At 44.4% G+C, this 144,179-nt stretch overlaps 2 protein-coding genes across 3 annotated transcripts; both read left to right on the top strand.

Moving 5' to 3' along the window:
* The first annotated feature begins 51,212 nt into the window (after positions 1-51,212).
* Positions 51,213-105,230, top strand: mpp1 (MAGUK p55 scaffold protein 1). Of its 2 annotated transcripts, none has more exons than XM_084320146.1 (12): positions 51,213-51,499; positions 75,616-75,744; positions 76,188-76,266; positions 78,793-78,878; positions 81,638-81,706; positions 86,861-87,057; positions 90,497-90,603; positions 91,483-91,563; positions 97,087-97,167; positions 98,256-98,458; positions 102,133-102,207; positions 104,514-105,230. In XM_084320146.1, the coding sequence occupies exons 1-12, from the start codon at positions 51,383-51,385 to the stop codon at positions 104,688-104,690; spliced, it is 1,401 nt and encodes a 466-aa protein (XP_084176272.1). In that variant the 5' UTR covers positions 51,213-51,382; the 3' UTR covers positions 104,691-105,230. The 2 variants fall into 2 exon arrangements, with proteins under 2 accessions (XP_084176272.1, XP_084176273.1); XM_084320147.1 differs by lacking the exon at positions 51,213-51,499 and adding an exon at positions 60,014-60,092.
* Positions 105,231-118,626: 13,396 nt separating this feature from the next.
* vamp2 (vesicle-associated membrane protein 2) lies at positions 118,627-143,447 on the top strand. The gene is made up of 5 exons (XM_084319843.1): positions 118,627-118,820; positions 135,969-136,062; positions 138,733-138,891; positions 140,134-140,185; positions 143,329-143,447. Coding segments are annotated over exons 1-5 (324 nt in total). The 5' UTR covers positions 118,627-118,818; the 3' UTR covers positions 143,346-143,447.
* The last annotated feature ends 732 nt before the right edge of the window (positions 143,448-144,179 follow it).

Below are 144,179 nucleotides of genomic sequence, written 5' to 3'. Positions count from 1 at the left end.
AGACCTGAGCCCTCCCAGGAAGAACAGTCTGCTCTGTCCCTTCCTGTAGAGGGCCTCTGTGTTGTCCGTCCAGTCCAGTTTGTTGTTCATGAGAACACCCAGGAATTTGTAGTTCTCCACCCTTTCCACCTCCACCCCCTGGATGATGATGGGAGTTGGGGGCTTCCTCTTGCTCCGCCGATGGTCCACCACCATCTCCTTCGTCTTGCTGATGTTGAGCTGTAGGTGGTTTTCCTTGCTCCACTCTGTGAAGCTCTCCACCACAGCTCTGTACTCCTCCTCGTTGTCGTTGTCAGACATCATTCGTGATGGATAGACTCAATTGCAGGGAGCGATGTACCGGTGATGTGTTGGGCGGTTTTCACCACCCTCTGCAGTGCTTTCCGGTCAGTGGCAGTGCAGTTGCTGTACCAGACTAGTGATGCAGTTGGTGTGCATGCTTTCTATGGCACACCGGTAAAGGTTCACCAGAATCTGAAGAGAATTTCCTCTGTCTCCTCAGGAAGAAGAGGCGCTGGTGAGCCTTGTTGACCAGTGCTGAGGTGTTGAGGTTCCAAGGGAGGCCCTCGGAGATGTGGACTCCCAGGAAATTGAAGCTGGAGACACGCTCGACCTCCGTCCTGTTGATGTGGACGGGGGCGTGTGCGCTGGCTCTAGTCTTCCTAGAGTCCACGATGAGCTTCTTGGTTTTGTTGGTGTTGAGGGCCAGGTTGTTGCCGGTGCCCCACGCCGCCAGGTGCAAAGGCCCACTCATTATTGTTCTTGATGAGAACCACCGCTTTGTCGTCTGCAAACTTGATAATGGTGTTGGTGCCATGTATAGGAGTGCAGTCGTGGGTGGAGAGGGAGTAGAGAAGGGGGCTCAGCATGCAGCCTTGCTGGACGCTGGTGTTCAGGGTGCGGGTGGAGGTGGGCTCCCCACTCTCCAGGACATTTATAACAAGCGTTGCATGGGTAAGGCTAAGAGAATAATCAAAGACTCTAGCCACCCAAACAACTGCCTCTTTGAACTGCTGCGGTCAGGCAAGCGATACCAGAGTCTCATGGCAAGCACAGAGAGACTCAGAAGGAGCTTCTATCCCCAGGCCATCAGGATGCTCAATGAACAATAACACTATGTAACAACCCATCATCTACACTCACTGCACACACATCCACATGTACACACTCACTTTAAACAAACACTCACCTTACCACTCACTTTACTCACTTTAGACACTTTATATGTATCTACTATAAGAGATTTGCACAACATTCATACCTCATTGCACCCGACCCCAAGTTTTGTACCTCTGCATTGTACCTCACTGTTACTGTAACTGAGGGGTACAATTCCCTGACTGTATTAATCAAGTACTGATATCATTAAATCACTACCGTCTATGTACTCCTGGCCAATACTGTACATAAGTATATTAGATTAGAACACTCCCACAATAACACGGTTTTCCACACAAAATACTCGTTTACAATATTTATTACACAAAAGGGATTGTATTACATGACTTAGTTGCACTTATAAGGCAAATGGAATGTGCATAGGCGAGTCAATAGTAAATATTAAGGATGATCTCTATGGTAATCTGGGAAAGGGGGTACTACCGGTTGTAAGCCAGCAGAGGGAGGCAAAGCTCTAAGCAAGTCAATGGTTCACGGAGGCGATGTCACCCCCTGGAGCAGCGGGGATAGGCAGCCTGGTCCCAGGATGCGCGCCGTGTAGGTGAAAGCTGTGGAGTCTCTGGTACGACAAAGACGGGCTTGAGTGATGTCCCCACGGGCACGTGGATCCCACAGCAGTGGGTGTAGACGGTTCTCTGCTTCCAGTAGCGTGGTGAAGAATGAAGAATAATAATCCTTGTCCGAAAGTGGCACTGCCGGTGGGGTGTAAATCCTCCGTGGTGCGCGGTGTGGGTATCCTCCGGTGCGGTAGTGCACGGTTAAACTTGACGTTACTATACTATTAGCACGGGCAATAAGTGCTCTATGTCGACGCACAATTACTCACTCCACGTGGTCTTTGACTCGTAATGAAGGTTTACTAATAAATAGCGAACGATACGACAAACAGACGTATTAGGATAACACGAGGCTCTATCTTGGGGCAATGCGAGCCCTGCCCTGCCCACGTTGCGTAGTGGGTGAGACGTTACTTGGATAACTGAACCAGACTGAACTGAAGGCGAACTGAAGAGGAACTGCAAGGAAAGTTCTACATTTCTTGCGCCCTATTTATATGTACCGTGGACAAATAGTGCCATTCTGCTTTCGGTAGCCGTATTAGTGGGCAGAAGCTGGGCATGTACAGACATATCTCGTCGGTACCTTTGAAGTCAGCTCGAAGGGGTAAGGCAGTGGCGCCGGGGGATCGCTTCCAATAGGAGAACGAATATTATGGTCTGTCCTGTAGACTAAAGGGACATTCAGTGTATATTGTACAAGGAATATACAGGGGATATCAAACGATATACAAATATTATACATGGGATCTCAGGCAGTAAATATATATATTCGGTTTAATCTGACCCTTTGTAACAGCCGCCCCCTAATTAGTCCCACCTAATTAGCTAAGCAGGGACAGATTAACCGCACTGTCCACTACTCAATGTCTGTGAGGGGTCGGGCAGTTCACAAAGTCAGGGGTCATGGTCGTCATTAGGCGAGTCGGGGAGCCTTGGCGACTCGATCAGCCTCGCCACGGGTCGGTTGTAGGGCCGCCCTTGGCCGAGCGCTTCTGCCACTCTGACCTTTCCGTTGGCACCAGTGGTCACTTTGCTTACGCGGCCGGCCGGCCACGCAGCTCGGGGTAGTGACTGGTCTATGGTCATGACGGCTGGACGAGATGAAGGGGGGCTTAGGAAGAAGCGGGCCTGAGACTGCTTTGATCTGGGCTTGGCTGTGCTTTCTCCTCCTCCGTCTGTTTCTCTTGTTCGCTCTGTACCCCGTGTGAGGAGGGGCCGGTCCCGGCCGCCCCGTCAAGGAGTCGCTTGGGGTGCTGGGTTCGAGGTCAGCTACGTCTGAAGCGCAGCTGAGGGGGGTGGAGTTCCGAACTCCCTCTGGTACCCACGGTTCTCTCACGGGCCTCTCGCTTAATGTCAATAGCCTCTGCTGTACGGGGGAGAGGCCGGTGTCTTCTTCTGTCGCTCTGGAGTGGAGGCAGCTAGTGGCTGCTGTTCGGTTGAGAGATTTAGCGAGGGGGCCTTGTAGTGTCCACCCTAGGCGGGTCTCGACTGCTGCAGGACAGCCTCGGGTTCCGGTATGGACCCGGTCTATCGGGACGATGAGGTCTGCATGGTCGGAGCCTATCAGCAGGGTCGGGGTGGCGCCGTCTATGAGCGGGATAGGTAGTTGACGCAGGTGCACGTATTTATCCATCAGCTGTGGGATGGGGTAGGTGTACTGTGATAGTCCTATTTCTTGGCTGGTGAAAGCATTTGTAATCCTATACCGTCGCTCTGGCTGCCCGCTTGCTGCGATAGTGAAGGAGACATTCTCGCCCTTTATCGTCTTTAAATCTCTTCTTATTGTCCGAATCGTCATTTGGTTCTCGCTCCCCCGCAGTCCCAGCTGGGCCGCAGCGGACGCGAGCAGAAGGGTCTTCTCTGACCCATCATCAAGGACGGCGTAAGTGTCCATGACTTTGTCCTCGTGGCTCAGGTGCACCCTGACCACTTTGAGGAGCACACGGGGGGTCCCGCTATGCTGGGGGTCTATGTGGAGCACTCCTGTCTCAGGTGGTGACGTAGACTCTATATGGCACGAGTCGCACCTTGACTCCCAGTGCCTGCCGTAGCAGTCGGGACACCAGGGAGCGGTCTGGTGGAACTTTGGTTCTGGTGCCACCGCCTCGGCATGGTACAGTACCGCGACGGGCCCACTCGGTTGTCCTGGCTGACGCTTGTTGAGGTCATGCAGGACCTCCAGGTGGGTGCCACCGCACCTGCTGCACTTTTTCTTCAGGCGGCACTCAGCTGCTAGGTGGCTGCGCGCGCAGCGGAAGCAGCGGCGGTGGTCCTTGACCCACTGGCTCACATCATCCGTGGTCAGCTTCTTGAAATCTTCGCACTGATGGAGCCGATGTTCTCCCGCACAGTACTGGCACTCAATCTTCCACTGGTCCTCTTTCGTCGAGGGGGTGTTGTGGTTCTGGTGCTGCGGTACTGACTCTGATTGGTGCATGACAGTCACCGATCTTCTTCCATCATTTATTCTCCTGGGTCCCTCTCTGGAGCTGGGCGTGCTCCGCCCGAATGTATCTAGTCGTAAGCTGCTGACTTCTCTCGCCAGGAAGTCGGCTAGATCAAGGAGGGATGGCTCGGGGCCGTCGGGATCTCGGTAGTCCCTCTGCCGCCTAAAGCGCTCCTGTCTTGCGGGTGGCAGCTTCTCCAAAATCCTCTCAACGTTAGAGTTGGCGTATAACTCATGCCTGCCCTTCTCCCGTTGAGCTCCCAGCATCCCCACCAGGGACTGCACTTTGATTGACAGGTCGTCTAGTGAGCGATTGTCTGTGGCTGGGGGTAAGCGGTCAATATGCCTTATCTCTTCTATTACGTAATCCCATATACGTCCATATCTCTGGTCCAGCGCCGCTAGGGCCGCTGTGTATGGTGTCGAAGAGGTGGCATAGGCTAGCGCTATATTGTGCGCTCGCGGTACTTTCAGGTGCTTCAGTAATATTGCATACTTGTGGCGTTCATCAGCGACATCCACCATCATTGTCTCTAAGCACATCCGGAGCTCCGTGTACTGTGCTCGACTCTCATAGGCGAAGTCTGGAAACGACGGCGTGGCAATGTATGATGTCATGGATGACTGGCACATCGGTGAGCGTTGGGGGAGAGGCCTCCTAGGCGAGTCTCCTCTTGTGTGTCGTCTTGGGCTGGTACTTGGTGGGTACCGAAGGTCGGGTACCCAGGTGCTGTTCCTCGGGGCTGACGGTGCATCAAACTCACCCGTGGGTTGAGTCGGGGGTTTGTAACGCAGGGCCTCGGGGCTGACTTCTGGGCTGTACTGGACCTCCTGGTCCTGAGTACGTTGCTGCTGGTCGGGGCTGTACTGGGCCTCCTGGGCCAGAGTACGTTGCTGCTGGTCGGCTTGACACTCCTCCTCTTCCTCCTCCTCTTCCTCTGCTAGGACCTGGAGTCTTCTGTTCAGTCTCTCGGCGTGGTTCGGTTCTGTACCCCGGTTGCTAGGTCTCGTATGGACCGGCTGGGGAGGGGGTTCGGAGACGTGGACAGGATCCTCCTGTAGGCGGGGTCCCGGGTCGCTTCGTCGGGTAGGGGAATGTGTCCTAGACCCATGTCTTGACGACCTCTGAGAGCTTCGTGCGGAGTGAGGGGGTGTCGCCATGGCAACCAGTTTGTCCATCAGCTCCGCCTGCAGCCGGTCGCGCTCTGCCTCGCGCCGGGCATGGGCTGCGTCGCGCTCTGCTTCGCGCTGGGCATTGGCGGCGTCGCGCTGCGCATTGGTGCTGGCCTGGGCAGCGTCGCGCTGTGCGTTGGCGACGTCGCGCTGGGCATTGGCGCTGGCATGGGCGGCGTGGAGCTGTGCATTTGCGACGTCGGCGCGGCTTCTCTCGACGTTGCGCTGGGCATTGGCGCTGGCCTGGGCAGCGTCGCGCTGGGCGTTGGCGACGTCGCGCTGGGCATTGGCGCTGGCATGGGCGGCGTGGAGCTGTGCATTTGCGACGTCGGCGCGGCTTCTCTCGATGTTCTCTTCTGTCTGGAGGCGTCTGGTCTCCAGTCTTATTCGGTCGTCCTCGCTCCTTTGTTGCGCCTGGAAGCGCTCTCGCTCACCTGCGTAATGTTCGCGCTCGCACGTCTGTTGCGCTTGAAGTCGATCGCGTTCGGTGGAGGCTGCCAGGGTGGCGATGAGTGCTTGCGCCAGCATCTTGTCCGCCTCGCTGGGGGAAGACGCCGTTCGGGGCGATCGGCTCCCGGCAGTCCGTTCTCCTGTTGCGTACCGAGGAGATCCGTCTCCTGGGTGCGCGTCTCTCTAGGGTTGTCTTCCTCCCGGGGGTGATCGGGGGCTATTTCTTCGGTATTGTCTGGGGGTAAAGTCGTGTCAGTTCCCTCCTGGTCCCCACCGTGAGCTTGGTCAGTTACATTAGCACCCACTAGGGCCTCTGTGGTCGGGGTAACCTGGTCGTTAAGGTCAGACATAATTTTACTTTCTACTTTTTCCGCGTTTAACTTCCCTTTAAAGCTAGGTATTGGACTGACAGAGTATGCCTCTAGATAGGGAGGTGGCTGCCGTCTGCGCTGCGGGCGATCTAGCTTAGGAGAACCGTTTGTGGAGTGTTCGTCATCGGCCATGTCAATATTAATATTATATTAATATTACGCTGATTATTCTCCGGCTATCGAAGGACCAATTGTAACTGAGGGGTACAATTCCCTGACTGTATTAATCAAGTACTGATATCATTAAATCACTACCGTCTATGTACTCCTGGCCAATACTGTACATAAGTATATTAGATTAGAACACTCCCACAATAACACGGTTTTCCACACAAAATACTTGTTTACAATATTTATTACATAAAAGGGATTGTATTACATGACTTAGTTGCGCTTATAAGGCAAATGGAATGTTAGGCGAGTCAATAGTAAATATTAAGGATGATCTCTATGGTAATCTGGGAAAGGGGGTACTACCGGTTGTAAGCCAGCAGAGGGAGGCAAAGCTCTAAGCAAGTCAATGGTTCACGGAGGCGATGTCACCCCCTGGAGCAGCGGGGATAGGCAGCCTGGTCCCAGGATGCGCGCCGTGTAGGTGAAAGCTGTGGAGTCTCTGGTACGACAAAGACGGGCTTGAGTGATGTCCCCACGGGCACGTGGATCCCACAGCAGTGGGTGTAGACGGTTCTCTGCTTCCAGTAGCGTGGTGAAAAATGAAGAATAATAATCCTTGCCCGAAAGTGGCACTGCCGGTGGGGTGTAAATCCTCCGTGGTGCGCGGTGTGGGTATCCTCCGGTGCGGTAGTGCATGGTTAAACTTGACGTTACTATACTATTAGCACGGGCAATAAGTGCTCTATGTCGACGCACAATTACTCACTCCACGTGGTCTTTGACTCGTAATGAAGGTTTACTAATAAATAGCGAACGATACGACAAACAGACGTATTAGGATAACACGAGGCTCTATCTTGGGGCAATGCGAGCCCTGCCCTGCCCACGTTGCGTAGTGGGTGAGATATTACTTGGATAACTGAACCAGACTGAACTGAAGGCGAACTGAAGAGGAACTGCAAGGAAAGTTCTACATTTCTTGCGCCCTATTTATATGTACCGTGGACAAATAGTGCCATTCTGCTTTCGGTAGCCGTATTAGTGGGCAGAAGCTGGGCATGTACAGACATATCTCGTCGGTACCTTTGAAGTCAGCTCGAAGGGGTAAGGCAGTGGTGCCGGGGGATCGCTTCCAATAGGAGAACGAATATTATGGTCTGTCCTGTAGACTAAAGGGACATTCAGTGTATATTGTACAAGGAATATACAGGGGATATCAAACGATATACAAATATTATACATGGGATCTCAGGCAGTAAATATATATATTCGGTTTAATCTGACCCTTTGTAACAGTTACTCATTTTACTCTGTATTGTATATTGTATATATCTATATTGACATTACTTTCTTTTTACTGTATGTAGCACAGTCTCAGGGTCTAATACAGAAACAAGCATTTCATCATAAAGTATTCTGTATTTAGTTGTGACTAATAATAAACAAACTTGAACTTGAAACTTGAACTTGAGGAGGTGAGATTGTCTATCCTAACAAACTGGGGTCTAAGTTAGGAAGTCTACTATCCAGTTGCAGACAGAGGGGTTGATGTTGAGGTCCTTGGTTTCCACAAGGTCACCAAGTTTGGAGATGAGTTTGGAGGGGATGATGGTGTTGAATGCTGAGCTGAAGTCGATGAACAGCATTCTCACATTCTTTCATCCAGGTGGGAGAGGGGGAAATGTAGCGCTGAGGAGATGGCATCCTCCGTGCTCCTGTTCTCACGGTAGGCGAATTGGCGTCGGTCCAGTGAGGGTGAAAGGCCAGATTTGAGGTGAGCCAGGACCAGCCTCTGGAAGCACTTCATGATGATGGGGGTGAGTGCAGCATGGTGGGAGTCATTAAGGCTCGAGGCAGAGGAGTGTTTCGGCACTGGCACGATGGCGGTGGTTTTAAAGCACGCTGGCATTGCTGGGACAACTGCCTGGGCTAGTGACAGGATGAAGATGTTAGTCAGGACCTTGGTCAGCTGCTCAGCACAGTTCCTGAGCACATGGCCGCGGATGTCATCACGCTCATCAGTCCTGCTCAGTGCTGTACACACGTCAGTGGGGGAGAGAGGGAGGGGTTGGAGGTTGGCAGGGAGGGCAGCCTTGGTGGGCGCCTCCTGGTTGTCCCTGTCAAAGCGGGCATAAATGTTATTGAGCTCATCAGGGAGGGAGAGGTCAGTGGTTTGGGAGAGTTGTTGGTGGGTTTATAGTCTGATGGCCTGGATGCCCTGCCAACATGCATCGGAGAGTTGCTGAAGTGCTCTTCAACCCTTTGCTTGTGGCTGTGCTTGGCCCGCTTGGTTCCCCTATTCAGGTTAGCCCTGGCTGAATGGCAAGCATTTTGTTAAACATTCTATATTTTAAATAAGTTATTTGAACAGCACCCCCCCCCCCAATTGATGGCTTACTCACCAATCAGAGTCCCTCTCACCCTCTGATGGGCTTTCCCTCTGCTCTGCAATCCAGCCATACAGTACGCTATCCTGCTTTGAAAACGTCTCACTTAGTGTCTTCACAAAATTGGTTGGTGCAGCTAAACCCTCAACCCGCTCGCTTGACCCTCTTCCAGCAACTCTCATTAAAGAACTTCTCCCAACTTTACGACCCGTCCTACTGTACGTAACATGTTCAACACTTCACTGTCCACTGGTTGTGGTGCCCTTGGCTTTTAAGTCGGTATTAAACCACTACTTAAAAAAAAAACGACCCTCGACCCCCTGATTTTGAAAAATGACAGACCTATCTCCAATCTTCCCTTCTCATTCAAAATATTAGAACGCAACTTACTGACCATCTATCAAGCAACAACCTTCACCAATCGTTTCAATCTGGCTTTAGAACGTTCCACTCCACTGAAACGGCGCTTACCAAAGTCACAAACGATTTCTGCTTCCTCTTGATTCTAACTTTACCTCTGTGCTCTTATTGCTTGACCTCAGTGCAGCCTTTGACACGGTTGATCATTCCAATTATTTTTGAGTCGGCTTGATAATCATGTTGGCATTCATGTGAGGATTCGCCTGTTCCCTGAACCTTGCCCTGTCTACTCTTCACCAGCCCCCACCCTTGGACATCGTTGATCCTCTACCTTCACGCACCTGTTGGGAGTTTGCAATCACCTCGGGAGAGTACATAGGTTGCAGACTCCCCTCCAGTCCTTGTCGGGTCGTTCTGTGTTCTGGACTCTGTGTTCGTTCTGTATCTGTATCTGTGTACACTATGTGTTCATGGAGTTTTGTACGTTACCATCCTGTACGTTACCATCACCTGCCGCGTCTCCGGCGTGAGACGACGTGCCAGCCATCACCACCTGTCGCCGTTTGCCTGGAGTGGGACACCGTCTTCGCTCTCTAATTCTCTACGGGAGGTTTTCCAGTGTTCCCACTCCAGACGTCAAGCCGGCTCGTCATCGCTCCCGATTCCACGGGAGGAAGGCGTCTCTTCGTGATCCTCGTTCCTGGGGGTGAGGCTTGTCGTCGCTCCCTAGTATTCCAGGGGAGGACGGCGTGTTCCCATCCCGGTCCCCTAGGACCCCCTTTGTTCTGCGCTGCCCGTCTGCAGCATCCGAAGAGGAGGAGGAGGATCTCCGTGCCAGGCCCCGCTGTCGGGCCCCTGTTCCCGTGCCAGGCCCCCGCCGTCGGGCCCCTGTCCCCGTGCCAGGCCTCCGCCGTCGGGCCCCTGTTCCCGTGCCAGGCCTCCGCCGTCGGGCCCCTGTCCCCGTGCCAGGCCTCCGCCGTCGGAACCCTGTCCTCATCCCTGTAAGCAGCTCTGGCCCTCGCCCTGTCCAAGGCCTTAACCCTGTTCTCTGTCCCTGTCTCCAGCCCGCCTCTCCGGGCCTCTGTCCCTGTCCCCCTCTCCAGTGCCCCTGTTCCTGGCCCTGACACTTAGCCCTGGTCCTTAGCCCTGGCCCTTAGCCTTAGTCCCTTAGCCTGTTCGCCTCTTAAAGGCACAGTGCCGCATTTTCCAGATTTCCTTGACTCTAGTGTTTTTGTGTTTTCCCTTAAAGGGACTGTGCCGCTTTTTGTTCTATAATAAATATTTGCCCTGTTTTGGCTTACTCTCATACCTGTCTTGTGTTGTGCGATTGGGGTCGGTTACAAACCATAACAGTACGACCCGACCAGTCGACGACCCCAGCCCAGCACAGACAGTGTATGTGAGTTAGCCCTTTTTAGTTCCCCTGTTAGTTCCCCTGTTAGTTCCCCTGTTGACTCCCCTGTTAGCTCCCCTGGTAGCCTCGTTAGCTTCCCTGTTAGCTCCCCTGTTAGCCTCGTTAGCTCCCCTGTTAGCTACCCTGTTCCCCACTGCTAGGACTGCCCCTTCAGCTAGCAAGGTCAGTCTCCCCACTGCTAGGACTGCCCCTTCAGCTAGCAAGGTCAGTCTCCCCACTGCTAGGACTGCCCCTTCAGCTAGCAAGGTCAGTCTCCCCGCTGCTAGGACTGCCTCTTCAGCTAGCAAGGTCAGTTTCCCCACTGCTAGGACTGCCCCTTCAGCTAGCAAGGTCAGTTTCCCCACTGCTAGGACTGCCCCTTCAGCTAGCAAGGTCAGTTTCCCCACTGCTAGGACTGCCCCTTCAGCTAGCAAGGTCAGTCTTCCCACTGCTAGGACTGCCCCTTCAGCTAGCAAGGTCAGTTTCCCCACAGCTAGGACTGTCCTTCCAGCTAGCTTGTTCTCCTTTGCTAATCCAGCCCTGTCTGCTAGCCTAGCTCCGGCAGCTAGCGCAGCCTCTATGCTAATGTAGCAGTACAGCTAGCATAGGCCCTGTAGCTAGCAATGCTCTGGCAGCTACCCGGTCCCTCTGCTAGCCCCACTTTAGGTGTAGCTTCCCCTGCTAGCATGGCCCAGTTTTTTGTTGTTTGTTGCTTTGTCTTGTCCCCTGCCCCGCTGTCTGATTCCGTCATGTTCTGACCGTCATGTTAGTGTTCTGCCCCGTCATGTTAGTGTTCTGCCCCGTCATGTTAGTGTTCTGACCGTCATGTTAGTGTTCTGCCCCGTCATGTTGGTGTTCTGCCCCGTCATGTTAGTGTTCTGGCCGTCATGTTAGTGTTCTGCCCCGTCATGGTAGTGTTTCGGTCGCCCGGTGGCTCCCGTGGAGGGGGAGGTACTGTGAGGATTCGCCTGTTCCCTGAACCTTTCCCTGTCTACTCTTCACCAGCCCCCACCCTTGGACATCCTTGATCCTCCACCTTCACGCACCTGTTGGGAGGTTGCAATCACCTCGGGAGAGTACATAGGTTGCAGACTCCCCTCCAGTCCTTGTCGGGTCGTTCTGTGTTCTGGACTCTGTGTTCGTTCTGTATCTGTATCTGTGTACACTCTGTGTTCATGAAGTTTTGTACGTTACCATCTTGTACGTTACCATCACCTGCCGCGTCTCCGGCGTGAGACAAGGTGCCAGCCATCACCACCTGTCGCCGTTTGCCTGGAGTGGGACACCGTCTTCGCTCTCTAATTCTCTATGGGAGGTTTTCCAGTGTTCCCACTCCAGACGTCAAGCCGGCTCGTCATCGCTCCCGATTCCACGGGAGGAAGGCGTCTCTTCGGGATCCTCGTTCCTGGGGGTGAGGCTCGTCGTCGCTCCCTAGTATTCCACGGGAGGACGGCGTGTTCCCATCCCGGTCCCCTGGGACCCCCTTTGTTCTGCGCTGCCCGTCTGCAGCATCCGAAGAGGAGGAGGAGGATCTCCGTGCCAGGCCCCGCTGTCGGGCCCCTGTTCCCGTGCCAGGCCCCCGCCGTCGGGCCCCTGTCCCCGTGCCAGGCCTCCGCCGTCGGGCCCCTGTTCCCGTGCCAGGCCTCCGCCGTCGGGCCCCTGTCCCCGTACCAGGCCTCCGCCGTCGGAACCCTGTCCTCATCCCTGTAAGCAGCTCTGGCCCTCGCCCTGTCCAAGGCCTTAACCCTGTTCTCTGTCCCTGTCTCCAGCCCGCCTCTCCGGGCCTCTGTCCCTGTCCCCCTCTCCAGTGCCCCTGTTCCTGGCCCTGACACTTAGCCCTGGTCCTTAGCCCTGGCCCTTAGCCTTAGTCCCTTAGCCTGTTCGCCTCTTAAAGGCACAGTGCCGCATTTTCCAGATTTCCTTGACTCTAGTGTTTTTGTGTTTTCCCTTAAAGGGATTGTGCCGCTTTTTGTTCTATAATAAATATTTGCCCTGTTTTGGCTTACTCTCATACCTGTCTTGTGTTGTGCGATTGGGGTCGGTTACAAACCATAACAATTCAGGGTCACGCACTCGCTTGATTTAAATCTCATTTAACCGAACACACTGTATGGTATATAATGATTTAACATCTGAGACCTTCACAGTGCAATGTGGTGTCCCACAAGGTTTAAGCCCTTTGCTATTTTCCATTTATATGCTACCCTCAGCAATATCGTACAAGCTTTTTAAATTAGTTTACTTACTTATGAATTATGGTTGCATGTCTCTATGTATTGTCATCTTTATCTGAAGTGCTTTTTACTAACTGAATGAAGGAATTAATGATTGTATACATATTCTTTTCTTCTTTGTTTACACTGTTATCGCAGAATGATGCAGCACTGATGTTCCAAGTAAATTTTCCCCTCTGGGACAATACAGTTTATTCTCGCTTAAGACCCATCTTTTCTCTCTCTTTCAGCCTACCCTGATCTCACCTGGTTGGGGATAGACCCTTAGCTTAGTCTGGTTAGTTCAGTTAGGATGTCTGCTTATTGCAGACATGGGAGCTTTTCTAACCCGTGTCCCGGTCTCTCTCTGAGTGGATGTCTTGAGTGATAGTGTGTTGATATACAGATTGCAGCGACTGCTCTACCTCGACCTGGATCTGAGCACCACTGGTGCCATGGATCTGCTTCATGCCGTCTTCAGTCAGACCTACATGTCTAACCATGCACGCTCTACTTCACCTTGTTCTGAGTGGTTCTCCTGGCCCCCGAGGGGAGTAGCCTTGAGCCACTATCTTGTATTCCATCCTGAATAGGGGAGAACGGGGGACGTTGTCACACGGGTAGGTTGTCACATTCATTATATTTCACCACCAGAGGATCCTGTCTGCCATACTTTGGTATTTAAATGTCCAGAATTGGGGTCAGAGTTCACCTACATTGTCATCTTTGGAGTGAAACAGCTGAATTTGAGGTGAGAGCACTTTTGTGTTTTTCATGTCCATTTGTAAATATTCCGCTCCTCAGTATTCTTCTTCTAGGCTTTTACACAATTGGTTTATAATGAAACAATTATTACCCTTAAAAAGTGTGAAGGGATAGCTATAGTTTAGATTGTTGTTAGCTAGCTAACTAGTTGTTAGATGGCTGTTAGCCTTGATGCTATCAAGACATTCCAGTTGGGGTTGGTCGTCACATTTTATTTGGGGTTGGTTGTCACATGTTACAACTATGAATTGAAAATGGGGGACCCTGATGTAAACAAGACGAAAGTCTTTCTCTGGTCTGCATCCCCTTAACAATTGTGTGTATTGAGCCGTACTGTATTGTACCCATTCTGCCATCTGTTAAATAAAGTTTTCATTCATTCATTCATTCATCTTGTGTAGGCTATTATTGTTAGGCAGATTTTTTGTGTTCTTATTTTGTTATATAGGATGGCCTAAAGATGTGTTTCCTGTTTATGTTCATGTTAAGATGCATTAAGTTATGTATTTGTCAACTTGTCAATGCAATTAAACGTTCAAATTTAGTTCTGCCTTCTTGTCTTCTTTTTAAGATGTTTCCCATTAAAACACATGGTGACAACCATCCCCATAGTGTGTGACAACCAACCCGATAGTGTGTGACAACCATCCCCATAGTGTGTGACAACCATCCCCATAGTGTGTGACAACCATCCCCATAGTGTGTGACAACCATCCCCATAGTGTGTGACAACCATCCCCATAGTGTGTGACAACCATCCCCATAGTGTGTGACAACCATCCCCATAGTGTGTGACAACCATCCCCATGGTGGGGTTGGTTGTCACAATGTGTCAGAGTGTTTTTGATAGGTGATTAACTCTTTGTTACAATACGTTGAAAAATGAGAGGGATACACGTTTCAAGCCAACATCTTAAGCTTCAATTTAATGTAGGAATGACTATTGAAAGATGTTTTGATTATGAGCAAAGCACTAGAGTAAAAAGTGTGACAACGTCCCCCGTTCTCCCCTACCAGCGCTTGTATTCATATGCTTATTTGTTCTTAGTTCTATTTATTACTTTAATTAAAAAGAAATCTTATATACTTTGATACTATTGCTACTATGTAGTATGTATGCATATATATAAGTTATTACATGTATTTATTGCTCCCATGTCGGCCTATCACGAACATGCAAGCTGTCTAACCCCTGTACTGTCGCTGTCTCTCTGTGAGTGGATGTCCCGAGCGATAGGATATTATACAGGTATACAGCCAGCCCTGGTCCCGCCCTGGTCCCGCCCTGGTCCCGCCCTGGTCCCGCCCTGGTCCCGCCCTGGTCCCGCCCCCGTTGGGCCTGCCTGTCAAGGTGGTGTGATCTTCCCTGTGCCGTCCTTTATGTGGCCAACAGTGACGGCTGTTGCTACAGTACCTCAAACCGGACCTGAGCACCACAGTACCTCAAACCGGACCTGAGCACCACAGTACCTCAAACCGGACCTGAGCACCACAGTACCTCAAACCGGACCTGAGCACCACAGTACCTCAAACCGGACCTGAGCACCACAGTACCTCAAACCGGACCTGAGCACCACAGTACCTCAAACCGGACCTGAGCACCACAGTACCTCAAACCGGACCTGAGCACCACAGTACCTCAAACCGGACCTGAGCACCACAGTACCTCAAACCGGACCTGAGCACCACAGTACCTCAAACCGGACCTGAGCACCACAGTACCTCAAACCGGACCTGAGCACCACAGTACCTCAAACCGGACCTGAGCACCACAGTACCTCAAACCGGACCTGAGCACCACAGTACCTCAAACCGGACCTGAGCACCACAGTACCTCAAACCGGACCTGAGCACCACAGTACCTCAAACCGGACCTGAGCACCACAGTACCTCAAACCGGACCTGAGCACCACAGGCGCCACGGATCTGCTCTGCGTCGTCAAATGTATTATACTCTCAATGTACGTCAAATGTATATACTCTCTTTTCTGGACTCTTTTCGTATCACAAACAGTACTGTATTTGCAAATCTGATATGTCATAAATGTATAGATGTAGCAGTACTGACTATCTGTATGTCATGTATGTTATGATGAATTGAAAATGGGGGACCCTGATGTAAACAAGACGAAAGTCTTTCTCTGGTCTGCATCCCCTTAACAATTGTATGTATTGAGCCGTACTGTATTGTACCCATTCTGCAATCTGTTAATAAAGTTTTCAATCAATCAATCAATCAATCAATCAATCAATTCAATCAATCAATCAATCAATCAATCAATCAATCAGTCCTCAGTTGACTGGCGTCTAACCTGCCCGCTCTCTACTTCTCCTGCCCCCTGGTGGTTCTCCTGCCCCCTGGTGGTTCTCCTGCCCCCTGGTGGTTCTCCTGCCCCCTGGTGGTTCTCCTGCCCCCTGGTGGTTCTCCTGCCCCCTGGTGGTTCTCCTGCCCCCTGGTGGTTCTCCTGGTGGTTCTCCTGCCCCCTGGTGGTTCTCCTGGTGGTTCTCCTGCCCCCTGGTGGTTCTCCTGGTGGTTCTCCTGCCCCCTGGTGGTTCTCCTGGTGGTTCTCCTGCCCCCTGGTGGTTCTCCTGCCCCCTGGTGGTTCTCCTGCCCCCTGGTGGTTCTCCTGCCCTGCCCCCTGGTGGTTCTCCTGCCCCCTGGTGGTTCTCCTGCCCTGCCCCCTGGTGGTTCTCCTGCCCCTTGGTGGTTCTCCTGCCCTGCCCCCTGGTGGTTCTCCTGCCCCCTGGTGGTTCTCCTGCCCTGCCCCCTGGTGGTTCTCCTGCCCCTTGGTGGTTCTCCTGCCCCCTGGTGGTTCTCCTGCCCCCTGGTGGTTCTCCTGCCCCCTGGTGGTTCTCCTGCCCCCTGGTGGTTCTCCTGCCCCCTGGTGGTTCTCCTGCCCCCTGGTGGTTCTCCTGCCCTGCCCCCTGGTGGTTCTCCTGCCCCCTGGTGGTTCTCCTGCCCCCTGGTGGTTCTCCTGCCCCCTGGTGGTTCTCCTGCCCCCTGGTGGTTCTCCTGGGGAATGTGCCTTTCAGCTCTGAGCCTTGACTCTTTATCTTATTGTCATACCAGCGCTCATATTCCTCTGCCCTTTTGTTCTTACTTCTATTTTATTATAATTTTTAAAGCAATAGATACTATTGCTACCATGTATGTATGTATGTATATGTGTTTCATTACACGTATATATTGTGGCAACCCCAAGACACCACTGGGCTTGGTGATTGAAGGGTGTGACGGCCCAATGGCTAGGCTCTGCCCATATTTGGGCTTCCACTTCCAGGCGCACCAGCAGCTAGAAGGCCATCAAGACCAGCTAGCCAATCACGACGCGATGCGTGTGTTGAGGAAGGTGAGGAAATAGGGGCCAAGGACACACGCTCACTCTCTCACATCAGGAGGAGACAGACAGACGCTCACTCTCTCACATCAGGGGGAGACAGACAGACAGACGCTCACTCTCTCACATCAGGGGGAGACAGACAGACAGACGCTCACTCTCTCACATCAGGGGGAGACAGACAGACAGACGCTCACTCTCTCACATCAGGGGGAGACAGACAGACAGACGCTCACTCTCTCACATCAGGGGGAGACAGACAGACAGACAGACGCTCACTCTCTCACATCAGGGGGAGACAGACAGACAGACAGACGCTCACTCTCTCACATCAGGAGGAGACAGACAGACGCTCACTCTCTCACATCAGGGGGAGACAGACAGACAGACGCTCACTCTCTCACATCATGAGGAGACAGACAGACAGACGCTCACTCTCTCACATCAGGGGGAGACAGACAGACAGACGCTCACTCTCTCACATCAGGAGGAGACAGACAGACAGACGCTCACTCTCTCACATCAGGAGGAGACAGACAGACAGACGCTCACTCTCTCACATCAGGAGGAGACAGACAGACAGACGCTCACTCTCTCACATCAGGAGGAGGAGACAGACAGACAGACGCTCACTCTCTCACATCAGGAGGAGACAGACAGACAGACGCTCACTCTCTCACATCAGGAGGAGACAGACAGACGCTCACTCTCTCACATCAGGAGGAGACAGACAGACAGACGCTCACTCTCTCACATCAGGAGGAGACAGACAGACAGACGCTCACTCTCTCACATCAGGAGGAGACAGACAGACAGACGCTCACTCTCTCACATCAGGAGGAGACAGACAGACGCTCACTCTCTCACATCAGGGGGAGACAGACAGACGCTCACTCTCTCACATCAGGAGGAGACAGACAGACCGGTGAGCGGAGAAGCCGCCCGGCAGACAGTCAGGCTGAGTCGGAGTATAAATTAAAGTCAGTGAGAATAAGGAGAACAGTGGAAAGTTTTGTTTGATTTGAAAATAAAGGGAAACTATTATTTTGGGAAACACAACTCGGCTGTCTGTTGTTATATTCTGCAACCCCTACACCTGGAATTGCCACAATCTACATACATTACATACTGTACCAATATTTGCTTGTTCTATTCTCCATCCATCTATCATCCATAGCAACACTACTGTATATTATCACTGACATCCTGTTGGAGGATCCCCTTTGAACTGCCCATCTGGTGTGTTTTTTTCTTCCTATTGCCAGGTTTTAGTGAGTCGTTCATTGGGGAAAGTCTGGGTGTAACTGACCGCCAAGGGTAAAGATGCCTATCATCTTTATTGTCAGTAAGCTTTGATTTGCGTTGGTCTAGATGATCAACTTCTCTGTATTGGCTCAGAATACTGAGCTCTCTATTTAAGAAAAGAATATTTCGGAGCCACTTGTGCATTTTCATTTCGTGTCCACATGGGGGCAGAGCTCGTCTTTCCTATAGTATAAAGGTCACAGCATCCTGTGTGTGACCAAGGCGGAAGTAACTCAGAGACAACGACGGAGCAGACAGCGAATTATGTATAATAGAAGAACCTTACTCCAGTAAATAACTCCCCTTGGTAAAGCGGAATAAGGTATGTCGAACACTAAAATGTATTATTATTATTACTGTTGTTGAAGAGGTCTATATTTATGTGTGTAACTGCCAAACATTTATAAACATGTAAAGTGGTGCACTCACTGAGTAGCTTCTAATCAAAGGCACCTGCTGCCGGACAAGTAACGTTATTATTTATCATTGTTTTTCCCTGAGTGCCTTTGTTATGGAAGATGAGTTCACCCTTAATAGCTTTGAATTCAAATGTTTGTTTGAACACGTTGGGTGAACAACATGTGAACAATATTGAACTGTGAACTATGTAACTAATTGTATGTTTGTGTTTGACTGTCCTATGCAGTTTTCACGGTGCAAACGGAGCAAATGATGCAACCGTCACTACCTGTACAAACACGGTGCAACTACCAAAGAAAAGCTACAGGACTGCTAAGCTGAAATGCAAAAGAAAAAAGAGAAAATAAATAAAAGCACCTGTACGAAACATAACCGCATCTTTATTTCAACACCAAGCCGGGGGGCAGTTACAGTGAAAACTTACCCAACTCTGAAGAGTGAAAACTTACCCAACTCTGAAGAGGATCAACAGTGAGTAAAACCCATACTCTGAAGAGGATAAACAGTGAGTAAACCCATACTCTGAAGAGGATAAACAGTGAGTAAACCCATACTCTGAAAAGGATAAATGTATTATGAAACCTCATTCTGAAGTGGATAAATGTGAAGTAGACCTTACTCTGAAGAGGATAGATGTTCTGAAGAGGATTGATGTATTATGAAGACTTTATTCTGAAGTGGATAAATGTACAATGAAGACCATACTCCGAAGAAAATACATTTATGTTGAAGACCTCACTCTGAAGAAAATACATGTACAATGAAGACCATACTCTGAAGAAAATACATGTATGTTGAAGATCTTACTCCGAAGAAAATACATGTATGTTGAAGACCTTACTCCGAAGAGAATACATGTATGTTGAGGACCCTACACTAAAGAAAATACATGTATGAAGAGAAGGAAGAATGAACCTACTGAGTTAACCCTATGCTGTCTGCTATCCATCCCAGCAAAACCACGGACGTGTGGCAACTCCTGTATATCTAATTACCCTTATGCTGTCTGGTATACATCCCAGCAATACCACGGACGTGTGGCAACTTCTGTATATCTAATTACCCTTATGCTGTCTGGTATCCATCCCAGCAATACCACGGACGTGTGGCAACTCCTGTATATTTAATGAATATTATGCTGTCTGATATCCATCCCAGCAAGTGGAACTCTTAAATACCATCTATTTATTTGATATTTTGAGTGTGTGTGATCAAGCACAATGTCGGCCCAAGAAGACGATGCTGGCAACCTCTTGGAGTTGGAACAGAACAGAACAGGTGCTCGCCAAAGAACTCTAACCGAGAAAGGAAAAGAAAATCGTGAAGTGGAGGATAAGAGGAATGAGAAAGCTTTTAACAAAGCTTATCAGAAGTGGAAGAAGATAGCCAAGGAAGCAAGAGGGAAACTAAGAACCTTCTGTCCAGCAGAAGAACTTGAAAGACTAAAACAAGACATTCAAGCAAGTTGTGACTTAGTAAGAAGTTTATATGAGTCCATTTTACGTAACCATGCCACGACTCCTGAGATCGCAAATAAAATGGACGCCTGTATTCAGCTGACGACAGACACCCAAGAGCTTGTGTGTAAGCAGCTGGAAACAAAAGAAGAAGATTTTAATGAAAGACTTGAGAAGGAGAGGGTGAGAATAGCTCTGAACAAAGGAGTACAGATCTGTATATGGTCACACAAATACTGAAACAATTCACTCTCAACGTTCCAAGGCATCAAACAGGCGGAGGGAAGCTGAACTCGCGGCTAAAGTAGAAGAGGTAAAGGCCATTCAAGTGATCCAGGCTCAGCAAACCAGTCTCCTCCAACTAGAGGGGGAAGAGGCAGCCATGCTGATGGAAATGGAGAAGATGAAGGTGCAGAGTCGACGTAAGCTGGAGGAGGAGAGGATGAAGTTACAGCAGCTACAAGCGGAGAAGGAAGTCCAGGTAGCAGCAGCCCGAGTGAGGGCATACAGTTCGGGAAGTGATCTAGACAACGAAGAAGAAGAAGTCACTGACCATGAAATAAATACTGCTCACCAAAATCCTGAATATAGTGCTCCGCTACATCCTACAGCATTCCAACGTCAAGCATCTCCCAGCGCGACGGCAAACCAAGAGGCCTTCAGTCTAGCCGAAGCAATCACAAGTGCATTAAGCATGAATCGCCTACCTACACCAGAACCAACAATATTCAACGGTGACCCTATGAAATTTGTTGATTGGAAAATGACCTTCATGACCCTGATACACCGAAAGCCTCTCCCAACAAGTGATAAGATGTTTTATCTGAAAATGTACCTTACTGGAGAAGCTCGTAAGTCTGTGGAAGGATTCTTTTACAGAGACTCCGAAGAAGCATATAAAGGTGCCTGGAGAGTGTTGGAAGAGAGGTATGGAAACCCCTTCATTATACAAAGGGCATTCAGAGACAAGCTAATGAGATGGCCTAAGATAAACACAAACGATCCTCTGGCGCTCCGAGAGTTTGCAGACTTCCTACAGGGATGCACAGAGGCAATTCCACATGTCCGAGGGCTGGACATCTTGAACGACTGTGAAGAGAACCACAAACTGCTCAAGAAACTACCTGAGTGGATTGTGCGAAGATGGAGCAGGATCATTGTAGAAGAGCTAGATAAATCTGGAAGCTATCCAAGTCTTGCACACTTTTCAAAGTTTCTGAACAAAGAGGCACGAATAGCTTGTAACCCCATAGCTACCCCACTACTGTTGAACTCCAGAGCCTCAGACAAGAGGTTTTCCAAGAGAGCCAGAGCGTTGAATACAAGCACTCACATAAAGAGCAACATCGTGGAGACACAGTATTCACCCTATAGAGCCAGACCACCTTGCCCAATCTGCAAGAATGAGAATCATGGCATTGCTACATGCACTAACTTCGCATCAAGGTCTATAGAGGATAAGAGAACGTACATCTACCAAAATCACCTCTGCTTTGGATGTCTGAGGAAGGGACACTCCAGCAAGGACTGTAAACGGCGACATACCTGCAACACCTGCAACCGTCGTCATCCAACGTGTCTGCACGAAGAGAGGTCACAAGCACCAGAGACAACCCAGAGTGGCACATCTACTGCAAACTACCGGAGCCAAGAAGTCCGCAGAGTCGTGTCTCGCACTACAACCCGATGTGCTTCTGCGACCTCAAGCATTGTCCCAGTCCTTGTGTCTTCAGTTCAAGAGCCACAGATAACGGTGCTCACTTACGCACTACTCGACACACAGAGTGATACAACGTTTATCTTAGAGGACCTGCTTAAGGAGTTAAGTGTGGAAAGTCAACCTGTGAAGCTGAGACTCAGTACAATGACTGCTGTAAATACAGTTATAACCAGCAAGAGTGTCAGCGGCCTACAAATCAGAGGACTCCATTCTGCAAACAACATCAGAGTGCCACAAGCCTACACTCGTAGCTTCATCCCAGTAGACAAATCCTACATTCCTACTGGTAAAACAGCGCTACAGTGGCCTCACCTCAAGCATCTCGTAAACAAGTTACCATCACTTCTAGACTGTGAAGTGGGTATGTTAATAGGATGTGATTGTCCCTCAGCGCTAGCTCCACTCGAAGTCATCACAGGCTGTGAAAACGAACCTTTTGCACAGAGGACAGAGCTTGGCTGGAGCATAATAGGCTCATCTAACCCTCATCTGGACCGACAAGGGAGCCAGAGCTTTGTACATAGAGTGTCAGTAAAAGAAATACCAGCCCTGTCTACAACAGATGTCCTTAAAGTACTTGAGTCGGACTTCTCTGAAAGGAACTACGAGGACAAGTACGTGTCTCAAGAAGATGTTCACTTCATACAATTCCTCAGCGAGAACATCAGACAGAAAGAAGATGGACACTACGAGATGCCTCTACCTTTCAAGGGTAGCAGCCCACCATCCCTACCAAACAACAAGAGACTAGCTACAGTCCGCCTCCAGTCTCTAAAGAAGAAGCTAAAGACGGATAAAGAGTATCACGAACGCTATAAGGCTTTCATGAAAGACATCATCGAGAAAGGTGACGCAGAACTTGACCATACCACTTCATATGGAGAGACCGCTTGGTACCTTCCTCATCACGGCATTTACCACCCTCAAAAGCCTGGCAGGCTAAGGGTCGTGTTTGACTGCTCAGCTAAATTCTGTGCAGTTTCCCTAAATGACTGTCTATTGACCGGTCCCGACTTAATCAACTCCCTAATAGGAGTTCTATGCCGCTTCAGAAAGGAAGACGTGGCCATAATCTGCGACGTGGAAAGAATGTTCCACCAGTTCTTCGTCCACCCTGACTCTCGAAAATACCTCAAGTTCCTGTGGTGGAGGGAAGGTGATTTGGAAACGGAACCACAGGAATACAGGATGGCAGTTCACCTCTTTGGAGCTGCTTCGTCTCCTGGATGTGCCAATTTTGGCCTAAGGTACATGGCACACCAACATAGAGAAGACTACCCAGCAGCCTCAGCCTTCATTGAGAAGAACTTCTACGTTGATGATGGGTTAGCCAGCGTTTCATCAGTTGAAGAGGCCAAGAAACTGATCATCGAGGCACAAAAATTGTGCAAACAAGGAGGCCTACGCCTCCACAAATTCAACTCTAACCACAAAGACGTCCTCGACTGTGTGAAACCCTCAGAAAGAGCAACATTCACTGACCCTCTCGAACTTAAGCTGGAAGCGACCCCAACTGAGCATGCACTTGGCCTTCAGTGGTCTATAGACAACGACACCTTCAGCTTCAATGTCAACATGAAAGACCAGCCTTCAACCCGTCGAGGAATCCTCTCCATCGTCGCCTCTCTTTATGACCCACTCGGGTTTGTTGCCCCATTCACCCTAAGCGGAAAACGCATACTCCAAGAATTATGCCGCAGAGGCATAAGATGGGATGATCCACTGCCAGATGACTTAAAGCCACGGTGGGAGGAGTGGAAGATCGGGCTATATAACTTAAAGGAATTCACGATCCCTAGATGCTACCACCCACATGACTTCGGCAACATCATCAAGACGGAACTGCATCACTTTGCCGATGCCAGCAGCATGGGGTATGGCGCTTGTTCCTACCTCAGGTACAAAAATGACAAAAATACAGTACACTCCAGTCTTGTGATGGCCAAAGCAAGAGTAGCACCCAAAGAAGCATATCAAGCATCCCACGACTAGAGCTCTCAGCGGCAGTGGTCGCAACCAAATTAAGTGTGTTGCTGAAAAGAGAACTGCAGATGAAGATCGATGAAGAATTCTTCTGGACAGATTCACAAGTAGTTCTGGGCTACATCAATAATGAGGCAAGAAGGTTCCATGTGTTCGTCGCGAACAGAGTCCAACTGATAAGAGAAAACACTGACCCAAGTAAATGGCACTATATCGAAACAGCAGAGAACCCGGCAGATCATGCCTCCAGAGGCCTTCAGGCATCTCACATTCCTTCAACAAACTGGATGTCAGGTCCTACATTTCTCTGGGAGCAAGAAGTACATCCCAAACTGAATCCCTTCGCAGACCTACTCGTAGACGATCCTGAGGTTAAGGCTGTCCAAGCTTTCACAACCAAAGTTAACAATTGTACAGACATTCTAATTCGCCTAAATCAGATCTCTTCATGGTCAAAGATCCTGAAAGTAGTTGCAAGAATCAAGAGGCTGGGATCGGGAAAAGTACACAACACCGAACTGGTGACAGTCGAAGAACGAGAAAGAGCTGCCAAAATAGTGATCAAGCTCGTCCAGCAGCAAGCCTTCTCTCAGGAAATTAAGAGATGCCAGGAAGGAGATGCTCTTCCAAGTTCAAGTGCTCTTCATTCCCTTGATCCAATTCTGCATCGAGAACTTCTCTGTGTGGGTGGAAGATTGAGACGCTCATCCCTCAGTCAAGAAATGAAACATCCCATCATTTTGCCAAAAGACAGCCCTATCACCAAGCTAATTACGGCTCATCACCACGCTCAAGTTTGTCACCAAGGCCGAAGTCAAACCCAAATGGAACTGAGAGCAAATGGATTCTGGGTCATTGGTGGGAGCAAATTAGTAGCCAAGCTGATTCACAACTGTGTACGATGCAGGAAACTCCGACGACCTACTGAAGAGCAGCAAATGGCTGAACTCCCTAAAGAGCGTGTGGAAGACTCACCGCCTTTCTCATACAGTGGCATGGACTGCTTCGGCCCCTTCCTGATTAAAAAGGCACGAAAGGAGTACAAAAGGTATGGCCTGATACTAACTTGCCTGGCTTCACGAGCTGTCCACATCGAGATGCTTGAAGACTTATCAACAGACTCATTCATTAACGCCTTGAGATGCTTCATCAGCCTCAGAGGAGCTGTTCGGCAACTTCATTGCGACCACGGTACTAACTTCGTGGGAGCTAGAAACCAGTTTAAAGAAGCACTCAAACAATGTGACGCCAGTTTACTAGAGATCTTTCTAGCAGAGAAACAGTGTGAATTCGTCTTCAACACTCCATCCGCCAGCCATGCAGGTGGTGTCTGGGAACGTCAAATCAGGACAGTAAGAAATGTGCTGAACGCCACTATCGCTCTGTGTCCAGGCAGACTTGATGACGCCTCCCTTAGAACACTCTTCTATGAAGCTACAGCTATTGTAAACAGCCGACCACTGACAGTAGATGGTATCAACGACCCAATGGCGCTAGAACCCTTAACACCAAACCATCTCGTCATGATGAAGTCTAAAATCGCTCTTCCACCCCCTGGGAGATTTGTTAAAGAGGACATGTATGCAACCAAGAGATGGCGCAGAGTCCAGTACCTAATCGAACAATTCTGGAGCCGCTGGAAGAAGGAATACCTCCTGAACATTTCTACACGCCAGAAGTGGCACGTACCACGGCGTAACCTCAAGGTGAACGACATAGTCATCCTCAAGGACAGTAACCTGCCAAGAAGCCAGTGGCAACTATGTCGAGTCGTCGAAGCCACTCAAGAGAGCGACGGTCTAGTACGTCGAGTAAAAATACAGACTGGGGAGCGAAAAGATCACTCTACCAGACCTTCAGTCCTCGAGCGACCGATCCAGAAATTGGTACTCCTCCTCGAGAGTAATTAGTATAGAAACGCTTGAATTGTATTATTTTGATGCTATGTGAAATCTAAAAGGAAATCCTGTATGACTAAATTAATTGTTTTGTGCTTATCCGTCATAGCAGGATTTGGTGGGAGTGTAACTGACCGCCAAGGGTAAAGATGCCTATCATCTTTATTGTCAGTAAGCTTTGATTTGCGTTGGTCTAGATGATCAACTTCTCTGTATTGGCTCAGAATACTGAGCTCTCTATTTAAGAAAAGAATATTTCGGAGCCACTTGTGCATTTTCATTTCGTGTCCACATGGGGGCAGAGCTCGTCTTTCCTATAGTATAAAGGTCACAGCATCCTGTGTGTGACCAAGGCGGAAGTAACTCAGAGACAACGACGGAGCAGACAGCGAATTATGTATAATAGAAGAACCTTACTCCAGTAAATAACTCCCCTTGGTAAAGCGGAATAAGGTATGTCGAACACTAAAATGTATTATTATTATTATTATTACTGTTGTTGAAGAGGTCTATATTTATGTGTGTAACTGCCAAACATTTATAAACATGTAAAGTGATGCACTCACTGAGTAGCTTCTAATCAAAGGCACCTGCTGCCGGACAAGTAACGTTATTATTTATCATTGTTTTTCCCTGAGTGCCTTTGTTATGGAAGATGAGTTCACCCTTAATAGCTTTGAATTCAAATGTTTGTTTGAACACGTTGGGTGAACAACATGTGAACAATATTGAACTGTGAACTATGTAACTAATTGTATGTTTGTGTTTGACTGTCCTATGCAGTTTTCACGGTGCAAACGGAGCAAATGATGCAACCGTCACTACCTGTACAAACACGGTGCAACTACCAAAGAAAAGCTACAGGACTGCTAAGCTGAAATGTAAAAGAAAAAAGAGAAAATAAATAAAAGCACCTGTACGAAACATAACCGCATCTTTATTTCAACACCAAGCCGGGGGGCAGTTACACTGGGGGTGTTGCATATGTGGATTTGATGGTGTTTTTATTTATTTATTTATTATTATCTTTTTCCCCCTCCTTTTTCCGATTTTTCTCCCATCCCACTGTTAGTCGTTATGCCAATTCCCAACCCCCTTCCTGGTTGTTGCGCACTCCCCCCTACCGGCAGCCAGCCTGGCAGCGCAGATTCTCACCGGGAGAGTGTATTGTGTGGAAGGTCGCACTACCTCTCTCCAGATCCTACCCTCGCTGAGCAGGCGCCCCGACCGAACTGTAGGAGTCGCTGTCCACAACGCCCAGGACCCACCCATCAGCTTTCCCACCCCTAATACTGCCAATTGTGTTAGTATGAGCGACCAGCCAAGCTGGTAGCAACCCCGAGAGCTGGGCTCGAACCCAGCGTCTCCAGTGTTGGTGGCGAGCGCCTTGCCCACTACACCACCTAGCCGCCTGATGGTGTTTTTTTGTTCTGTGATTTCGGGCTATACAGATACATTTTGATCTGATTTTAATCAACTGGAACTTGTAAACTGAAGTGAGAGTTTTCATACTAAATCAACCATGCATCCAGTCATGAAGTTAGTCCAGTCTTAGTTAACCAGAATATGACTAAGTACATGGAAATAGATTGATGGAAGGATGACAATATTTATTTGAAATGTAATGTACACAATATTTTGGTAATAGATGAATAACAATATTACATTTTAAATTGCGATATAAAAGGTATTTGGCGATTAGACTCCATCGAGAATTACCCCATGGGTAGGTAGGTAGGTAGGTAGGTAGGTTTTATTTAGACTCCGCAACATATACAGATCATTACTCCAATATACATTGTTGTCAAGGAACTCCATGAAGCCAGTAGGATGATGGGAGTGGGACTCCCATTTTGAAATTACCCCATGGGTATGAACTCCATGAAGGCAATATAATAGGATTTCTCCCCCAATGGAGTCTATACACTATCACACTGGTGATAGTTATGGTGATGATGAAGTAACTGAAGAGTTCCTCCTCCTCTCTGAGACTAGACACTGATAGTTCCTCCTCCTCTCTGAGACACTGATAGTAGAGAAGATACTGAATAGTTCCTCCTCTCTGAGACACTGATAGTAGAGAAGATACTGAATAGTTCCTCCTCTCTGAGACACTGATAGTAGAGAAGATACTGAATAGTTCCTCCTCTCTGAGACACTGATAGTAGAGAAGATACTGAATAGTTCCTCCTCTCTGAGACACTGATAGTAGAGAAGATACTGAATAGTTCCTCCTCTCTGAGACACTGATAGTAGAGAAGATACTGAATAGTTCCTCCTCTCTGCGACACTGATAGTAGAGAAGATACTGAATAGTTCCTCCTCTCTGAGACACTGATAGTAGAGAAGATACTGAATAGTTCCTCCTCTCTGAGACACTGATAGTAGAGAAGATACTGAATAGTTCCTCCTCTCTGAGACACTGATAGTAGAGAAGATACTGAATAGTTCCTCCTCTCTGAGACACTGATAGTAGAGAACAGGCCCGGACTGGCCATCGGGAGCACCGGGAGTTTTCCCGGTGGCCTGGCCTGCACAGATTAAAAAAAAAAAATTATATGCGGACGACTCAGCCCTGCTGGTCTCTGACAAGAACAAGTTACAGGTTGAAAAAACCCTCAGCTCGGAACTAGGCAGAATCTGCATATGGCTCGCTGATAACAAACTATCATTACACATGGGCAAAACAGAGTCCATTCTCTTCGGTTCAAATAACAAACTCAGCAAGACCGACGGCTTCTCAGTTACAGTGGGTGACAATATTGTCACAAGGAAAGATGAAATTACCTACCTGGGGTCCATCCTAGAGGCTAATCTCTCCTGTGACAAAATGGCATCCAATGTAATAAAAAAAGTCAACCAACGAACTCGATTCTTGTACCGGATCTCCTCTCTGGTAAACAAGAACACCCTGAAGACTCTGGCAGGAGCACTCATTCAGGGGTACTACGACTATGCTTGCACCTCATGGTACCAAAGCACCTCAAAGGCGCTAAAAACAAAATTACAAACATCTCAAAACAAACTGGTCAGACTACTGCTTGACCTTACTCCTAGAACCCACCTCACCCCTGCCCACTTCGACAACCTAGGATGGCTTAGAGTAGACGACAGAGTACAACAACTTGCAATGGGCCTGGTCTACAAGATACACTACACGACCAAGGTACCCATGTACATGTCAAAATACTTCCCAAAGGTCAGTGAATACCACGATCACAACACCAGAGGGAGCTCCACAAATCATGTCAAACCCAGATTCGGCTCAAATAAGGGACTAAACACGTTTCGCAATTATGCCACATCAATGTGGAACGCCCTACCCAAAGCTGTAAAGGAATGTGGATCACTACCCACTTTCAAAACCTCTCTCAAGGGACACCTACGGGAGACTGCAATTCAACACTGGCCCCTGTAAATATCCTAACCCAATCATTCCAACCCCCTCCAATGTACAGTCATTTACCTAGTATGGTTTTGTCAATAGTTCAATGTACAATTGTGTTTGTTTGTACAGTGTCTCCTCCCCCCCCCCCCTCAATGTACAGTGTTACTTGTTTATACAGTGTGCCCCCCGCCCCCCCCCCCCCCCCCCCCAACCACCTCCAATGTAAATTACCCAGTATGGTTGTCAATATCCCAATGTACCCAACCCCCCCCACCCAACCTCCAATGTACAGTTTCTACGTCAAATGTATATACTCCCTTTTCTTGACTCCTTCTGTATCACAAACAGTACTGTATTTGCAAATCTGGTATGTCATAAATGTATAGATGTAGCAGTACTGACTATCTGTATGTCATGTATGTCATATATGTCTATATGAATTGAAAATGGGGGACCCTGATGGAAACAAGACAAACGTCTTTCTCAGGTCTGCATCCCCTTAACAATTGTATGTATTGAGCCGTACTGTATTGTACCCATTCTGCAATCTGTTAAATAAAGTTTTCATTCATTCATTCATTCATATAAAAAAAAAAAAAAAAAAAAAAAAATCTTTTTTTTATTATTATTATTTTTAATTTTTTTTTTGCCAGGCGATTGTTTCTAGTTGTCGCGGCGGCGCGGCGCGATAGTTAGATAACCTAGATGGGTGGGGAACAACCAGGATTTCACTGTCTGCCACAGAGTTGGAGAACTATCTGACTCTCTCTCTCACGGGCCGGCGGATCACACACACACAATGGAGCCGTGCTGCCGCTTGTGATTGGTGGAGGCGGGACCAGGCGATACAACTGATTGACAGCGGAGGCGGCGAATGGAATGGCAGACGGCACTCAGATGCAGAATAACAGCCAGGCAATGAGCCAGGTAGTGAGGGACTCGGGAGAGATACAGTAGAGCGAAAGTCAATTAACGTTGATGTCAAGATGGACAGTGGAAGAAAGAGAAAGGGTGGAGGAGAGAGGGATAAAACAAAGAAAAAGAAAGGCCCTTACAGGAGAGAGTGGTTAACTGTATTATAATAGTAAATAGAAAAATATGTTGTGCTCTTGCTTTTTTCTTTTTGAAGGTGGAGAGAGTAGCATTGCTAGTGCCACAACAGTTTTATTTGAGGTCCATAACAGTACATTGTACTAAGCAATTGTTGGCTCATTAGTTTGTGATTCACATGCACTAAAATTCACCAGAATGCAGGAAATTAAGTCTTTGTAACAAAAAATGTCCTGGTGGGGGACCCCCAGACCCCCGCTTAAAAAGTGGCCTGACTGGGGCTATATTTCGCGCTATATCTCCCGGTATGAATTATTTCCCCAGTCCGGCCCTGGTAGAGAAGATACTGAATAGTTCCTCCTCTCTCTCAGACTAGACACTGATAGCAGAGAAGACACTGGTCTACAAGATACACTAAACCACTAAGATACCCATGTACATGTCGAAATACTTCCTAAATGTCAGTGAAGTCCAGGACCACAACACCAGAGGGAGCTCCACAAATCATGTTCAACCCAGATTCGGCTCCAACAAGGGACTAAACACGTTTCGCAACTATGCCACAATAATGTGGAACGCCCTACCCACAGCCTTAAAGGAATGTACCCACCTCCAAAACGCTCTCAAAGAGCACCTACGGGTGGCTGCAATTAGAAACTGGCCCCGGTAAATGTCAAAATACCCCCCCCCCCCCCCCCAATCCTCTCTAATGTACATTTTCTTCCCTTTCTGATTTACATTTTTTTAATGATGTTCTTTCTCTTTCTTACATAGTAGTAGTACCGTATATTTGTATGTCTCTAAATGTCTTGATGAATTGAAAATGGAGGACCCTTATGTAAACAAGACGAAAGTATTTTTCTGGTCTTCATCCTCTTAGCAGTTGTTTGTATTGAGCTGTACAATCAATCAATCAAGAGTTCCTCCTTGAGCCTGACTGATTGATTGATTGATTGATTGATTGATTGATTGATTGATTGATTGATTGATTGATTGATTGATTGATTGATTGATTGATTGATTGATTGAAAACGTTATTAACAGATTGCAGAATGGGTATACAGTACGGCTCAATACACACAATTGTTAATGGGATGCAGACCAGAGAAAGACTTTCATCTTGTTTACATCAGGGTCCCCCATTTTAAATTCATTGTAAGATTTATGACATACACAACATACAGATAAACAGTACTGTTACATCCAGACATTTATGACATACAAGATACAAATATACAGTACTGTTTAAGAGACAGAGTTTCTAAAAGAGAGTATATACATTTGAGGGGGAAGAAACTGTAGCCTACATTGGAGGGGGTTGGATGGGAGGGGGGGGGGGTTGGATGTTTACAGGGGCCAGTTTCTAATTGCAGCCTCCCGTAGGTGCTCTTTGAGAGTGGTTTTGAAGGTGTAGTGGTTCACATCTTTTTACATCTGTGGGTAGGGCGTTCCACATTGATGTGGCATAATTGCGAAACGTGTTTAGTCCCTTGTTTGAGCCGAATCTGGGTTGAAGATGATTTGTGGAACTCCCTCTGGGGTTGTGGCCCTGGTATTCACTGACCTTTGGGAAGTACCTTGACATGTACATGATGGGTAATCATTCTCCCATTCATTGTATATGGAGAAACTCCAGACTGTATCTACTGGCATCACAAGTTTGAGTCTAACTTCTCAATTTGGGTGGTGTTCCACTACATACAAAATAGTACACTACATACAAAATGAATACATTTAATAACAATAATAATTATTATAATAATACATAATAAAAAGTCGGCTGTGGCGGCTGGGTGGCGCAGCGGACATTGCACTCATCACCAACGCAAGAGACACCGGTCTCGAATCCGGCTGTCAGCGTTGCCTCCGGCTTGGTTGTAGCGATATCCTACCGCCTCGACGCGAGGAGGGATCTCCCGTTCTTATTAAGATAAGATAACATAAGACATTCCTTTATTGAGACCCGGCCTTGGGGAAATTCGGGAAATTCAGGGTAATAGAAGAAAGACATAAATACAGTATAGGCAATACAATTAGATCTGAATGTAAAATGAGAAAAATAAGCAGTGTAAACAATATATTTAACTCTGAATATAAAAATATGAGAAACGTAAACAGTGCAAACAAAATGCACAGATGAGGGTCTATATATGCCCAACCAGTTATATTATACGTTATACAATAAATATAGGCAATAAATAAATAATAAAAGAATAATAATAGATTATTATTACTCAGCTTGCCCACATTTTGTGTCGCCCAGTCATGATACTAGTACTCTTTTTGTATCACAAACAGTACTGTATTTGTAGATCTGTTATGTCATAAATGTCTAGATGTAGCAGTACTGTCTATCCAGTGGCGTCCTTTCACTAAAAGGCAAGGTATGGCGAGGAGGGGGGTGGGGGGTGGGGGGTTGGTGAAGGGGGGATTTTTTTTTGTCAAATCAGTTGTGCAAGTTTATTTGGATCTATTTGGATTTGGATTTATTTCTATACAATTCAGTTATATGACATTTAGGTATGACACAGGACTACACAAGCATTTTTAGTATAGAAATGTGTCAACAGACTAAAGCAGGGAACCACAATATTTTGCATACGAATTATGCAGAATGTAATATCATAACTGTCTATTACTTTTCTTGCAATTGAGCCAATTTTCCTTAGGTACGGTTTTGAGGTGTGTGTTCAACAGAATGTAGTATCAAAAACACAAAAAGTATGGGTTACTGAATGCTGAACTGCACTATTATAATCATTGTCTCTGCTGCCCTTTGATAAAAAAAACTTCCCTATGTCCATTTTCCTTTTTTTTGGGCATATTTCAGTTAGTCACAGCAAAAGTCAGCTAGTAAAAGTGAGATAATTGACAATATCAAAACATGCTAGGGCTGTACCAAATAGTTCGAAGCTTCGTTCATAATGTTGACATTCGAATTCTAAATCAACGTAAACATTTTTTTTTTTTTTTACATTTTTATTTGCCAAGGTATGGCGAGTGCCATACCTTGCCATACCAAATGGACGCCCCTGTGTCTATCTGTATGTCATGCATGTCATATATGTTACGATGAATTGAAAATGGGGGACCCTGATGTAAAGACAAAAGTATTTTCTCTGGTCTGCATCCCCTTAACACTTCCAGTGCCGTTAACGTAGAACTACGTGTCTGTGGCCCAGCGCTTGAGTGCCGGCCACGTCACAGAAACGTAGATCTATTCGGTATTTATTTTATTCGCTATTGCCATTCATAATTCATCGGGGCACCTTGTGTATACTGTTCTGAATGTGTCTGAGCTGGCAGACGGTCAATACCGCCCTCTAACGCCTTCGGCCGCTATTGCACTCCATTAGAAACGATGTAGTTTATTTTCTCGGCCGAGCTGCGGCGTGGGGGCGGGTCCTAAACACTCCGGCAAAACAAGCGCTTGTAGGGATGGCTTGGACAACTGACTCCGCCCGCCCGTTCATGTGCAATAATGTCGGAGACAGGATCGCTGTGGATAACTAGAATGGCGATCAGATAATTGGATTCTTTTTTTTGCATTACATCAGAGACCAGGTAAGGACACTATATCCAATCTTGCGTTGATCTGATATTTTTTTCTCCCGCGATTGAAGCTGTCTGTGTGTGTGTGTGTGTGTGTGTGTGTGTGTGTGTGTGTGTGCTGTGTCCCGTTGGTGGCAGGTGGGGGGGGGGGGGGGGAGCGCCCCGCTCCAGGGCCCATTTCATGTATGCACGAGGAGACATAATACCAATAATCTAGCGCTGATTTCAGGACGATTAGATAATCAGGCGAAAAATGACATCGTAATAATGGATTTCACTAAAGGGCTATTTTCGCGTCTTTTCCTGGGATTAAGAAGCACCAAACTATACTAGTATTCAAAACGGTATAAAACGGAAATGTACGGATGAAAAAACAATCTTTTTTATTTATTTTATTTTTTAAATCTTTTTCCTCCTTCTTTTGTCCTTTTTTCTCCCATCCCACTGTTAGTCGTTGTGCCAATTCCCAATCCCCTTCCTGGTCGTTGCGCACTCTACCCCCTACCGTCGGTCTGGGAGGGCGGAGACTATCACGTGCTTCCTCCGACACATGTGTACCCAGCCCACCGCTTCTTTTCACCTGGCAGCGCGGACTCCCACTGAGAGAGTGTAACGTGTGGAAGGTCACACTACCTCTCTTAGATCTTTCCCTCGCTGTGCAGGCGCCCCGACCGAACTGTAGGAGTCGCTGTCCACAACGACCCAGACCCACCCACCGGCTTCCCACACTCTAACACTGCCAATTGTGTTAGTATGGACGGCCGGCCAAGCCGGAAGCGACGCTGACAGCTGGGTTCGATACCAGTGTCTCTTGCGTTGGTGACGAGCGCCTTGCCTGCTGCGCCACCCAGCCGCACCAACAATCAGTTTTTTGCATGTTGACCAGAAGCAACTCACTGACAATCGACAGCGTTATTAGATCCATAGCTATAATATAAAATATAGTTTTTAGCAGTGCAAACACGCCATTCTATCCATTAAATTGAACGCTGGCACTGAAGGCCCACAGTGCCCCCTGCTGCCTGGCAATCAAAGTGTTAACAATTGTGTGTATTGAGCTGTACTGTATTGTACCCATTCTGCAATCTGTTAAATAAAGTTTTCAATCAATCAATCAATCTCTACGTCATGTAGTGCGTGAAACGCTAGGGTGAAAGCTGCAGCAGTGAGCCTTCCCCCTCTGGCTCCACTCTCCAGCACGCCTCTGCAATAGGGTCCAGCTGCAGCGCCGGAAAATCCTCTCACTGGGCAAGCCTGTGGCAGCCACGAACCTACTTTCTATAGAAGCAGCTCGGAGGTGCGCTGTTTTAAGTGAGAGTGTGTTATTGGATTGATTAATTGATTGATTGATTGATTGATTGATTGATTGATTGATTGATTGATTGATTGATTGATTGATTGATTGATTGATTTGATTGATTGATTGATTGATTGGAAATTGTATTAATGTCCGCCTTGTTTCTAACTGGTTATGCTTAAGCCCCCTTTCGAAGTCGCCCTCTTTCGAAGTCGGTTATGCTTAGAGTTTGGAATCAGGGCTGGTGGTCTATCGCCCTGCTCTAAAGATAAACTCTAAGCATAACTGACTTCGAAAGAGGGCCTAAGCATAACCAGTTCGAAACAAGGCGGACATTAATAAAATGTTCAATCAATCAATCAATCAATCCAATAACACACGCTCACTTAAAACAGCGCACCTCCGAGCTGCTTCTATAGAAAGTAGGTTATATTATCGTATAGCTTACGCTCTGCTCGTAGTGGAACCTTATCCCTTTCAATCTAATTCTGAATAAAATGTCTCCACATGTACACACCCATCCGCCTGGCTACACCCACATCCGCTCCTCTACATAAGTGGGGACGTGGCCATACTAACAGCTCCTTCCCTATTTTCACCACCGACAACTGTCTGTATACACCACTTGAGTTTAGTGCCAAAATAGTTGTTGGAAAGGAGCTACGTGGACATTGTATCTTATTTTTCTCTCTCTCGCCAATTTACGAGAAAAGCTAAGTCATAATGTCTGCACCTTCGGAGGGTACGGACACTCACAACGTCACCCTTCACCAGCGCTTCTCCATTGCCGCGTCCTCCGTGCGTCGTGGGGCGTCTCTGATTCCGCAGTCGTGGCAGTCGGATACGCCCGAGCGGCGCCCGGTGGTGAGTTTGCCTCTCCGAGGGGCCGTTGAGCCGCCATCTCCCGTGAGATGGCCTGGTTCCGGCCCTGGTTCCCCCGCCAGTGGCCAGTCGGCCGATAGGCCGACAGCTCCTCTGGTGGCTGGGGATTTGCGACGCAGACTCTTCGCCTCTGCTCGCTTCCGTCGTAGGGCGGCGGGCTGCAGGGGCGAACGGCCAGGCTTTGATGTTGTGCTGGAGCCGGACGAGAGTTCTCTTGCCATGTCTCCATTTCCGATGGAGACTGAGGATCACATGAAGGGGGCGAGAGCACTCTTGTTCGATGCCCCAGTGGAGATGTATCATTCTCCCCCTCGGGGTGTGGCAGGGAGTGTTGCGTCTCCTTGGGGTCCCTTGTTCTCTGGTGTTGGGTTAGAACCTCCGACCCTGAGACAAGATGCCCAGCTATCTGCCACGTCGGATGGTGGCGCCCGACATGGCAGCCTCCCGTACGTGAGGGACGCGGGTGACGTGGAGGGAGGTACGCAAGGGGAGTGAACTGGTCATGAGGGGGTGAACTGATAAACCCCTCCCCCCCTTTTTTCTGATTGGCCAGGGGGTTGTACCTCCTGTCCTTCGGTCTTCCTGTCACGCTGTTGTGTCAGCGCGTCACAGGGTAGGGAGAGGGGGGGGGGGGGGGGGGGTTCCCTGGTCCCACGCCATATTTGGGCAGGTGGGTCACGGAATTCCCCCCGCCATAGAGTACGTCACTGGGCGCGTTCCTATTGGTCGTGAGACTTCCGTGAGTTCTTTTCAGGCTCCATGTTGTGGACCGCTGTTATTGTCAAGATTGGGTTATGCGGTGCGTGAGAACTTTGTTTTCTGCTCTGCGCTCTGTTACATATGTATTGAGCTTTTGGTCACGTGGCTCAATGTTACATATATCTTTTCAATTATTACTCACGTGGGAGGTCTCTCTGGGGGTTCCCTGTCTTCTCTCTTATATACAGAGCAGGTTTTAACAGGGGTGTTTTCCCCTCAGACGCGTCATATGGGACCCATATCTGTGTCTCTTGGCCAGCTTCCTGCCGCTCGTCCCAGGCGGCTTGGAGGGAACGTTATCTGGGTTCTTGTTAGAATTACCATTGATATGTTTTGGGTCTCGACGTGTACATAGTGCTGGCCCTGGGTGCTTCTGTGTGGAACCACGCATGGGCTGGCGCGCCTTGGTTGCTCATCATGGAAACAGAGTTTTTTTATGGAGCAACTAGGATAGAGTTTTATCTTTTCCGAGCGCCAGTGTACTAGGTTAGTCTCGACGAATTCTCGTTAATCTCTGGGGGGAGATGACAGAATAGATCAAAGCATTGGCGGAGGGGTCTCACGCCCATGGGGTGGGCCACCGGGCGCGGTGCATTCATGTTCTGTCTGTCTTGGTGGCGCCCTCTGTGATGTTTTAGATCGACACGCGTACCTACCCCCCTCTTAGGACTGGGGATGGTGGCGTGATTAGGACACGGGACTGGTTTTGGTCATGCCGGACCAGGTCGGTTAACCCGTTGTCCGCCGGGGCGCAGATCTGCTGTTCTGGTACCCTGAAGGACTTTGTGCTTTTTCGGGGGGAAAATGCCGGGTTGGCCCAGGCGTTGCAGGGTTTGATGTTATGGAGGATACGGGCCGCGGGATGATTCTGACTGGCCCGCGAAAGATTACATGATAATAAAAAAAAACGTTCACACGCACAATATACGCTTACCTAGGATTTGACTTGATTCAACAACAAAGCAGTCGGGGCAATGGCAAGCCGAAAACTGTCGAAAGTGTGTTTTTTTTTCACAACTGAGGTAGGTAGATTACATTTTCTTTATTTGCAATTAATTTCAAGGCAACTAGGCAGCAACAATCTTGAACACATGAAAACCCTGAAAGAAGTCAAACCATCAGCTGATCACCGGCACAGGTACTCATCCATGTTAGGAGCACTGCATGATGAATTTTCAAGGCGTTTTCAAGATTTCAAAAAGGTTGAGGATGAAATGCAGCTGGTTTCCTCTCCCTTTACCTGCAGTGTTGATAGTGCACCCACTGATGTTCAGCTTGAACTCATTGACCTGCAGTCTGATTCACTACTGAAAGAGCACTTTAAGTCAGCATCACTGCTAGAGTTCTACTCTGCTCTCAAGGAGGAGAACTTTCCAAACATGAGGAGACATGCTCAGAAGATGTTGGTTCTCTTTGGATCCACCTACATATGTGAACAGACATTCTCAGTCATGACGTTTACCAAATCCAATTTTATTAACAGATTGCAGAATGGGTACAATACAGTAGGCTACGGCTCAATACACACAATTGTTGATTGATTGATTGATTGATTGAAAAGTTTATTAACAGATTGCAGAATGGGTACAGTACAGTACAGCTCAATACATACAATTGTTAAGGGGATGCAGACCAGAGAAAGACTTTCGTCTTGTTTACATCAGGGTCCCCCATTTTCAATTCATCATAACATATATGACATACATGACATACAGATAGACAGTACTTGTGAGGTTTCTGTCCTTGCCTTCTCACTCGTTCTGTTCCTTAACCACCCTCGCTTTGTTTTCATTCATTTTTTCTGTCAAGTATTTCAATTCCCTCGTTCACACGTTTCTCCCCGCTGACGTCATCTGAGACGTCGCTGATTGGTTCCCTCACTTCCCCACGCTTTTCAATCACATTCCCCAGCTGTCACTGCCTTTCAATCAATCGATCCCTCATTATTTATACCCCGTTTTCCCCACCCTAAGTTGTTGGTTCGTCTTGATTTGTCGCTGGATGTTTTTCCCCGTTGCTTCTGTTTCACTGTGCTAATCTCCAGGAAATTCCTAGAAGCCTTCGCTTGGATACCTGCTCCGTGGCGCGCGCTCGCCTCCACTTTGTTCCTGTTCCTTTTACGCAGCTCGTCTGGGTGAGTTTTTTTAGATTGACTGTCTTGACCTATTTCCGATTTTCGTGTGTAACCGTTACACTGAAGTCTACCACCTTTTTGTCAGACAGTCACTCACCCAGCCTTTATCGTTTTGCCTTATCCTTTATGGAATAATATTTTGGGATCTTCCACCTCCCACTGTGTATTTACACGAAGATATTATTTCACATTTGGACTGTGTTTGGATTTTTGCTCACTGTGTATTTACACGAAGATATTGTTTCACATTTGGACTGTGTTTGGATTTTTGCTCACTGTGTGTTTACACGAAGATAGTATTTCACATTTGGACGGTGTATGGATTTTTGCTCACTGTGTGATTACATGAAGATATTTCACTTGGGCTGTTTTTGGAATATTGCACATCACTGTGTTGTTTAACACGAAGAATATAACACCCTGTCCTCCAGCTCGTTACAAGTCTGCTCTGTCACTGACCCGTTCCCTCTCTCCCTCTCTCGGTCTTACACAACATCTGAGAGGTCCGCCGTGAGAGTCTGCAGAGCGGTACAGAGGTCTGCTCCTGCTTCCCAAGACTACCCTTCCGGGAGAAGCTGCAGAGCAGCAGAACTTTGCCCCTTGTTCATTGTACCTGTTCTTGTTGACCTGCTTTCCCTGTTTCACTTATTCCTATTATCAAATAAACAAGCCCTCGTATTTGGCAACTCTGAATCCAACTCTCTTGTGTCGTTAGCGTTTGGGGTCGGTGTCAAACCATAACATTACGAACCAACCATGACGACCCCAGCCGACACAGAGGGGGTCAGAACCGCACTTGCATTTCAAGTCGAGTTGACCAGGGATCACGGTCTCCAACTAGAGCGGGCTGCGGCTGCGGTGCAGAACCTCAGGGACCAGGTCCTGCCTATGCAGGGTTCAATGGCCGCTATGGCGGGACAACAGTCCGAGATTCTCGCCCAGCTTAACTCGCTGGGCGACGCCGTTAATACTTTTCATCTCTCACACCCTCCAGGAACATTCCCCGCAGCCCCAGCAGATCTCGCACCTCGGGAACCCCTTCTCTCCGTCCCACGGCTGTTTGACGGTAATCCCGAGGAGTGTGCCACATTCATCATGCAATGTGAGTTGGTTTTCCGTCATCAGCCAAGCCGTTTTTCAGCTCATGGGTCCCGAGTGGCTTATATAACCAACCTACTTTCAGGCCATGCTGCCCAGTGGGTCACATCCTCCTGGGCAATGGAAGCAGATTTTTTGTTCTCCTACCCAGACTTCGTGGCGGAGCTCCGCAGAGTGTTCCACCATCCAGCCCGAGGTCTGGACCCTGGAGCCCGGTTGGGGACCTTCCGGCAAGGGAGCAGCAGGGTGACGGACTATGTCATGGAGTTTCGACTGGCGGCGGTGGAGAGCGGATGGAACGAACCTGCTCTTCGCCTAACCTTCATAAGGGGGCTCAGTGACGCAGTCCGGGACCAGCTCGCTACCAGGGAGGTGCCCGACTCCCTCGAGGAGCTGTTTAGCCTTGTCATCCGTATTGACGGACGCCTCCTGGAGAGAAGGCGCGAGAGAGCCCGACTGTCATCTCCTGAAGCACCCCGGACTCCTGGACGCCCCGTCCCCAACACTACTGTGGGTAACAGGCTTCCCCGTCCGGTGCGCGAGGAGGAACCCATGCAGCTGGGACGCTCTCATCTGAGCCAGGCGGAGCGTCAGGCAAGGCTCAGGTCCGGTCTCTGCCTCTACTGCGGAGGTGCGGGACACCGTATCGCCGACTGCCCTACCCGGCCAAAAGATCGGGCTCACCAAGACCCCGGGAGATCCTGGTGAGCCGTTTTTCCCATTCCCAGCGCCGCGCACCACCTGACCATCTGTTGAGCGTCACCCTGGCCTGGGGGGACCAACGTGCCACGGTGGAGGCCCTCATCGACTCTGGGGCAGACGAGAACTTCCTCGACTTCGAGTTTGCCACCCAAGCCAACATACCTCTTGAGGCCCTTGTGAGGCCCTTGGAGATCTTTTCGTTGGACCAACACCGCCTGGCCGACATCTCTCAACGGACCGGCCCAGTCTTGCTGACCATTGCTGGGAACCACGTAGAGAGGATCCAGTTCCTCATTACCCAATCCCCCCTTGTCCCGGTGGTCCTGGGTAGGCCCTGGCTCGCGCTGCACGAGCCCCACATCGCCTGGGCCTCCGGTACCATCAGGGGCTGGAGCTCCTCCTGTCACGCCCGCTGTCTACAGGCGGCGTCTTGTCCCCCGCCCCGGAGACCGGCTGGTGAGTTGCCCCCGGATCCCTCGTCCGTTCCTCCCGAGTACCACGACCTCATGGAGGTATTCAGTAAGACCAGGGCTCAGTCCCTTCCACCTCACCGCCCCTATGACTGCGCCATCAACCTCCGCCAAGGGGCTCCCCTTCCCGGCAGCCGCCTCTACAGTCTGACTGCCCCGGAGAAGAAGGCGATGGATCTCTACATCTCTGAGTCATTGGAAGCAGGACTCATTCGGCCTTCCTCCTCCCCGGTGGCGGCCGGGTTCTTCTTTGTTGGAAAGAAGGATGGGGACCTGCGACCCTGCATCGACTATCGTCAGCTCAACGAGATCACCATCAAGAACAAATACCCCCTACCTCTCATGAGCTCCACCTTCGAGCCACTGACCCAGGCCTCGTTCTTCACCAAGCTGGATCTCCGAAGTGCCTATCATCTTGTCCGTATCCGTGAGGGCGATGAATGGAAGACCGCCTTCAAGACCCCCAGGGGCCACTATGAGTACCTTGTGATGCCGTTCGGTCTCACCAACGCCCCGGCGGTATTCCAGGCACTCATGAACGATGTCCTCCGTGACATGCTGGAGGTGTTCGTGGTGGTGTACCTGGACGACATTCTTATCTTTTCCAGGACCCTCGAGGAACACATCCTGCATGTCCGCCGGGTGCTGGAGCGCCTCCTCCACAATCGGCTCTTCGTCAAGGCGGAGAAGTGCCGTTTCCACTCCAACTCCGTCGACTACCTGGGCTTCATCGTGGAGAAGGGCTTGACCCGAGCGGATCCTCGCAAGATCCAGGCTGTGGAGGATTGGCCGGAACCCACCACTCGGAAGGAGCTACAGAGTTTCCTCGGGTTCGCAAACTTCTACCGAAGGTTCATCCGGAACTACAGCCAAGTGGCGGAGCCTCTTACCAAGCTGACCTCCCCCGCTCTGCCGTTCGACTGGTCCCCAGCGGCATGCGCTGCGTTCCGCTCCCTCAAGAGAAGGTTCACTTCCGCTCCTATCCTGCTCCACCCTGACCCCAAGAGACAGTTCATCGTGGAGGTGGACGCCTCGGATTCTGGCCTGGGCGCTGTCCTATCCCAGCGTTCTCCTTCCGACCAGAAGGTACATCCTTGCGCCTTCTACTCGCGTCGCTTCCTCCCCGCCGAGAGGAACTACGACACCGGCAATCGGGAGCTACTGGCGGTCGTGGCGGCTCTGGAGGAGTGGCGTCATTGGCTAGAGGGTGCCGAGGAGCCTTTTACCATCTGGACGGACCACAAGAACCTAACGTTCATCCGCGCTTCCAGGCGCCTCAACGGTCGGCAGGCGAGATGGGCCAGTTTCCTCAGTCGGTTCGACTTCTCGCTGACCTTCCGCCCCGGTTCCCGCAACACGAAGGCCGACTCCCTGTCCCGGATGCACTCCAAGGGGGCTCCACCCTCTGAGGACCCATCTCCCATCATCCCGGAGGCCCGAGTGGTTGGAGCCATCACCTTGGGCATCGAGGGTGTGGTGAGGCGTGCCCTACGCTTCCAACGTGCTCCAAGCAACGTCCCTAGGAGCCGTCTCTTCGTCCCTGACTCTGTCCGGTCCCAGGTACTGCTGTGGGGCCATACCAGCCGGTTCGCCTGCCACCCAGGCGTCCATCGCACGTTCTCCTTCCTGGCTCGTCGTTTCTGGTGGCCCACCATGCGAAACGACGTCAAGGAGTTCGTATTGGCCTGCGCGGTCTGTGCCCGCAGCAAGGCCTCTCACCAGGCACCCTCCGGGCTCTTGCAGCCACTTCCCGTTCCAAGCCGTCCGTGGTCACATGTGGCGCTCGACTTCGTCACTGGACTACCCTCCTCCCAGGGGAACACCTGCCTTCTGACCGTGGTGGATCGATTCAGCAAGGGGGTCCACCTCGTGGCCCTCTCCAAGCTTCCCTCAGCAGCCGAGACGGCGGACCTCCTGACGCACCACGTGTTCCGCCTTCACGGTTTCCCCCAGGACATCGTCTCTGACCGGGGGCCCCAGTTCACCTCCCAGGTTTGGCGGGCTTTCTGCAAGGGATTGGGGGCAACGGTCAGTCTCTCCTCCGGCTACCATCCCCAGACAAACGGGCAGACGGAGAGGATGAACCAGAGCGTGGAGTCTGCTCTTCGGTGTGTGGCAGCCGAGAGGCCGGCATCCTGGAGTCGTTTCCTTCCCTGGGTTGAATACTCGATCAACTCAATGGTCAGTTCCGCCACCGGCCTCTCCCCCTTTGAGGCCTCCCTAGGCTACCAGCCCCCTCTTTTTCCCGCACTGGAGACGGAAGTGGCAGTTCCCTCCGTGCAGGTCCACCTCGACCGCTGCCGTCGCGTTTGGGAGATCACCAGGACCGCGCTGCTCCGGACATCTGAGCGCGCCTGTCGTGGTGCCGACCGGCGCCGGGTTCCCGCGCCGACTTACCGCCCTGGGCAGAGGGTGTGGCTCTCCGCGAAGGACCTCCCGCTACGGTCCTCGGCCAAGAAGCTCAACCCTCGCTTCGTCGGTCCTTTCGAGGTCCTAAAGGTACTCAGTCCGGCGGCCCTGCGCCTGAAGCTTCCTGCATCCATGCACATCCACCCCGTGTTCCATGTCTCCCGGGTTAAACCCGTCTCCCTCAGTCCCCTTATGCCTCCGGCTCCTGATCCACCGCCTCCTGTGCTAGTGGATGGTCACCCCCAGTGGCAGGTCCGCCGGTTGATGGGCGTTCGTCGGCGGGGCCGGGGATTCCAATACCTGGTGGACTGGGAGGGTTACGGCCCTGAGGAGCGTAGCTGGGTCTCCCGGCAGCTCATCGTGGATCCCGGCTTGATCACCGACTTCCATCGGGCCCATCCTGACGAGCCGGGTCGGCCTGGTCGCCGGGCGGCTCCCGTTGAGGGGGGGGTACTGTGAGGTTTCTGTCCTTGCCTTCTCACTCGTTCTGTTCCTTAACCACCCTCGCTTTGTTTTCATTCATTTTTTCTGTCAAGTATTTCAATTCCCTCGTTCACACGTTTCTCCCCGCTGACGTCATCTGAGACGTCGCTGATTGGTTCCCTCACTTCCCCACGCTTTTCAATCACATTCCCCAGCTGTCACTGCCTTTCAATCAATCGATCCCTCATTATTTATACCCCGTTTTCCCCACCCTAAGTTGTTGGTTCGTCTTGATTTGTCGCTGGATGTTTTTCCCCGTTGCTTCTGTTTCACTGTGCTAATCTCCAGGAAATTCCTAGAAGCCTTCGCTTGGATACCTGCTCCGTGGCGCGCGCTCGCCTCCACTTTGTTCCTGTTCCTTTTACGCAGCTCGTCTGGGTGAGTTTTTCTAGATTGACTGTCTTGACCTATTTCCGATTTTCGTGTGTAACCGTTACACTGAAGTCTACCACCTTTTTGTCAGACAGTCACTCACCCAGCCTTTATCGTTTTGCCTTATCCTTTATGGAATAATATTTTGGGATCTTCCACCTCCCACTGTGTATTTACACGAAGATATTATTTCACATTTGGACTGTGTTTGGATTTTTGCTCACTGTGTATTTACACGAAGATATTGTTTCACATTTGGACTGTGTTTGGATTTTTGCTCACTGTGTGTTTACACGAAGATAGTATTTCACATTTGGACGGTGTATGGATTTTTGCTCACTGTGTGATTACATGAAGATATTTCACTTGGGCTGTTTTTGGAATATTGCACATCACTGTGTTGTTTAACACGAAGAATATAACACCCTGTCCTCCAGCTCGTTACAAGTCTGCTCTGTCACTGACCCGTTCCCTCTCTCCCTCTCTCGGTCTTACACAACATCTGAGAGGTCCGCCGTGAGAGTCTGCAGAGCGGTACAGAGGTCTGCTCCTGCTTCCCAAGACTACCCTTCCGGGAGAAGCTGCAGAGCAGCAGAACTTTGCCCCTTGTTCATTGTACCTGTTCTTGTTGACCTGCTTTCCCTGTTTCACTTATTCCTATTATCAAATAAACAAGCCCTCGTATTTGGCAACTCTGAATCCAACTCTCTTGTGTCGTTAGCGTTTGGGGTCGGTGTCAAACCATAACAGTACTGCTACATCTATACATATCAGATTTGCAAATACAGTACTGTTTGTGATACAAAAGTGTCCAGAAAAGGAGTGTATATACATTTGGCGTAGAAACTGTACAAAGTCAAAGACTTTGAAGTTAAATGATCTTGTGGAATTTAAAACGGCACAATTAATGTATAAAGCAAAAAGTCATGCACTTCCAAGAAACATTCAAGAATTGTTTTTTGATAGGGAGGCGGGTTATAATCTGAGGGGAGAACACAATTTAAAAGTGCTAAATGTACGCACTACCATGAGAAGACACTGCATCTCGATATGTGGAGTGAAACTGTGGAACAGTCTAAATGTGGTGCTAAAGAAATGTCCAAACATGAGACAATTCAACTGATGTATAAGGAAATGATGTTCACAAGGTACAGGGATGAGGAAGGGACTTGATATTCACGGGTGTTTACATTTGTATTTTATTTCTTTCATGTTTTACATATATAGTTTTTGTTTTTTTGTTTTGCATATATATATATTTTTGTTTTTTATGTTTTAAAATAGTACACTCATTTGAGTAGTGGAAAAGGGGTAGGATTAAATAAGTGTATACTTCTTCCTACTCCTTTTCGAACATGTAGATTGAGTTGTGTTTTGCTTTTGTTATTGTTTGTTTGTATTCATTGCATGTTCGAAATAAAGATATCAAATCAAATCAAATAGACAGTACTGCTACATCTATACATTTATGACATATCAGATTTGCAAATACAGTACTGTTTGTGATACAAAAGTGTCCAGAAAAGGAGTGTATATACATTTGGCGTAGAAACTGTACATTGGAGGAGGTTGGTTGGGTGGGGTGGGGTTGGGTGGGTTGGGTGAGGGCTGTACATTGGAGGTGGGGGGGGGGGTTGGGTAGGGGACACACACACATTTTACACTGTGCATTGGAATATTGACAAAGCCTTACTTGGTCATTTACTGTACAACTAGGTTAGGACATTTGTAGGGGCCAGTTTCGAATTGCAGTCTCACGTAGGTGTTTTTTGAGAGTGTTTTTGAAAGTGGGTAGCGATTCACATTCCTTTACAGCTTTAGGTAGGGCGTTCCACATTGATGTGGCATAATTGCGAAACGTGTTTAGTCCCTTGTTTGAGCCGAATCTGGGTTTTACATGATTTGTGGAGCTCCCTCTGGTGTTGTGATCGTGGTATTCACTGACCTTTGGGAAGTATTTTGACATGTACATGGGTACCTTGGTCGCGTAGTGTATCTTGTAGACCAGGCCCATTGCAAGTTGCTGTACTCTGTCGTCTACTCTAAGCCATCCTAGGTTGTCAAAGTGGGCAGGGGTGAGGGGGGTTCTAGGAGTCAGGTCAAGTAGTAGTCTGACTAGCTTGTTTTGAGATGTTTGTAATTTGTTTTTTAGTGCCTTTGAGGTGCTTTGGTACCATGAGGTGCAAGCATAGTCGTAGTACCCTTGAATGAGTGCTCCTGCTAGAGTCTTCAGGGTATTCTTGTTTACCAGAGAGGAGATCCGGTACAAGAATCGCGTTCGTTGGTTGACTTTTTTTATTACATTGGATGCCATTTTGTCACAGGAAAGATTAGCCTCTAGGATGGAACCCAGGTAGGTAATTTCATCTTTCCTTGTGATAATATTGTCACCCACTGTAACCGAGAAGCCGTCGGTCTTGCTGAGTTTGTTATTTGAACCGAAGAGAATGGACTCTGTTTTGCCCATGTGTAATGATAGTTTGTTGTCGGCGAGCCATATGCAGATTTTGCCTAGTTCCGAGCTGAGGGCTTTTTCAACCTGTAACTTGTTCTTGTTTACATCAGGGTCCCACTGTCTGGAAATATAGTAAAATTATTGAAGGCCCCTCACAACCAACTTGTGCACATGCCCTAGGCTGCCAAAGATAAAAACTAGGAGTTTACATCTGTAGCCTAGCTGTGAGATCCAATGTAATAAAAAAAAGTCTGCTACGTCTTGCTATGTTGTGTTTCAATACAGTGGGTACAATACAGTACAGCTCAATACACACAATTGTTAAGGGGATGCAGACCAGAGAAAGACTTTCGTCTTGTTTACATCAGGGTCCCCCATTTTCAATTAATCATGACACTGCGGTGGCCAGGAGCGCGCAACAAGATGGTATACATTATGGTATATGATTTATGAATAGTATATTCCACTATAGCAGTATATGGTGTGCTGTACATTTGAATCTAATCTAATTTTGAGAGTGCAAATGTAACAGTAAAGTGCAATAGTGATATACAATGAACAGGTGATTAAACTGTGTAAAATATATAAATTAGTACTACTGAGTAATAGTGCTAATCACTACTCAGATGTATGTATAGAGTTGTAGTATAATACAGTGATACTCACTTTGGTTGAATGGAATCATTGACACAGATACCATCCAAATAGTAGTTATCTTGACTTTAATGTGGGTCTAACTTAAAAACACATGAACACACAGTGCACTCGCTCACACCATAGGTCACTTTAAACACAAAGGACACTTTAAGAAAATAACTTGTTGTGATTAATGCATAATATAGTTAGTAATAGCAATTATAGCATAGGGGCATAGCAGTAAAACTATATATTGTACATAGGACCCAGTGCCTTTAAGTAGTAGCTCAAAACCCCACTCTGTAGCTGATGGCGATGGAGTGGAAATGGTCTCCAGTTTGACAGGTATCTGCAACATAAAAAGAAAATAGCCATTAGAGAAGAGAACTGGGTATGGAAAATGATATAGATATAAAGAAGACACTATGGTAGTAAGTCATACTGGCCAGCAGCGTAACTAGTAAGAGTAGGTAAGAGATATGTACAGATATAGATATAGTATTAATATGTACAGTGATACAGGTATAAAGACACTATGGTAGTAAGTCATACTGACCAGCAGTGTAACTAGTAAGAGTAGGTAAGAGATATGTACAGATATAGATATAGTATTAACATGTACAGTGATACAGGTATAAAGACACTATGGTAGTAAGTCATACTGGCCAGCAGCGTAACTAGTAAGAGTAGGTAAGGGATGTACAGATATAGATATAGTATCTACAGATATGTAAATGTCATTAACAGATACAGGATATACAGATTCATTCAATTTTCGAGAGACCATAACGTTAACTTGACAGCAATGTGGATACAGCTTTATTTGAGCAGTTGCTACTGTAACGTTACCTTAACATAACTGCAGTAAACAAACTAACGTTAAACCGAAGTTAGCTTACCAGTAAATTCAGTACAGCGACAGCTGAAATCCACAGGACAGCCTGATCACTATAATCGACGGGCCAGTTACATTTGAGTACAGCTCTTTAACAAAGTCCAATATGCCCTCGTTCATTAGATCCAAAGCATCAATTGCTTTTCCTCGACTCTAACGCTAGTTTAATAGCTAATGACTAATGGCTAAACAGCTGATTTTGTAAACATGAGGCAGAGTAGGGGCGGGCGCTGGATGGATATAATTCCAACTTGACTTTGCGCCTCCTGGCGGCACAAAACAGAAGCCGCACCCACCCTAATAAAACCATTTGACGAGGGCCGTTAACGGGCGGCAGAGGGCGTTGGAACGGCGGTAGGAGGGACCTCAATTTGCAATGCTGTAACTGTACAGATCCTCTCTCACTGATGAACATCTGGCAGCTGTGCTTCACATCTCCACCTCAGACATGCAACCTGACTTTGATGGACTTGTTAAAGCTCAACAGAGACTGGATTTATCACACTGAACGAAAAAAAAAAAAAAAAACTGAAGAACACTAAAATGTGGAAATATAACAAGTGAAAGGGGACACTTGATCTTTTTTTTCTTCTTTTTTTTGCACAGTTCTGAAAACATTAAATGTTTAATATAGGCATATATATGTCTTTAGAAAGCTAAGAAAATCCTTGTTTCAATAGTATATGAAACTCAAAATAATAACTTTATTTTATATAGCACTTTTTCATACATGCCCTTTGTTATTAATGTTTCACATTTTGTTTATCATTTTGGAAATAAATTCTATTTGAATAAATGATATTTTTGAAAGCTAACCTCACCTTTTAATTGCCAAATAATAACATACACTCTTACCAGGGGTCAAAACAATGCCATTTACTGCTTTTTATATAGAAATAAAATGTATATTATGCATAATTGAGTTTGGAATTTTGGCCCGGCCCTCCAACATATTTTCAAATAATTGCCCACCCCTGTGTTAAACTAAACATAGGGAGGTGGTTGGTTCCCCGGTGTGTTGATAGCGGAGTCGACTCTCGGGTTAGGCCGGGCTTGACCCCGTCTGCCTGCGAGTGTGCCCCGGCACCATTCATGACGTTTGCCAATCATGTCAGCCTTCTCTGCCTCTGCCTCTCTAGGGGGTCGGGTTTTTGTGGAGGCTGCAACATGGTGCACAGCATACCGAACGCCCCTTCCGCCGGGGTGCTGTTCTCAGTAGACCCCTTAGGCGCCTGTCCGCAGTGCTCCTGGCACAGGTCGAGTTATGCTTTTGACCTGTTGCCAGGATTGAGGGATCAACCTCTTTGGGGGTTGTCTCCCCGGTGCGCTGCCTGGTCCCACTGTGTTGTGGGGGTGTAGCCTCTGTGGAGTGCTTTAGGGCGGCGTACTGTAGGGGGGAAGGGCCTGCTCTTGGATGGGCCCTGTCCGATACGCTGGCGATGTGGGGGGTGGTGTCACTAGTGACCGTCTGGTGGGGTGTCGATGCTGCGGCATCGTTGGCCTCACCAGGCCCCCTTTCCGGGGGGTCCTGACCCTCAGGCTGTTCCTGGGGCTGGGTCCTCCTTCGCGCTCCGCTGCTACGGCCTTGCCACGGGGTTGGGTTCTTGACCTTCACCCCGTGTTGTTAGGGATTGTAATGTGTTTTTTCCCCCTTCCCGTTCATTCCCTAGTGGCATGTGGGATGCGCGCCTGTGTAGTCGCGGGTTCTTCTGTGTGAAGGTAAGTCCCACGATCTGCTCACCCTGTGCGTGTGAGTTGCTAAACCCTCTTCGCACAGTCGGATCCGATTCCCTCCCATCCCCCTCTAGGGGGGTCCGGGGGCTCGGGTCCTCCCCGGTTCTGATGGTTGTGGGGGGCCTCAGCGGGTACATTTGTCGAGCTTCCGCTCTGCTCAGCTCCTGTGTTCCACTACAAGCAGAGCGTAAGCTATACGATAATATAACATAAGGTTATCCTATAACCATAGTTATATGAGTATAGCGAGCGCTCTGCTCGGACTCACTGAGGACCCCGTGGTCTTCGCCTTCGGTGGTGAAAGACTTGGGAAGGAGCTGTTAGTATGTAGAGGAGCGGATGTGGGTGTGGCCAGGCGGATGGGTGTGCACATGTGGAGACATTTTATTCAGAATTAGATTGAAAGGGATAAGGTTCCACTCAGGGGCGGAGCTAGGGGGTGGCTACCTGGGCTCAAGCCCCGGATGTATTCTGAAAAGCCCCGAATCTATTTAATTTTTTTTTTTTTTTTTTTTTTTTTTCAATTCATCATTGTTACATGAAAATATGTTTGCACCAGATTTAGCAGAAGCTAATTTCCATCTGTGGTCTATCCAGCTGCTAACTGTATTTGAGTGAGTTAAGTCTTGGTGTTATGGTAGACTCAGACCTAAGCTTTAAATCACAATCAACAAGTTGACAAAAACTTAATTCTTCCACCTTAGAAACATAGCTAAAGTACGGCCATTTATAAATCAAAAGGACGCTGAAAACCAGATCCATGCCTTTATCTCAAGCCAACTCGACTACTGTAATGCACTCCTTACCGGCCTCCCGATTAAATACGATGATAACTATTTTATTGCAATGCACTATTGCATTATTTTATTCTATTTTACTAACTATTTTATTGCACTGCACTATTTTACTTTGTATCAGTGAATCATAGACGCCTGGCCATAAGAGCATTCGGAGCATCTCTGCTCTCCCACTATTGAACCACTTTTTGATTATATGAAAAATATGATATATCCCCCCCCAATATATAAATCTAACCATAACTACGTTATGGTTAACTGAGTTTTATAGTGAAAAGAGCAGCTTTATTGGTCAAGATTGAAGGCTCTATATTGCAGGAAATTGCACGTACAGGTTCATTAAATTAAAAAAAAATCTGTCGTGGAGGGGGTTGTGTCTGAGCCCATCCAAACCACCCCTTGCCTGCCCAAAAAAAATTAAAAGAAAAGCGCTCGCTATACTCATATAACTATGGTTATAGAGGATAACCGTATGTTCGTGGCTGCCACAGGCTTGCCCAGTGGGAGGATTTTCCGGCGCCGCAGCTGGACCCCGCTCCGCCTCTGTTTACTTGCTGTGTCAGCTGTGTTCTGTTCCTCCTCGCAGTGAAGACCACCTCGATCGAGAAGCCTTGGAGTTTAACCCGCCGCAGTGATTTATTATTCCAACAACACACGGCTCCTTATCGTCAACACAAGCCTCTTGGACCTTGAGCAAGGGGGCACACGGTGTGTCTTTTCTTTTCTCTGTGCCAAAGATGACACTATTAAAGCCCCCCCGCGGCGCCGCCGTCCCCCCGGAGCCCCCCCGCAGCGCCCTCTCAGACCTGTACCTGGAGCAGCTGCTGCACCCACCACCCCGGGCTACTGACAAGGTACCTTATTACCGTGCTTTATTATTATTAAAACAGTCTTGTTGTTGCAATATTCTGCTTCCGGGATCATGCAGAGAGATTGATTGATTGATTGATTGATTGATTGAAAACTTTATTAACAGATTGCAGAGTGGGTACAATACAGTACAGCTCAATACATACAATTGTTAAGGGAATGCAGACCAGAGAAAGACTTTCATCTTGTTTACATCAGGGTCCCCCAGGGTACGGTGGTTATTAATAATAATAGTGTCAGACGGTTATTTACAAAAAATCTATGCCTGCTATGTTCTTCTTGCGCGACGAACAAAATATGTTCTTATGATTATAGGTTAGATTAATATATAACATTCACATATTGTGTCTCTTATTAATAAAACGGAGTTATTCGCCGGGTTAGTATATCTAGACCTCATCTTGCTTTTTCAACTGGTCTTGTTTTGCCAGAGTTTTGTTTATTTTCTACCGTTGTAAAGCGTCTTTGAGCGTCTGGAAAAGCGCTATATAAAATAGATTTAGTATTATTGTTATTATTATTAGTATGTGATCCTATAGTTGGCCACTGCGCATCCTCGCCGCGCAGCCCCTGGCAGCTAAACCCAGGCAGTAGACATCACATCTTCATGTCACGACGAGCTGATTTCACTTCTGCATTTTCCAACCAAGATGCACAAACCAACTGCTGCCAAAATGGGGGCAGTTATATAAACCATAGATTTATATAGACCAAAAATAACCCTTCTGAACCTACATCCTGGGTCGCGTTATGAACTTATCGCCACACTGCTCAGGGTGTACAGTACAGGGCCGACGACTTAGTTTGTCTGCATTTATAACAACACGCAGAAAACCGCAGAAGAGGCTACACAGTTGTGATATTACAACTTGTCTTTGTTTATGTATATAATGTCATGTATATAATGTATATATTCTCTCCCCGCCGTATATGTATATTTCTCTCCCACCCACCCACCCCTTCCTAATGTACAGTCCCCTCCCCATCATATGTATTCTGTCAGGATCTATGGGTAACAGTACTGTATATTTGAATACCGTTTATGTCACAAATGTATCAGTACTAAATACCTATATGTCCCTATGCCATAAATGTCATGTATGTCTTAAATGTCATTATGAATTGAAAATGGGGGACCCTGATGTAAACAAGACAAACGTCTTTCTCTGGTCTGCATCCCCTTAACAATTGTGTGTATTGAGCCGTACTGTATTGTACCCATTCTGCAATCTGTTAAATAAATGTTCATTCATTCATTCAACCCTTTCACTGCCACACTACAGAAGGTTAACCGTTTAATGAAGGGTTAACCTGCTGTTGTGTGGCAGTGACAGGCTAACCTGCTGTTGTGTGGCAGTGACATGGTTAACCTTCTGTGTAGTGTGATAGTGAAAGGGTTAACCTGTGTAGTGTGGCAGTGAAATGTGGCAGTGAAAGGGTTAACCTTCTGTGTAGTGTGTCAGGGAAAGGGTTAACCTCCTGTGTAGTGTGGTGGTGAAAGGGTTAACCTTCTGTGTAGTGTGGCAGTGAAAGGGTTAACCTGTGTATTGTCGCAGTGAAAGGGTTAACAGTTTGGTAGTGCGGCAGTGAAAGGGTTAACCAACCCATGATGACATGTGTACAGTAGGCTAAACGTGTGCAAATTAGCACAACCCACGAACTTCCAATAAATTATTATGGCCGTGGCGATAGGCTCCACACCCAGACGCACACAGAAGAGCACCGCTATAGACATAGACATGATGACATAACAGGAGCACGACATTGACATAATACGAATAATACAATGTGATATAATAAGAAATCAAGCCCATGTGAAGTTGAGATAACTAAAGAATGCATATTATGTTACCATATTATTATTCTCAAATTAATCTTTCGAAACTATTAAGTCCTTGTTTGGGCATGTGTTGTATGATGTAATTGGCCATATAACGTGTTTTACCTTTTCTTGTCACGTTAATATAATCTTGTAATGATAGGATGGGTGCACTGGTCTTCTGACACTGGCCTTTCAACACAGATTGCAGAATGGGTACAATACACAGTACGGCTCAATACACACAATTGTTAAGGGGATGCAGACCAGAGAAAGACGTTCGTCTTGTTTACATCAGGGTCCCCCATTTTCAATTCATAATGACATTTATGACATACACAACATACACGACATCATGAAATTTATGGCATAGGGACATACATGACATACAGGAGGTATAGTACTGTTACATTTGTGACATATACGATATGCAAATATACAGTACTCTGTTACCCAGGATCCTAACAGAAAATATATACATATGATGGTGAGGGGACTGTACATTAGGAGGGGGTGGGTAGGTGCGAGAAAATATATACATACGGTGGGGGGAGACTGTCCATTAGGAGGGGGTGGGTGGGTGGGAGGGGGGGTTTGGACATGTATTGTGGCCAGTTTCGAATTGCAGCCTCCCGTAGGTGCTCTTTGAGAGGGGTTTTGAATGTGGGTAGGGATTAAATTTTTTACGGCTGTGGGTATATGTGTTGTATACACTATTATGTAGTGTACTATATACTATTATATATATACTATTATATACTGCAGGTATACTATACTGTAATGTGTACTATATGTGTGTACTGTAATGTGTACTATGTATGTATGTAAATGGAAAAAAATGAAACGTAAGTCTTCAGGGGTAGGGCCTGACAAGCCTAGTGCTTCTCCCTAGCCCTTTTCGGACAATTGGACAATGCTGCAATAGCAGCTGGTAAAACGTTGGCGATTTATGGAATGACCATTGTTATGTGTCCAAAACCCGAAATAAAAAATAACTGAACTGAACTGAATTGGGTAGGGCGTTCCACTTTGTTGTGGCATAAGTGTGAAATGTGTTTAGTCCCTTGTTTGTGCCGAATCTGGGTTGCACATGATTTGTGGAACTCCCTCTGGTGTTGTGGTCGTGGTATTCACTGACCTTTGGGACGTATTTTGACATGTACATGCGTACCTTAGTGGTGTAGTGTATCTTGTAGACCAGGCCCATTGCAAGTTGCTGTACTTTGTCGTCTACTCTAAGCCATCCTAGGTTGTCAAAGTGGGCAGGGGTGAGGTGGGTTTTAGGAGTAAGGTCAAGCAGTAGTCTGACCAGTTTGTTTTGTGATGTTTGTAATCTTGTTTTTTGCGCCTTTGAGGTGCTAGCATAGTCGTAGTACCCTTGAATGAGTGCTCCTGCCAGAGTCTTCAGGGTATTATTGTTTACCAGAGAGGAGATCCGGTACAAGAATCTAGTTCGTTGGTTGACTTTTTTTTATTACATTGGATGCCATTTTGCGATATTAATATTGCGAGATATTGCAATGTATTACCTTTTTTCAACTGCAAAGTAAAACTTTGTCAACATGTTTTATCTAATAAAATAAAGTTTTCAGTCTGTTCATCTCACTTCAATAATTTTTATTGCAGCAAATGGGATTTTCTCAAGCAGACACATGTCAACACTGTAATCTGTGTTGCATGTACCATTTTGTCACAGGAAAGATTAGCCTCTTAGAGGAACCCTAGACATTAGTCAAGTCTATTCATGCATACGAGGAATTTGACTTGGCACAATAATTATGTTCATTCTCAATGAATGAATGAGAACAAACTAACAGTAGCATAGGACCATCATCATCATGTCATACAAGAACTATAAGAAATGGTAATTGTATCATACATGAACTAAATAAATAATTGTGTGTGTGCTCGCTCATGTGCTGAGGCTGCCTCACTAAGCCGTTTCTCCACACATTTATTTATCCACTCTGGTTGGATGGTGTATTGTACTTAGGGTATACTGTATAATAACAATACGTATACTGTATAATAACAATACGTTTTAATCGAATCTCATTTTGAGATCAGTCGCAAATCGCTTCCGCGCTACCTGTTGTGCAATGCCGAACCTCGCCTTATAAGGAGCTGGCGGGGCGTGTCTGTATGCAAATTCATGAACAAGAACGCGCATTTCAGTTTAAGAACGAGTGGGATTGATCATTCAACACACCTGGGTAAGAACAGATTTGGACGTTAAGAACGGGTTGATGAATACGGCAGTGGCTTTTCTTATTTTTCTCTTAACAGACGGTTAAGAAAAAATATAAGAAAATTATAAGAGAGAGTTAAGAGAGTATTGGTGAAGGAGGCACAGTGTCTTTTCCCCCAATAAGTAGGCGTGGCCACGGAAAAAAAAGCCCAGATGTGCCGCTCTGTATCTCATGTGTTGTAATACAGAGGGAACTTACTGAAGGGAAGTCTTGTGAAGACACTTCTTCCGTAGCATCAGCGACTTACAGTTCAACAAACTGGTACTGCAAGGTGCTCCTCAAGCTTCCCCGGCTGCTAATAAAAACCTGAAATCAGCATTTTAAATGAGGTTTCTGGACCACTGCCACCCTGACAAAGAACACCGCATGAGAGGGAGTATATTATATCCAGAGGCTGGTCATTTCAGCCTGGCACTGATTATTGAGAGGACTGGCTCTTTTTAGCTGTGACCAACAGCTCTATAGATCGCTGTGTCGGTCGCTCTGTCGGTCAGTCAGTCGGTCGTTCAGTCAGTCGGCCGTTCAGTCAGTCGGTCGTTCAGTCAGTCGGTCGTTCAGTCAGTCGGTCGTTCAGTCAGTCGGTCGTTCAGTCAGTCGGTCGTTCAGTCAGTCGGTCGCTCACGCTTGTTTTGAAGTGAAAATACACAGAAGGAAAAGGCCTATTTGTGGAGAGGAATGGATTATTTCCTTGTGAGTTTGATAGCTTTTATTTTAGATGTTGCCTCCAGAAACGGGTGTAAAGTTAGTGGATGCAACATACCGGTAGTTGAGTCTGAACACAGCTGTATCGGCTATGACATATTTCATAATATGCTATGAAAGAAAGTCAGAAAGAGAGATGCAGCATGAATGTGAGGAAAAATGCATGAAGAAATGCCCTCGCGACTGAACAAGAAGAGGCTCTTCCAGTATAAAAGTAAAGATGACTCATGAAAATTGCTGAATTAAAAGATGAAAACAAAAGTGACTCAAGTGAGAATTTCAGCACTCAGACTTAGTGAATGTGGACGTCCAACTGCACCAATCTGTACTTAAGCATTACATCACGCGCAGGAGTGGTTTGTGACCAATAAACCATGCCTAGGGGTGGTCGTTAGGCCCGAGGCGCAGCCGAGGGTCGTTAGACCCCCCTAGGCATGGTTTATTGGTCACAAATCACGACTACAAGTGGTGTAAAGCTTTTATACAACTGCCAGATTCATCCAACCTTATTTCTATACAATAAACACACATTAATCGAAGTTGCCTCCATGTGGAAGCAGCTTGAAATGCATCCAACCAAACTAACACATCCAACTGTGTATTATTGGAATGATTGAGAGAAGTTGCCTCATGTGGAAGCAGCTTGAAGTGCATCCAACCAACTAACACATCCAACTGTGTATTATTGGAATGATTGATTGAAAATTTTATTACCAGATGCAGAATGGGTACAATACAGTACGGCTCAATACACACAATTGTTAAGGGAATGCAGACCTACTTTCCATAGAACTTCATTCTTAGATGCTTCTATATAAAGTAGGTAAAACAAATTAAAACGTTTTCTTTGCCCTATAGGAAAAAAACGTTTTCTTCGCCCTATTTTTTTATTTATTTCTTTTAGCCTAAACTTAACCAGTTGGAAACCAGGGGTACAGTAATAAAATTAGCAATCAACCAATCAATCAATTCAATAGACCATGCTCACTTAAAACAGCGCTGCTTCTCTCTCAGTCTGACTCCCCCGCTGTTGCAGACAGGAGTGTGTGTGTGTGTGTGTGTGTGTGTGTGCGTGTGTGTGTGTGTGTGTGTGTGTGTCACAGTGTGTGTGTGTGTGTGTGTGTGTGCGTGTGTGTGAATGTGTGTGTGTGTGTGTGTGTGTGTGTATGTGTGTGTTTGTGGGTACGCCAGCGTCGGACAGTGTGAGAGTGAACGCTGCAGTCAGTGGGAAGGAAGTAGAAATTTAAATCAATCAATTAATCAATCAATCAATCCGCGATTTTTCTTTTGTTCTAGATTGACTCAAGACCCATCAATTACATCATCCAACATTGTTTAAAGGACTAACACATTCCCCTTGACAGAATCGCTTCATATTTAGTTGTTATGGTGCTATCAACATATCCATTTGTTGTCCGCAATCTTGTTTTCTCCCGGAGTGAGCCGGGGAGTGATATGTGATTCGGTTGTGGGCGGGTCCTGAGCCCAGGACCGTGGATTGTTGCCAATAAAGACGTGTAAATGGCCAATCAGAATCGAGAAATTTGCATGCCGTTGTATAAAATTTGATATTAATTAATGTGGGTGTTTAATTAATGTATGCACATAACGCTGTGCACTAATAACATTGGTTTATTATGGTATATATCAGGGGTGGGCAATTATTTTTCCCAGGGGGCCGAATGAGCAACTGAAAATATGTTGGAGGGCCGGGCCAAAATTCCAAACTCAATTATGCATAATATACATTTTATTTCTATATAAAAAGCAGTAAATGGCATTGTTTTGACCCCTGGTAAGAGTGTATGTTATTATTTGGCAATTAAAAGGTGAGGTTAGCTTTCAAAAATATCATTTATTCAAATAGAATTTATTTCCAAAATGATAAACAAAATGTGAAACATTAATAACAAAGGGCATTTTGAGTTTCATATACTATTGAAACAAGGATTTTCTTAGCTTTCTAAAGACATCACATCATCTTATAGCCAAAATAAACAAGACATGTCACTGAACTGTGTAAAGAAAAGTGTCCCAGTTTTGTAGCCTTTTTTACTTTACATGCCTATATTAAACATTTAATGTTTTCAGAACTGTGCAAAAAAAAGAAAAAAAATATCAAGTGTCCCATTTCACTTGTTATATTTCCACATTTTAGTGTTCTTCAGTTTGTTTGTTTTTTCATTCAGTGTGAGAAATCCAGTCTCTGTTGAGCTTTAACAAGTCCATCAAAGTCAGGTTGCATGTCTGAGGTGGAGATGCGAAGCACAACTGCCAGATGTTCATCAGTGAGAGAGGATCTGTACCTGGACTTGGTAAACGTCATGACTGAGAATGTCTGTTCACATATGTAGGTGGATCCAAAGAGAACCAACATCTTCTGAGCATGTCTCCTCATGTTTGGAAAGTTCTCCTCCTTGAGAGCAGAGTAGAACTCTAGCAGTGATGCTGACTTAAAGTGCTCTTTCAGTAGTGAATCAAACTGCAGGTCAATGAGTTCAAGCTGAACAACTATCAACACTGCAGGTAAAGGGAGAGGAAACCAGCTGCATTTCATCCTCAACCTTTTTGAAATCTTGAAAACGCCTTGAAAATTCATCATGCAGTGCTCCCAACATGGATGAGTACCTGTGCCGGTGATCAGCTGATGGTTTGATTTCTTTCAGGGTTTTCATGTGTTTGAGATTGTTGCTGCCTAGTTGCCTTGAAATTAATTGCAACTTTGTCATGAAGGCTTTCACATGGCTATGCATTTCATGAGCAAAAATGCCCTTGCCCTGCAGTTGTGTGTTCAGTAGGGATGGGTACCGTTCACATTTGAACCGATACGGTACCGGTACCTGTGAATCGATACCGGTACCCAACGGTACCTTTTTTCTGTACTTTAGTCTCTAAAAATGTAATCTACCTACCTCAGTTGTGAGAAAAAAAAATCCAAACTTCAAATAACCACACTTTTGACCGTTTTTGGCTTGCCCCGACTGCTTTATTGTTGAATCAAGTCAAATCCTAGGTAAGCGTATATTGTGCGTGTGAACGTTGACATGAAAAGAAAAAAGTAAAAAAAATAAAAATAAAAAATGCCCGTACAATACCCAGGTCTGGTATATATGCTTTTTAAAAGCATACAAATTTGGCAAATTGTATTGAACCACGGTAACAATTGAAAATATTTCAATGCATCATATTTTAAGAATTAGAATAAAATCCCCAGATCGAATTGCCGCGCTCCTTCAGCTGAAGTTTCCGACAATTAAACGGAACGCTAAATCCACAGATTGATTGATTGATTTCATTGTGGATTAAAGACCTCATCCAAGGGATAAAAACATGATAAAATGCAAGCACTTATTTCCACCATGGTCCCTGGTATTAAAAAACAGGACATACATCATCATAATACATACAGATACAATATGCATGTATACAGTTGAAGATAAAAGAATAATAAATATGCTACCCTCACTTTCCTATGCCGATAGCCATGATCGTGGAGGGTCTTTTGGCGGGGGTTGGGGACGTGTTGTTGTTCCCGTGTTAGCGTAGCATACATACACACCTGTGTGTCCCATGCCGGGGGTGGGGCGGCTGAGTGTGCGCAGGCTGAGTCGTGTCCCACCGGATCATCCTCATTCAGGCTAAAGAACAAACTGCTATAAATAGATACTTAACCACGTCTGGGTCTACTTCCCCGTCTACAGTGTAGCGGGTAGCCGGGGAGACGAGTACTCTGTGGACAGGATTATTACACCTTCCATCCTGTGAATTCCATTGATAATTTTGCCGATGGGTGTATTTTGCAAAGAGGTCGGTATACCCTTTATACCTGCGCTTGCACATTAAAACATTTGGATCATATTTGTCCAACTTCCTCTCATCCATTCTTATAACCTTAATAACTATGTGTTACTATTGTAACGACCACAGATGCCTAAATTCACTAGCCCTTGGCTAACGGGTCGGACCCTTTCGTTGGCTCGGTAGTGCCAGCGTTTGATTGCCGGTTGCCCCCTGAATTCCGCTGAGAAATCCCTTCCTGGTCGCTGCGCCGCCCTGCTGGCGGTCTGGGGAGGGTGTAGGCTACCACATGCCTCCTCTGTTGGTCTGGGGAGGGTGTAGACTACCACATGCCTCCTCTGTTGGTCTGGGGAGGGTGTAGACTACCACATGTCTCCTCTGTTGGTCTGGGGAGGGTGTAGACTACCACATGCCTCCTCTGTTGGTCTGGGGAGGGTGTAGACTACCACATGCCTCCTCTGTTGGTCTAGGGAGGGTGTAGACTACTACATGTCTCCTCTGTTGGTCTGGGGAGGGTGTAGACTACCACATGCCTCATCTGTTGGTCTGGGGAGGGTGTAGACTACCACATGTCTCCTCTGTTGGTCTGGGGAGGGTGTAGACTACCACATGCCTCCTCTGTTGGTCTGGGGAGGGTGTAGACTACCACATGCCTCCTCTGTTGGTCTGGGGAGGGTGTAGACTACCACATGTCTCCTCTGTCGGTCTGGGGAGGGTGTAGACTACCACATGTCTCCTCTGTCGGTCTGGGGAGGGTGTAGACTACCACATGCCTCCTCTGTTGGTCTGGGGAGGGTGTAGGCTACCACATGTCTCCTCTGTCGGTCTGGGGAGGGTGTAGACTACCACATGCCTCCTCTGTTGGTCTGGGGAGGGTGTAGACTACCACATGTCTCCTCGTCGGTCTGGGGAGGGTGTAGACTACCACATGTCTCCTCTGTTGGTCTGGGGAGGGTGTAGACTACCACATGTCTCCTCTGTTGGTCTGGGGAGGGTGTAGACTACCACATGTCTCCTCTGTTGGTCTGGGGAGGGTGTAGACTACCACATGCCTCATCTGTTGGTCTGGGGAGGGTGTAGACTACCACATGTCTCCTCTGTTGGTCTGGGGACGGTGTAGACTACCACATGTCTCCTCTGTTGGTCTGGGGAGGGTGTAGACTACCACATGTCTCCTCTGTTGGTCTGGGGAGGGTGTAGACTACCACATGCCTCATCTGTTGGTCTGGGGAGGGTGTAGACTACCACATGCCTCATCTGTTGGTCTGGGGAGGGTGTAGACTACCACATGTCTCCTCTGTTGGTCTGGGGACGGTGTAGACTACCACATGTCTCCTCTGTTGGTCTGGGGAGGGTGTAGACTACCACATGTCTCCTCTGTTGGTCTGGGGACGGTGTAGACTACCACATGTCTCCTCTGTTGGTCTGGGGAGGGTGTAGACTACCACATGCCTCCTCTGTTGGTCTGGGGACGGTGTAGACTACCACATGTCTCCTCTGTTGGTCTGGGGAGGGTGTAGGCTACCACATGTCTCCTCTGTTAGTCTGGGGAGGGTGTAGACTACCACATGTCTCCTCTGTTAGTCTGGGGAGGGTGTAGACTACCACATGTCTCCTCTGTTAGTCTGGGGACGGTGTAGACTACTACATGTCTCCTCTGTTGGTCTGGGGAGGGTGTAGACTACCACATGTCTCCTCTGTTAGTCTGGGGAGGGTGTAGACTACCACATGTCTCCTCTGTTGGTCTGGGGACGGTGTAGACTACCACATGTCTCCTCTGTTGGTCTGGGGACGGTGTAGACTACCACATGTCTCCTCTGTTGGTCTGGGGACGGTGTAGACTACCACATGTCTCCTCCTCCTCCATGTCTCTTTCTTCTTTTCACCTGACAGCGAGGAGTTTCACTGGGAGAGCGTAATGTGCATGGAGGTTCACACTAGGGGTGGGAATCACCAGAGGCCTCACAATACGATATTATCACGATACTTAAGTCACGATATGATAGTATTGTGATAAAAAATATATTGCGATATTATGCTGAGTATTGCGATATTAATATTGCGATATATTGTGATTTATTACCCTTTTTCAACTGCAAAGTAAAACTTTGTCAACATGTTTTATCTAATAAAATAAAGTTTTCAGTCTGTTCATCTCACTTCAATCATTTTTAGTGCAGCAAATGGGATTTTCTCAAGCAGACAGATGTCAGATGTTGCATGTACCTGACAAACTGAACTGTTTGTATTACAGTCATATTCCAACTTAACTGCATGCACACGTGTGTGGTTGTGTGTGGACTACTGTACTATTACAGGTATTGAAATGAACAATGCAACTTCTTTGTACAAAGAAAATATACAAAAACATTTGCATAATAAAATATCGATACTTGGCGTCCTTGTATCGATACAGTATCGCCACGCAAAGTATCGCAATACTATACTGTATCGATATTTCCCCCCACCACTGGTTCACACTATCTCCCCCAGACCCCCTCCCTGCTGAACAGGCCCCCCAACCGACCAGGACTCGTACCCCCACCGGCTTCTCACCATGGGAACACTGCCTGCCAATTGCGTTCGTAGTGACGACCTACACTCAAACCTCTACACTACACTACACAGCTGCCCCGAGTGTTGGAGAATATTAACGGCATGACAAAACGACCTGAGGGAAGGCCAACTTTAGCAAACTAAAAGTTAGTGACCGGGGCAGAGTGATTTGTAATATGAAAAATCCACAGCTGGCTTGATGATTACGCTCTGTGGTTGATTAGACAAATGCAGAGTGTGACGAGCAAGGCAAAACAAGTGGAAAAAGAAGTACAACGTACAAGAAGCTTTGGATCTTGTAGTTGACAATTACAAAGTGTTGGAGAGAGAGAGAGAGAGAGAGAGAGAGACTCACTTACTCACATTGTGACGTTAACAAGCGATTTTTCAGTTTCTGCAGTCCACTCATTTCAGTTGTGATTTTGTCAACTGAATCCTACCCTAAAGCCATGAAAGATTAGGGCTGCCTGCGTGTGATTGCCCAGTCATTTTGTAATGTCAGAACTATACACTCTCTCTCTCTCTCTCTCTCTGTCTCTGTCTCTGTCTCTGTCTCTGTCTCTATCTCTGTCTCTTCCATTTACTTTGATGTCTGTTGCTGCCCAAGTCCACACCCCTCGCCTCAGTCTGCCAGTTCTGAAAATGATTATTACAGGCCCTGGTGATATGAACATAGTACTTGTTTAATCCAGATAAGAGACCCATACTATACAATAGCTGCACTTGTTAATCAGATGCCTATTATTTTCAGTAGATAGGATTCAGTAAAAACCTTCATGCACCGTGAATCAAGTGCATCTCAGTTTGTGGGGTATCCATTTGGAATGGCCTTGATGTAGCAATAAAAACAAGTAATACTATTGAAATGTTTAAATGCAGATATAAACAGGAATTCTTGGACAAGTATAAGAGGAGCTTGAAAATAGCGTGAACTAGTATTTTTGTAATTATTTATTATCTTTTGCTGTAGTGGATAGGTATATTATTTTTTTGGATATTGATAGATAATTTATTACATATTAATATGATATTGTAAGGAAGGGGCAGGACCAGATAAGCTTTGCTTCTTTCTGTCCCTTCTCGAACAAAACCATTTGTCTTGAGTGATGTTGATTATTGCTTCCATGTCTAGGAAGATATATTTATTTTATTAGTATTTTATTTTATTTTTATTTATTTTATTTCGTTTTTGTTATTACAAATTTGTGTGTTTATGGTTGAACATTTTCGAGATAAATAAAGATCAAATCAAACCGTGTCCAATAGGGGTGGGAATCACCAGAGGCCTCACGATACGATGCTATCATGATACTTGAGTCACGATACGATAGTATTGCGATACTAACTATATTGCGATATTAATATTGCGATATATTGCGATTTATTACCTTTTTTCAACTGCAAAGTAAAACTTTGTCAACATGTTTTATCTAATAAAATAGAGTTCAGTCTGTTCATCTCACTTCAAACATTTTTATTGCAGAACATGGTATTTTCTCAAGCAGACAGATGTCAACACTGTAATCTGTGTTGCATGTACCTGACTAACTGAACTGTTTGTATTACAGTCATATTCCAACTTAACTGAATGCACACGTGTGTGTGTGGACTACTGTACTATTACAGGTATTGAAATGAACAATACAACTTCCTTATAAAATATATATATATATATATACAAAAAAATGTATTATTATTATTATTTTCTTTAATAAATAAATAAATATTTAAATATCGATACAGTATCACCACGCAAAGTATCGCGATACTACTACGTATTGATATTTCCCCCCACCACTAGTGTCCAAGGGCAGTTAAGTCAGTGTGTTACAGTACCTTCATGTTGAAATTGTATGCGAGTTTGAACACGGTGTTAGCTAGCAGCCAGTAATAGTTAACTTAACCCCATGTTTGTATAGATTGTTGTGGTGATCTGCTTCATTGTATGCAGAGGTTGTGTTTAAGACAACTGGGCTAATTGGCCTCCATGTTGGATGTCGAACACATAACCACAGTGCGAACATTTAACATTGTACCAGTGTAGAGACTGATTTTGTATGTGGCATCAAGTTAATATTAGGGATGCTCGATATTGGCTTTTTTACAGATATTCCGATATTGTCCAACTCTTAATTTCCGATACCGATATCAACCGATACCGATATATGCAGGGTTCCCCCCCCCCCCCCCCCCCAAAAAAACGGAATAATTTCAGGTAACTAATAATTTCACTGGATATATATATAACAAATATTGTTATTGTTTTTTTTTCTTTTTAAACCGATACCGATATTTTCCGATATCACATTTTCCTGCCGATATCGGCCGATAATATCGGACATCCCTAGTTAATATCATTTCTTCTGTAAAGCCACGGCAGGGTGCGGCGCACAGCGCAAGTCCTTCGATGTGGACACCACACCCGTGGGCATCAGTGGGCATGATCAGCACGAGAGTGTGACTTTGACCTCATTGAGGCCATAAGATGTCCATGTGATCTTTTGCACCCCGACGAGGCAAAAGAGCATCGCTAGGCGGCGACGCAACATTGTCTCCCGACAACATCGGGGCTCGTTTTTTTAAGTCGAAAACTCAGTGGCCAAGGGGAGCAGTAGTAGGCAGAGTGCATCCTCCCATTGTCCAAGCTGTCTGGCCATCGGCCCGTTGTTCCTATAGGAAATTCCCACCATCGCCCCTCTTCCTGCCTCGCCGTAGTGGATGGTGAGCAGCAGTGTACAGTCAGGTGACATGTTTGTTTATTATGGATTAGATTAGCCTTTATTGTCTCCCTTATGATACATTTGTCTTGGGCCTTCGAGAGACACGTATGACGTAGCAGCACACAGCCTCTGCTCCATATAAACACACACACACACACACACACGTACACACACACACACACACACACACACACACACACACACACACACACACACACACACACACAATATATATATATATCAATAACACGCAGTATCACAAAGAGATCCATATTCACCAGAATATACACATCAAGAATATTGCATGATGTATTGTCCTACACCAAAAGTATTGCAGAGATGCCCATTTCCCCCCCAATAAGGGGCATCATTTGTCAGAGAAAGGCGAATAAATGACTGAAGCGTTGTCTTTTACGGCACACGACAAAAAGAACACATCAAACCCGCCTTAAACCCTTCTTCTCCTTCAAATGAGATTATTGAGCCCTAAATCATTACGTTACAGTGGTGGAAGTTATTTCTGCTCCTGTACAATAAAGAAAAACAATTACCAGTGGGGGGGAGAATACCATCCTAATGAATGAAAATACATTGGCAACAATGTACAGTAGCTGATCTAACCACTGGCTCATCAACAGTCACACATGGGTCAACAAAGTAATAAATGGGCAAATGTGTCTTTGGAGAGCTACTGTACACTACTGTACACCACCGTGGCTGTGTCTTTGGAGAGCTACTGTACACTACTGTACACCACCGTGGCTGCCGAGCCGGGTGTTCTGTCGAGACTCTGCGGGTTCACATGAGTCAGCACTTTCACCACATCCAGGAAATCTCATTTGTAGAAGACAATGACAAACAACCACGAGACGAGACTAACTTTTTAATATCTGGCTACAATCCGCTGGGACACAGAAATCATCATTTTGAAGCGACCGTAGATTCTGCCAGTCTCTCTGGACTACTGTTCCCCTTTTTATAAACTCTTTCAGTGTTTTATAAACGACGTCAACGACTAATTATATTGATCACTGAGTCACAACATTAGTTCGTGGCAGTGCTCTTCAGTTCCTTCTAGGTGGCGAGGGTCCAGATGGATGGACCAGGATTCTGGTTTTAAAGGGGAACTATCTCCTAATGGGTTTTAAAGGGGAACTATCTTATAATGGGTTTTAAAGGGGAACTATCATAATGGGTTTTTATTGTGTTTTTTAACCTCGATGATTTTTTTAAACGTACATGTATTCCTGCTGGGCAGTTTTATATGTATATCCTTTTATGAATGATCAAATAAATGCAATCAATCCGATGCCATCTTGAATTGTCCTGGTGCAGTAAACCACACCCACCTGGTACTCTTAAAGGAACACTCCAACATTTTGGGAAATTAGCTTATCGTCTTCTCCAGAGAGAGACAAGAAGATAGATACTAGTCTCCTTCCTGTGCGTTCAGTAGAAAGCTATCTGGCTGCACGTTAGCCTAGCTTAGCACAATGAATGGAAGCGGCATTGACCGGGTAGCCTAGGCATTTGTCCAACTAACACCCTCTCCCGAAGGCTACCCGGTCATGTCCGCTTCCATTCATTGTGCTAAGCTAGGCTAACGTGCAGCCAGATAGATTTCTACTGAACACACACAGAGAGGAAACTAGTATCTATCTTCTTGTCTCTCTCTGGAGAAGACGGTGAGCTAATTTCCCCAAATGTTGGAGTGTTCCTTTAAGCAAGTGAAAACAAATGCTAACAGTTTAGCACGTGATATTGCACCTAGGTGATGATTCTGTGAGTGCAGTGGAATCAGGAACCCTCAGAGGAAAACACATTTTTCTGCTGAGCCAGACCGGGACTTTGCCTGACCGTCCTCCTCCTCCTCCTACTCATTCTGGCACGACGTTATTGCCTGCGGGTGTTTTTCCCAGATAACACATCATCAACGTGTGCAGCTGTCCCAGCAGCACACAGTTGTACAGTGTTATGCTATAGATTAAAGGGAGCACTAAAAGGTCTGGTTAAAATACCTAGAAACAACATGCATAGATAGGAGTGTATATATTGTACTATTAAAACATGTTAGCTTTGTTAGAAACACTGTTAGCTTAGTTAGAAACACTTTCCACACATCATAGATTGACTTGCATCTTATAGGATGTCTGACCGTGTCTGAGAAGGTTTGAAAGATTCCTGTGCGACTAACCTCAGCTGTCTTGTAGCACAACAGATATCATTATCCAGATAATACTGGTTGACCTTTATACTTACATGTGACTTGTTTCCTGTTACCATGTGACTTTTGTATCGGCCCTGAGGGTCAGCACTTTCTATTGAGTGCTGACGACGAAATCTCCTGTACTAACCAGTTGTGAACATTGGTTAATCTACTAACCATTGTGAACATTGGTTAATCTAAACAGTTGTGAACATTGGTTATTCTACTAACCAGTTATAGATAGATAGATAGATAGATAGATAGATAGATAGATAGATAGATAGATAGATAGATATATTTATTGATAATGAAACATGTATACAAGTATACATATAAGGCTCACCATTATCAAAAGGATAAAAAACACAATAAAGCTTACAGCTTATTTCCATTGCGGTCCTTCATATTTCTGTGAGTAAAATGTACTGGTGGGTGTCTGCCTGGATGTGTGTGGGTGTATGAGAGTATGATACAACATGCACATGTCAGAGCCTGTGGGTAAAGCCAGGGTGTGCCCACCACACAGGGGGGAGGGAAACATATGGAGATAAAATACAGTAAAAAAAATCAAATACAATAAAAAACAATTATACAAATAAAAAATATACCCCTAAACACCTATTAAAAAACCATATCCATAAATAAATAAAAACAACTAAGATAAATAAAATATAATTAAACCCATGTTCTGCTTCTCCTGATCCAGCTCTTTACTTTGCCTTTAAAAGAGGAATAGGGATTTATTAATTTGTGTGTAATGTCTGCTGGTAGCCTATTCCACTCTACTGCCGCCGAGTACAGGAATGAGTTTTGCCCAATGCAACGTTTACATTTGACTGGGACTAGATCTGTAGGGCTCCCTCCCAAGTTGTGAACATTGGTTAATCTACTAACCAGTTGTGAACATTGGTTAATCTACTAACCAGTTGTGAACATTGGTTAATCTACTAACCAGTTGTGAACATTGGTTAATTGGTTAATCCAGTTGTGGTTAGGCAAGGGATATTCCTTTTAAAGGGATACATTGACTTATTTATCTTTTTATTATTATTATTATTATTATTATTATTATTATTATTATTATTATTATTATTATTATTATTATTATTATTATTATTATTATTATTATTATTATTATTATTATTATTATTATTATTATTATTATTATTATTATTATTATTATTATTATTATTATTATTATTATTATTATTATTATTATTATTATTATTATTATTATTATTATTATTATTATTATTATTATTATTATTATTATTATTATTTCTTTTGTATTTATTATTCTTTTTTATAAATACATGTTGTGACTTATATCCACTTCAGGAAAAATAACCAACTCAAATTTTAAGTTCAAGGTAGCCTGTCCTTTTTTAAATCCACCTGCGGTGAACATGTTGCAGTTTAGGATACAATTGCAGTGATTCTCTGTTTTGCATCAAGGTCCTCCTAAGGCAGATCCCTCCAGACGGAGGGTGTAATTTCATCTGTGTTTACCTCCCACACAAATAGAGCGCGACAGCACTGTACGGTGGGCAGGATAGGACAGAAACTATTTTCTTCAAGGTTGGTAAATAGCGGTATCATGTGAGGGGGGTGAATCAACTTGTTTACTTGTATCACTTGTATCAAACATATTTCCATTCCTGTTTTAAACGTTTTGGGTGAGAGACTAAAACATTTGTTTACATTTGGATTACGGACAGGGCTTTTAAATGGTATGTTACATTTTGTGTGGCTGCGCTGCGCCATAAAACATACTTCTTCTTTCACTGTGTGCACTCAGCCACCTCTGATGGTTCAGGGTCCTGGCCCACCGTGTATACCTATGTTCCATAGTTAAGGTCTCTCCCTCTTCTTCACTTGGCTTTGTGTGAAATGGCCACGCCATCATTTTATCCATAATAGGGCTGCACGATCTTTGCTAAAATGTGAATCACGATTTTTCTCTCTAAGAATTGAGATCACGATTCTCTCACACGATTCTTATTTTTTTCGTCATCATTTAAAAAAGTTAAGTAAAAAGTACATTTTATTTATACATTTTTTTAAGTAAAAGAAAATAAATCATCATCATTTAGAAATGAGATCGCATAGGTCTATGAATCGAGATCACGATTTTTTTTCCGATTAATCATGCAGCCCTAATCCATAACCTCTACCTAGAATTGCTCATGTCCCAATCCCATGCATATTGTACAATGAATAAGCTATAGGAAAAGTAGCTTACTAGTGTTTTATTAACAGGGTTTTTGATCGTCTCATTTTACATTATCCACACATATCAGTTGACATATTATCAGATAAGGATAATGTCTCTAGTCTGTCTTCTTATTATTTAAACTTTTTTCCGCACGCACGTAGGAGATGGTGTGATCCCCACCGCTGACCATAAACGGAACGCATCATCTGTCCCTCACAAAAATGAAAAATAAATATTGAGAGCTGTGATGCGATGTGGAATTTGACTTAACTCCACAACCATTGGTCCAATCATCATAAAACGTCAGTTATTTTTTTATTGAATAAGACGAGACGGTAAAATGATAATGAAAATTGAAAAACTAAGCCACACATTTTCTTGGGGTGAGATGAACAATAATGTATGGTCTTTAATCCACTAAATTACAAATACTGTATGAGCAACTAAAGGGAAAAACAAACGACACAAAAGCAGCATGGGTTTGTCTGATGGACAGTTTCTACAGACGGTGCTCGTCTCCTAGCCCTCTCTCAAAATTCCTTGATAACAATGTTGATAATAACCCTGGTGAACTAACTGGTAGTAGATAACGGGAGCATGGACCCATTGCCATGATATGTGGTTTTCTTAAGAATACTTGTTTGTTTCAATCAATGGTAGATGTAGATCATTGACACAAAGGCCCTTAATTCTGTTTGGGCAGGGCACTTAGCAAATGCAAATGCCTCTGTTTTGTTCTCTCACAAGGTGCCCAGTATGATCTGGGAGATATCTTTTAAACCAGCGAATGTTCAGTCAAGAAGTGTCCCAAGTCCTGTTTCCATTATTGCAGCCATCAGACGAATGACCTTCGTCACACTGGGATCCACCCACATTCACTGCAGTCAGGATTAGATTAGTATGATGGCTTCACATGTGTCTTTTTATGGAGCTATGTATTAAATGTAATAATGTTCTGTGGGATTGGGAGTATTACTTTCACTTTTGCATGCTACCGAAAGTGCAGATTAAATGGATTCACATGGTTAAAGCCTCAATCAGGCTTTTTTTTTCTACTTGGGTATATAAATGATGAGTCTCACTTTCTATTGTATATACATATATATATATATCCATACCTACTCGTATTAGTTAAACCACTGGCTTGTATGGTTTACTATCATAGTGTAATTTTTTTTTTTTTGTATTATTTTTGTATTATTTTTTAAACAAACACATAAACAAACATGACAACACACGATAAGATATACAAGCATTAATTGTCAGAGCACATCCAATGAAATCACATTTTAGTTAATTGTCTTATATAAGATATACCCCTAATACCTGTTATCTAAAAATCTACACACATATGCTCCAGCTCGAACCCCCCCCTCCCGGACCCCACCTTGAGTAGTACCTCCATTATCCCTCGCACCTAACCAGACACTACCATTATAAGCTAGCTTTTATTCTCTCCACCACTTCTAACCACATTGACATTTTGGATTCATTGAGACCCAGAATTCTTGCTGTAGATATTTCTTGATAAATCACATCGAGATATGTAAGAAACCAAACTTTCCGGCACATTTTTTCCGGTTGAAACCAGCGTGATGCGATCAGCTTTTTAGCTACTGTGATACCCGATAAAACCAATCTCTTTAGCTGTGGATTTACTGCAAACTCAAAAACATCATTCAATAGTAATACCGAGGGGTGTACAGGTATATTCCAAGATACGAGTTTTGATAATTGTTGGGTCACATCTTTCCAGAATGTCTTAACTGGTGGGCAGTCCCAATACATGTGCATAAATGTCCCTTCGTCCCCATTTGTACATTGGGAGCATTTGGAGTCTTGTTTAAGACCCATTCTGCACAGTCTTATAGGAGTCAAGTATGTCCTGTGAATATAGTTAAGATTGATTTGTTGATGGTCCGGGTTCCTTGATGTAAGTCGGACATTTGCCCAGGCTCCTTGCCAATCAAAGTCATTTTCCAGGTCTGGTATATCCCTCCTCCAGGCAGAGTCTAGTTGGAGGGTTTCATACGAGGACGTTAGTAATTGATGATAAAAATCTGAAACAAAACCTCTCGATGTCTCTCTTTCATAGAAGAATTTGTGGTATCTGTGGTGTTCAATTGGTCTGTCTAATGGAACACCGTGAGACTTCAAACATAGCTGTAACTGTATGTAAAAAAGCCATGTGGACTTGGTGAGATTACATTTTTTGCATATTTCTTTATAACTACAAAAACCCTGTTTGTTAAAAACATCCCCTAATGAGTGTATGCCTTGCTCTTCCCATATAGGGAATCTTATAGGTCGTTTTTCAATTAAGAGTGCATTGTTATTGAATAAGGGAGTATGATTGTGCCATTTATGTGGGTTAGGATTTTTTTTTTGTGTTTCACGCCATATCCGGATCGCATGAGTAATTATGGGGCCAAATTTCCGTTCACAGTGCTTGATTGGTAGTTTAGTGTATGCTATGTCCTTCAGTCTATGTGGGGCTACTATGTTTTCTTCTAATTTTCTCCAGGATACTAATGCTTGGGGGTCAAACCATGTTGTCAATGGTCTTAATGTGTACCCCTTAAAATATTGGAAAAAATCTGGAAATGCCATGCCACCATCTGCTTTATTTCTCTGTGCGGTGGATCTTTTTATACGTGGTGGTTTGTTATTCCAAATAAATTTGTATGTGGAGGAGTGTAATCTTTTCCAGTAACCCTCTGGAGGGGGTAACGGTAGCATTGAACTGAAGAAGTTGATTCTAGGTAGTACATCCATCTTAACTATTGATATCCGTGCTTGTACTGTGTTTTTAAGTTTTGCCCACCTATCAAGGTCGTCTTTGATTTTGTTTTGGATTTTTGTGTAATTGTGCTTCACCGTTTGTCTTCATAGTGTAATTCATACTCGTACCACTGTATATAATAATACTGTACATGCATTAGCTTAGCATATTTACTCCGTAGCTTTGTCATATATACTCCATATTTGCATGTTTACACTGCAATGAGCTGTACTGCTACTTTGTACTCTGGTTAGATTCCAACGTCATTTGGTTGTAGTCTGTACTTGTGCAATGACAATAAATGCAATCTAATCTAATCAGAAATTATCTCTTCAGAACTTTTAGACCCCACCATAACTCAAAATGCAGGTACATTTTAATCCAGTTTAAAAAATGTAAAAGGTACAAACGTAAATACACTTTAAATTCTCAGCAAGTAACATCCTCTAATTAAATATAATATAAATCAATGATCAGGTTTACATGCTTGCCAATAATTTGATCTTAATGCAATTATGAGAATACTGCAATTAAAATGTGGGTCATGACTGATGTAAAGACCCTAATGTAGCTAATGTTACTTCAGTCGGCCATAACACTAAACTATTAACCGGAATAATGTTTGCATGATGTAAATGGCACTCAATGGTTTCCCACTACCGGCGGTAACCATGACGACATGGAGTTGTCCCTAATGAGGTGTTAAAACACCGGGTTAATTTTCAACCTTGAACATATGTCTAAACTGCAAATTAAACATGGCTGTTAGGACATGTGAGGGGAAAAGCTTTCACAAAGGCTTCTGGAAATACCTCGTATGCCAATGATCTGACCCATCTGTCAACATGATCTGATGCTCGTTCAAAGAGACACTATAAAAGACTTCTAACTAAACGGTGAAAACTGAACAGATACAAATGCTGCTTTGTGCCCTTCTTAATCCTTTGAACGGTTAACCCTCTGTTGTGTGATAGTGAAAGGTTAACCCTCTGTAGTGTGGTAGTGAAAGGTTAACCATCTGTAGTGTGATAGTGAAAGGTTAACCATCTGTAGTGTGATAGTGAAAGGTTAACCCTCTGTAGTGTGATAGTGAAAGGTTAACCGTCTGTAGTGTGGTAGTGAAAGGGTTAACCTTCTGTAGTGTGATAGTAAAGGGTTAACCTTTTGTAGTGTGGTAGTGAAAGGTTAACCGTCTGTAGTGTGATAGTGAAAGGTTAACCATCTGTAGTGTGATAGTGAAAGGTTAACCCTCTGTAGTGTGATAGTGAAAGGTTAACCCTCTGTAGTGTGATAGTGAAAGGTTAACCCTCTGTAGTGTGATAGTGAAAGGTTAACCTTCTGTAGTGTGGTAGTGAAAGGTTAACCGTCTGTAGTGTGGTAGTGAAAGGGTTAACCTTCTGTAGTGTGGTAGTGAAGGGTTAACCTTCTGTAGTGTGGTAGTGAAGGGTTAACCGTCTGTAGTGTGGTAGTGAAAGGTTAACCCTCTGTAGTGTGATAGTGAAAGGTTAACCGTCTGTAGTGTGGTAGTGAAAGGGTTAACCTTCTGTAGTGTGATAGTAAAGGGTTAACCTTTTGTAGTGTGGTAGTGAAAGGTTAACCGTCTGTAGTGTGATAGTGAAAGGTTAACCGTCTGTAGTGTGGTAGTGAAAGGTTAACCATCTGTAGTGTGGTAGTGAAAGGTTAACCTTCTGTAGTGTGGTAGTGAAAGGTTAACCGTCTGTAGTGTGGTAGTGAAAGGTTAACCATCTGTAGTGTGGTAGTGAAAGGTTAACCTTCTGTAGTGTGGTAGTGAAAGGTTAACCGTCTGTAGTGTGATAGTAAAGGGTTAACCTTTTGTAGTGTGGTAGTGAAAGGTTAACCGTCTGTAGTGTGGTAGTGAAAGGTTAACCTTCTGTAGTGTGGTAGTGAAAGGTTAACCGTCTGTAGTGTGATAGTAAAGGGTTAACCTTCTGTAGTGTGGTAGTGAAAGGTTAACCGTCTGTAGTGTGGTAGTGAAAGGTTAACCCTCTGTAGTGTGATAGTGAAAGGGTTAACCGTCTGTAGTGTGGTAGTGAAAGGTTAACCGTCTGTAGTGTGATAGTAAATGGTTAACCTTCTGTAGTGTGGTAGTGAAAGGGTTAACCTGCTGTCGTGTGGCAGTGAAAGGGTTAACCGTCTGTAGTGTGATAGTAAAGGGTTAACCTTTTGTAGTGTAGTAGTGAAAGGTTAACCTGCTGTCGTGTGGCAGTGAAAGTGTTAACCTTCTGTAGTGTCCCCATCATATTGATTTGTTATATTGTTTACACTGCTTTTTTACTACCTGTACCTCCCCTCCCCCCTCCCCCCTCCCTCCTGCTGCTATGATGCCTGAATTTCCCCAAGGGGATCAACAAAGGAATATCCTCTCTTATCCTATCTCATTTATGCCTCCGTCATACTGTAGGTCTTACGCTAGTGATGCACGATATATCGGCCGCCGATATAATATCGGCCGATATGGCAGTTTTTTTACACATCGGTATCGGTCCGATATCAAGATAGGGCCGATATTAAAAAAAAAAAAATTTAATATTTTTTTTCTTCTTTTTACATGTTTTGGCCTTAAATAGTTTCAAAATATCAGTCATTTCTGAAAATAAGTTACAAAAGTAAAAGAAATTATGCGTTTTGGAAAATAGCTCTTTATTTGATTATCATAAAAAAGTGTTTTCTATACAGAGATATCGACATCGGTAAATATCGGTATCGGCCAGAACAGCAATATTAATATCTGTTATCGGTATCGGCCACAATTTTCACATCGGTGCATCACTATCTTACGCCTCAGGAACATTCTTTTGTGACGGTGTCTGTAGTGTCCTCCAAAATGGATGTCTCCAGTGGCAAGCAAATCTTGAAACGATTCCTTCCAGCAAGTCTTAGAACGTCACCGTGAGCACAGAGTAGTGTCTGTTTGGACAGATGTAGTGTGGCACATTACTCGAATCCAAAAAGGTATTCGTTGTTGTCATTATTAAATTAATGAAGTTTGTCTCGTCTTTGGCTTGTTCGTCTGTCTGTCTGTCTTATCGCAGGCCGCCATGCAGACCTATGACCACAAGGGGGCTGAGCTGTACACCAATGGGAGTGCTGGTTACACCAACGGGACAGAGCGGCCCAGGATGAGAGAGGTGGCGTTTGAAAAAAGTCCCTCGGAGCCAATGGTAAATGTGTCTCTGCACCTCTCTCACTCTCTTTGTGTCTCTCTCTCACTCTTTGTCTCTCTACCTCTTTTTTCTCTCTCTCTCTCTACCTCTCTGTCGTTCTCTCCCTCTCTTTCTATATTTTTCTCTTTTTCTCTCTACCTCTCTCTCCCCCTTTCTCTCTCTACATCTTTCTCTTTTTTTTTCTCTCTCTACCTCTCTCCTTCTCTAACTGTTGTCCCTTTCTGATTTATCTCCTTCTATACATTTTTTCTTCCGTTTCTCTCTCTCTCTCTCTCTCTCTCGCTCTCGCTCTCGCTCTCGCTCTCTCTCTCTCTCTCTCTCTTTCTCTCTCTCACACACACACACACACACACACACACACACACACACACACTGTATAATGTTTGCAGTACCGTGTGAATTTTGAGTTAACTGACTGTCTCCCCATTGGCTGCCTCTAGGGGGTGACTCTGAAACTGAATGAAAAACAGAGATGCACTGTGGCCAGAATATTGCATGGGGGCATGATACACAGACAAGGTACACATTACTTCATTTCATACTGCATACCTACCTACCGTACTCTCATGGTGGAACCTTCCATGTTACATATCCCAGACCATCAGCAAGTTTACCTCTAGAATGATTACTTTCAGTGAAGACATTTTGTTTTAATAATTGAGAACCAGAAGCTCAAAACCATATAATTCCATTTGAACCCTTTCACTGCCACACGGCAGAAGGTTAACCCTTTACTATCACACTACAGACTAATATCTCCCATGGCCTGAAACCTAGTAGGCCTAATATCTCCCTTAGCCTGAAGCCTAATACCTCCCTTAGCCTGAAGCCTAGTAAGCCTAATACCTCCCTTAGCCTGAAGCCTAGTAAGCCTAATACCTCCCTTAGCCTGAAGCCTAGTAAGCCTAATATCTCCCTTAGCCTGAAGCCTAATATCTCCCTTAGCCTGAAGCCTAATATCTCCCTTAGCCTGAAGCCTAATATCTCCCTTAGCCTGAAGCCTAGTAAGCCTAATACCTCCCTTAGCCTGAAGCCTAATACCTCCCTTAGCCTGAAGCCTAGTAAGCCTAATACCTCCCTTAGCCTGAAGCCTAATACCTCCCTTAGCCTGAAGCCTAGTAAGCCTAATAAGCCTAATATATCCCTTAGCCTGAAGCCTAGTAAGCCCAGGGGTGTAAAAAGTACCCAGAAATTATACTTAAGTGAAAGTATGGGTACCGTCTCAAAATCATACTCAAGTAAAAGTCAGAGTATCTGGCTAAAAACACTTGAGTAAAAGTAAAAAAGTTTCTACTTTTAAATGTACTTAAGTACTAAAAAGTTAAAGTAAACACTTTTTTTCTGACCATCTATTCTTCTGATAGCAGGTGTTTAATCAAAGATCCCCGCTTTCTAGTCTTGCACAAGGACCAATCAGCATGGGTATGGGCGGGTTCATTTTCCATTGATGGGGATTTGATTGGCTGTTTTTAAATAAAGAGCGCCCACAGGATTAATAACGTTAACGTTAGTTTGGCCAGAGAAACAAATATACTAATTAAAATGGTTGGACCTGCGAGATTTGTACTTTGTACTTTGTAGGTCTGCATTTTAAATGTAACGAGTAAAAAGTATGTTTTTTTTTCTCTGAAATGTAATTGAGTAAAAGTACAAGTATACAAACCTAATAATACTTGAGTAAAGTACAAATCCCCCCAAATCAGTACTTAAGTATTGTAACGAAGTACAATTACTCAAGTACTTTACACCCCTGGCAAATGCTTATGTTAATCTGCTCCCCTGGGGGAACTCACGCTACTGCTGCATTAGTTTACAGTCTGTGGTGGAAGCTCGGAAGTGGGAAATACGAATGACCTACGTGCATTCGAGCCAAAATGCCGGAAAAACGTGGATGCTCACGCTAAACCTTTTTTGGCGATTTCTTCTTACAATTTGTCTTGCATTGAACTACAACTCACAAAGACAGTTTAGAACGCTAGTAGCTAGTATACTTACTAATGTACTCTTAAAACAGTTAATACGACGTGTTCATACGACGCCATGTTGACATGACGTCAAACGAAGCTGAAGCTTGAACTGGGGATTGAGAAATCATACCAGAGTTTGCGACTAGGAACGAGTTGACACGCAGATTTATAAAAAAAATAAATGTAGTCGGAATTTCTGACCTCCTACAGTTCGGTCGGGGCGCCTGCACAGCAAGGGAAGGATCTAAGAGAGGTAGTGTGATCCTTCCACACGTTACACTCTCTCAGTGAGAGTCCGCGCTGCCAGGTGAAAAGAAGCGGTGGGCTGGGTACACAATCACATGTGTCAGAGGAAGCAGTCTCCACCCTCCGGACCGACGGTAGGGGGCAGAGCATGCAACGACCAGGAAGGGGATTGTGAATTGGCATAACGACTAACATTGGGATGGGAGAAAAACGGAAAAAGAAGGAGGAAAAAGATAAATTCAAACAAATAAAAATAGATGCACCATTTTCTGTGTGTGTGTATATAGAACCTTAAAAAGATAAATGGCACCAAAAAGAACTACCAAAAAATAAATAAAAAGGAAAGAAAAGATTTATATCTAGCACCAAAAAAATAGGTTTCTCTAAAACTGCTTTTTCATTCTACATAAACCGTTTGTTTACTGGACATGTTCTGACCCGGTCTGTTTACTGGACATGTTCTGACCCCGGTCTGTTTACTGGACATGTTCTGACCCGGTCTGTTTACTGGACATGTTCTGACCCGGTCTGTTTACTGGACATGTTCTGACCCGGTCTGTTTACTGGACATGTTCTGACCCGGTCTGTTTACTGGACATGTTCTGACCCGGTCTGTTTACTGGACATGTTCTGACCCGGTCTGTTTACTGGACATGTTCTGACCCGGTCTGTTTACTGGACATGTTCTGACCCCGGTCTGTTTACTGGACATATGTTCTGACCCGGTCTGTTTACTGGACATATGTTCTGACCCGGTCTGTTTACTGGACATGTTCTGACCCCGGTCTGTTTACTGGACATATGTTCTGACCCGCTCTGTGCCTGTCTCCAGGGTCTTTACACGAAGGGGACGAGATCGCGGAGATCAACGGGAAAAGTGTGGACAACCAATCCGTCGACCAGCTGCAGAAGCTCCTGGTAAATCCCTGCCTTCTGTGTTCGACGACAAAACAAGACACTGTGTTTTAGACACACCGTACAGGGAGGTGTAGTCTGACGTCACTGGTTGAAAAGCTTTCCATTTTTGCAGAAAATGAGTTCCCTTCTATCACTAACATTATTGTTTAAGCATTTTTGGTTGAGAATTAAATTTGGCGATTTTTTTATGATTAATTGTGAATATTTTCAGGTTGAGCTATAGATTGTGGATGAATATGCACAGAAAGGTACACCATGCAATTGTTAATGCTTTATTTGTTTTAAACGAGACGATTTAGAAATGGGCAATGGGGGAAATACATTGCGTTGGACAGAGGGTGGAACACGAAAAACGGCAATGACGTAACCACTACACCTCCCTATAGACCAGGAAGTAACCACTACACCTCCCTATAGACCAGGAAGTAACCACTACACCTCCCTATAGACCAGGAAGTAACCACTACACCTCCCTATAGACCAGGAAGTAACCACTACACCTCCCTATAGACCAGGAAGTAACCACTACACCTCCCTATAGACCAGGAAGTAACCACTACACCTCCCTATAGACCAGGAAGTAACCACTACACCTCCCTATAGACCAGGAAGTAACCACTACACCTCCCTATAGACCAGGAAGTAACCACTACACCTCCCTATAGACCAGGAAGTAACCACTACACCTCCCTATAGACCAGGAAGTAACCACTACACCTCCCTATAGACCAGGAAGTAACCACTACACCTCCCTATAGACCAGGAAGTAACCACTACACCTCCCTGTAGACCAGGAAGTAACCACTACGCCTCCCTATAGACCAGGAAGTAACCACTACACCTCCCTATAGACCAGGAAGTAACCACTACACCTCCCTATAGACCAGGAAGTAACCACTACACCTCCCTATAGACCAGGAAGTAACCACTACACCTCCCTATAGACCAGGAAGTAACCACTACACCTCCCTGTAGACCAGGAAGTAACCACTACACCTCCCTATAGACCAGGAAGTAACCACTACACCTCCCTATAGACCAGGAAGTAACCACTACACCTCCCTATAGACCAGGAAGTAACCACTACACCTCCCTATAGACCAGGAAGTAACCACTACACCTCCCTATAGACCAGGAAGTAACCACTACACCTCCCTGTAGACCAGAAAGTAACCACTACGCCTCCCTATAGACCAGGAAGTAACCACTACACCTCCCTATAGACCAGGAAGTAACCACTACACCTCCCTATAGACCAGGAAGTAACCACTACACCTCCCTGTAGACCAGGAAGTAACCACTACACCTCCCTATAGACCAGGAAGTAACCACTACACCTCCCTATATAGACCAGGAAGTAACCACTACACCTCCCTATAGACCAGGAAGTAACCACTACACCTCCCTATAGACCAGGAAGTAACCACTACACCTCCCTATAGACCAGGAAGTAACCACTACACCTCCCTATAGACCAGGAAGTAACCACTACACCTCCCTATAGACCGGGAAGTAACCACTACACCTCCCTATAGACCGGGAAGTAACCACTACACCTCCCTATAGACCGGGAAGTAACCACTACACCTCCCTATAGACCAGGAAGTAACCACTACACCTCCCTATAGACCAGGAAGTAACCACTACACCTCCCTATAGACCAGGAAGTAACCACTACACCTCCCTGTAGACCAGGAAGTAACCACTACGCCTCCCTGTAGACCAGGAAGTAACCACTACACCTCCCTGTAGACCAGGAAGTAACCACTACACCTCCCTATAGACCAGGAAGTAACCACTACACCTCCCTGTAGACCAGGAAGTAACCACTACACCTCCCTGTAGACCAGGAAGTAACCACTACACCTCCCTATAGACCAGGAAGTAACCACTACACCTCCCTATAGACCGGGAAGTAACCACTACACCTCCCTATAGACCAGGAAGTAACCACTACACCTCCCTATAGACCAGGAAGTAACCACTACACCTCCCTATAGACCAGGAGGTAACCACTACACCTCCCTATAGACCAGGAAGTAACCACTACACCTCCCTATAGACCAGGAAGTAACCACTACACCTCCCTATAGACCAGGAAGTAACCACTACACCTCCCTATAGACCAGGAAGTAACCACTACACCTCCCTATAGACCAGGAAGTAACCACTACACCTCCCTATAGACCAGGAAGTAACCACTACACCTCCCTGTAGACCAGAAAGTAACCACTACGCCTCCCTATAGACCAGGAAGTAACCACTACACCTCCCTATAGACCAGGAAGTAACCACTACACCTCCCTATAGACCAGGAAGTAACCACTACACCTCCCTGTAGACCAGGAAGTAACCACTACACCTCCCTATAGACCAGGAAGTAACCACTACACCTCCCTATATAGACCAGGAAGTAACCACTACACCTCCCTATAGACCAGGAAGTAACCACTACACCTCCCTATAGACCAGGAAGTAACCACTACACCTCCCTATAGACCAGGAAGTAACCACTACACCTCCCTATAGACCAGGAAGTAACCACTACACCTCCCTATAGACCGGGAAGTAACCACTACACCTCCCTATAGACCGGGAAGTAACCACTACACCTCCCTATAGACCAGGAAGTAACCACTACACCTCCCTATAGACCAGGAAGTAACCACTACACCTCCCTATAGACCAGGAAGTAACCACTACACCTCCCTGTTGGCGCTCGCCGTGGCCTGCATGACGGTGTACATTTTGAATTGCAGAAAGACAGCAGTGGATTCGTCACCATGAAGATCATTCCCAAACAGCAGAGCCGCTCCATGGTGTGTGAGGTAAGCTAACGGCCAACGACATCGATCTCCGTCACTTTATGAACTGTTATGATGATGATTATTATTATTATTATGATTTCCTTTTGTCACAAACGGGTCAATTGTGACAAAAAGGGAGTCCACACGTGAAAGCAATTTTGACAATATCATTTATTTAAACCTATCTAAACAATTATCTGTACAGACAAAGAATGTGTATGTACTGTATAAGAATCGGTGATGTATGCAGTGTGTGGATGAGTGAAAAGTGAAGTGTGGTGCTGTGTGGTGTAAAGACTAATGTGAGACTAATTGGGCTAACGAGCCACCCCACTCCACCATGCTCCCTGAGAGTCAGCAGACTCACCCATTAGCAGGTAGAGTGGGGGTCGTCACGCTTTCTATGCTTTTATTCTCTCTTTTTAAAGGTTTCAACTGAAATTCAGCCCCATGAATGATGGAGGAAGTGTAACTCTTGAACAAGGCCTGATCACTTGTCCTAATTGGCATATATATATATATATATATATATATATATATATATATATATATATATATATATATATATATATATATATATATATATATCTTTCCGCTGCATAAAATATGAACTATTAAGATTTTTGGTGTTTTGAAATGAGGACCGTGTAGATTCAACCACAAACGACTATGAACACAATTCTGTGGCGGTTCCGTCCACGTGGTCCTCGTTTAAAATGGTCAAACGTCTTAAGATGGTGCAGCTTTAACCGGAAAATGATGAGCTCGAAAGTGTACACATTTTGGGTTCTTTTGACAGTTCTTCTGAGTGATTTCGCTTCGCTCTGCCGACACTAATCTTTCCACAGTCCTCCGGTAAAAAGGAATTTTGTTCTTTATCAGGTGAATCGTCTGTAAACCAATGAGAGACGCAGGTGACTATAAGATGATGCTAACGCTTTAGCATAAGGTGCACATACTCTGTCACTAACGTTTGGCTTATACGTCTGCAATATTGATTTGTTTATAAGGTCTGTATCAGGTGAAGTAATGTTGTTAATCAAGGGGGAGGGGACTTTTAATGGGTTATGTTGTGAGATGGATAATATATATTTTTTATCTGAATAAGAAAACAATAGTGGGTTACAATGACAGACAAAAACAAAAAAAATACCATAGGCTAATCACTCACTGTTATAAGCCATAATTACTGACTAATATGTGAACCTTTTAAGTAAGATGATAACATTTCTTTTAGTGGCCAAATGTAATGGTCATTACTCGCATTAGATTAGCTAATTTACCTATCTCAAGCCCTGCCCTCTTTTCGTCAGAGGGAAGCAGCAGTTGTAATTGGAGGATCAAGAAAAAAGGGCGTGACTTGAGATAGGTAAATTACACTTGAAACTCTCTGTCGGTGTGTTTCATCCTGCCATCTTCTGGTCACAGTATATTAATAGTCCCTTGTTTCATCCTGCCATCTTCTGGTCACAGTATATCAATAGTCCCTTGACACTCATCACTTTGGCTTAAGTGCACTGGACAAGGTAGCAGGTAGTATTGATTAGAATAAATGCATTAGGACATTTCACTGTTGCACAATACATTAATCAAAGCCAAATGGATCCGTTACTTGCATTGGAAATATTAATTTTGTATTACATTTGTAGTCAATGATTTTACAACTACAGTATAGTATTATATTAAGTATATTATATTAAGTAGTGTCTATAATGTGGACAGGGATGGCAGCCTAACTTTTAGATTGTAGTCCATTAAGTGGTAGTCCATATAGTTGTTGTTATTAATTATTATTATTATTATTATTATTATTATTATTATTATTATTATTATTATTATTATTATTATTATTATTATTATTATTATTATTATTATTATTATTATTATTATTATTATTATTATTATTATTATTATTATTATTATTATTATTATTATTATTATTATTATTATTATTATTATTATTATTATTATTATTATTTTTAAATGGTATTCTCTTCAAAGAACAACTTTTTTTGGAACCAAACCCTTTCCTGTGGGTACATAAAGAGGGACTTACCATAAATATCCATTTAACTAATTACTAACCAACCTAACAAACCACTAAAATAATAATGTTACTCCTATGATCTTGGACAATACAGTCAAAATGTACAAATGAACTGGTCTCTCCCAATGCTAGAAAACACTAGAGAAGTGGAGGTGTTTCACTGCCACACGACAGAAGGTTAACCCTTTACTATCACACAACCGACGGCGATGCTCCATCATTAGCATCATTAGCCCCGCATCCGCGGAGCTAATGATGCTAATGCTGGAGCATCGCCGTCGGTTGTGTGATAGTAAAGGGCTAACCTTCTGTATTGTCACAGTGAAAGGGTTAACCGGCTGTCGTGTGGCAGTGACCGGGTTAAACAGTCCTGTCTTGAGCCACTCCACTGACGGTTGATAGAAGGGCATACTGTATCTGTGCAGTGCCTGTAGGATGACCGTATGGTTCATACTGTATCTGTGCAGTGCCTATATGATGACCGTATGGTTCATACTGTATCTGTGCAGTGCCTATATGATGACCGTATGGTTCATACTGTATCTGTGCAGTGCCTATATGATGACCGTATGGTTCATACTGTATCTGTGCAGTGCCTATATGATGACCGTATGGTTCATACTGTATCTGTGCAGTGCCTATATGATGACCGTATGGTTCATACTGTATCTGTGCCGTGCCTATAGGATGACCGTATGGTTCATACTGTATCTGTGCAGCGCCTATAGGATGACCGTATGGTTCATACTGTATCTGTGCCGTGCCTATAGGGTGACCGTATGGTTCATACTGTATCTGTGCAGTGCCTATAAGATGACCGTATGGTTCATATCTGTTCAAGGTATAGTCTCTGGTTCTGAACTGTTAGGCCTCCAGTGATACATTTTATTTGGGTTTTTAAAGCTCAAAGATCCTCCGCTGGGGTTTTCCCCACTGAAGCGGCTCCACAAAGTATAGCTTGATGACATCAAAGATTAGAGACAATGGTGGCGGCTGGGTGGCGTAGCGCAGATTGCGCTCGTCACCAATGCAAGAGGCTGCGGTCTCGACTCCCGGAGTCAGCGTTGCCTGCGGCTTGGGCCAGTCGTCATACTATCTCAATTGGCAGAGGTAGCGGGTGGAAAGTCGATGGGTGGGGATTGGACGTTGTGGACAGCGACTCCTACAGGTCGGTTGGGGGACGCCTGCCACAGCAGAGACAGGAAATGGCGGGGGCAGCGTGAGCCTCCCACTCCCACGCGTTACTCCTCGCCACTGAGAGTCCGCGCTGTCTGGTGAAAAGATGCGACAGGCTGCCTCCTCGTGTACCGGAGGGGACACGTGATGCAAGGCTTGGTCCTCACTGCAGCCGACCAGTGGGAGGCATAGTCTAGCAACGTTCAAGACAGGGGAGGGGAGAATTGAAGGGGAGAATTGGCGATACGAAATTGGGATGGGAGAAAAATAGAAAAATAAGGAGAAAAAGTGGATAAAAACAAAAACAAAAGATTAGAGACAATGGCTATGTCTCAAATGCAAGGGAACTTTCTATATAGGTAGCATGTCTAGGTAGGACATTGAAACGGTCAGCTTTAGGCCATCTCAAATGTTCCATGGATTTTAGCATTGGGGGAGATAGCTTTTCACTGTAACAATTGAACTTTCCAAAATCATGGTAATAACATGGAAAGTAATAACATGAAGTGTTATGTTATTAAATTAACATTCATTGAAAAACTGATATTTTAATTCAAGCTGCTATATATCATCATGTAAGTATGCTACATTGTGTAAGATATATTAAAACAACAAAAACAAAGGAGCTACATTGTACTGCAGATGATGGGGCGAAAAGGCAATGGTATGGGCCACCAGTTCTCCCTTCAGGTCCCATTTTGACTAATGTGTCTAGAGTGAACCTGCGTTTTGATTGATTGATCTAAAATTGTATTACCAGATTGCAGAATGGCTACAATACAGTACGGCTCAATACACACAATTGTTAAGGGGATGCAGACCAGAGAAAGACTTTTCAATTCATAACAAGTCGTCAAGTAATCTCAACATCTCCCTGGGTTAGAGGTGGGCTTCATATTTCTATTTCTAAGTTCTCATCCAGTGGTTTCATGTATAACATTTAGTGTTGATTCCCCAGTAGAAATGTCTATAAATATACATGTAAACCTTTTTTTAGAGAGACGAGTCCAGAACAAAAAGGTGTTTTGTCTTTGTACACATTGGTCCTCATTCTCGAACGGACATTCGTGAAAGTTACCAAGGAATTCCTTCGTAACTCGATTTACATACTTATTCGGCATTCTCGAACGGCTTCGTATTGTGAATTCGTTGTAGGATTTATGAACTCGAAAAGGCAGTCGTAAGTCGGACAGACCGGTTTGCGCCCCGTGGTTTCAACACCTTTCTCTGGGACAAGTCATTGGGGATTGCCGATACTACATACGTATATGTGCAAAATGAATCGTTCCAGCACTCTTCTATTATTCGAATGACTTGTTTTATTAGGTATTATAGTAGTAAGTCCTACTGCAGAACATGAGATATTAGCATGACATCTCATTTAGTCATTTCAATACTGAACGACTGCGTATCGTTCAGTATTGACATTACTAAATGAGATGTCTAGGTTTCATCACCTGTGCATTGTATGTTACTATTTGACTCTGGTTGGATGGTGTATTGTAACTGTGCTGTATAATAACAATACATTTTAATCTAATCTCATTTTAAATGTTGAATGGGTCAGCATGGTGCAGTCAGATGCCCACCCGCTGCCGTTTTGCACACGACCCTCACCGTTTTGCACACGCCTCCTTCGCCTTATAAGGAGCTGGCAGGGGGCGTGTCTATGCAAATTCAGGTGTATGAGAACACGCTTTGCCGTTTAAGAATGAGTGACGTTTTTTCATTCATGGGAACCCAGCTGTGAAGATTTTTGCCACTTTACGGAAGCCGGAGGAGGAGGATTGTAAATTTGTTAGTACGACATTCTTACCGAGCTATTTACGCAGGTACTTACGAACGTGTTGTAGAATGAGGACCATTGTTTATACATGAGGCCCCAGGGGTGTAGCATTAATATAGAGATCACATGTGAACCTTCCTTTGGCTGTTCCCCCCCCCCCCCGCAGATGTACATGAGGGCTCAGTTCGACTATGATCCGGCTAAGGATGACCTCATCCCGTGCAAGGAGGCGGGCTTGAAGTTCCAAACCGGAGACATCATTCAGATTATCAACAAGCAGGATCCCAACTGGTGGCAAGGCCGAGTGGAGAGTTGTGCCGCTGATTTCGCCGGACTCATACCGTCCCCAGAACTCCAAGAATGGTACTACTGTGCATTCCCTTTCCGACACACTATTTCCACACCCGTTTCCTGTATTCAGATGTTGCATTTTCACTTCATTCGTTCATTTCAAACCTTTATTTATTCTCGAAAAGGACAATTGAGGTCACCCTCGTTTTCAATGTCGTCGAGACTTGGACATTTCAATGTATACATTTCTTTACAATATAATAATAATAATAATAATAATAATAATAATAATAATAATAACTCTTACCTAATATAGCACCTTTCACACATGGACCGCGGCCCAAAGTGCCCCCACAGCAAATGGCATAAAATTAACATAGGCATAAAATTTGGATACATTTGACAGAATAAAAACAATGCATAAAGTGCAGACATAAGAATAGGCATAAAAGTAGTGCAACGTAGAACGTGCAGACATAAGAATAGGCATAAAAGTAGTACAGTGTCGCTCGAAGGCACGTGAACCCCCCCCGGAACAGCCAGTCCCCCAAACAAACGCCCCACACATCAACCCCCACCACATCCCCATCCAAGATGAAGCGCTTCATGATCGAAGGACAACACAAGCGGCCCGTGTGGCGCCCCCACACCACCATGCAGCACGACGACGGGAAGGCCACCTACCCCCCGTGTTCCCCTCCCCCCCACGCCGCGCGCCACCGGACACTGCACCGGACACCCCCAAGCTATGGAACCAGCTTCCCCTGGAGATCCGATCTGCCCCCTCACTGGAGACATTTAAGGCCCGTCTAAAAACCCACTTCTATTCCCTGGCCTTCAATAAACCCTGATTCTCCCACACCCTAACTCACACACTCCCATGTAATTTTATCCTGCCCCCTCCCTCTTGTATCTCTTATTATGCTCCTCTGTCCCCTGTGTGCTACTGTACTTTGTGTTCCCCTATTCGTGTGTTGTCTTACTGTCCTACTCTCTGAATGTACTGTCTTGTCCTGCTGTGCCTTTTTATATTTTTGTATTTGTGTATTTTATATTAGGACATTGATTTTAAGCTCTGATTGTACAGCACTTTGGTTGGCTCTTGGGCTTTTAAACGTGCTATATAAATAAATTACTTACTTACTTGACTTGACTTGCATCCCAGATGAAGACCAACGCGTGAAACACCTGAAAGACTATACTGTTTTTAGTCAAAAGTTAAAAGTCAAAAACAGTTAGTAGACTTGTTGCAGGCAGGCCTGCAGGTGAGCCTCTAGACGTCCCCTGTGTTATAGGTAGTTTTAAGTTGGGTCTGTATGGGGAACCTCCAGTGTGAGCCAGTAATGTGAGCGTGTCATAGAGGGCCTAGAGTTCCACACTAGTAGAGATGTGAGATAAGGAGGTAATTTCCCATTAATGGTCAAGTTTATTGGTATGTCCCAAACGTGTCTATTCGAATACCAACCGTTTTGTGCGTTTTGCGAATCTGATTGGCCACTGACGTTTCTGGTCATGTGACATGTGCGCCCAATCGCGTGACGAGCTGTGTCTTTGCCCATTTCCGCGTCGAACAGCCTGCAAACTACCTAACGCCTAGTTTCTCACTGGTTAAGCTTAGGCGACTCTTTCGAAGTTGGTTAAGGTTAGAGTTTGGAATCAGGGCTGGTGTTCTATCGCCCTGCTCTAAGACAAACTCTAACCTTAACCAACTTCGAAAGAGCGCCTAAGCTTAACCGTCGAAATAACTTGCCGTCACACGATTGGTGCACATGTCACATGACCAGAAACGTCAGTGTGCCAATCAGATTAGCAAAACACACAAAACGGTTGGTATTCGAATATAGGCGTCCCAAACTGGGCAATTCATGTTACAGCAGATAAATAGGAGCTCCAAAAAAACACAGCAAACATACATAACAAGAAGAACACAGACAGACATGTACAGTACATGGTCGCAGGATCAGATCATATCAGTCAAACTGAATTAATATGAGAAATATAATACGCTATGATCCTTGCAAAAAAGAATGTCCGTGAGTGACCACCTTATAACAAGTCATTATAAAATGTTTGTATAATGTCTTGTGATTATTCATATATAGCATTATGAATATGTATGAGTGCTTACAACTATAATTATACAGCATTATAAGCAGATTATAACGCATTATGAGTGTTTATAATGCATTATAGACACAGGCTTCACAAAGTCTTACAGAAGCATCTTCTAACGCTAACGGCGGTCAGCATGGTGTCTAACAGTCATTCCATGGATCTGTTTTGGAGTTATTAAGAAACATATTCTGAGCATTTGTAATGAAGTGGGGTTTTACTGTCCCCAAAACTTCAGCTTAAAGCTCTTCGGGTAGGATAATGGATGAAAGACATAAATATAGGCAATACAATGTTATCTCGATATCAAAATATGAGAAAAATATACAGTGTATACTAGGGCTGCACGATTCTTGCTAAAATGTGAATCACGATTTTTCTCTAAGAATTGAGATCACGATTCTCTCACACACGATTCTTATTTTTCGTCATCATTTAAAAAAGTTAAGTAAAAAGTAAAATTATAAAGATTATTTAAAAAATTTAAGATTATTAAAAGAAAATCATCATAATTTAGAAATGAGATTGCATAGGTCTATGAATTGAGATCGCGAATGTTTTCCGATTTAATTGTGCAGCCCTAGTGTATACAATATAATTAACTCATGTGGTGCTAATCGTGTTTGATTCGGGGTGTATTTTGTGCCCAAATGAAGTTAACCCTGTGTTCCCTGCAGGAGGGAAGCCAGTAAAAGCCTCACCCTGTGTTCCCTGCAGGAGGGAAGCCAGTAAAAAAGCCTCACCCTGTGTTCCCTGCAGGAGGGAAGCCAGTAAAAGCCTCACCCTGTGTTCCCTGCAGGAGGGAAGCCAGTAAAAGCCTCACTCTGTGTTCCCTGCAGGAGGGAAGCCAGTAAAAGCCTCACTCTGTGTTCCCTGCAGGAGGGAAGCCAGTAAAAGCCTCACTCTGTGTTCCCTGCAGGAGGGAAGCCAGTAAAAGCCTCACTCTGTGTTCCCTGCAGGAGGGAAGCCAGTAAAAGCCTCACCCTGTGTTCCCTGCAGGAGGGAAGCCAGTAAAAGCCTCACTCTGTGTTCCCTGCAGGAGGGAAGCCAGTAAAAGCCTCACTCTGTGTTCCCTGCAGGAGGGAAGCCAGTAAAAGCCTCACTCTGTGTTCCCTGCAGGAGGGAAGCCAGTAAAAGCCTCACTCTGTGTTCCCTGCAGGAGGGAAGCCAGTAAAAGCCTCACCCTGTGTTCCCTGCAGGAGGGAAGCCAGTAAAAGCCCCACTCTGTGTTCCCTGCAGGAGGGAAGCCAGTAAAAGCCTCACTCTGTGTTCCCTGCAGGAGGGAAGCCAGTAAAAGCCTCACTCTGTGTTCCCTGCAGGAGGGAAGCCAGTAAAAGCCTCACTCTGTGTTCCCTGCAGGAGGGAAGCCAGTAAAAGCCTCACTCTGTGTTCCCTGCAGGAGGGAAGCCAGTAAAAGCAGGGGGGTCAAGCAGGGCACCCAGTCCTGCAGCCCCTTTGGCAAGAAGAAGAAGTGCAAAGACAAGTACCTGGCTAAACACAGCTCCAGTGAGTAGTCTGATTTTGATTTGATTGAAGTTTATTTCAAATATGCCCTTTACTATCACACAACCGACGGTGATGCTCCATCATTAGCATCATTAGCTCCGCGGATAGTAAAGGGTTAACCTTCTGTCGTGTGTGGCAGTGAAAGGGTTAAGCCCATTCAAATAATAAATGTATAATAAATGTATATATACAAAATAAATAATAAAAATAATTAAATAAAATACAAAAGAAAACACAAAAGTGGTAATTTACATATTTGAAAAGGAGTGGGAAGAAGCATAGACTTATTTAATCCCACCCCTTTTTACTCATCATCAGATCATACTATATTAACTGTACTAATTCATACTTTACTAACTGCTCGTTTTATTGTAAAAAATGTATTGGTTAACATTTTTTTTTTAATAATACCTTATTAATATTTGCCAAAACTGTAGGTTAGTTACCCTATATAGTTTCTCTAGACATTTTATATACATATATGGTACATACATACACACATACATAGTATGAATAATAAAAACTCTTGGGGTGGGCCGGCACCTGTTTTTATGTATGTGTCTAACTGCCTTCCGGTTTTTAATTCGAACACATTACACATCAACAATTTAAAACGTTCCCAGGTTGTTTCAACTTGAGCCGACTCTTATTATGTTCCTTCATGTACGTGTCTTGTATCTGCAAAACCATGGATCCTCATTCTCACATCTCAGAACACATCCCACCCACTGGGTCAGACGGTAGCTAAACTCCCAGCCCAAAGCTCTGCAGCCTCCCCGCTGAGTGGAATAGGTGTCGGTCACTCGCTCGCTCGCCTAAATGTGTTGTACACTTCAGTCTGGACCTGGTCTAACGCATTATACTCTCGTCTCTTGGCAGTTTTTGACCAGCTGGATGTGATTTCCTACGAGGAGGTGGTCGGACTCCCTGCCTTCACCAGAAAAACCCTGATACTCATTGGTAAGAAGCTCCTCGCAGCCTGTGAGTCATCAGCAGCATCGAGTTCATGTTACCCAGTTCCTTTCACTTAATTGAAAGGGTTAACCTTCTGTGTTTTGTCGCAGTGAAAGGGTTCAGCCTTATCCGAGTGTGGTTTACCCAGGGTTCGCACAAGGTCCTTGAAGTGCTTAAAGTGCTTGATTTTTTTACCAAAAAAGTCAAGGTCTGGGATTTCTTAAACAGCCAATTTTTTTAACAAGGTGCTTGAAATTCTAATAATTCATTTGCATTGAAAATGTTGTCCATTCATGATCAAATTGTTCTGAATCAAGAAATTGCATTTTTTTATTTAAAGCAGGGGTGGGCAACTTTGTATATGGTGAGAGCCACTAAATGTCCACACTCAATCTGGGGGGCCGCATTGTTTATCGGCAGTCCCGCCAGTAGTACCCCCTCACTCAAATAGCCCATAATAGTCACAGATGTGATAAATAAACTATTATAATTTGTTGTAACTTTGTTTTTATTCCATTTCAAACGCATTTAGTAATGCTTAATTTCAACTTTATGAATTTATAAATACAGCTGAATTTGAAAGTATTGCTGTGTAACCCAAATATATACAAAAATGAAATTAAGGCTTCTATTAAAATAAATGTATGAACTTAAAGCCCACTGCTCAACAAACACAAAGCCGCATTCCTGCTGCATTTCACTACAACAGTAAATCAAAAGTGCAATAATAAATGATTTTGTTAAATGTATAAACTTTTATCCTGCTACTAAACAAAACATTCCTGAGTGCCTCCCATTGACCCTTTATCAAACTGGCATGACATTCACCCTCCCCCACAGTGGGTCAATAATGGTTCTGTCTTTAATGAGACACTTCTCTCCTGTTGGCGCACAATAGAAGGAATGTCAACTTCTATGTTTGTGCATGCGATCTGCATCAGATGAAATAACATCCGTGCGCGTACTTCTGCTCAGAAAAGTGCTGGGACGGCGTGGTACTGCGTGGCATGACCACTGCACCCCCCGGATCATTAGTGACCCACAATAGATGGAAATTATGTTAGCGAACTTACCTGATGTATAATGCAGTGCAGCATTGGACACTCAACGCCACTCTGCCTTAGAAGCCCGGCGAATCCTGTGTGTTTTCCTTTCATTGCGGGTGCTCCATCGGTAACAACAGCGGACAGTTTATCAAACCCCCCATATTGCTGCACGGCACTTTCAACAGTGTTGAATATGTCCACACTAGGGCTGACCCCTATTAGTCGAATAGTCAACTAATCGATCGAAAGGAGCCATAGTCGACTGCCGACCTCTTAGTCGAATGCTAAAAAATAAAAATAAAAAAAGATTTAATATTGGCCTGGGGCCGCATGGAGCGTCGGTGAGGGCCGAAATTGGAAAATAAATTGAAAGTCCTTTAATTTAATTGTTCACTGTCTGTGGGAACCCTGTTTACAATACTGTACGTAATTGTCATCTCCAGGGTTCACACAAGGTCCTTGAAGTGCTTAAAGTGCTTGATTTTTTACAAAAAAAAAGTCAAGGCCCGGAATTCCTTGAAAACAGCTAATTTTTTAACAAGGTGCTTAACCCTTTAATCGCCAAGGACGACTTAACACGTCATTCTCCGCCATGCGTAATCTGCCAATGACGTCGTACAGCATCTTTGAGATCAATATTTAAAAAATCTGTCATGGCAATCATATTTCACCCACGGAGACTTGAGATCTCCTGTAGATCTCCTCTCAACTCTCCAACGGTTCAAGACCGCCATCTGGTGGCCGATCGGCGAATTGCCAAAACCGGAAGTGACGCGCCGGAAGTGGTGCTCGCCTATATTTCGTCCGGGCACTCGCTATCGGGACTCCAACTTGATACACTGGACATCGATCGGTTGCAAATAACTCGATAAACAACATGATTTGGACGCATATAGTATTATACAACCTGGAAATGGATCGCATATACCATATATCAACATCCCATAATAGCGATCTTTCTGCTCCACGCTGATCACCCAACGGTCAGAGGAAGCCGCGGTGAGTTTCAGCGTTTTTGATTATTATTAACTAGGGGTGGGAATCACCAGTTTCATCATGATACGATACGATATCGATTCTTTGGACAACGATACGATATTTGCCGATATCACAAAGTCTCTCACGATACAATACGATACGATTAGATTCAGGTGCCTGCAATCGATATGAGATGATATCATATGCCCATTTAACACAATCAGTAACATTTAGATCAACAAAAAAAAGGTAATGAAAATATCATTTGACATTTGTATTTTTGAGCTCTTCCAGACATTTAAAGGAAAATCAATCTATTGTTTTTAATACAAATAGACCTCCTGTTCACTGTAAAGTGCCACGTTTTTATATATTGAGCTTTAAACTTTAAGCTAAATTTTTTGGAACTCAAAACTCACAACCTCCCTCTCCCAAACCGTTCCTACAACAATTTGTTGATGTTGCATGATCATGTATAGGCCTACATTTATTATGTATTATATTGTTTATGTTTAAAATAACATTTAAACATCAAACTCCTCTGACCTCATCTGGTCTTTCCAAAGACGCGCGCACACACACAGAAAGGGAGAATGCTATGCTGTAACATCTACACACACGGAGCTACTGCTGTTCTTGGGCGGATATGAGACTCTCCACAGGATTTTCAAAATAAGAGTATCGATATGAATCGATCTTATTACAAATTAGACCCAGGCAACTACCGCCCTGTTTCTATTCTCACCTCCATCCCGAAAGTCATGGAAAAAATAGTCTACGAACAGGTCGAAAAGTACCTAGCGGAAAAAAATCTAATCTACGAATTCCAATCTGGCTTCAGAACATCCCACTCCACTGACACATGCCTTCTCTATTTGAATGACCACATCAAACAAGAGGTGGACGCAGGCAAATACTGCGGCATGGTCATGCTGGACCTACAAAAGGCCTTTGACACGGTCAATCACTCCATTCTGATTGACAAGCTAAAAGCAATTGGTTTTGATAGTCTATCAGTGAGCTGGATGCAATCCTACCTTGAGGGGAGGGAACAGATGGTGGAGGTAAACGGTACTCTATCCCCCCCCCTCACAGTGAGCTGTGGTGTTCCACAAGGAAGCATACTAGGACCGCTACTGTTCCTAATTTATGCAAATGACATGTCGTCAGCTTGTGACTGCAACTTGTTCCTGTTTGCGGACGACTCAGCCCTGCTGGTCTCTGACAAGAACAAGTTACAGGTTGAAAAAACCCTCAGCTCGGAACTAGGCAGAATCTGCATATGGCTCGCTGATAACAAACTATCATTACACATGGGCAAAACAGAGTCCATTCTCTTCGGTTCAAATAACAAACTCAGCAAGACCGACGGCTTCTCAGTTACAGTGGGTGACAATATTGTCACAAGGAAAGATGAAATTACCTACCTGGGTTCCATCCTAGAGGCTAATCTCTCCTGTGACAAAATGGCATCCAATGTAATAAAAAAAGTCAACCAACGAACTCGATTCTTGTACCGGATCTCCTCTCTGGTAAACAAGAACACCCTGAAGACTCTGGCAGGAGCACTCATTCAGGGGTACTACGACTATGCTTGCACCTCATGGTACCAAAGCACCTCAAAGGCGCTAAAAACAAAATTACAAACATCTCAAAACAAACTGGTCAGACTACTGCTTGACCTTACTCCTAGAACCCACCTCACCCCTGCCCACTTTGACAACCTAGGATGGCTTAGAGTAGACGACAGAGTACAACAACTTGCAATGGGCCTGGTCTACAAGATACACTACACGACCAAGGTACCCATGTACATGTCAAAATACTTCCCAAAGGTCAGTGAATACCACGATCACAACACCAGAGGGAGCTCCACAAATCATGTTAAACCCAGATTCGGCTCAAATAAGGGACTAAACACGTTTCGCAATTATGCCACATCAATGTGGAACGCCCTACCCAAAGCTGTAAAGGAATGTGGATCACTACCCACTTTCAAAACCTCTCTCAAGGGACACCTACGGGAGACTGCAATTCAACACTGGCCCCTGTAAATATCCTAACCCAACCCCCTCCAATGTACAGTCATTTACCTAGTATGGTTTTGTCAATAGTTCAATGTACAATTGTGTTTGTTTGTACAGTGTCTCCTCCCCCCCCCCCCTCAATGTACAGTGTTACTTGTTTATACAGTGTGCCCCCCGCCCCCCCCCCCCCCCCAACCACCTCCAATGTAAATTACCCAGTATGGTTGTCAATATCCCAATGTACCCAACCCCCCCCACCCAACCTCCTCCAATGTACAGTTTCTACGTCAAATGTATATACTCCCTTTTCTTGACTCCTTCTGTATCACAAAAAGTACTGTATTTGCAAATCTGGTATGTCATAAATGTATAGATGTAGCAGTAGATGTATGTCATGTATGTCATATATGTCTATATGAATTGAAAATGGGGGACCCTGATGGAAACAAGACAAACGTCTTTCTCAGGTCTGCATCCCCTTAACAATTGTATGTATTGAGCCGTACTGTATTGTACCCATTCTGCAATCTGTTAAATAAAGTTTTCATTCATTCATTCATTCATCGCATCGATCCGATTCGATTGTTGATAATTACATCGATGTATCGATCTGGATCGATGTATCGTCCCACCCCTATTATTAACCGTATAATCTGCTCTGATATATATATCGCCCATACTACATGAATCATTTAACGTCGGCCACGGACTTATAAACCCCCCCCCCCCCCCCCCCCTCCGGTCACCAGCAGATGATGAGGCATGACGTTTAGGACCTTGTACATTTGACATTTTTTATCTGACGTCAATCGGTATCAAACTACATTTGATGATCTAATATATGTATTTGTGGCTATAACTCACGTTCTATGGAATGCTGCAGAAAACGATAAAAACATATTTATACTTTAGACCATATTTTAGTATGAATGTGTGAATGAAAAAGTAGAACGTTGCTACATCCTAAACGATAGATACTTGATGTTGAATGGGCCATAGTAATGTCAATTTAGCAATACAATTTAAAAAGTTATAGCCCTGCAAAGAAGGGGAACATCTCCATAGACAAATAGAGCTGGCAGAGGACGGTATAAGATCAGAATAATCCCTGGCAGATAAAGGGTTAAAAAGTCCTTGAAATTCAAATCAACCATTCGCATTGAATGTTTTGTTCATCCATGATCATATTGTTCAGAATCAAGAAATTTTCTTTTTTTGTTCTGTTATAAAAATCTGACGAGTCGCTGTCTCACGCACTCCCAACTGCTTTTCCTCATTTCTTCACGTGTGATGCTCTAGCTGGCAAGCAGGCCAAGAAGATGCTTAAAAAACCAGCATTTAAAAGTTAATTGTATTCTTCGAGTGACATCCTTGAAAATGAAAAATAGTGCCTGGAAAAGTATTTAAAAGTCCTTGAATTTCATTTTGCAATGTCTGTGGGAACCCTGCATTTCTGAAATATGATTTCCTGTTTTTAGGTGCACCAGGTGTGGGAAGGAGCCACATCAAAAACGCCCTGCTCACCAGATACCCCGAGAAGTTTGCCTACCCTGCAGCACGTATGTTGTGTCATCATCTTGGCCGGTTAAGGTTTAAGGTTAGAAATGAAAGGTTTTCTCAGGGAGCCTCCCTCTGTGCTTTTTGAGATGACCAGAAGCCCCATGTTCACTTTCCTTGTGTGGGGAAATAACTTAACCGCAAGCTGATTGGAAGTTGCAGAGGAAGTCCCGCCTCCTGTGAATAATAATATCCACGTGATACGTTACTCACGATGTCAGTGGCCTCGTCCACATCCCATTCACTCATGCCATTGGCCACTTCCAAGAGGTTGGCCACATGGTCCCGCCGCCCAAATTATTAGAATTTATTTTTTGCAACATACCAGAAGTGTCCTTTGCTGTGTTAACCCTTTCACTACCACACTACAGACGGTTAACCCTTTCACTACCACACTACAGACGGTTAACCCTTTCACTACCACACTACAGAAGGTTAACCTTTCACTACCACCAAGGGTTAACCGTCTGTAGTGTGGTAGTGAAAGGGTTAACCTTCTGTAGTGTGGTAGTGAAAGGGTTAACCGTCTGTAGTGTTCTGTAGTGTGGTAGTGAAAGGGTTAACCTTCTGTAGTGTGGTAGTGAAAGGGTTAACCGTCTGTAGTGTGGTAGTGAAAGGGTTAACCAAGTTTCAAGTTCAAGTTTCTTTATTAGTCGTCATACAGAAGTACAGAATACTTTTATATGAAATGCTTCTTTCTGTTTTGCTCCAGAGATTGTGCTAGATAAAAATAGATAAGTATAAAATAAGTATAGTAAGTATAAAATAGAAGTCAAGTATGTAGACAAAAGTGTTCAATATATACCGTACATATATACAATGTACAATGCAGAGTAGAAAAGTAACTGAGTTACCATACAATATACTATATACTATACAGTACAATGCAGAAATGGGATGAGGTACAATTTAGGTACAGTTTACAGTAAGGTGTAATGTACCTTCTGTAGTGTGGTAGTGAAAGGATTAACCCATTGTCGTGTGGCAGTGAAAAGGTTAACCTGTGTATAGTCGCAGTGAAGGGTTAACCGTTTGGTAGTGCGGCAGTGAAAGGGTTAAGTCCGAGCTGTGACTCCCTGTCCCCGTGCAGACACCACCCGGCCGCCGCGGAAGGACGAGGAGAACGGCCAGGACTACTTCTTCATCTCCGACGAGGACATGACCAAGTGGATCTCCGGGAACAAGCTGCTGGAGTACGGCAGCTTCCAGGGCAACATGTTCGGCACCAAGATCGAGACCGTCACGCAGATCCACGAGCAGGGCAAGATCGCTCTGCTAGATATTGAGCCACAGGTACGCCTTCTTCACAATTCATGCCATTTTGTGGACACTTATTGAAAGTACAAATACGTGAGTGAGTGAGTGAGTGAGTGAGTGAGTGAGTGAGTGAGTGAGTGAGTGAGTGAGTCTGTTGGAAACATGCTAGGTTAAACCCAGGGGTGTAAAGTACTTGCGTAATTGTACTTTACTTGAGTATTATTAGGTTTGTATACTTGCACTTTTACTCAATTACATTTCAGAGGAAAAAAACATACTTTTTACTCCTTACATTTAGCCAGATACTCTGACTTTTACTTGAGTATGATTTTGAGATGGTACCCATACTTTCACTTAACCCTTTCACTGCCACGCTACCAAACGGTTAACCCTTTCACTGCGACAATACACAGAAGGTTAACCCTTTCACTGCCATACAACAGCAGGTTAACCCTTTCACTGCCACACTACAGAAGGTTAACCCTTTACACACTACCGACGGGGTAACCGTTTTTTTATATAATAATAATTATATTAGATTGTGAAAAAAACAGACCCCGGTGGGCGGTCGTTAGTGGTTAACATACCGCTGTATTCGTTTGGTACACTACACAGCCGTTCGGTATGGTACGGTACACACTGAAACGGTTCGGTACGGATACGTGTACCTTTACACCCCTAGTCGGTAGTGTGATAGTAAAGGATTAACCTTCTGTAGTGTGGCAGTGAAAGGGTTAAGTATAATTTCTGGGTACTTTTTACACCCCTGGTTAAACCTAGATCCCTCTACAGTACAAACTATCTGTGTCCGTGCACTCAACCAAAATCATTCAGTGAAGTTACAGTAGTAAGAACATTTTTTGAAAGGCTCTCAAAGGCATACACAGACCTTTTAGCAAAAACAAATCTCTTTTGATATATTATTCACTGTTATGAGATGAGAAGATCGCTGTTGGTTTTATCTTTGTTCGTCCAGTATTGCCTGTGTCATGGCGCATGCTAACCCTTTAGCACAGTGCACCCGTTAAGTGGTCGGTATAAACTAGCTTAGCTGTGTATGTTCAAATAAATTTATAAAATATAATAATGGGTGTGAATTGCCCAAAATATTTTGTTCTGTTCTAGTGAAGAACTATCGAACCTCCAGGTTCTATTGTTCACATAAGTAAAGAATCCTTTAGTGAGTTTTTACTTATTGTAACTGAGGGGTTACAAAACCCTGACTGTATTAAAGATTGTGATAGATTAAACCACTGCTAGTTATGTACTTTAATTACTGGCCAAACAGTACATCAAATATAGATGGTGAACACCCACAAGAACACGGCATTGACACAGAAATACTATTGGAGGGTAATTTATTATTATTAGGCAACGTTAGGTTACAGAATGAGAATTAGGGTCGCGCTTGTATGGCGAAGAATATACGTAAAGTCAGTCAAGAGCATAAGTCACTAAGAATAGCAGGAATCCTACGATGGGTCTAAGCTGACGCCACCTGTTGTATAGTAGCAATTATATAGGGCAACACCGGTACCAACTGGAGACAATGGGTTCCCTCCGGGGTGTAAGGCCTGGAGGGTAGAGGAATGTTCGGGTACTCCGTCTGAGTCAACGGGGAATAAAGAGACTCCAGGTACAGGAGTCGGTGCTTGTACTCCCTTGATCAGCAGACAAAAGCAATAGTTGTAATCCAAGATGCTCGACAGCATTGACGACAGCTAGCCAGCCCCTTCCACGAGGCAGGCCCGAGTGGTAATCCTCACGAGGTTAAATCCCAAACGATAGTGGAAATCAACGGTACTCTTCTCCGGTAGTCACGTCCCAAATCAATATAATCCAACCAGGAATGGTTCTGCAATCGCCGGCGCCGATTCTCCTGTGTACATGTCCAACGGTTCTCGCCTAGGACTCCTCGGGTGTGGGCGACGTATTTAGGCCACACAGCCTGGATAAGTGCACTAGCTAAAGACACGACGAACCGATGGGTAATGCTACACACGGAAGAACTGTGGCCGCACAATATACAATAAATGATCGACTATTGACTTCACATTAGATTAAGTCGAACTCAACGTTACTTCATTAAACTCTGACACTTTAACATTCTATTCGCACGCGGTTCTCAATGCTCTATTTAGACGCAAGGTTTCTCACTTCACTGCACGTTGACTCGTGGTGAAGGTGGGTAAGGTTTTGAACTAGTTACTGCTGTTTACACCTGCGCCGTATTTATACTTAAGTGAATATCTAGTCCCAACCTCAGTCCTTGTCTCGTATTACTACGCTGACTCTGGGCATGTTCTGACATGCCTGCAGTTGTCTTTGAACTTGCCGTTGGGGGCTTGCGCGTTGGCGCCTGGGGGCGCTGTCCAATAGGAGAGCGAATATTACTCTGGTCTGTACGCAGGTAAAGGGATATTCCGTGTATATATATAAATAATATACAAAGTATATCAAACGATACATATATATATTCAGTTTAATCTGGCCCTTCACAACACTTATTTATAGTCAGAATTTATTGTCATTATACAGCACAAGTACAGTACAACAAAAAGAGGTTTGGCATCCAACCAGAGTGCAAATGTAGTGCGACAGTAATATACCATGTACAGGTGATTTAAACTGTGTATAAAATATATAAATGAGTACTACTGAGTAATAGTGCTAATCAGATGTATGTACAGAGTTGTAGTATTAATATGTACAGTGATACAGGTATAAAGAACATAATGGTAGTAAGTCATACTGGCCAGCAGCGTAACTAGTAAGAGTAGGTAAGGGATATGTACAGATCGATAATAGTATCTACATATATGTAAAAAAGGATTATATGCAGGTATGTACAGACAGATGTGGATATATATATATATATATATATATATATATATATATATATATATATATATATATATATATATATATAGGGTAATAATAGATATACAGCATATACAGCACTATTGTACATTCTATCATACAGAGTTATATGGGTAGACTATAGTATGAGTTAGGTAGTTATGATAATTATGATTACAGTGTAGGGCAGTTGTAGACAGCAGTAGGTAGGTATAATTTGAGTATAGGCAACGGAGTTCAGAGTGCGTACAGTATGGATAACAGCCTAGGGTATAGGCAATGGAGTCCGAGTTGATATGGTAGGGCGGCTGTCATTGTGGTACAGAGTTCAGAGTTTATATGGTATGGGGGGGGGGGGGGGTGGGGGGCTGTCATAATTTTTTTTTATCTTGAACATTTTCAACCATAAACACACAAATTTGCAATAACAAAATAAAAAAATACAAATAAAATATATCTTCCTAGACATGGAAGCAATAATCAACATAGCTCAAGACAATGGTTTTGATCGAGAAGGGACAGAAAGAAGCAAAGCGTATCTGGTCCTGCCCCTTCCTTACAATATCATATTAATATGTAATAAGTTATCTATCGATATCACAAAATAATATACCTATCCACTACAGCAAAAGATAAATAAATTATTACAAAAATACTAGTTCACGTTATTTTCAAGCTCCTCTAACTTATACTTGTCCAAGAATTCCTGTTTATAATCTGCATTTAAACATTTCAATAGTATTACTTGTTTTTATTGCTACATCAAGGCCACCATGGTACAGAGTAAGTGGTAAGTGCATGTTTCTCTAATCTAATGTAAAATGTGCTGCATTGCCTTGTTCCCCCCACAGACCCTGAAGCTGCTGAGAACGGCAGAGTTTGCTCCTCTGGTGGTTTTCATCGCACCGACCAACACGGCTGCCCAGGTGCTCTTTACTTTTCTGAGGAGAAAGTACATTTAATGGTGACGTTGCACTTTGGCAACTAAACAACACATGTTTTTCTCTCCAAACACATTAGAATGATTTGATGGCCTCCCAACACCAGTTGCCCCCGACTTTACCATAGAACTTGAGCTACTGTGGCAATACCAGGTGTAGGGGTGGCAGAATAAAACAACACAGACGAGTTGTGTTTCCCAAAATAATACTTTCTCTTTATTTTCTAATCAAACAAAATATTTCACGGTTCTCCTCACTCTCTCTCTGACTTCAACTTAGACTGCCTGCCGGGGGGGCTTTTCCACTGAACCGTTCTGTCTGCTCGCCCCTGATATGAGAGAGTGAGCGTGTGTGTCCTTCCTTGGGCCCTATTTGCTCGACGCATCGCGTCGTGATTCGCTAGCTGGTCTTGATGGCCTCATTAGCGGCAGGTGGCCTGATATGGGGCGCCCTTCAGTCACCAAGCCCGGTGGTGGCTTGGGGTTGCCACACCACCTAATACGTGAATGGACCTGTCTCAAACCCTGCCCTCTTTTCTTGATCCTCCAATCACAACTGTCGCTAAGTTTGTCCGAGGTAAGCGACAGTTGTGATTGGAGGATCAAGAAAAGAGGGCAGGGTTTGAGACAGGTCCATTGGCTGTTAGTACGTGTTAGAAACAGAATTGACCATCGGCCTGAAGTAGACATCCTCAAGATGCCCACGGTAGCTCAATATTTGGTGACAAAAATACATTAACACATTCGGGGCCAGGTTTTCATTACATAGTTTCACTGTGTGCGTCACGTTGTTTGTAGAGCTAAATCTATATTTTATATTATAGCTATGGATACAATACCATGGTCATTTGACAGTAACTATCCTCCGATGCAAAAAAGAATAAATGTTTCATGGTTCATGCGTCATCCCGTGGTGAATATGAGTATAATTTCGGAATGATCCGGGCTAATTCCTGGGAGGCTGGCTATAGGGCGCAACGTGAATTCTACTAGAACCATTGGCGTTTTCAAATCAAATGCATATGATGGCCGGTACTGCACCTTCGGAGTCCCAGTATGCCTTTTAACGGCAACATACAGGTCCCTGACATTGAATAGGATATTAAAATCGGAGAAAAAGGGAAAACTATCCAAAAACTTATATATACGTTAACACTGACCGCCAGCACCAGGGGGCGCTGATCCCCCTTCAGCGCAAGGTCTTTATTCAATGGATATAGTTTTAGACTGCGACATTTGCGAGTGCTTAAAATATATCTTATATTATAGCTATGGGTCTAATACACCCGTTGATTGTCAGTGAGTTGCGTCCAGTCAACATGCACAAAACAGATTGTTTTTTCATCCGTACATTTCCGCTTTATACCGTTTTGAATACGAGTATGGTTTGGGTGATTCTGAGTAATTTCAGGAAAAGACGAGAAAAAGGCATTTTAGTGTAATCCAGTCATCATGTTGTAATTTTTCGGCTGATTATTTTTTTACTTCACTCTAGATTGACATTCATCACAATTCTGTGGCGGGAGTCACTCTGTGAATACAAACATAGAAGACAGCTGTGGGGGAGGTGGTCAGTGGAGGGACAGTGAGGAGTTTACTGTATAAATATTTAGGGTGACACTTCTCTACAAGCAAAACTTGATGGGACATAATCATAACCGACTTCAGTGTCCTCCATGTTCACGTCCATCTTCTTTACTGTTGATTTCCGCATGCGGTGTCCGTTCAGGAGCAGTGACCAGTTCACACCGGGATCTGATATTGGCCACATATAAAAGAAAACCAATGTGAACCCTACACTCTGCATCTTCTGGCCGCCTCAGACCCACTCCTATCCGAGCTCCGGGAGGGTCATCAAGGAGAAGCCGCCTTTTCTCAGTCTTTGCCCCACAATGGTGGAACGAACTACCCACCCGAGTCAGGACAGCCGAAACCCGTCCAATCTTTCGCCGTCAACTAAAGACGCACTTCTTCAACCATTATCTGAAATTTAAAAAAGAATAATCTAACCCTAACTAACCTTACTGTCATGCACTTGTCCTAATATACTAACCTACACTGTAGCACTCAACACTTTGATGAACATTGTTACTCAGCTGATAGAGTTGTGCCCTTCCTGATGGCTTGTCGTACAGAACTTGTAAGTCGCTTTGGATAAAAGCGTTTCAGCTAAATGACTAAATGTAAATGAACAACCAAACAAAAAATATCAGATCTTGAGAATTGAGCTCTAAGGCCTGCGGTTTGAACATAGCCTAAAACATTGTTGTCGGTGTGTCCTCCTCTTTATAGACGGAGTCTCTGCAGGCGATCCAGAAGGAGTCCGACGCCATCCGGGCCACGTACCGGCACTTCTTCGACGAGATCCTCATCAACAACGACGTGGACGACAGCGTGAAGGGGGTGGAGGAGGCCATCGAGCGCGCCACGTCCACCCCACAGTGGGTGCCTGTGTCCTGGGTGTACTGACGACCGGCTGTCGCTGAGCGTGATTTTAGTTTTGCCGGAAAAAGTTAAATAAATGAATAAAACAGTGCAATATCACTCCCTCCTGCGCGAGACCTTGGCGGAGCGTGCGATGCCTCGGGCGTCTCTCTGGTTTGGATTAACTGTTCAGTTTAATGCGATTGTTGTCATTGAGATGTTCTTTTCTCTTCTTTTTTTCTTTTTGTACAAAAGCATCCCAGCAAATAAATGTAAGCAATATAGTGAAAAGATGGATTCTCAAGAAGCTCACCAGGGGATATATATTTTCAAAGGTACTCACAGTTGCACGAGGGTTTCAAACAGACAAACGCTAGGGTTTGAAAGCTCGGCGTTGCTAATAAACATTTTATATATTTTTTATAAACTGCTCAACACGGCTCAAAGCGGCTTTAGCTGCCTGATGCGCCTGCGCGGTGATCACAGCGCACAGCGCATCAGGCACCCAACGCCGGAAATAAAGCTGTGTTGACCAGTGTTGACCAGTTTATAAAAATTATTTAAAATGTTTATTAGCAATGCCAAGCTTTCAAACCCTAACGTTTGTCTGTTCGAAAACCTTGTGCAACTGTGAGTACCTTTGAACGAACGGTTCGGGTAGGACCAGTTCTTCAGGGTAAATCTAGGCTGGTTTGCCATTGCTGTTGACCAATGCAAGAAATAATTACATGAACCACAACTGTGAAGAAAAAATTCTCACTTTAAACCGACAGGGTTCCATTATATGTGTAAACATGGTCTCTTACGAGACAAAGGCACACTGTGTAAGAGGCATGTGTAACTATCACTGTGGATTTGGTCGTTTGTGCCGTTATGTTATTAAGGGGGTGAGTCGTGACGTTTTCTTTATTTTAAAAAGGTTTTGGCCACGTGCGAAAATGCAAAGACAAGGAAGGTGTGTCTTCTACATGCAATTGTTTTCACCGAATCATCATCATCATCAACAGCCTCAGTTATTTCAGCTCATCAGAACTGTATACCTCATGGAATAAAGTAAAGGCGGCTTTAACTGAATAAAAAGTCCCCCCACTCCGTCGCAACTGTCCTGTCTGTGGCGGCCTCCTTCCTTTAAGCTAATGTTAGAAATGCTCAGGTTTGTTTTGTAGTTACCGTGTCATGTGACTTGTTTGCATCATGTGGTTCCTGCAGAGCTTCTCTGACAGGTATGACGAGTACACAGGTATGAGGGGTACACGGGTATGAGGGGTACACGGGTATGAGGGGTACACGGGTATGAGGGGTACACAGGTATGAGGGGTACACGGGTATGAGGGGTACACAGGTAGGAGGGGTACACGGGTATGACGAGTACACGGGTATGAGGGGTACACGGGTATGAGGTACACAGGTAGGAGGGGTACACGGGTATGACGGGTACACGGGTATGAGGGGTACACAGGTAGGACGGGTACACGGGTATGACGAGTACACAGGTAGGAGGGGTACACGGGTATGAGGTACACAGGTAGGAGGGGTACACGGGTATGAGGGGTACACGGGTATGAGGGGTACACGGGTATGACGAGTACACGGGTAGGAGCGGTACACAGGTATGAGGTGTACACACGGGTATGATGGGTACACTGGTAGGAGGGGTACATGGGTATGAGGTACACACGGGTAGGAGGTGTACACACGGGTATGACCTTTCACCTGAAATATGCAAAGAACTGACATCCACTTCAAATTCTCTTTAAACTATTTTCCATCCGTGAAGACAAGAGGGTCCTCTTCTCTCACCGCCGCGGTCAAGAAGGCATTCGCTAATCTAATGGAACCAACTGCGATGGAATCTAATTCATCCGGATAGTAGTGCCGTTCCTTTGTTAGCGGGTGCAAAAGTCATTCCATTTGACATTTTTCCTGAAAAATGAAGAATGAACCCGACTCAAGGCTCCAGTAGTTTGAGTGTATTCGCCTCTTCTTCCCCTCTGCAGTGAGCCTCATCGACAAGGCTCGGGACCCTTACTGACCCCCCCCCCCCCCCCCCACTGTGTTACATTAACACACCCCTACTGGATTAATTAGTGTATATACTTGATATACATTAACCTTTGCGTGGTGAGAAATTATTTTTATTTTTACCTGACACTTATTGCAGCGGCCCGCCTGACCTCAAACCTACCGAAGTCGGCCCATGTCACCCCACTTCTTAGGGACCTGCACTGGCTCCCCATTGCTGCACGAATCCGCTTCATTCAAGGCCCTCGACCTGGCATACCGTGCGGCAAAGGGAACCGCTCCCGCCTACCTCCGGTCAATGGTCTCTAACTACACACCCTCAAGACCCCTACGCTCTGCGTCTTCTGGCCGCCTCAGACCTACTCCTATCCAAGCTCCGGGAGGGTCATCAAAGAGAAGCCGCCTATTCTCAGTCCTTGCCCCACAATGGTGGAATGAACTACCCACCACAGTTAGGACAGCCGAATCCCGTCCAATCTTTCGCCGTCGACTAAAGACTCACTTCTTCAACCATTATCTGAAATGATAAAAAAAAAAAAAAATCTAACCCCGACTAACCTTAATGTCATGCACTTGTCCTAATAAACTAACCTACACTGTAACACGCAACACTTTGATGAACATTGTTACTCAGCTGATAGAGTTATACCCTTCTTGCTGTCTTGTCGCACAGAACTTGTAAGTCGCTTTGGATAAAAGCGTCAGCTAAATGACTAAATGTAAATGTATTGGCTGTGACTCATTTTCAGTGAAGAACATATACAATAACCCATTTTCATTGAGTTACATATGTGGTGTTCAGTGTGTGTGGAAATTGTAGGAAAGTCCAAATGAAACAAAATGGATCCCTGGACCTCCACCTTGTTTCATTTATATTTGTTCAAGAGCAACACGATTTATTCCGTTCATGTCTTGAATAGTATTTCTTTATTACAAAAAAATGTCATATGCTGTCTAGATTGCTTGTCATTTATATAGTTAGCATGCTTATTTTTTACACTTTATGATAAATCACAATAATGTTGTGGTCCACTGTACCTGTTATTTTGGGGAATAACAAAAATGCAAACGCCACCCAAGGGTTTAAATATTATTTGGAGGTACTTTTTTATAAAGTTCTAAACCTGTTACTGTGACACACTGGGAGATACATAGTGTTGTGATTTACTGAAATTATTTTTACACCAATAATTGTTTAGTGGCTGCTTATGACTCACCAAGGTGGCTACAACATGGCGTCTGTGTCGGTGGTTATGACTCACCAAGGTGGCTACAACATGGCGTCCGTGTTGGTGGTTATGACTCACTAAGGTGGCTACAACATGGCGTCCGTGTCAGTGGTTAAACTTATGACTCACCAATGTGGCTACAACATGGCGTCTGTCGGTTATGACTCACTAAGGTGGCTACAACATGGCGTCTGTGTCGGTGGTTATGACTCACTAAGGTGGCTACAACATGGCGTCTGTCTGTGGTTATGACTCACTAAGGTGGCTACATCGTGGCGTCTGTCGGTTATGACTCACTAAGGTGGCTACAACATGGCGTCTGTGTCGGTGGTTATGACTCACCAAGGTGGCTACGACATGGCGCCTGTGTCGGTGGTTATTATGACTCACCAAGGTGGCTACAACATGGCGTCTGTGTCGGTGGTTATGACTCACTAAGGTGGCTACAACATGGCGTCCATGTCCGTGGCTTATGACTCACCAAGGTGGCTACAACATGGCATCCATGTCAGTGGCTTATGACTCACTAAGGTGGCTACAACATGGCGTCCGTGTCGGTGGCTTATGACTCACTAAGGTGGCCACAACATGGTGTCAGTGGCTTATCACTCAATGATGAGATGGCCACAACATGGCGTCCGTGTCAATGGCTTATGACTCACTGATAAGGTGGCCACCATGTGATGTCCACACACACCCACCTGGCAGAACTCTGGTAATAAATGGCTCTGGTCCTAATTGAGCAGATCTCAGAGGGTCTGACTGAGAATGGGCAGATTCTGACTCTAAAATGGCTCGGGTTCGTTTGTGGCACTCAATTCCCTCCCAAAGACAAAATGGATATTTTAACCAAATACATTTCAGCTTTAAGAAGAGTTCACATGGATGTGCTAAGTGGGAGCACCATGCGCCCCAGCCGTCCCATTGGGCCCAGGAGAACCAGGCGCTCCAGGTGTTTCATGTGACCCCTTGTCGGCTGTGCTAGTGTTAAGAAGAGGGTCAGGACACATTATTGCCTCACTAACTATTCCCATATCAAATATGAAAACGGAATAAAGGATATATAGGCCAGTCATACATCACTGAGCTATCAAGCCACAGGTAGCTAAGCACAACTGTCTCTCGTCTGTTAACAGTTGGCGGCTCGCTCTTCTGCAATTCCAGGAAGTCTTCAAAGAGTGCCATATTTCACTTTCTATTTATCCGAGCTTTTTACATCTCATTGCCAACAGGAGATTGTTTTTATCAGCGGGAGTTGGCCCCTGTTGTGGATATCTGTTTTCTGATGTAAAGTAATTACCCTCTATTGCTGCTGTCTGATGAAAACCTTATTTATTCAAAATGATTTTTTTAGGACCTCAGTAAAAACAGCCTTGTTTCCAGACTGTCACCTGCATGTTTCTAATCACAGTGTGTGCCACGGGCCATCAGGTCATGGAACTAAAATGACCATATTGTGTTTCAAGTGAATCTTGAAAACCACCCAAATTGGAGTTTTGAGGTATTCACGACAATGGCAATTGACCATATTCACACGGTGGCCATTTTGCTCTTATGCCATGCTCAGGTTGGGGTTCCTAATTGGTTGGAAAGGAACCCAACCTGAGCATGACATACGAGCAAAATGGCCGCCGTGTGAATAGGTCAATGAACATGAAGGTTCAAGGGGGGGGGGGGGGGGTAATGTATTCACATATAACGGCTCAACTACAAGTTTGCATTCACGTCGCCTTGGAGTGACTACCAAATACTTCTATAGATGACTCTGACTGTTGAATGTTTAAACACATTTGACTATAGAGGGAGAGCTGCTCTGTAGTTTTGGGAAGGAAGTGAAGTAAACCCCTGGGGTGGCGTGCACAGATATGGCCGAAGGGGGGCTTGAGTGCCCCTCCACGTAGGTGGTTACGTCATTGCCGTTTTTCGTGTTCCACCCTCTGTCCAACGCAATGTATTTCCCCATTGCCCATTTCTAAATCGTCTCGTTTAAAACAAATAAAGCATTCAAATTTGCATGGTGTACCTCTCTGTGCGTATTCATCCACAATCTATAGCTCAACATGAAAATATTAGCAACTAATCACTAAAGAAATCGCCAAATTTTATTTCCACCAAAAAATGCTTAAACAATAATGTTAGTGATAGAAGGGAACTCATTTTGTGCAAAAATGGAAAGCTTTTCAATTTCCATGCGGCATAATTGTTACAATAGCCGATAATCCATTTTCCCAATGATAACTCCCTATACGGGTGGATCAACCAGTTCCCCCCCTTGAGCCCCTGCCCCCCAAATCATCTGTGCACGCCCCTGCAACATTTTGGGGAAACAAGTGTATGATACATATTTAAGGGTGCCTGAACAACAAAGTGTTCTAACAGGAATAAGTGTATCCTTGTAACATTGTTGGAAGCCTAAGAGTCAGTGGTCGTGGTGGTCCAACCTCCTTCCATGTTTCATATGGTCACCTTAACCATCGAGTCAACCATTACAAAAATCACACCTTTAGCCCTTTGCCGAAAACTGCGATCTCAGTAAAACATATCTTTTTCATGTATTGTTCCAATTTTTTTTCATGAATATCATTATTAACTTCAGTCCCATACATATTGAATATTTATTCATTTTCAGGATTTTAACTATTTTTTAAATGAACCCTAACCTGTTAATTTCTGCGACTAGGGTGAAAGGTGTGACATATTTATGCAGTGCGCTTAACACTTTCAGTGCGGGCCGTGTTTTCCTTTTTACCCCGTTGAATGCCACCATCCACGGCCAATGTTAACGTTAATATCGCCTAATCTATGTTTTAAATTATGACTATGTGTCTAATCTGCCCGTCGCTTATCAAAGACTAATTTTCCAGTCAACATTGGCAAGGCAGATTGTATTTTTATCGCTTCATTTCCGTTTGATAGCATTTTGAAAATCACCCATTTTCCGGGGAAAAACAACCCATGCCTATGATAATCGCCTTTTACTGGAATATTCCAGAACGCTGTCATTTGTCGGCCTATTTATGAATCGTTTTCAAATAAACGCTAGATGATCGATAGTATATGTGTGCGCATGCACGCTCGTGCCGTGCGCTGATAATCGCTGCTCTTATTTCCTCATGGCTTTTACAGTCAAAACAGCCATATCACATATCACATAAACGCTTATATATCCGTGAAAACTAGTCTGATTATCCTAACACTGATAACATAGATTCCTTACCTGAGGTCAGATGGTATCCAAATGGTTTATTCCAATTTCCGATCGCCATTCGAAAAAATCGATAAATGTATTGATCCATCGTGTGTACAGTATAACACATGATCCGCGCGGCTCAGAGGCTCCAGAATGAACTCTGGTAGACCCCGGCTGCATCAGTGAGAAGTAAAATGTGGAGTCAGAAATCCGTTCTCCCATTCACTTTCATTGAGTCCATTCCAAAAGGGTGATTTACCATCTGGGAGACGATAGGGGGCGCTTTTTTCACATCTGAGCGCCGGCGGTCCCTGGATCTCCAACGGTAGGCTCGCGTGATGCAATATGATTTCAGATCGCTAATAAAAAAATAAAAAATAAATACCAGAGAATACTCGTGACCGTGGCATTCAACGGTCGGGGCATAAACCCGAGAAAAGCCGTGAGTGGCACTCAAAGTGTGATTAAAAAAATTAAAAAACATGGATTATTGGAATGTGAGTCAAAGATGTGAGACTGAGCTACTTTCCTGGCATATACATCAAATATAGCCAACGCTATCCACACACACGTGAAAAAAAGGCTATTTGCCGAGAATTGTGACAAGGGTGAGTGGAGGGTTAATATAATGGCTTATGTTTTTTTTCCTGGTAAAATTGCCTACATCCTTCATTGAAAAGATCATGCTGTTCCTACCCAGTTCTGAAATGATTAATAAACATCATATTCTATATTTGTTTCAGTTTATAAATTTTTTCTCAAAACTTGAAAATATGGCTTATGACAAATGACCATTATTTTAAGAAGGTGACGATATGCAACATAAAGAAGTATGGTCTTGGTTTACTCTGAGTTCATACTTACTTCAAGCGTTTTAATTTGATTTGATGACATAATGTGCATAGTGCAAAAGCAGGTTTCAAACGTGGTCATGCGGGCAAATAGGCCGTTGAAGCGCCCTCTGGTGGTTGGAGAGGGGAAGAAAGAACATCTCCCAGAAGGGAGTTGAATTCACTTCCTTTATTGATCCCCTTGGGGAAATTCAGGCATCATAGCAGCAGAGGGGAGGGGAGGTAGTACAGGTAGTAAAAAGCAGTGTAAACAATATAACAAATCAATATGCTTAACATAACATAATTAACTCTGGACATGTGCATAATGGTCAACAAGGTGCGAGATGAGGGTATGCCCTCTCAGTTATATTTGCCCTACAATAATAGTTACATAATCTAATCCAATAATCTAAATCGAATCTAATATATAGTCTGGAAAAAAAACTAAATGCTGAATATATGCAATATATAATCTAATAATCTAAATCTAATCTAACATAATATTGGGGGGTATGAGTCTGTGGCTGAACGTACTTCTCATCTTGACTAGCTCTTCGTAGAGGGGTGGGAGGGATTCTCCAGGATAGCAGCCAGCCTCCTTCTCATCCCCCTCTCTGCCACCACCTCTAGTCTGACCAGCTGGACTCCCACCACAGAGCTAGCCTTCCTCACCAGCTTGTTCAGTTTGTTGGTGTCCCTCGAGTTGATCTACACTGCTTCAACTAAACTAAATGTGTTTCAATAGAACATTTTTAAAAGTCAACCCAAGTTCTGGCAAACCGGTCAAGAGGGTTTTACACATTCTGGCCTCTGTCAACAGTTGTCTCCAACAACAAAGCATCGAAGATACTTGGATTTCAGCAACATGATCCTGGCGCTGCTCTGATGGCTGCCTCTCTGATCGCTCCGACGAGACTGTGCTTTATTTTGTTAATTTTTATAGTATTAGGAGTTTTATTTGCACCAACTGTTGGTGCATTATATGTGTATGACCGTCAGTCAATCATTGACATTGGATTAAGAAAAACTTACCGTTTGGATTGCTCTCTGGATCGGATCGCTGAACAGCAGAAATGGCCCGCCGAGATCCTTTGTTATGCCGGCCATGGACAAGACCACCAGAAGCCGCCGCGAAGACGAGGAAAAAGGGCTGGGATCCGAAACAGGCTGAGATCCAGACGACACCGTACACCACTTCCCAGTATATTGCTAGCCAATGTACAATCAATAGACAATAAACTGGATGACATCCGAGCAAGGATTCAATATCAAAGAGACGTTAGGGACTGCAATGTCCTTTGCTTCACCGAAACATGGCTAACACCGGAGGTTTCAGATCACGCGATTCAACCAGCGGATCACTTCTTTATCCATAGGAAGGATCGGACACAATCAGAGTCCGGTAAACAACGTGGTGGAGGTATTGCCTTCATGTTTAACAAAAATTGGAGTGATCCAACGAATGTGAAGGAATTATCCAATCACTGCTCCCCAGAACTGGAATATATAACCATCAAGTGTCGTCCTTTCTTCCTCCCGAGGGAGTTAACGGCGATCATCCTGGTCGGAGTGTATATTCCACCGCAAGCCAACAACAACGCCGCGCTCTCCAGACTACACGACGAGGTAAACAATATACAAGCGACGAACGTTAACGCCGCCATTTTAGTACTGGGAGATTTCAATAGCGCCAATCTGAGAAAGGTATTGCCTGATTTCTACCAGCATGTGACTTGCAACACCAGAGGCGGTAACATCCTAGATCACTGTTACACGCAATTTAAAGGTGGCTACAAGGCTCATTCTGATAGTGGCTTTGGCAAGTCAGATCACGCATCCATTTTCCTTACACCAAAGTACAGACAAAGAATTAAAAGTACTCCCGTAGTCTCGCGAGAGGTGCAGAAATGGGATGTGACGTCAGAGGATACACTAGTGTCAGTGTTTCACAACACAGACTGGATTGTATTCCGCGACACAGATAACATTAATGCCTACACGGAGACAGTGCTGGACTATGTCTGTACTAGGGTGAAAGAAACAATCCCCACTACCAAAATGAAAGTTTACCCAAATCAAAAACCCTGGGTAGACAAATCCGTCCGTGAAGCTCTGAGAGAGCGCACCAAAGCATACAATGACGGCCTAGTGGCAGGCAACATGAACGACCACAAGGTGGCGCAACACAACGTAAGGAGGACAGTGTCAGAGGCCAAACGGCGCTACAGGGATAAAATTGAACTCCAGTTTGAACAAGCTGACTCTAGAGCTATGTGGCAGGGGCTCAAAACGATGACAGACTACAAAGGCGCCTCCCTCAAACTGAACAGTGACATCTCCTTAGCAAACGACCTCAATACCTTCTATGCGAGGTTTGATGCTGGTAATAACAACACCAGCTCACAAGCCTCGGCAATGGGGGGGGGGGGGTCGGCTGCTGATGGAGGCGCAGTGTTCAGGGTAACAGAGCATGAGGTGAGGCGGACCTTTAAAAAAGTGAATATCAGGAAGGCAGCAGGTCCGGACGGCATCCCCGGCCGCGTCCTAAAAGTCTGTGCCGACCAACTGGCCCCAGTATTCACTGACATATTTAACCTGTCCTTAGAACAGGCTGTCATCCCCACCTGCCTGAAGAAGTCCACTATTATCCCTGTACCCAAAAAATCCAAGCCTGCTTGCCTCAACGACTACCGCCCTGTAGCTCTCACCTCCATAGCCATGAAGTGCTTTGAGAAGCTAGTAAAGGGCTACATCTGCTCCTCCCTCCCCATCAACATGGACCCCCTGCAATTTGCATACCGCCCCAACAGGTCCACGGAGGACGCCATATCCCATGTGCTGCACACAGCAGCATCACACCTGGACAAGAGGCAGGGGAACTATGTGAGAATGCTATTCATCGACTACAGCTCGGCATTCAATACCATAGTCCCCTCCATACTCATAGCCAAGCTCAGGGACCTGGGCTTGGGCTATGACCTCTGCCAGTGGGTCTTGGACTTCCTGACTGGCAGACCCCAGGTGGTGAGAGCAGGCAACTGCACCTCCTCATCCATCACCCTCAACATAGGGGCCCCCCAGGGCTGTGTTCTGAGTCCCCTCCTCTACTCCCTGTACACACACGACTGTGTGGCTCAGCGGAGTAGCAATACAATCGTCAAATTTGCTGACGACACAGTGGTGGTGGGCCTGATCTCTGCCAACGACGAGAGGGCCTACCTGGAAGAGGTCAAGGTCCTGGCGGGATGGTGCCAGGAAAACAGCCTCTCCCTGAACGTCAGCAAAACAAAGGAGATGATTGTGGACTTCAGGAGGTCGGGGGTCAAGGACTACAGCCCCCTCAGCATCGACGGGGCACCGGTTGAGAGAGTCAACAGCTTCAAGTACCTCGGAGCCCACATATCCGAGGACTTGAAATGGACCATACACATTAACAGTGTGGTGAAGAAGGCACGACAACGCCTCTACTTCCTCAGGCGCCTAAGGAAGTTCCAAGTCAGCCAGAAGATCCTTAAGAACTTCTACTCATGTACAATAGAGAGCATCTTGACCGGCAACATCACCTCCTGGTTTGGGAATAGCACTGCAAAAGACCAAAGCAGACTACAAAGAGTGACACGTTCAGCCGAACGCACAATTGGAGGGGGGCTCCCCACCCTCCAGAACATTTACTACAAGCGTTGCAAGGGGAAGGCTAAGAGAATTATTAAGGACTCGAGCCACCCGAACAACTGCCTCTTTGAACTGCTGCCGTCAGGCAAGCGATACAGGAGTCTCAAGGCGAGCACAGAAAGACTCAGAAGTAGCTTCTATCCCCAGGCCATCAGGCTGCTAAACGAACAATGAATGAACACTACACAACAACAACCACCAAACACACATAGCACACACATCCACACGCACACACTCACTTTAAACAAACACACTGTAGCACCCACTACACACACTTTATAGCACACACCCACTTTAAACAAACACACTGTAGCACCCACTCCCCACACTTTATATTTATGGATGAAGGATTGCACTACAACTCGTACACCTTACTGTAAATTGTACCTAAAATTGTACCTCATCCCATTTCTGCTTTGCACTAGATAGTACTGTACATTAGTACACTGCATAGTTGTGTATTGTATATTATATGGTAACTCAGAACATTGTACATATGTCTATACCGAACAACTGTGACCTCATTTTCTTCTTCTAAATTCATGCTATATTATGTTATTATTTTATTTGATACTATCTTGTCTAGCACAGTCTCTGGAGCGTAACAGTAAGAAGCATTTTGTATGAAAGTATTCTGTACTTCTGTATGACAACTATTAAAGAACTTGAACTTGAACTTGAACTTGATGTATCACTGTCACAGACTACTCTGCCAGAAATAAATATTTTTAATTAAGAAAAAAAGGATGGAAGAAAACCTTTTTACTCAATTGCTGGAACCATAGATGTTCATATGACCTACTGTAGACTGTTCATGGGGGCAGAGAGCATAATTATCGTATGTGCACTGCCTGTCAAAAGTTTGGCACACTTTATCATAGCCTGCGGTTTAGCCCAAATGAATGGAAGCGCTTCCATTAATCTGTGCTTTAGGCTAGTTTGCAGTCGGATAGCTTTCTGCTGAACACACGGAGAGGAAATTGGTATTTTATCTTCTTGTCTGACTCTGGAGAAAATGGTAAGTGCATTTTCCCCACAATGGTGGCCTTTAAATGGCATTAATAGCAGAACTTTAATGCAGAGGCGTTACATTTGAATAGATTTTACATTTAAACAAAAAACAACGTTAATTATACAGTGCAAAAGAGAAAAGGGGCTTATCTTTCTTCCTATTAATGAAAATTACCTAAATGCATGGTCCAATGCAAAATAACATTTTGCCCAATATAGTGTTGATTATTGATAATGATATTTAGCTATGGCAAAAGGAATTTGTAATAATATTTCCATTGCGCTTTAGAACAAAATATAAAAAAAAAGGTTCCTCAGACAAAAAAACGTATAGACTTGTATTCCTTATATATATATATATATATATATATATATATATATATATATATATATATATATATATATATATATATATTAGGAATACAGGTCTATATGTTGTTTTTTGTCTGAGGAACCCTTTATACATAAATAATATAATTAAGAACCTGTATACATCTTATTTTGTTTTGTTTTTCAAAGGGGTGTCTGTAAATATATTCCCTCCACACTAACGTTTTATGACACATCTCTATGAAACCCCCCACTGGGGTTTATTACCACACCTCCTTTCACAGAACGCCATTTTGTTGACATGCACCTTTGCAACCAAAATAATCTCCCCCATACACGCTTTAACCCCAAACATGGTGTCAAGATATAGTGTTCATGAATGAGACACTATTTGCGGTCACGGTGAGATGATCGGGGAGACAGAATTCGCCGTCGCGGACATTAGAAGCTGGTTTATCTCTGGCTGCTCGCCACCCATTTCAACACTGAGGACTCGGCGAATGACGTCATGAAGCTATCTTCCTTCCCATAGAACTAGCGCACATAGATCTGCCATTCCAGTTCAAATAGAAAATATTGAATGGCTTGGGGTGGACAACAACATAATAATATATTTTTTGATAATGCTGGCATGAAAATAATGGTTGCTTTTGGTGCACGAGACTTACAAAGCTGATGGGTGACAGACAGGCGTATCGTGACAACAGAATTCAACTGAACAATCAATGTCAGGTGTGTTGAAAATGGGGGACCCTGATGTAAACAAGACACACGTCTTTCTCTGGTCTGCATCCCCTTAACAATTGTGTGTATTGAGCTGTACTGTATTGTACCCATTCTGAAATCTGTTAAATAAAGTTTTCATTCATTCATTCATTCATTCATTCATTCATTCATTCATTCATTCATTCATTCATTCATTCATTCATTCGTTCATTCATTCATTCATTCATGCGTTCATTCGTTCATTCATTCATTCATTCAGGTGTGTTGAACAATCCAGCTTGCTGTGTCTTTACTCCACACATGAGGACAAAACTTGCACCCATTGACAACATTATCACAATTCCATGGAGGCAATCTTATCTTATAAGGGGGGCAGGTAACTAAGAATTATTCTTCTTCCTGCTAATTTTGCCCATGGTATGGTATTTATGATTGTGTATGAAAACTCTATGATTGTATTGCTTGTTTACATGTGATGTATTGTATACATGCACTTGTATTATGTTCTTGTGTGATGTACCGCACTGTCACATTTGATTGCTGTCTGATATATTGCAAATGTTATTGCTGTCATCTTGGCTAGGTCTCCCTTGCAAAAGAGATCTTGTATCTCAATGGGACTTCCTGGTTAAATAAAGGTTAAATAAAAATAAAAAATAAATTAAATGTGGCAAATAAAACTCTGAATCTGAATCTGAATCTTAACAAATGTGTTATGTATGTACCCATGGTACACTGGGGGGGGGAGAGCTCAGTCTATCTATTTGGGTTCTATGTTTGTCCCCCTAATCCAAGGAGCGCCTGTTTATTCCCTGTTCATTATAGGGAGCCAGGGTGACACCGAGAGGACCAGGACAGGGCACTGAGCACCCTGTTGGCGAGGCGCTGCACCACCTCACGCACATGATCCAGAAGGGGAACAGGTTTATCATAACGAAGATATAGGCTATACTTGAGTGCTAATAAACAAACGATTCATCCGCCTAGAAAACGCCAGAAGAACAACCTCTACCAACAGGGTGCCAGAGGGTAGAGAGAGACACAGAGAGCACAGAGGAAGGCAATCCACTTAAGCTTCGAGCCACTTACGAGGCTATACGCGCTTATTTCCACTCCGGATTTCATCATAATAATAATCGTCTAGTCTATCACCAAGAAACATGTGAGTATCACACCTTCCCTTCTCGCTGCAAGGCCCTAAACGTACGTTATAGGGCTATTAATGAACAATAGCAATGTATAGCGTAATGATTCCCCTGTCTGTCTGGTTGGCGTTATTCGGGGAATTAATAAAACGATTGAATGGTCTTGTGTGTCCTTTGGACATATATATCTAGGACCTAATGCGTATTGCATTTTGCGTATTGTAATAAATGATGATGTGGTCAGAACTCTTATCCTGTTGATGTTGAAATTCATGTCTGCGTTGCCTATGATGATGGCGAATATACTCGATATAATTGCCTAAACGTATGGCAGGTTAATAATAAGCCTGCGGTTGATTGTTTTTTAAGCAAATATGTGTACAAGTGTACACGACCAACAAGGTTATTTGCAGCTTCATTTCAGCGCCCCCCCCCCCCCCCCCCACCATCCAGCCCCCCCCCCCCCCTTTATGCTTTATGCCTTACATTGGGCACTGCACGCATCTTTCCAGATTGGACTGGTTTGATTTGAAAGGGACGCCGTCCAGGGCAATAGAGACCACTAGAGGCTACATTTCTATTCGAAGGAGTCATCTTCAACAGGATGATTGGCCTCTATGGCTGTGTCCCGTTCGAGGCCCTGCGGGGTTTATTTCAGACTATACGATCGTGGCGTCCAGAAGCAAGGACATAATGGTGAACAACAGTTTACACGGCGGCCTATTATACTTGTTGGACATTTGATAATGTTTTCGACGTATGTCCATACTGTAGCTTACATCATTAGCCACCTTTAGGCCACAGGCCTAGTTTATGTGATATTCTAAACCCACTGCGAGAGGGGGGGGGGGGGGGGAGGCTTCTCACCGTCGACGAACAGTCAAAGCGGAACAGATGATTATTATTGTATCTGCACTTTCAAGGGTATAATCTTATTTGGGAATCGTATGCGTCTATCTTTTCTATCATTCACTGTAAAAAGATGTGAAGGCACTATAGTCATTTGTGCGTTTTGACTGCTGGACCCGAAGTGTTGCTGGAGAAAGATGGCTGATACAGCCTCCTCTCTCTCGGTTTGTCCATGGCAGCCTACAAACAATGAACCTTGGGCTAACTGTTGGATCAGCCCTGCATCCGACAGGTCGCTCAGTCGTCTTGTATCAATGATAATGACGTGTGTTGTAGCCCACAGTGTCTCAAAAAAGATATAGTCACGACCATGTCTATACGGAACGCCCTCGATGTTGACTCGGATTTATGGGCCTGGTCGAGTCATGCTCAATATAATCTTTTTTTAGCCACCAGGCCCACATTGGTTCAGAGAATTCTGATACAAATAAAGGATACATATTGTAGCGCAGGCTCTGACCTCATCCAGTGTCAAAGAAAAACAAAGATTGTCAAACGGAGAGGCTGTTTGTTTCAGCACCACGCCACACAGCAGTGGCGCTGTCCAGTGCTGAAACACGCCACACAGCAGTGGTGCTGTCCAGAGCTGAAACACGCCACACAGCAGTGGCGCTGTCCAGTGCTGAAACACGCCAAGCAGTGGTGCTGTCCAGTGCTGAAACACGCCACACAGCAGTGGCGCTGTCCAGTGCTGAAACACGCCACACAGCAGTGGCGCTGTCCCCAGTGCTGAAACACTGAAACATGCCACACAGCAGTGGCGCTCATAGATATATGGTGGCGCTGTCCAGTGCTGAAACACGCCACACAGCAGTGGCGCTGTCCCCAGTGCTGAAACACTGAAACACGCCACACAGCAGTGACGCTGTCCCCAGTGCTGACACTATACGACCAGCTGTCATTTGACCAAAAGGAAATGACATGCTTTGGCCATTAAGTGGCGCTATAATAAGGTATCAGATTTCAACCTTCATCCTTCACCAGACCATTTGACCTACAGACCTGCAATGTTGGAGACAGCTGATGCTCTTATGCTCAACAAATGTTCTAACATCTGGGATTAATTTGACAAAATATTGCCCTTTGTAAACAGTATAAGTCCGATTGACACCAAATTTGGTATGCATGATCAACAGACTTGCTTTTTAACTTAACCCTTTCACTGCCACACGACAGAAGGTTAATCTGTTCAGAACCATATCCCTCCTTCTTATGGCCATTTTCTCTCATTAGAAAACATTATATTTTCAGTGTAAGATAATTCTCCATTCTATTAACTACCCCTGAAACAATACTTCATGTAAATGTCGCAAATAAGGAGATATGTATTGACAGCAATCTGACTTTTTCTTTCTCCCAAGCTTCTATGTCATCATGAAAATGCTATATCTAGCTGGGCTATGCTTAAAAAAGGTAGCTTAGCACATTCTTACAAAATTCTCGTTTCGCAACTAGTCTCTGCTATAGTGTCTTGATTATCAAAGTATGTAACATGACCAAGAACACTAATAATATTATAATTGTACGTCTCAGTGAGGACAAACTAAACGCTTATCAGATACCACATTTCTCTTACTAACTATAACTTTCAAGTTCATAGGGAACAATGGCTATACTCACAGATTTGATATTCATTATTAAGGTGTGCATGCAGCAGGCAATAGACTTGATAATTTATTTTTTAAATAGGCGATTTATGTCACAATCCAATTTCTTACGTTGTTGACCTATACCTCTGCTGTTCTTCAATTCCCCATAGGGTGTAACATGAGAGAGATTTGTAATTTTTCATCATGATAGATGTTAGTGGGCAAATACTTCAAATCAAAGATGACCCCAATCAGTCTGATGGGGCTGCTATGGTTAAAAGTATAAATGTATTGTAACATTGATAAGGTCTGATAGTAGTTCTGATCAATTATGTGAGTGCTGTTAACCAATAAATGTGCTTACACTTGAGCCATCATCACACATTCCATATTCACAGTTCAACATGGAATGATGCTACTTGTGGCTATGGGTGGAGGTAGACATAACATACCATCTGTTTGGTAAAATAATGTTGACATTGCTTTGGGAACAAGGAAACAGATTGCAAGCTAGTTATGATAACAAACATTAGGCCTCTCATATTCACTGACTGCAGAGTGCAGACAACAATGTTAGTGACAGTACAGGCTTGCTATGCATGTGGACATGTCCCGTCACACAATGGCTCACTCAGCATGGGTTCTCAAGCTCTGTTTAGATGGATATCAAGCAAATCCATCAAAAGAGAGCTTAACGGCAGCACTCAAGTGTTTCGCCATTCGTATTAATTCAATAAAAACGACGGATGCACACCATGATGGTGACAATGTCATTGGATGGATATTCTATCTCCATGAGACTTGCTGTGTGAGTGTCAAAACATCATCTTTTATTGTTCCCCTTATAGCATTTGACCCCTCTTTATACCCCCCTTCACTTTATCACAAAATACTTGGACCTTATATGGGTGTGAAATCTTCCCTCAAGAAATCACCACTCATAGCCACTTCCCTATGAGGGCTTTTCTTAAAACATTTGGTCAACTTAATTTGTGATTGTATTGTCATTTCACACAGTATCCAGCTACCACCATGAGCCCTGGTACAGGTTGTGTAGACAGGGGATAGTAACTAAATCGGCTAAAGGGAGTTTGAAACTGACCAATAGAGAAACTCAAATGAAAAAAAAAGTGCATCTCTCAATTTGTTCAATCAAATTCAATGACATTTTGAACACATGCTCTAGGGGTAAAGTATTAGTCAACATATATGGAGACTGGTTGTGGTTTGAGTATGTGGAAATAGGAATTTGTGGGTTTGGTTTATCATAATACACAGTGGCATATATATATCACAACACAGTGAGCTATAAATCAGGGCGTTGATTTACTGTACATGTTCCGATGTCTATTTGGAACAGTGACGTTGACATTAATCAATGGGGGAGCTTTGACCGTAGCCAATCACAGTAATGTTAAAGGGGGCGTATTGTAGGAACGACATTTTCCTGAATAAAAATATAGGTATTCAATCAAGGCTGTTTATTTAAGACACTGTCAGACACGGTTGAATTACTTTGTACAGCTAGATTCACAGTTATTACATTTTCAAAATCCGGTGGGAGAATATGGTGGTCTTAGAATAAGGCTAAGAAGCTAAGATTTGTAAAATAAAAATAAAAATATATATAATAATTAACAGTGTAAGCAACTGGGGAATCCCAAACCACTGTTAAAACGCCTTGAAGTATTTTTGTCTTTTTGTCTTTAGTAATTCTTTTTTTTTATCCACTTTTTCTCTTCCTATTTTTCTGTATTTTCCTCCCATCCCAATTTAGTCGCTCATGCCAATTCCCCCCTCCCCTTCCTGGTAGTTGCGCACATGTGCCCCCCACTGGTCGGTCTAGGGAGCCCTGAAGTATATCACATGCTTCCTCCGATACATAGGAGACAGCCAGCAGCCTCTTTTCACCTGGCAGCGAGGACTCTCATTGGTGAGGTGTAACACGTGGGAGGTCACACTACCTTCACCATTTCCCTCCCTCGCTGTGCAGGTGCCCTGACCGACCTGTAGGAGTCGCTGTTTACAACAACCAGATTACAACCCACCGGCTTCCCTCCCGCTGACACCGGCAATTGTGCCAGTATGGACGACCTGCCAAGCCGGAGGCGGTAGACAGACGCTTAGTCCGCTGTGCTACCCGGCCGCCCTGTCTTTAGCAATTCTCATTTAATTTCATCTCAAACTTTCATTAAAATTTGAGAACACTGAGAAGACACTGAGGTTACCTAAATCAAGACACCGTTTATCAGCAATTTCATATATATAGACACAATAAATAAGAGTAGACAATAAAAATATCGGCTAAGACAGTTACAAGTTAGAAGAAGAACCTTCAGCTTCAGAGTCAGTTGGAAGGCATTCCAGGTGTTGGAAGCATCAAAGGAAAAAGCCGTTTTTCCTAGTTATGTAATTTTCTTCTAATCATATGGTTTGGCAGTAGTATCAGAAACATTATATGTTGACATAAAACCATACCTCTGTCACACGATTTATTGTAAACATAGGAATCTGATCAAAAGCCGAATTGGAGGTGTTGGAGAGTAATTCTTCTTAACCCTTGAGTCAACCTTTAAAAAAACCCACACCTTTAGCCCTTTGCCGAAAACTGCGATCTCAGTAAAACATATATTTTTCATGTATTCTTCCTATTTTATTTCATGAATATCATTATTAACTTCAGTCGTCACCATACATATCGAATATTTATTAATTTTCAGAATAAAAAAAAAAAATTAAATTAGGGTTATGGTTAGGGTTAGGGTTAGGGGGTTAGGGTTACCCTAACCCTAACCCTAACCTGTTCATTTCTGCGACTAGGGTGGAAGGTGTGACACATTTATGCAGTGTGCTTAATAGTGATAAAAAAAAAAAAAAAAAACATGGATTATTGGAATGTGAGTCAAAGATGTGAGACTGAGCTACTTTCCTGGCATATACAGTACATAAAATATAGCCAATGCTATCCACACAAAAAAAAATACTATTTGCAGAGAATTGCGACAAGGGTGACTGGAGGGTTAATGTAGGAGACGAATGGCATTGCCCCACATTTAAAATGTCTTATTCCTGGCTCACGACCACAAGAGAAGACAAACATTGACAAAAGGAGACTGGGCAGGAGTTAGGCCCGCCTCCTAGGGGCCATCTTGTACAAATGTTAGGTTGACTGACAGATCAGATGTGGTGCCAATTTTCTGAATGACTTGTTTAATCTGCAGATTGTTTTTCAACCCTGGCCAAAAGACAAGGAGCACCCAATGTCATGTCATCCCAGCTCTTAAATAATATCATCTCAGACGGCTGAACCCACACGTCTAAATCAATTCACTGAACAAGGCCGATACTCTCTATACAGTGCACTTCATAGTTAGATATCCGAGTACTGTATTCTTATTGTGTACAAGACACATCATGTGCATCGTTGTATACATTAAGATTGTGGTCTATTCAAGTCAATCGATTCAGGATATGGATTCTCTTTTCCTCTAAAATTCAAATATTTAAGGGGGAAAAAAGGTCTAGTTTTATTTTCTCTGAAGGCTCTACAGCTCAACTATTCTTGTTTCTAGGTTGTGACATTATTACAGACTGGCCAAATTTGTTATTTTAGGTACAGTAATAGTCATCTTTAAGGGGGATGCCACCCATTTTTAGATTTCACATATGTTATTCCTGTAAGAAAGAAGTCGCATTTACCCATTCAGTGCCGACCATGAGATTAGTCGGGTTAACTCGCCATGCGTTGAGTGCCAAGACCAGAGAAAACCAGAGAAAACTCGGGTTTTAATCGTTATTTCTTTTATTAGCAATATCCATTCATTTTTCATCCATCCAGCCTGACGTTATCATTGGGAATGGGTCTGAGCTTGAAAAGGGTAAATACCGCCCCCTATCGTCTCCCGGATGGTATTGCACATCATTGGATTGGATTGGGTGGGACTGTGCATCAAAAAAATAAGTCGGTCCAGGTTTTACTTCTCGGGCATGCAGTATCGTTATACCAGATGGACTGAGGACACTCAGAGCAGCGTGGATTATGTGTTTTGGTGCTATAATGTTGGATCAATAAACGCGATCAATATTTGGAATGGCGATCAGGAATTGGATTAATCTTTTTGCAGAACATCTGATGTGAGGTAAGGACTCTATTTGACCAGTCTTGGGGTAATCAGATGTTTTTTTTCTCCGCCATCGCAGTGTGTGTGTGTCTGTGTGTGTGTGTGCGTAACGTTAGCCGTATCCACGGCATGGATAATCGATTTTTCAGCCCGCTTCTCTAGCGTGCATAAGTACACACTATCGATAATCTAGCGTTTATTTGAAAACGATTCATAAATCAGCAGAAAAATGACAACGTGTTTTGTGTATTCCAGTAAAGGGCTATTATCGCGGAATTTCTCTGGAATTCTCCAAAATCTCCAAAACTATACTCGTATTCAAAACGGTATAAAGCGGAAATGTACCGATGAAAAAAACATTCAGTTTCGTACATGTTGACTGCAAGCAAGTCATTGATAAGCGAGGGGTGTTTTAGACCCATAGCCATAATTTAAGATATAGTTTAGGCGTTCGCAAATTTCCCCGACCTCCCATCGACTTCCTTACTAATATGGTCAAAGGGACGTGGCTCTGAATGAGTTAAAACAATCAATCAGAGAGAGAACCCTCAAATGGGTGAAGTCACCTGGATGTAAAATCAGAATCTGCGCCATAGATAATTAATACAGTTCTCACACCCAAATGAGGCTTATATCTAGTATTGCTAACAGGTCTGAACCAGAATTCCATTAGTATTTGTGTGTAAGAGTTTGCTTAAAGAAGGATACTAATAATTAAAAGAAAACTAAAAACATTTCGAGTCCCATTGTCAATAGAGAAGCACCAGATTTGACATCCACAGGTGACATCACTAATTACACTAATTAACACAGGAAGAACATACTGACTGCACTGTCCTGGGGCACAGGAAGAACATACTGACTGAACTGTCCTGAGGCACAGGAAGAACATACGACTGAACTGTCCTGGGGCACAGGGAGAACATACTGACTGAACTGTCCTCAGGAAGAACATACTGACTGAACTGTCCTGGGGCACAGGAAGAACATACTGACTGAACTGTCCTGGGGCACAGGGAGAACATACTGACTGAACTGTCCTGAGGCACAGGAAGAACATACGACTGAACTGTCCTGGGGCACAGGGAGAACATACTGACTGAACTGTCCTCAGGAAGAACATACTGACTGAACTGTCCTGGGGCACAGGAAGAACATACTGACTGAACTGTCCTGGGGCACAGGGAGAACATACTGCATGAACTGTCCTGGGGCACAGGAACAACATACTGACTGAACTGTCCTGGGGCACAGGAGGAACATGAATGAATGAATGAATGAATGAAAACTTTATTTAACAGATTGCAGAATGGGTACAATACAGTACGGCTCAATACATACAATTGTTAAGGGGATGCAGACCTGAGAAAGACGTTTGTCTTGTTTCCATCAGGGTCCCCCATTTTCAATTCATATGAATTGAATTGAATTGAATTGCATTGAATTGATACTGACTGAACTGTCCCGGGGCACTGGAACAACATACTGACTGAACTGTCCTGGGGCACAGGAGGAACATACTGACTGAACTGTCCCGGGGCACAGGAAGAACATACTGACTGAACTGTCCTGGGGCACAGGAAGAACATACTGACTGAACTGTCCTGGGGCACAGGAAGAACATACTGACTGAACTGTCCTGGGGCACATGAAGAACATACTGACTGAACTGTCCTGGGGCACAGGGAGAACATACTGCATGAACTGTCCTGGGGCACAGGAACAACATACTGACTGAACTGTCCTGGGGCACAGGAAGAACATACTTACTGAACTGTCCTGGGGCACAGGAAGAACATACTGACTGAACTGTCCTGGGGCACAGGAAGAACATACTTACTGAACTGTCCTGGGGCACAGGAAGAACATACTGACTGAACTGTCCTGGGGCACAGGAAGAACATACTGACTGAACTGTCCTGGGGCACAGGAAGAACATACTGACTGAACTGTCCTGGGGCACAGGGAGAACATAGTGACTGACCTGTCCTGGGGCACATGGAGAACATACTGACTGACCTGTCCTGGGGCACAGGGAGAACATAGTGACTGACCTGTCCTGGGGCACAGGGAGAACATACTGACTGAACTGTCCTGGGGCACAGGGAGAACATACTGACTGAACTGTCCTGGGGCACAGGAAGAACATACTGACTGAACGGTCCTGGAGCACAGGAAGAACATACTGACTGACCTGTCCTGGGGCACAGGGAGAACACATGAGAATTCTTAAAATGGATGGCATTCCCCTTTAACTATAATCCCTTCAAAATGTCCATGGTTAAAATAAGATATTCCTTTATTGATCCCCTTGGGGAAATTCAGGCATCATAGCAGCATGGGGGAGGGGGGAGGGGAGGTACAGGTAGTAGAAGACATACAGGTAGAGGTCACATAATTACAGTGGAGAAGTAAAAATAAAAATTGAATAAAAAGGCAGTGTAAACAATATACAATATAATTAACTCTGGACAAGACATGCGCATATGGGCAGCAAGGTGCGAGATGAGGGTATGTATGCACTCTCAGTTATATTTGCCCTACAATAAATATAGTTACAATATATAATCTAATAATATAAATCTAATAATATAAATCTAATCTAATATTATAATGCTAAAATGCTAAATGCTAAATATATGACCTGATGAAGTATACAGTATTCACATAAGGTGCGGTTATGTATGATGCTGCTCCATGACTTGTGTGCTTATCCAAATGCCCTTGTTGTCTATACGTAGGAAGACAAAAGTGTCATTTTATTTCCAGATTCTCCTTCATATTCATGTGGCCATATTTAATCCAGACCTTAACGGCATACTATAAAGAAGGCTATGTGGCTGTTTATGTGAAATCCTTGCTTACTGTACGTTCCAGTCACTACCCCCCCCCCCATAGTTTTAGATAGCTACAGTATTGGCAAAGCCAGTTGAAAGTGATATCTTGCTGCTGGACTATCAGACAAAGCTAGTACACTGCAAAAGCGGATAGACATTACTACTACAGTACATGTCAAACTAAACCAATGGCTAAGTGAAGCTGTATAACATGGATTATACCAGATGACGTGGTCATTTTAAGTTGCTGGCCTCCATCCTGAGCATCTCGAGACACACATACATGGAGCTGTCTAATGAGCATTTATAATAACACCATGGTGGTCATACATGTAGCTGTCTAATGAACATTTATAATAACACCACAGTCATACCAAGGTCATGAAATGGTGTGGTTACTGGTTTGTTTTTGTATTTTTGTATTTGGGCTTCAGAGTAGCTATAGCTGCTATACTGTTTCTGCCAGCCAACTGCTCACCATACTCCACCCGACCCCCAGTGATGCCACAGATTACTTGTAAAAGTAATACGATTACTGATTACTGATTACTCCTTTAAAAAGTAATCCAAGTTACTTTACTGATTACTTGATTATCAGAGTAACTTAGTTACTTTGAAAGTAACTAGGTTACGAAGTCGTCGTCGTTCCCCCAACAGTTTTTTTTAAACGCTTTATTGAAAGTGCATAAATTGTTTTTAACTTGTTTCTCTGCACATAACGTAAATTGTTAAACTAGTGCTTCAGCTTCTGTACCATCAAGTATGGTAAAGCAACAGTCTATGATGCTCACAGCATTACAACCAGTGGTTGTACAAAACCAGTGTATCTATTCACATCTAACAAATGCAGGCTGAACTATTCAATTATATCAACTGTAACTATTAAATTGTTTTTATAAATGTCTCTCTATAAACATACAATCAGTCTCTCTTTAACATGTAAATTAACTGTAAATCTGGCAAATAAGAGCTTTTGCTCTGCCACCATCAAATATACATTAATCAATAGGGAAAGTCCTCCTGTACCTGAATGAATGAATGAATGAAAACTTTATTTAACAGATTGCAGAATGGGTACAATATACAGTACGGCTCAATACACACAATTGTTAAGGGGATGCAGACCAGAGAAAGACGTTTGTCTTGTTTACATCAGGGTCCCCCATTTTCAATTCATAGTCGAAGCGTCGGCTAGTGTTGTGATTCCAGATGCTTTCAATGCAATTGGATGTGCTGTTTTTAGCGGTAGACAGTATTTTGACTGAGGCTACGTTTAAACGAGCGTTTTGGGGTGGAAGTCTGAACAGAAACCGCAAAAGTCTTCTTGTGGTTTCACTTCGTTTAGACAAGCGTTTTGTAAATGAATTCTCAGACGAACATAACAACGGAGCCCTGCTGTCACACGATTGGCGCATATGTCACATGACGTGCTGTGAAGACCCGCCCTACTCTGCCTCTGATTCGCAGACTGTGGATGGGGAATGTGATTGGGCCAAAGCAGAGTCACTCACAGACAGAGAGTCCAGTCACGCCGCGGGGACACATTCTTGTGTAACCCTTTCACTGCCACACCACGTCACTCCATAATAATAATAATAAGAAAAACAGCTCAAAATGTATTTTTGACTGTCGAAAACGAAATAAAATACTGCATTCCGCCTGCATTATGAATTTATGATGAGATAGTAACGAAATAGTAATGCACAGCCACTTGGACAAGTAACTGCAATCAGATTACTGGCTTTTAAAGATTAACGCGTTAGATTACTATTTTCGGGGGAAAGTAATCAGATTACAATAACGCGTTACTTAGTAACGCGTTACCGGCATCACTGCCGACCCCCTATACCAGTGGGGCCCAACCAGTCGATCGCGATCGACAGGTAGATCGCGGGTTGATTTCAAGTAGATCTTGATTAATAAAATTCGATTATAAAAAAAAAAAAAAAAAACATTTTTTTTTTTTTTTTTTTTTTTTTTTGCTAAATCAACTCTTCCTCTCCTTGTTAACTACAACAAGCAATGCTGTTTGTTATTTAAGATGAGGTCAGACTCGGCACTGACAGATTTGTGTTCATTATGCTGCTTTTATAAAGCCTCAAATGACGGCTTACAATATACAATTTTGGCTGGTAGCTCTCGGGCTAGGTGGTAAATAAAAAAGTAGATCTTGGTTCAAAAAAGGTTGGACACCCCTGCCCTATACCCCCAGAGGTCCACAATGGAAATAAGCCTTTTGGCTTTATTGTGTTTTTAACCTCGATGGTTTTTTAAATGTATATACAGGCAGGCATATGTATATTTGATGAATTATCAAATAAATTCAAACAATCAATCAATCAATCAATCATACATGGAGCTGCCTAAGGAGCATTTATAATATCACTATGGTGGTTTTCATAAGCTGTTTGTACTGTAGTGTCTGCAGTGCACACCTCTATATTGTAATTTATGGTTAGATGTAAGTATTTCAAGCAGTCTTAAATGTCCACTTGTAAGGACAAAAATAATGACAGTGCCCAGAGATGATGTTGTTTATAGTGAGTAACCCCCCCCCCCCCCTCTGGAGCCATATAGGTACCCCTGCTATTCTGAAATATGATCCCTAGACTGTCTCCCTATAGGGAGGTGTAGTGGTTACTTCCTGGTCTATAGGGAGGTGTAGTGGTTACTTCCTGGTCTATAGGGAGGTGTAGTGGTTACTTCCTGGTCTATAGGGAGGTGTAGTGGTTACTTCCTGGTCTATAGGGAGGTGTAGTGGTTACTTCCTGGTCTATAGGGAGGTGTAGTGGTTACTTCATTGCCGTTTTTCGTGTTCCACCCTCTGTCCAACCCAATGCATTTCCCCATTGCCCATTTCTAAATTGTCTCGTTTAAAACAAATAAAGCATTAACATTGGCATGGTGTACCTTTCTGTGCTTATTCATCCACAATCTATAGCTCAACATGAAAATATTCGCAATTAATCATTAAAAAAAATCGTCGAATTTTATTTCAACCAAAAATGCTTAAACAAAAATGTTAGTGATAGAAGGGAACTCATTTTGTGCAAAAATTTAAAGCTTTTCAATGTCCATGCGGCAGAATTGTTACAATAGCCGATAAACCATTTTCCCAATGATAAATCCCTATACGGGTGGAACAACCAGTGACGTCAGACTACACCTCCCAATTAGCTTTACAACTGCCTCAGTAAAATGCTAAGGATAATAAACAGCCCATTCTCCTTAAAAAACAGTACTCACAATTAGGGCTGCACGATTCTTGCTAAAATGTGAATCACAATTTTTCTCTCTAAGAATTGAGATCACGATTCTCTCACACGATTCTTATTTTTCGTCATCATTTAAAAAAGTAAAGTAAAAAGTAAGTTTAAAAAATCTTTTTATGTAAAAAGAATATTTAAAAAATCGTCATCATTTAGAGATCGCATATAGGTCTATGAATCGAGATCGCGATTTTTGTTCGATTAATCATGCAGCCCTATACACTCACAATCAGACCAGGCTGCAGAAACAAATTAGTGGGGGGGCATAAAATGTTCTCGGGGGGGCACAATGGTTTTTCAACACAGGTTCCCTTTTATACGTTTCAGCTGGGACAACGGCGCTGTGGCTTGCTTGGCGTTGCCCACGGTGCTGAACTAAACAGCAGAGAGGCAATTGAAAAATCAAATTTCTCTATCTTAAGAACATTCACTTATACAAAAACAGACTGAACGGATATATATAACAGACCTGCTGGGGCAGCGGACTGAGAGCAGGGGACACAGACAGGCTGGATAAGATGGTCAGGAAGGCCAGCAGCGTGGTTGGGGTGTAGCTGGACGCCCTAGCGAGGGTGGCGGAGAGGAGGAGCCTTGCTAAGCTCCAGGCCATCAGGGAAAACCCCTCCCACCCACTATACACAGACTTGGCTGACAGGAGGAGCATGTTATAGGCTCACACTACCTAAATGCAGCACTGAACGGCACAGGAAGTCCTTCATTCCGACAGCCATCAGACTTTATAAAACGCATCACTGTGCCCCACTGCATCACTCAGCACAGAGTGACAGTTACCATATTCCTGGACTCTTACTTTTTAAACAGCACTGTGCAATATTACACCTACTGTAGACTTCAGTATATTTTTACTGTATTTATTTACTGTATCTTTTATTCTATTTTTATTTAATTTCATTTTATTCTATTCTTAGGCCATTTGTTTTGTTATTCTTATTCGTGACTTGTTCTGTCTAAATGTTTAATGTTGAGTGATTTGGAGTGTCAAATTTCCCTCAGGATAATACATTTCTACTCTATTCTATTCTATATCTTTGAAAAGTCTCCATTTATTCAACACGTCTGAATTCACTGACAAACTGAACTGAACTGACAAAAATAAAGTGCATAAAAAAGCAAACAAAATTCCTCCACAGGCTACTCACCATCGTTTGGGGACAGAGTGAAATCTTCTTAAAACACTGCCCCTCCACTCATTCCTGAACTTTTTTGTTAAGTCCTTCTCAAATGCCAACTGAATTAAATTGGCCTTGCGTCGATGAAGCATACTAAGGCGATGTTCTGTAAAGATGTTCTTGAGGGCAGAAAACGAATTCTCACAGAGTGCTGTGCTAGCTTCAGTAGTGTTGTTGTTGACATCAGTGCCCACTAGGGCTGTCCCCGACTAAGCATTTGGATAGTTGACTTTGATAAAAAAAAAAAAAAAAAAAAAAAAATTTATTTTTTTTTTTTTTCAGGGTGGGCACAGCTGACTCAGTGGGCGGGCCAGGCCCCCCAATGCCCGCCCATGGCGCCGGGTCTGCTCACAATGTGATACCTGTAGATGTGAAGTGTTCTCTCACGCAGATTGAACTGGTGTTACACAAAGTGCCATGCCTGTTAGTCGCCACTAGGGGCAGATTGGCTAACTGTGAGTGAGTGAGTGACATTGTAAATGATAGAGGGTGTGTGTGAGCACAACTCAAACACCTTCCAGTCGTTTCTTACCGGACGCACAGCCCAGACAGCCTCTCACACGGTAAAAGAAACGGAAATGTCCTTCAGGTACTCTTACTGAGCGCGCCGGGCAGCGATCCAGCAGCTGCCTGTGTGTCAATAAAAGTACCTAAAGGACATTTTCGTGAGTGCTGGAGTTTTTTTCTTTTTACAAGGTGCTTTTGCATCTAACATAAATTAATGAATAAGAACTCAAGAATAATTTCAGTTCATAGAAAGTATTTTGGAGATTTATTTCATGGTGTTTAAAAGGAATTAATAAATAGATAAATAGATAGATAGTATTTACAGTACAGTACAGAAGTTAAAAGGTCCGCAACCTGGGCGTTATCCTGGACTCCACCCTTTCCTACCAAGCCCATGTCAGTTCCGTCACCAAATCCGCCTTCTTCCATCTCAGAAATATCTCCAGACTCCGATCATCACTTTCCGACTCCACAGCTGAGACCCTCATCCATGCCTTTGTCACCTCCCGCCTGGACTACTGCAACGGGGTCCTGTCCGGGGTCCCAAGCAAAACCCTGGACAGGCTCCAGTATGTTCAAAATTCAGCTGCCAGGGTTCTAACCCGCACCAAACCCTGGCAGCACCTCACTGACCTCCTCCACCCCTACACTCAGTCACGGCCCCTACGATCCACGGTCACAGGTCAACTTTCCATCCCCCGAACCAGACTGCGGACCTTTGGGGACAGAGCTTTCAGTGTGGCAGCTCCCACCCTCTGGAACTCCGCACTGCCCCAACTCTGGACTCATTCAAAAAACTGCTCAAAACCCACCTCTTCAACTTGGCCTTTAAAGGCCAACTTGCATGTTGTATTTTTGTTCAATAAACAATGTGGACTAGGCCAACGGTGACTTTCATGAAGAAGGAAAAAAATGTTATTGAAATTGACCCAGTTTTAGCATTTTTATCAAACATTTTGTCTGCCCAACACAATCACCACGCACGTGGATATTTTAATCAATGGTTCATAACGTGCGCGTGTAATCGAAATGATGTCGTCACAACAGGTGCAGGGCACCAGGGGGCTCTGAGAGTCACACACAGCTAGTGGCAGGCACTGCAGGCAGAGAGCCTTGCTACTACTAGCCGAATGAAAATGTATCTGTTTCACCTAACAACACTATTGCTCCGTGATCATAGCCATCCATCTCTAAAGCTAACCACTATTTGTAAAAGCCACAACCACGTTACCATATTTGTAATAATGTAAATCATTGTGTCGTTGTACATATTGTGTATACAGCGTTAGAAGCTAACATAGCTTAGCTTGGTAGCTATTGTGCTAACAACATATCCCGACGTCCGGCTCGCTGGCCGGCATGAACGCCCGACCCAAAATGGTTCTCTCCTCTCTGTACACCCCCGTCCCCACGGGTACCCTGCCGGGGAGCCCATGGACGCGACAACGGCGGCAGCCGTAGGGTGCTCGAGCCCGTAGCGCTAGTGGTACACGATAGCTATGAGCTAACTAACGCTACAGGCTCAAACACCCTACGGCCGCCGCTGTCGCGTCCACAAGCTCCCCGGCAGGACACCCGCGAGGACGGGGGCACACAAAGAGGAGAGAACCTCCCCAAATCGGGCACTCATGCCGGCCGACAAGCCGGACGCCACGGCACGTTGTTAGCACAATAGTAGCCCACTGTGATGTACCGAGTGGGCCACCATTGATCAACATGCAGCGACGTGTAGCTTGCATGATGCGTGTGCAGTGCTTTGCCACACACAGGTCTGAGAAGAGGACCTGCACATGATTTTACTCGTTCCCCAAACTCCTCTACATGCCCCGATCTAAAATGGTTCACGACAGTAGACATAATGCTAACGTTAGCCAGCGCCATATATCCAGTAGTACTATGACCCGTACGGGCATAAGGCATACGTTTCCTGAAGTGACGTCACGGCCGTGCTAGTGTCTGATAAGCTTTTAGATTTGCTTGTGCATGTTATTCGTGCGTGGACCTTTTTAACCATTTCTGAGTGAAATTTCCGGCGTCAAATGGAAAAAAAAATAATTAAATTAGATACCAATGATGTAAACTACCCATAATTGCAGAGTAGGGTTTAACCTGCAAGTTGGGCTTTAACCCCTAATTTCTCACTTTGTATGTTGTGTCTGTCCACTATGTTTGTTACTTTGTTATTTTTTCCCCCTATGTAAAGTGACCTTGGGTCTTTTGAAAGGCGCTATATAAAATGAAGCTATTATTATTATTATTAAAATGTGAAGACAATTCATGTTTATTGATAAGAGTGACTTCTTTGTTACAGAGTTCGTTTTTTACATGATATTTGGCTGACAGGATATAGGGACTTTTATTTTGACATGATAATTTTATTTTACCGTCAGATGCGGCATGGTGGTCAAAATAGTTTAGAAGGAAAATAACGCAGAATGTACCGGCAGTCAGGCCGAGTGATGAGAGACAGTTTTTAGACCTCTCTCTCTCTCTCTCTCTCTCTCTCTCTCTCTCTCTCTCTCTCTCTCTCTCTCTCTCTCTCTCTCTCTCTCTCTCTCTCTCTCTCTCTCTCTCTCTCTCTCTCTCTCTCTCTCTCTCTCTCTCTCTCTCCCTGGACAACTTTATTCATCTCGCTCTATAAGGAAACGTGAAAGTGTATTGAACACCTGAATTGGACAATAAACAGTGAATATAACTAAGACCTAGTCGTGAGACTAACTACTTGAGTGGTTTCTTCCTACAGGTCCGCCCCAGCCGGTGCACCCGCCGATCCCAATGCGCCGCCCAACCTCACCAGCAACCGGCGCCTGCAGCAGACACAGGCGCAGGTGGACGAGGTGAGTGACCCTCAGAGTGACCTACGTTAACCCTTTCACTACCCCAGTTTCACCTAGCGCTGAAAGGGTTAACCATTTTTGGTAGTGTGGTAGTGAAAGGGTTAACCTTCTTTAGTGTTGTAGTGAAAGGGTTAACCTTCTTTAGTGTGGTAGTGAAAAGTTAACCTTCTGTAGTGTGGTAGTGAAAGGGTTAACCCTTTGGTAGTGTGGTAGTGAAAGGGTTAACCTTCTGTAGTGTGGTAGTGAAAGGTTAACCTTCTGTAGTGTGGTAGTGAAAGGGTTAACCTTCTGTAGTGTGGTAGTGAAAGGGTTAACCCTTTGGTAGTGTGGTAGTGAAAGGTTAACCTTCTGTAGTGTGGTAGTGAAAGGGTTAACCCTTTGGTAGTGTGGTAGTGAAAGGTTAACCTTCTGTAGTGTGGTAGTGAAAGGGTTAACCCTTTGGTAGTGTGGTAGTGAACGGTTAACTGGCTGTAGTGTGGTAGTGAAAGGGTTAACCTTCTGTAGTGTGGTAGTGAAAGGTTAACCTTCTGTAGTGTGGTAGTGAAAGGGTTAACCTTCTGTAGTGTGGTAGTGAAAGGGTTAACCTTCTGTAGTGTGGTAGTGAAAGGTTAACCTTCTGTAGTGTGGTAGTGAAAGGGTTAACCTTCTGTAGTGTGGTAGTGAAAGGGTTAACCTTCTGTAGTGTGGTAGTGAAAGGGTTAACCTTCTGTAGTGTGGTAGTGAAAGGGTTAACCTTCTGTAGTGTGGTAGTGAAAGGGTTAACCTTCTGTAGTGTGGTAGTGAAAGGTTAACCTTCTGTAGTGTGGTAGTGAAATGTTAACCGTCTGTAGTGTGGTAGTGAAAGGTTAACCTTCTGTAGTGTGGTAGTGAAAGGTTAACCTTCTGTAGTGTGGTAGTGAAAGGGTTAACCCTCTGTAGTGTGTTAGTGAAAGGTTAACCTTCTGTAGTGTGGTAGTGACAGGTTAACCTTCTGTAGTGTGGTAGTGAAAGGTTAACCTTCTGTAGTGTGGTAGTGAGAGGTTAACCGTCTGTAGTGTGGTAGTGAAAGGTTAACCTTCTGTAGTGTGGTAGTGAAAGGTTAACCTTCTGTAGTGTGATAGTGAAAGGGTTACCTTCTGTAGTGTGGTAGTGAAAGGTTAACCTTCTGTAGTGTGATAGTGAAAGGGTTACCTTCTGTAGTGTGGTAGTGAAAGGTTAACCTTCTGTAGTGTGGTAGTTAAAGGTTAACCTTCTGTAGTGTGGTAGTGAAAGGTTAACCTTCTGTAGTGTGGTAGTGAAAGGTTAACCTTCTGTAGTGTGGTAGTGAAATGTTAACCTTCTGTAGTGTGGTAGTGAAAGGGTTAACCTTCTGTAGTGTGGTAGTGAAAGGTTAACCTTCTGTAGTGTGGTAGTGAAAGGTTAACCTTCTGTAGTGTGGTAGTGAAAGGTTAACCTTCTGTAGTGTGGTAGTGAAAGGTTAACCGTCTGTAGTGTGGTAGTGAAAGGTTAACCTTCTGTAGTGTGGTAGTGAAATGTTAACCTTCTGTAGTGTGGTAGTGAAAGGGTTAACCTTCTGTAGTGTGGTAGTGAAAGGTTAACCTTCTGTAGTGTGGTAGTGAAAGGTTAACCTTCTGTAGTGTGGTAGTGAAAGGTTAACCGTCTGTAGTGTGGTAGTGAAAGGTTAACCTTCTGTAGTGTGGTAGTGAAAGGTTAACCTTCTGTAGTGTGGTAGTGAAAGGTTAACCTTCTGTAGTGTGGTAGTGAAAGGTTAACCGTCTGTAGTGTGGTAGTGAAAGGTTAACCTTCTGTAGTGTGGTAGTGAAATGTTAACCTTCTGTAGTGTGGTAGTGAAAGGGTTAACCTTCTGTAGTGTGGTAGTGAAAGGTTAACCTTCTGTAGTGTGGTAGTGAAAGGTTAACCTTCTGTAGTGTGGTAGTGAAAGGTTAACCGTCTGTAGTGTGGTAGTGAAAGGTTAACCTTCTGTAGTGTGGTAGTGAAAGGTTAACCTTCTGTAGTGTGGTAGTGAAAGGTTAACCTTCTGTAGTGTGGTAGTGAAATGTTAACCTTCTGTAGTGTGGTAGTGAAAGGGTTAACCTTATGTAGTGTGGTAGTGAAAGGTTAACCTTCTGTAGTGTGATAGTGAAAGGGTTACCTTCTGTAGTGTGGTAGTGAAAGGTTAACCTTCTGTAGTGTGGTAGTTAAAGGTTAACCTTCTGTAGTGTGGTAGTGAAAGGTTAACCTTCTGTAGTGTGGTAGTGAAAGGTTAACCTTCTGTAGTGTGGTAGTGAAATGTTAACCTTCTGTAGTGTGGTAGTGAAAGGGTTAACCTTATGTAGTGTGGTAGTGAAAGGTTAACCTTCTGTAGTGTGGTAGTGAAAGGTTAACCTTCTGTAGTGTGGTAGTGAAAGGTTAACCTTCTGTAGTGTGGTAGTGAAAGGTTAACCGTCTGTAGTGTGGTAGTGAAAGGTTAACCTTCTGTAGTGTGGTAGTGAAATGTTAACCTTCTGTAGTGTGGTAGTGAAAGGGTTAACCTTCTGTAGTGTGGTAGTGAAAGGTTAACCTTCTGTAGTGTGGTAGTGAAAGGTTAACCTTCTGTAGTGTGGTAGTGAAAGGTTAACCTTCTGTAGTGCGTTCACTGCTTGTGTTTTTCTTCGACCTCTGACCCTCACCTCTCTCTGCTGCCCCCCTCAGGTGGTGGACATCATGCGCGTGAACGTGGACAAGGTCCTGGAGCGCGATCAGAAGCTGTCAGAGCTGGACGACAGGGCTGACGCCCTGCAGGCGGGAGCCTCTCAGTTCGAGACCAGCGCTGCCAAACTGAAGAACAAATACTGGTGGAAAAACGCCAAGGTGAGGAGATGCTGTTCTTTTTTAGTTTTTATTTTATTATTATTATTTGGACGGGACAATGCAAAATTAATGAACACTGTGGAGTGTAAAAATCGCCGGATTTAGCACGAGGCTAATTTCCATCCGTTGTCCCCAAACATAAAAACATAGAAACTCATAGAAACAGTAATTTTTTTTTACAAATACATAACAGCAACACACAGAAATACTAATGGCTAGAGATATGTCACATGTGGTCACATGACTGGTTGGTCTTCAGCCAGTTTTTGTGTATACACATACACACAACTAGGGCCGGGGCGATACCACCGAAATATCACATCACCATATTTTCCTTCGCTTTGTCTGTATAACGGTATAGTTTTCCAGTGCAAATGGCATTGCGATGTGACATTTTTGATTTTCACATCTTTATTATCTTGTAATATAATTGTCATGGTCCTATTTTGTTACAACTGTTCTATTTTCTTTGACTCTCAATACTGCCGCAAGGAATCCTTTTTTTTATTAACTTAAAAATATAGTTTGTATATATATTTTTTAATATTTCTAATATACATATATATCGTGGATGACGGCATAGTAAAAACCTTCATAATAGCATACCTCCCTGCCCTATACACAACAGTAACACAGAGTGAGGAACGCACAAGTAGGGCTGGCTATCAAAACATTATACCTAGTTATACCATACAGATTTTTCAGTACTTATGCGAACCCTTTCAGGTGTAAGTATTTTTTTCAATTTTAGAATTCTACCAGCTGTATTTACAGTGTTATAGTATTATGATGTACAGTGATACAGGTATAAAGACACTATGGTAGTAGTCATACTGACTATATGTATAATATGTACAGGTATAGATATAGTATCTAATGTAGAATAGATGACTGTATATGCAGGTATATACAGACAGATGTGGATAACTATATATATATGGTAAGTATAAATATATATACTGTATATACAGCATTATTGTACATGCTATCATACATAGTTATATGGGTTATATGCAGGTGTATAAATAGGTATATATAAATGATTATATGCAGGTATATGCAGACACATACAGGATATATATATATATGCTGTAAATATAAATATATATATATGGTAGTGGCAATGGGAGTGGGTTTCTTCATTGAGAGCGTATCCATATCATTAGTGTATCTTGTGTTTTATTATAAAATACTAAAAGTGACTTGTTGTCTAACTGTCTCTGTTTCCTCGACTCCCTTCAGATGATGATCATCCTGGGTGTGATATGTGTGATTGTCCTCATCGTCATTATCGGTAAGGGTCTCAGAGTTGTGTACAGTATATTGTATATATATATCGGTAAGGGTCACAGAGTACAGTATATTGTATATATATGTCGGTAAGGGTCACATAGTACAGTATATTGTATATTTATGTCGGTAAGGGTCACATAGTACAGTATATTGTATATATATGTCGGTAAGGGTCACATAGTACAGTATATTGTATATATATGTCGGTAAGGGTCACAGAGTACAGTATATTGTATATATATCGGTAAATCATGGCCATACGCTGTGCGTACAGATTGATGACGGATAGGACCTGTTGATAGAAAACCACCTCTTAGGCTACGTTCAGATTGCAGGCAAAGAATTGGCCCGAATCAGATTTTGATTTGCTCATAATGTGACTCAGACAGTGTGAACAGCACATATGGAATCTGATCTTTTCAATTCTGATTTGGCCCACTTTCATAATGTACTCCTAAATCAGATGCCGATTTATTTTTTTGCAATGCGACCTCATATCAGAATTCATGCAACTTTTACGTCACTCTCTGGATTGACATTCATCACAATTCCCATGATCATCTGCTTATGAATGAGCTGGCCTCCACTGCAACTTGTAAATTAAACCATACACTGTGACTTCAGTTGTCCTCCATGTTTACTTTCATCATCGTTATTGTTAATTTTGTGCCCGGCGCAGATCAGTTCAGGAGTGTGAACGGTTCACACTGGAATCTGATATTGGTCACAAAATATAAAAAGAAAATGTGAAAACAGCCAAACAAAAGAAATCTGATCTGAGCAATAAATCAGAATTGAGCACTAAGGCCTACAGTGTGAACAGAGCCTTAGAGACATTTTAACCCTTTCACTACCACACTACCAAAGGGTTAACCCTTTCACTACCACACTACCAACAGGTTAACCCTTTCACTACCACACTACCAAAGGGTTAACCCTTTCACTACAGACGGTTAACCCTTTCACTACCACACTACAGACGGTTAACCCTTTCACTACCACACTACAGACGGTTAACCCTTTCACTAGCACACTACTGAAGGTTAACCCTTTCACTACCACACTACATACGGTTAACCCTTTCACTACCACACTACAGAAGGTTAACCCTTTCACTAGCACACTACTGAAGGTTAACCCTTTCACTAGCACACTACTGAAGGTTAACCCTTTCACTACCACACTACAGAAGGTTAACCCTTTCACTACCACACTACAGAAGGTTAACCCTTTACTATCACACTACCGACGGTTACCGTCACTGTTGTGTGGCAGTGAAAGGGTTAACCGTCTGTGTATTGTCATGGTGAAAGGGTTAACCATTTGGTAGTGTGGCAGTGAAAGGGTTACCATTTTAGCAATTGCATGTTATTAAAGGAGAAGGTTACATGTGTACTATATAGTCATTATGCTAGTAAATTAACAGAATATCAGGCAGTAGTTTCCTGTTTTTCTCTCTCTCTCTCTCTATCTCTCTCTCTCTCTCTCTCTCTCTCTCTCTCTCTCTCTCTCTCTCTCTCTCTCTCTCTCTCTCTCTCTGCCCCAGAACTTTGGTTTTGCACACATAATGTAAATTAAGGTCCCGCCTAGTTCTCAATAGGAATTCTAATTTGGAATCAGCCAGGGGTTTAACCCACTGTCGATGGTGAACCCCCAGGTTCTGTTTCAGCGTCGTACTGCTCTTTAACCCTTTCACTGCCACACAACAGCCGGTTAACCCTTTCACTGTGACAATACAGAAGGTTAGCCCTTTACTATCACACAACCGACGGTGATGCTCCATCATTAGCATCATTAGCTCCTTCTGTCGTGTGGCAGTGAAAGGGTTAATTAGGAGGGATTGTGCACACTAGTTGTGAGTGGCCTAGCAGGCGAGGATGTTTGCTTCAGGTCAGCTCGTTCCACCTCCCAATCCTTTCAAGCACTATCACATACAAACGTGGGGTCGTGGCGGGTAGGTGACAGTGCACACTGGCAAGTACAAAAAGAAATAATAATAATTAAAAAAATATTTTTACTGTTCTGGCAACATATTTTGGCTAAATATGCCTTGTTTTATAAATGTGTATTGATAACATAGTGATGTAATTAAATAGTATAATAAATATGCATGATGTAGTTCAACAACGTGTGATTTTATTTTGATGTTCCTTAATTCCACGTTGAAATTACGCGATACATTAAGTGTGGGGTCGCCAAAAAAAATCCCTAAATAAAATGGGGTGGTGGTATAAAAAAGTTTGAGAACCCCTGATCTAAGTACTCCATCCGGCCCGGTACCGTCCACTAGCATTAGTCTATGTAGAGACCGTTAGTCTAAGTACTCCATCCGGCCCGGTACCGTCCACTAGTATTAGTCTATGTACTCCATCCGGCCCGGTACCGTCCACTAGTATTAGTCTATGTACTCCATCCGGCCCGGTACCGTCCACTAGCATTAGTCTATGTACTCCATCCGGCCCGGTACCGTCCACTAGTATTAGTCTATGTACTCCATCCGGCCCGGTACCGTCCACTAGTATTAGTCTATGTACTCCATCCGGCCCGGTACCGTCCACTAGTATTAGTCTATGTACTTCATCCGGCCCGGTACCGTCCACTAGTATTAGTCTATGTACTCCATCCGGCCCGGTACCGTCCACTAGTATTAGTCTATGTACTCCATCCGGCCCGGTACCGTCCACTAGCATTAGTCTAAGTACACCATCCGGCCCGGTACCGTCCACTAGCATTAGTCTAAGTACTCCATCCGGCCCGGTACCCGTCCACTAGCATTAGTCTAAGTACACCATCCGGCCCGGTACCGTCCACTAGTATTAGTCTATGTACTTCATCCGGCCCGGTACCGTCCACTAGTATTAGTCTATGTACTCCATCCGGCCCGGTACCGTCCACTAGTATTAGTCTATGTACTCCATCCGGCCCGGTACCGTCCACTAGCATTAGTCTAAGTACTCCATCCGGCCCGGTACCGTCCACTAGCATTAGTCTAAGTACTCATCCGGCCCGGTACCGTCCACTAGCATTAGTCTAAGTACACCATCCGGCCCGGTACCGTCCACTAGCATTAGTCTAAGTACACCATCCGGCCCGGTACTGTGCACTAACATTGTCACCCTCCCTCTTGTTTCCCTCTCTCTACAGTGTACTTCAGTACCTAAGAAGGATGGTTCCTACCCCAGTCTGAACCCTCGCAACAGAGAAAAAAGAACCCTCAAATTGCTGTCAAAATTACCCACTGATGATGATGATTTCATTAGATTCTCCCCAAATTAGCCTCGATATTATTCCCACCCCTCCCCGAACCCTTCAAGGGCCCCCAATGCCCCCCCCCCCCCCCCCCCCCCCCCCCCCCACTTCCACCACCTCACCTCTGGACCCCCTGTCAATCTTTGTCCTGTGAGTTTGTGGCCCCGCCTCCTTTCTAGATCCTTCTGGCTTCTCTAATCTGCCAACACTCAGAACCAAACACTTGTGAAGATGCAAACAACAGAAAAGGAAAACACTGACTCTGGTGATAATTGTTACATATAACTAATGATATATAATATATATATAGTTCTTTGTAGAGTTTTATTCTGATATATAATGTTTTTGTAGGTTGTGTGTGTGTATGTGTGTGTGTGTGTGTGTGCGTTTTGTATTTTTTAATTTTTGTATTAATTTTAATTATGCTTCAGCATTAACTACTGCCTATTTATCTAATGTGTGTATCTTGCACATTCTTGCTGTTTCTCTCCATCTCTCTCTCTCTGTCTCTCTCTCTCTCTCTCTCTCTCTCTCTCTCTCTCTCTCTCTCTCTCTCTCTCTCTCCTCTCTCTCTCTCTCCCTTTCTCTCTCTTTTTCATGCGTTGCATCTTTGCACAGTGGAGTTAGGTTCCCACTGTATAACTAAAGTACTTAGGGAAAGCCACTCAATTCAATATTCATATATGTGTTATTCCTACGGTCTAAGACAGTGCAATCTAAACGTTGCACAACAACAAACATACAGA

Source organism: Notolepis coatsorum, assembly GCF_963971535.1.
Source record: "Notolepis coatsorum genome assembly, chromosome: 8".
Lineage (NCBI taxonomy): Eukaryota > Metazoa > Chordata > Actinopteri > Aulopiformes > Paralepididae > Notolepis > Notolepis coatsorum.
The sequence above is the reverse complement of the archived record's forward strand: the minus strand, read 5'-3'. Positions and strand labels throughout refer to the sequence as shown.

Coding starts and splice junctions, on each gene's coding strand:
- vamp2 (XM_084319843.1), top strand. Junction 136,063..138,732: donor CACAGGCGCAGGTGGACGAG/GTGAGTGACCCT, acceptor TGCCCCCCTCAG/GTGGTGGACATCATGCGCGT. Junction 138,892..140,133: donor ACTGGTGGAAAAACGCCAAG/GTGAGGAGATGC, acceptor GACTCCCTTCAG/ATGATGATCATCCTGGGTGT.
- mpp1 (XM_084320146.1), top strand. CDS start 51,383: ATGACACTATTAAAGCCCCCCCGCGGCGCCGCCGTCCCCCCGGAGCCC. Junction 76,267..78,792: donor GGGCATGATACACAGACAAG/GTACACATTACT, acceptor GCCTGTCTCCAG/GGTCTTTACACGAAGGGGAC. Junction 91,564..97,086: donor AAAAACCCTGATACTCATTG/GTAAGAAGCTCC, acceptor TCCTGTTTTTAG/GTGCACCAGGTGTGGGAAGG.